The sequence below is a fragment of the Mytilus trossulus genome, chromosome 12 (assembly GCF_036588685.1).
Source record: "Mytilus trossulus isolate FHL-02 chromosome 12, PNRI_Mtr1.1.1.hap1, whole genome shotgun sequence".
NCBI classification, from domain to species: domain Eukaryota; kingdom Metazoa; phylum Mollusca; class Bivalvia; order Mytilida; family Mytilidae; genus Mytilus; species Mytilus trossulus.
Genome location: NC_086384.1, coordinates 20,824,389 through 20,946,284, shown reverse-complemented (window position 1 = coordinate 20,946,284; position 121,896 = coordinate 20,824,389). Strand labels below are relative to the sequence as shown.

The 121,896-nt window shown below is 33.3% G+C and overlaps 3 protein-coding genes across 3 annotated transcripts; 1 reads left to right on the top strand and 2 right to left on the bottom strand.

Annotated features, from left to right (window-relative positions):
* The first annotated feature begins 8,132 nt into the window (after positions 1 to 8,132).
* LOC134692301 (uncharacterized protein K02A2.6-like) lies at positions 8,133 to 9,656 on the top strand. The gene has a single exon (XM_063552752.1). The coding sequence runs from the start codon at positions 8,133 to 8,135 to the stop codon at positions 9,654 to 9,656; it is 1,524 nt and encodes a 507-aa protein (XP_063408822.1).
* Positions 9,657 to 11,560: 1,904 nt separating this feature from the next.
* LOC134692300 (uncharacterized) lies at positions 11,561 to 16,843 on the bottom strand. Its single transcript, XM_063552751.1, has 8 exons — positions 16,714 to 16,843; positions 16,041 to 16,187; positions 15,268 to 15,612; positions 14,337 to 14,534; positions 13,604 to 13,948; positions 12,828 to 13,458; positions 12,012 to 12,231; positions 11,561 to 11,596 (listed from the first exon to the last, which is right to left on the bottom strand). The coding sequence occupies exons 1-8, from the start codon at positions 16,841 to 16,843 to the stop codon at positions 11,561 to 11,563; spliced, it is 2,052 nt and encodes a 683-aa protein (XP_063408821.1).
* A 191-nt stretch (positions 16,844 to 17,034) lies between these two features.
* On the bottom strand, positions 17,035 to 55,832 carry LOC134692299 (polycystin-1-like protein 2). Its single transcript, XM_063552749.1, has 12 exons — positions 55,767 to 55,832; positions 53,438 to 53,897; positions 51,062 to 51,252; positions 48,838 to 49,065; positions 47,755 to 47,925; positions 35,559 to 35,719; positions 33,047 to 33,716; positions 30,145 to 30,268; positions 28,203 to 28,450; positions 23,042 to 23,216; positions 20,705 to 21,916; positions 17,035 to 17,291 (listed from the first exon to the last, which is right to left on the bottom strand). The coding sequence occupies exons 1-12, from the start codon at positions 55,830 to 55,832 to the stop codon at positions 17,035 to 17,037; spliced, it is 3,963 nt and encodes a 1,320-aa protein (XP_063408819.1).
* Positions 55,833 to 121,896: the final 66,064 nt, after the last annotated feature.

Sequence of the window (121,896 nt, the reverse complement as noted above, 5' to 3'; positions counted from 1 at the left end):
ATTAAAACGTTAAGCTGATATTACAGAGTTATCTCCCTGTAGTGTTAGGTACCACCTTAAGATCCAAAGATCTTTCATCAGCTGTTTGAGTGAAAACAAATCATATTTGTAACCCGTACAATATAAAGGTCGTCAAGTTAGTTACTTATTCCTTATTCGTTTCTTATTCCTTCTAATTCCTTATTCTAAACCTATATTCGTTTCTTATTCCTTCTTATTCCTTATTCTAAACCTATATTCGTTACTTATTCCTTCTTATTTCTTATTTGTTACCTATTCATAACTTAATCATTATTCGTTACTAATTCCATATTCATTATTCGTTACTTATTCCATATTCCCACTCGTTACCTATTCCTTACTTGTCCCTTATTCCTTATTCGTTACATATTTGTTACTTATTCCTTATTTTTTATTCGTTACTTATTCGATTTTAATTTATTTCCCCCTTTTATTGGTTTATTTTCTTATCTGTGGTAATAGTTCTTGATTTATCGAGGTAAACTTACCCTTTTAGCGCTCAGGTATCCGTGTTTGCGCTAGACTAAATTATTGTTACTTATTCGTTCCTTTTTCGATTTTTTGTACGCTGCACCGTTGGAATGCTTTAATTATGTGTCCCTGTTGGTTCTCGGTTCGAAGTGGTGAAATTACACTATTAGCGTGTGTGTACCGTTTATGTGCTTGACTGATACCCTGTTACTTTTAAATACGTTGTTTTAATATTGCACATTTGACATTTGTTTCTTGTCTCTGGTGTCAGCTATGGGTTCTTAGAGATGAAAGAACCATATTAGCGCCCATGTACACTTTTAAGCGCTCGACTTATACATGTACCCTGTTACTTATTCAAATCTTATTCTTTTGTAATACGTTTTTTAAACGTTCGAAATTGAAAAAAAAAAAAAAAAAATCAACACAGGTGCATGTATACTTGTAATTTTAAATGTGAAAATAAAGGAATTATGACAACTTTGATCAATTAAAGAATTCTTAAAACACTGCAACTATAAATTATTAAATCATATTAATCTAAATAATTAGAATTAAAAGTATAAGGGAATTCATGAAATATCCAACTCCAGTTCAAGCAATATTATTGTACCTCGTATTAGAAGAAAGACAACTACGATTTGTCATACATTAACCCTCTGACTTTAAAACCATGCATAGTTTTGTGTCTATTTGATCGTATAATGTATATATAAATGTCGCATGTATGTTCTAACATAGATAGACTATAAAATCTAGATAAAAGAAGAAGATGTATAGGGGGGATAAAAAAACCAATCGAAGGTAAACAGAAAAAACAATATGGCTACATCGAAAAAATGACAAAAACACATTGCAAACATCAATTCACAAACATTACACAAGGCATGAGAAATACGAACTCAACACACACACACACACAAAAACACACTACAATCAAAAACAGAACTTGAAGGTGAACTCAGGTGTCAATCTGGCAAGTCTATTTGTTTGACGATATAACTCATTGAGAGATATCAAAGAAACATTATTATAAGGCCAAGGACAGCTGATTTAAATATATACATACTATTTGTTAAAATAGTATTCTGACATATTTATGTAACACCTTAATTCAAATAAGATTTATAAGTTTTTCAAATATGGCTTTTCAAACTATATGTAATAAGATTATGGAGAGAAAAGAAGGGGTTGGCGGGAAATTTTATGGATAAAACCAGAGGATTCCAAATATCTGGCAAAATTTCAAAGACAAGAGGAGTGAACATCATGGTCACAGTACTTACAAACAAATTTCATAGACACATTTGGCCATGGGTCGTAGATTGCATCAACAACAATGTTTATAGCACATCTAAGCATGAGTGCAACGAACAACATTTTCTACAAATATACATTAAAATCTAATAGACAAGGCTTTGAATGTTTTCAAAATATAATTGGTGATTAAAATACAAAAAACAAATGCCAAAATTATTCTTTAGATGTAGCCATTGCCTATAATAGATTCATTACACCCAAAAGAGAAAGCAAAACAACAACTTTATTGAATTATAATAATTATTTTTTAAATCAAATTCCTGTTATTAAAACCCATTGGCAGAACACCTTCCTTATTTGTGGGCTTACAAAATACTGCTTAGGATCTTCAAAACTGAAATAAAATAAAAAAGAAAATAAGATCAACTACTTTTGAGTTTGATACATTTTAAATGTACATGACCCAAGTAGTTGTATTGGCTAAAAAATTTCAAACCAATATTGAAAAAATATAAATATTCAGGTCCCGAACAAGCTAAAATTTCGGGAGTCAATTGTTTTTAGAAGTCCTGTAAAATAAGAAAACTTATTCAGTGTAATCAGGTTGTAAAAACCATGGTACATGTATATTGTGATGTTTTGTCTGAAAATAAATACCAATTCCATTTAGGTTTATTTATGAATCAAATCATTCTACTTTGTCCTGATAATGATACAGCGCAGTGCACTTATTTTATTTTGGTACTTAAATTAATAGAAACTACCAAGAGCCTGTATCACATCAGGACCAAACTGAAACAATATTTGATATCAAGAACGTTATAAATGTTTTTAAAAAGACAAAAATATTAAATGTGTTTTCTTATAGTGAATACAAAAAAAAAACACGATTAATTTGGAAAATTATGTTCCTCTTTATAAATAATTTAAATATAACGAGTCATTCTCGTTTCTTAAATCTTCCATGTCTGCTTGAAAACGCACTTTTATTTGTCTTGGAGTACAGGTATTGGAACATCTTGCATCACTCCCTTGAATGATTAAACTTTCCGTTGACATACAACTGCTTCTTTTGATTTCTTCATATTTGCCTGAAAATTTAAATGCGTATTTTAGTTAATCAATTTTGGCATATAGTGGGTTCGTAGTTAAGGACTTAGGTCAATGCGTTTGTAATTATGACAACAAAAAGGAAGCTCAATACGAATAATTGTAATATGTAATCCATTTATTCAGGGTTTCAGCTAGGATTTTGAGGGCTTAAGTCACTTTTGCGCGTGATAAAAATTAGCAAGGGGTCTAGGATGTTTTTCAAACTAGCTATACATACATGTATATGTCCAAGTCCTTCAAGTATTAGTCTAGGATCTTTGAAGACTTTAGGATTGCTAATGTAGGCAGTTATTGGCAATATTGAATGAATTGACTGATGTGGTGCTAAGATATGAAGATAAGAATAGGGATCTGGTAATATAGTTCACAACTTCACTTCAGTTATTTTCAGGGCACACCCCTGATCAACAAAAGTTGGGTGCCTCTATTTTTTAAACCACTGCACAAATGAACTTATGTAACGATTGTTCACAATCATTTATATCCTTGAAAATATGTTTAAATATCTTTTTGAATCGATTTCTTTAATATTGGATAAAAGGATCTGCATTTATACTTAATGTGACGATTCTAATGACTGTAGACTGTAGATCACGTTTACCATGTTTACTTTCGATTTTTAAACGAAATGAAATGAAAACGGGAAGTGACAATTGAATAATAATTTCAGAATAAAACCGGATTCATCTACGAATTTTTACGCATGCGCAATACATATAACAGGAAGCACCTGTTTGCAAGTGAAAATATTTACGTTTTGAATAAAGTTTATTCTTTCAGAGACATATAATATTGTCTCTGATTCTTTTAAATCGAAGTTGTCGAAAGTTTTTGATGAATATTTATATAAAGTATGACGAAAATACGTTAAAATGACGAAACTACGACAAGCAAACTGCAAATTATGATCGTAAGGGAAATATCGAAATTAAAGTTGAAATGTCCGGGAAGATTATCAATTTTGTTCAAATGACGAAAATAGGACAGAATATTGTGAGAAATGATTAAAATGAAGTGCTGACTGACTGATTTAACTTAAATAGATTATTATGATTGTCATTTATGAGGTTTTATAATAATAATTAAGGGATTAGTGACCCATCTGATTGGCGGATTACTTGTCATCACAACTTTTAACACCTTTTTGTAAACGTTAATTACCTGAGGGTCATAAACTTGTCAGAAACATAAAGACAGGTAGAATTCAAGAAATTTGATGTGAAAATATTTTTACACTTTCCAAATTTAAGTGACGAAATTGATATGAAATATTTTCGTCATTTCGAAAACATTTTCGTAAAATACGAAAGTGACGAGCGCTAGCAAAATCACTGCATTTATTTAAAAATTGGTCACAAAAGGTAATCTTTTCGTAAATGAAAATTGCATAAGGTCATTTCTCTGACTGTTAATGACGTCTTTACTTTAAACCCATTGTATGCTGGATGTACAAAAATTAAAAGATGTGGTTTGATTGCCAATGAGAAAACTCTCCACAAGAGACTAAATGATATAGCAGTTAACTAATGTAGGTACCGTATTATGGCCTTCAACAATGAGCAAAACCCATACTGAGAAATTAGCTATTAAAGGCTTGTGTACTGATCATAATTCAGTCTTGGATACATGATTTTTTTATTAGTTGTTTTTTGCTTTGAATTAGTTATCAGTATCTGCGAGTACTATCAGTTCGGTACTTAGTGGGTTTTTTTTAAGGTTAGGGTTGAAGGATGGATATTTACCCTGCTACGTCCGGACTGTGTCTTTGTTTGATGTTTTTCTGCTTTGTATCGATCTGATGAGTTAAGCCTTTTTCAACTGATTTTAGTTGTTTGTTCTTATGTTGTATTGTCCTAGGATGGAGGGTTGAGCGCCCGAAATATTTTTTACCGCCATATTAACTATGCACCTGTCCCAAGTCAGGAGCCTGTAGTTCAGCGGTAGTTGTTGGTTCAATACTGTCGTATTTGTTTTTCGTAAATTGTTTTGTTATAAATAAAGGCCTTTGGTTTTCTCATTTGAATTGTTTCATATTATCATATCGATGCCCTTTATAGCCAACAATACGGGTCTTTCATTGTTGAAGACCTTACGGTTGCTATAATTACTTATGTACACTTCATTTGAACTTTGGTGGATAGTTGTCTCATCGGCAATGATATCACATCTCCTTATTTTTTTTATAACTTTGTTAGTACGCAGTGATTAAAATTCCTTTTCATAAAATTAAACTAATTTGTTTTTCATGTTTTAACGAATTAAAAAGGTTGTACGGAAATTAAATATGCTCAACACGATTTAATTGAACGAAACGTCATCGAGTGAAATGTTATGCTTTTTGGGATAGAAATAGAGTAACATCGCTTTTTGGAGATAAGGTATTAACACATACGATTAAAAATTTAACGTATTGTATCTGCTTTAACAAAATATTTCCAGGGACCAGTTCACCAGGAATTGTTTCACTCTTGTGATCACTGTAACGATTATACTTTATTATATTCGTTTCGTTTATACAAATCTGTATTTTGTGTTCATCACTTCCGTTTTAGCATGATTAAAAATGGCTCCCTCCATCTAGTCACACGTTTTATATGCCTTACCACTCATACGGCCCGAACAGCCAAACACACAACATAACATGGTGGCAGCGCAAATGTAAACGAACTCAGGCTTTCGATTGAATAACTTTTAGAGAATATTTGAAGTGAGTTGAAGTTATAATTATGGAAAATCAGCTGAAAACGCCGGACAAACTGAACTTTGAAGTTACCGATCTTGCACACACATGGAAAAAGTGGAAAGAAGAATTCTCACTGTATGCCGAGCTAGCATTAGACGGTAAAGATGATAAATTTAAAGTTAAAATGTTTAAATACTTGATTGGAAGTAGAGGACGAGAAGTGTACGATACTTTGACTTTTGCTGAAACTGAAAACGATAGAACAGTCGATATTGTGCTTCAGAAATTTGACACTTATTGTAATCCGTTGAAAAACGAGACAGTTGAGCGATATAAATTTAATTCTAGGACACAACAGAGTGGTGAGTCCGTATCTAAATATTATACTGAACTGAAATTAATAGCAGCACATTGTGGCTATGGAGCGCTTGAGGAGTCACTTATAAGAGATCAGATAGTGTGTGGAATAAAAGACACCCAGGTACGTGAACGATTATTACGCGATAGTAAATTGACACTGAAGGGTTGTTTAGACACCTGTAGAGCTACAGAACTTTCAAAGGAGCGTATTAAAGAGATAGAAAATTCTCCAGCAGTGGTGCATGCAGTAAAGTCGCCAAGTCAGGGTGCAAGTGCAAGAAATAAGAATAGCTATGAAACACCGAAGTCTAAGATAGATTGCCGTTATTGTGGACGCAAGCATGAGCCAAGTAAGCAGAAATGCCCTGCTTATGATCAATCGTGTCGTAAATGCAACAAGAAAGATCATTTCGCAGCCGTGTGTGGACGTAACAAACCGCATCAGCACAAAAGTCGTGGAAATCAAAGGAACCAACGAGTAAACTTGATGTGCGATGATGAAGAGTCTGATGAGTATTATGAGACTATTAAAACTGTAACAGGCACTACTACAAAACATGTATATGCTACGATGAATGTGAACGATCGACCAATAAAGTTCCAAATTGACAGTGGTGCAAGTTGTAATGTTATTCCGATGAACAAACTGAAAGGACTAGAATGTAAAATTGTAAAATCTAGTACTGTCTTAACAACTTACGAACCCTCTAAAATAAGACCGCTTGGAAAGACCACATTGAAATTGATAAATGCTAAGAATGGCAAAAGTTACGACGAGACATTTATTGTTGTAAAGGAAAACACAACACCCATTTTGGGTAATCAGACTATTCAACACATGAACTTAGTAACAATAAATTATGACAATATACAGGCATTAGATATCAATGAGATAAGTTTATCCGAAAAGTCAGTATTTAGGCAATACAAGGACGTGTTTGACGGAACCGGATGTTTACCAGGAACATATCGTCTCGAAATAGATGAAACCGTTAGTCCAGTGGTGCACCCACCACGCAAGATACCTGTCGCGTTGCGCGATAAGCTGAAAACTGAATTAGAACGTTTAACCGACAAAGAAATTATTACGCCGGTTACTGAGCCAACTCCGTGGGTGAACAATCTAGTGATTGTCGAAAAACCGAACAAGTTGAGAATTTGCCTAGACCCGCGTGATTTGAATAAGGCTATTAAGCGCAGTCACTACCCGATGCCGACTATAGAGGAGTTATTGCCAGATTTGAATAAAGCTAGGATATTCTCTGTTGCCGATGCGCGTAATGGATTTTGGCATATGAAATTAGACAATGATAGCTCGATGTTAACTACATTTAACACACCGCATGGACGATTTCGATGGCTTAGAATGCCTTTTGGACTTAATTCCGCGCCGGAAGAATTCCAACGTAGGCAAAATCAGAATATGGAAGGATTAAACGGTGTGCGTTGCGTTCATGATGATATATTGATTTTCGGTGAAGGCGAAACCGATGATGCAGCTTCTCGCGACCATGACCGCAATTTTAGAGCTCTGATGGAACGATGCAGAGATAAGAACCTCAAACTGAATAGTGACAAATTAAAGTTTAAGCAAACTGAGGTAAGATTCGTAGGACATCTTTTGACAAATGCAGGAGTCCGAGCCGATCCCGACAAAGTGAAAGCCGTAATGAAAATGCCTATTCCAACCGATGTGTCCGCCGTAAAGAGATTTGTAGGTTTCGTGACCTATTTGAGCAAGTTCTTGCCGAAGTTGAGCGATATATGTGAGCCGTTGCGAAAACTGACGGTACAAAATGCAGAATGGTGCTGGTTAGATGCACATGATAGAGCGATATCCGAGATTAAGAAGCTAGTATGCGCAAGTCCAGTTCTTAGATACTATGATCCAAAAGAGGAATTAACGCTTCAATGTGACGCTTCGTTAACAGGATTAGGAGCAAGTTTATTGCAAAATGGACAACCGATAACGTTCGCAAGCAGAGCACTTACCGATGTTGAGACCCGTTATGCTCAAATTTAAAAAGAGATGTTAGCCGTAGTATTTGGCCTTGAGCGATTTCACCAGTATACCTACGGACGAATTGTAAATGTGGACAGCGATCATAAACCTCTTGAGTCGATAGTGAAGAAATCACTTTTAGCCGCTCCGAGACGTTAACAGCGTATGTTGCTCCGAATACAGCAATACAATTACAATATCCGATATAAACCTGGAAGTACAATGTATATTGCCGATACATTGAGCCGTGCGTATCTCAAAGAGACTGATACAACAAGCTTTGAAAAGGATTTAGAAGTTATAAATATGGTGAAATATTTGCCGATGACCGAATCAAGAGTGAAAGACATTAAGTTACATTCACAGGATGACGAGTCTTTGCAAGTACTGCAAACTACCGTATTACATGGATGGCCGATTAAGCGCGAGGACACACCCTCACTTGCGAAACCGTACTTCGATTTTAGAGATGAAATAACTGTACAAGATGGTATTCTTTTCCGTGGCGAAAGAGCAATTATTCCGAGAACTCTCCGTATGGACATGATGCAACGTATTCATTCGTCTCATATTGGAATTGGTGGTAGTTTACGCCGTGCAAAAGAATGCTTGTATTGGCCCGGTATGCATTCTGACATTACACAGTATATTCAATCGTGTGAAACATGTCAAATGTTTGAGAATAAACAGCAGAAAGAGACTTTAATTCCGCACGAAGTCCCAGACCGACCATGGGCAAAAGTTGGAACCGATTTGTGTAGTTTCGAAGGAAAGGACTATCTTGTGACTGTGGATTATTTTTCTAATTTTTGGGAAATTGACTTTCTAGAGAGCACAAAACCGAAAACCGTCATTCGCAAACTACGAGCCTTATTCGCAAGGTATGGCATACCCGACACCGTGATATCTGATAATGGACCACAATTTAGTTGCAATGAGTTTGCGAAATTTGCGACCGAATGGGAATTTGACCATAAAACGTCTTCTCCGACCTACCCGCAAAGTAACGGTAAAGCAGAGCAAGCAGTGAAATCCGCAAAGAGACTCATGAAACGTGCTCGAAAAGACAATAAAGATATTTACTTGAGTATTCTAGACTTCCGTAACACGCCAACCGAAGGAATGTCTAGCAGTCCATCCCAACGACTTATGTGTAGAAGAACGAAAACGCAATTGCCAATTTCATCGTCTCTCCTGAAACCACTTATTCCTTTATTCGCATCAAAGGAAATCGAACGAAATAAAGATCAACAGCGTAAATATTATGACCGAAACGCGAGAGACTTACAAGAGTTAGAAAATGGACAACGTGTATGGATTTCTCCGAAACCGAATGATCGTACTAAAACTTGGACAAAAGGTATTATTAAGAGAAAAGTGGACATTAGATCTTATGAAGTGAACACCGATCAAGGACAGAAATTGCGTCGAAACAGGAGAGACATACGTATAAGTAGTGGTACAAACAAACAATCTGACACCTACGTGAGGCCAAATGATATTGACTTTAATCTGTATAGAATACCAGAAAACGCGCCTAGCACAGATAACAGACCAAATCAAAACATTGACAATACTCAAACCGCGACACCGCCTCGTAGTCCGTCTATGGAACCTAGTGTCAGTCAACCCAATGTTGATTGTAATCCGTCCGTCCAGCCGATTAGAAATCCACAATCTACCAATACCAGATCCGGAAGACAAGTGAAGTTTCCACAAAAGTACAATGACTTTGATACTGGATAAATGTTTAAAAGTTTATGAAAATGTTGAACTGTTAAAGTGAATTTTTTAGTCAAGTCTTTGATTTTGAGATTAACAATTAACTAGTCAATACAAATTCTTTTGATAGACATTAATTTTGCAAATATCATTTTGATTTGATTAATTAGCTTTTCTTAAAGAAAGAAGGATGTAACGATTATACTTTATTATATTCGTTTCTTTTATACAAATCTGTATTTTGTGTTCATCACTTCCGTTTTAGCATGATTAAAAATGGCTCCCTCCATCTAGTCACACGTTTTATATGCCTTACCACTCATACGGCCCGAACAGCCAAACACACAACATAACAATCACAATCATAAGACTGATACATGTACATGTAATCCTAGGTAACGGAGAAGGTATATCTTTAGGTTAATTAACTAAAAAAAGGCAATTGCAAAGATACCATGATAATTTATAACAATACATTTTATTGTCATTTAGTTAGTCAAGTGAAGAATATAAGACTAATGAAATGAAATTTGCCTTTAAAAAGTATAAATTTATGCTGCGTTATATCTAGATATAGAAAAGATTACCTCTGAGCTGTTCTTACTGCATTACACAAAATTGCTTCAAACTGATACCATGATGTATACATTGACAGTATATATCAGAAATTTCCTTTTTAAAGACCGGAACAAATATTGACGTTATTCTAAATGTTTTAAAGTAAATTATTTTTATAGCAATATGCAACCTGAGCAAGACTTGTCAATTCTTAATGTTTTTACGATAATATAGAAGGAAAACAATTTGATTGTTCATAAATTCTAAGCAATTCCGTCGGAGATGGATGGAAGAAGCTTACATCGTCATAAGGCGCAGGTGGGTTTTTGACTACAGAGTATACATGTACTCTCCACCTAAAAAGGTCAGCAGACTGAGTAATCATTGATTTCAAATGAACCGCATTTTAACATGGTTGTCGTAAAATTAAAATTTCTCCAGATTTCATTGTTATGTTGGATTGCGATTGGTATGGCTGAATACCGATTACTAGTACATTATTTTCGCTAGGTGATAGGCAAACAACAATCACATCTCCTTTTCCAAATACAGATGTCATATCTTTGTTTATATGTATTGCAATATGTTACATAGGGCCATTACCTTTATCACATTCATCACCAAGTGTTCCCTTGATTAGATTTAGATAACCTTGAACACATGCATTACCATGTGTTCCCCTGAATAGATTTAGATTACCTTGAACACATGCATTACCAAGTGTTCCCCTGATTAGATTTGGAAGAGGGACGAAAGATACCAAAGGGACAGTTAAACTCATTTAGAACTTTACCTTTATCACATGCATTACCAAGTGTTCCCCTGATTAGATTTAGAACTTTTCCTTTACCACATGCATTACCAAGTGTTCCCCTAATTAGATTTAGAACGTTACCTTTATCAAATACATCATCAAGTGTTCCCCTGATTATATTTAGAACTTTATCTTTACCACATGCACCACCAAGTGTTCCCCTGATTAGATTTATAACTTTACCTTTATCACATGTATTACCAAGTGTTCCCCTGATTAGGTTTAGATTACCGTAATCACATGCATCATCAAGTGTTCCCCTGATTAGATTTAATTACCTTTATCACATGCATCACCAAGCGTTCCCCTAAATAGATTTAGATTACCTTTATCACATGCTTCACCAAAGTTTTTCCTTGATTAGATTTAGATTACCTCTATCACATGCATCACCAAGTGTTCCTCTGATTATATTTAATTCCCTGTATCACATGCATCACCAATTGTTCCCCTGATTAGATTTATATTACCGTTATCACATGCATCACCAAGTGTTCCCCTGATTAGAACTAGATTACCTTATCACATGCATCACCAAGTGTTCCCCTGATTAGATTTAATTACCATTATCACATGCATCACCAAGTGTTCCCTGATAAGATATAATTACCATTATCACATGCATCACCAAGTGTTCCCCTGATTATTTTTAATTATCTTTATCACAATCATCACCAAGTGTTCCCCTGATAAGATTTATTTACCATTATCACATGCATCACTAAGTGTTTCCTGATTAGATTTAGATTACCTTTATCACATTTATGCATTCATAACCAAGTGTTCCTCTGATTAGATTCAATTACCATTATTACCATTATCACATGCATCTCCAAGTGTTCCCCTGATTAGATTTAAATACTTTTATCACATGCATCACTAAGTGTTCCCTGATTAGAATTAAATTACCTTTATAAAATGCATTACCAAGTGTTCCACTGATTAGATTAAGATTACCTTCATCACATGCATCACTTAGTGTTCCCTGATTAGATTTAGAACTTTACCTTTATCACATGCATCACTAAGTGTCCCCTGATTAGATTAAGATTACCTTTATCACATGCATTACCAAGTGTTTCCCTGATTAGATTAAGATTACCTTTATCACATGCATCACCAAGTATTTCCCTGATAAGATTAAGATTACCTATATCACATGCATTACCAAGTGTTTCCCTGATTAGATTAAGATTACCTTTATCACATGCATTACCAAGTGTTTCCCTGATTAGATTAAGATTACCTTCATCACATGCATCACTTAGTGTTCCCTGATTAGATTTAGAACTTTACCTTTATCACAGGCATCACTAAGTGTCCCCTGATTAGATTAAGATTACCTTTATCACATACATCACCAAGTGTTCCCCTGACTAGATTTAGATTACCTTTATCACATACATCACCAAGTGTTCCCCTGATTAGATTAAGATTACCTTTATCACATGCATTACCAAATGTTACCTTACTAGATTTAGATTACCTTTATCACATGCATTACCAAGTGTTCCCCTGATTAGATTAAGTTTACCTTTATCACATGCATTACCAAATGTTACCTTACTAGATTTAGATTACCTTTATCACATGCATTACCAAATGTTACCTTACTAGATTTAGATTACCTTTATCACATGCATTTCCAAGTGTTCCCCTGATTAGATTAAGATTACCTTTATCACATGCATCATCAAGTGTTTCCCTTATTAGATTTAAAACTTTACCTTTTTCACATGCATCACCAAGTCTTCCCCTGATTAGATTTAGATTACCTTTATCACATGCATCACCAAGTGTTCCCCTGATTAGATTAAGATTACCTTTTATCACATGCATCACCAAGTGTTTCCCTTATTAGATTTAGAACTTTACGTTTATCACATACATCACCAAGTGTTCCCCTGATAATATTTAGATTACCTTTAGCACATGCATTACTAAATGTTCTCCTGACTAGATTTAGATAACATGTATCACATGCATCACCAAATGTTCCCCCGACTATGTTTAGATAACCTTTATCACATGCATCACCAAATGTTCCCCCGACTAGATTTAGATAACCTTTATCACATGCATCACCAAATGTGCTCCTGACTAGATTTAGATGACCTTCATCACATGCATTTCCAATTGTTCCCCTGATTAGATTTATAACTTTACCTTTATCACGTGCATCATCAAGTGTTCCCCTGGCTAGATTTAGATTACCTTTATCACATGCATCATCAAGTGTTCCCCTGATTAGATTTAGATTACCCTTTTCACATACATCACCTTGTGTTCCCCTGATTAGATTAAGATTACCTTTATCACATACATCACCAAGTGTTCCCCTGATTAGATTCAGATTACTTTTTTCACATGCATCACCTTGTGTTCCCCTGATTAGATTAAGATTACCTTTATCACATACATCACCAAGTGTTCCCCTGATTAGATTTAGATAACCTTGAACACATGCATCACCAAGTGTTCCCCTGATTAGATTAAGATTACCTTAATCGCATGCATCACCAGTTGTTACCCTGTTTAGATTGAGATTAACCTTTATCACATGCATCATCATGTGTTCCCCTGATTAGATTTAGATTACCTTTATCACATGCGTCACCAAATGTTCCCCTGACTAGATTTAGAACTTTACCTTTATCGCATGCATCATCAAGTGTTCCCCTGATTAGATTTAGAACTTTACCTTTATCTAATGCATCACCAAATGTTCCCCTGACTAGATTGAGAATACCTTTATCACATGCATCATCATGTGTTCCCCTGATTAGATTAAGATTATCTTTATCGCATGCATCACCAATTGTTCCCCTGATTAGATTTAGAATACCTTTATTACATGCATCACCAAATGTTCCCCCAACTATATTTAGATAACCTTCATCACATGCATCATCAAGTGTTCCCCTGATTAGATTTAGAACTTTACCTTTATCACATGCATCACCAAATGTTACCTTACAAAATTTAGATTACCTTTATCACATGCATTACCAAATGTTACCTTACTAGATTTAGATTACCTTTATCACATGCATTACCAAGTGTTCCCCTGATTAGATTTAGATTACCTTTATCACATGCATCACCAAGTGTTCACCTGATTAGATTTAGATTACCTTTATCACATTCATCACCAATTGTTCCCCTGATTAGATTTATAACTTTACCTTTATCACATGCATCACCCAAGTGTTCCCCTGATTAGATTTAGATTACCTTTATCACATGCATCACCAATTGTTCCCCTGATTAGATTTAGAACTTTACCTTTATCACATGCATTACCAAATGTTACCTTACTAGATTTAGATTACCTTTATCACATGCATTACCAAGTGTTCCCCTGATTAGATTTAGATTACCTTTATCACATGCATCACCAAGTGTTCCCCTGATTAGATTTAGATTACCTTTATCACATGCATCACCAATTGTTCCCCTGATTAGTTTTAGAACTTTACCTTTATCACATGCATCACCAATTGTTCCCCTGATTAGATTTAGAACTTTACCTTTATCACATGCATTACCAAATGTTACCTTACTAGATTCAGATTACCTTAATCACATGCATCACCAAGTGTTCCCCTGATTAGATTAAGATTACCTTTATCACATGCATCACCAATTGTTCCCCTGATTAGATTTAGAACTTTACCTTTATCACATGCATTACCAAATGTTACCTTACTAGATTTAGATTACCTTTATCACATGCATTACCAAGTGTTCCCCTGATTAGATTTAGATTACCTTTATCACATGCATCATCAAGTGTTCCCCTGATTAGATTTAGATTACCTTTATCACATGCATCACCAATTGTTCCCCTGATTAGATTTAGAACTTTACCTTTATCACATGCATCACCAATTGTTCCCCTGATTAGATTTAGAACTTTACCTTTATCACATGCATTACCAAATGATACCTTACTAGATTCAGATTACCTTTATCACATGCATCACCAAGTGTTCCCCTGATTAGATTAAGATTACCTTTATCACATGCATCACCAATTGTTCCCCTGATTAGATTTAAAACTTTACCTTTATCACATGCATTACCAAGTGTTTCCTGATTAGATTTAGAACTTTACCTTTATCACATGCATCACCAAGTCTTCCCCTGATTAGATTTAGATTACCTTTATCACATGCATCACCAAGTATTTTCCTGATTAGATTAAGATTACCTTTATCGCATGCATCATCAAGTGTTTCCTGATTAGATTTAGAACTTTACCTTTATCACATGCATCACCAAGTCTTCCCCTGATTAGATTTAGATTACCTTTATCACATGCATCACCAAGTATTTTCCTGATTAGATTAAGATTACCTTTATCGCATGCATCATCAAGTGTTCCCCTGATTAGATTTAGAACTTTACCTTTATCACATGCATCACCAAGTATTTTCCTGATTAGATTAAGATTACCTTTATCGCATGCATCATCAAGTGTTCCCCTGATTAGATTTAGAACTTTACCTTTATCACATACATTACCAAGTGTTCCCCTGATTAGATTTAGAACTTTACCTTTATCGCATGCATCATCAAGTGTTCCCCTGATTAGATTTAGATTACCTTTATCACATGCATTACCAAATGTTACCTTACTAGATTTAGATTACCTTTATCACATGCATTACCAAATGTTACCTTACTAGATTTAGATTACCTTTATTACATGCATTACCAAATGTTACCTTACTAGATTTAGATTACCTTTATCACATACATTACCAAGTGTTCCCCTGATTAGATTTAGATTACCTTTATCACATGCTTCACCAAGTGTTCCCCTGATTAGATTTAGATTACCTTCATCACATGCATCACCAAGTGTTCCCCTGATTAAATTCAATTACCTTTATCACATGCAACACTAAGTGTTCCCCTGATTAGATTTAGATTAACTTTATCACATGCATCACTAAGTGTTCCCCTGATTAGATTTAGATTAACTTTATCACATGCATCACTTAGTGTTCACCTGATAAGATTTAAATTACCTTTATCACATGCATCACCAAGTGTTCCCCTGATTAGATGTAGATCTTTACCTTTATCACATGCATCACTAAGTGTTCCCCTTATTAGATGTAGATTACATTTATCACATGCTTCACCAAGTGTTCCCCTGATTAGATTTAGATTACCTTTATCACATGCATCACCAAGTGTTCCCCTGATTAAATTCAATTACCTTTATCACATGCATCACTAAGTGTTCCCCTGACTAGATTTAGATTAACTTTAACACATGCATCACTAAGTGTTCCCCTGATTAGATTTAGATTACTTTTATCACATGCATCACTTAGTGTTCACCTGATAAGATTTAGATTACCTTTATCACATGCATCACCAAGTGTTCCCCTGATTAGATGTAGAACTTTACCTTTATCACATGCTTCACTAAGTGTTCCCGTGATTAGATTTAATTACTTTTATCCCATGCATCACTAAGTGTTCCCCTGATTAGATTTATATTATCTTTATCACATGCATCACTAAGTGTTCCCCTGATTAGATTTAATTACCTTTATCACATGCATCACTAAGTGTTCCCCTGATCAGATTGATATTATCTTTATCACATGCATCACTTAGTGTCCCCCTGATTAGATTTAATTACCGTTATCACATGCATCACCAAGTGTTCCCCTGATTAGATTTAATTACCTTTATCCCATGCATCACCAAGCGTTCCCCTGATTAGATTTAGATTACCTTTATCACATGCATCACTATGTGTTCCCCTGATTAGATTTAGATTACCTTTATCACATGCATCACCAAGTGTTCCCCTCATTAAATTTAATTACCTTTATCCCATGCATCACCAAGTGTTCCTCTGATTAGATTTAATTACCTTTATCACATGCATCACTAAGTGTTTTCCTGATAAGATTTAGAACTTTACCTTTATCACTTGCATCACTAAGTGTTCCCCTGATTATATCTAATTACCTTTATCATATGCATCACTAAGTGTTCCCCTGATTATATTTGATTATCTTTATCCCCTGCATCACTAAGTGTTCCCCTGATTACATTTAGATTACCTTTATCACATGCATCACCAAGTGTTCCCCTGAATAGATGTAGAACTTTACCTTTATCACATGTTTCACTAAGTGCTCCCCTGATTAGATTTAGATTACCTTTATCACATGCATCACCAAGTGTTCCCCTGATTAGATGTAAAACTTGTGCAGAGCTTACTGAACCTCTGCCTTTCATTCCTGAATTGACAACATCTGAAACCAAATTAATAAAGAAATAAAATACCGATATATTGTAAATACTTTTTAGAAAATTTGATTCCTAATATCAGTCTTACGACATACTGTAGTTCATGTACCAGTAGCACATCAATAATTTATTAAAAATGTTAAATTATAAATCAGACCGTTAGTTTTATACTTTAAACATAAATATTAAACCCAATTCTGATATTTTCCTATCAAAATATATCGGGTTTTTTTCTTCCGCCTATTTTTTTTTTCCTTTGCTGTTTGGTTATTTCGCAAGACATTTGGTATTTGATATCGAACAGTTAAAACGCTTTTGAAACTGACACTACTTAACCGAATACTTTTCCGTGTAAGAGTTACCTAACCGAACACTGCTTTCTTGTTATTTATTACTAATACTTTACAACCGTATAATAAACTGACAAATTTATTTCACCAAATTGCTCGTTATATCTTCAGGATGTTTTAATTAAACCTCGGTCACACCTTACCGGATAGCTCGACCGGACGCCTAACGGATAACTTTTTTTTTCAATCCGTTCATGTCCGTTAGACGTCCATTCTTATACGGTAGACGTCCGTACATATCCGGTGCATGTCCATTAATTGTACGTTTCATCCGTCGACGTCTGTTCTGTCCGGTTGAAAATTTTGAGCATGTTCAAAACTTTGAACGGACGTCTAACGAATACAATATTCGGTCGTCCGTTTTGTATGGTACTCGACTGTTTGGTTTCCGTTTTGTATCCGTTACGTGTCCGTTATACATCCGTTGGAGTTTCGGAAGATGAATTCACCAACGGACTCCTACCGGACGTTTAACGGATAAAACGGATGTTGAACAGACGAAAAACGGACTTCTACCGGACGTGCAACGGATAAAACGGATGATGAACGGATCTGAAACGGATAAATGCCAATTGAAAATTTCGTGTCAGAAATGCCAATTATTGGTATGTCAGATTTATTATTTTTCATGAATTCTTGTTATTCATAACCGATCTTAGAGTATAGACACGTCTTCACAATCAAGCAGTTATTATTCAGGCCAGACACCGCCCTTAGGCGGAATTTTGAAGAACAAACCAAAACCAGTTACACAGAAACATTATGAATATTTATGCGATTTACATGTTTTATTATTGTCGCCTATGATTTTTCCGTAAATCTTGGTCATCCGTTTTATCCGGTACGCTTCCGTTAGTTGTCCGTTTTATGAGGTACTTGTCCGTTGGATGTACGTTCGACATCCGTTCTGTCCGGTAAGTGTCCGTTATGCATTCGTTATACGTCCGTTTTATTCGGTCAGTACATCAATGGAATCCCAACGGATAACAAAAATTTTGTCAACGGACAACTTTTTTTCATCCGTTAGTCGTCCGTTTGTGCTTTCCGGTAAGGTGTGACCGAGGTTTTAATGTTGACCGAAGTGGTATAGAGATTCCATATGAGAGTTATTTACTCTTATATATTTAATATAAGTGATATGCATTTAAAACTGGTAAACTATAAGTGATACAGACCTAGGGTCTTTTGATTTGAGGTCCTAGGTAAAACAAAAAAGAAAATAAGATCAAGGTCAATGGTCAAGGTCATATTATAAATTTTGATTTTGGCTTATTCTCATTTCTTTTCATAAACCGTACAAGATATCGACTACATATTTTAATTAAATTTTCATTTTCGACATGTTATAACTCATAAACTTATAAATACTGATTGAAAAGCTGCGTAGACATTACATAGGAGTTTTTGCCAATCTTATATTTAGAATTAAATGTAAAGTGATATAACTCTTTAACCATACATATTAAAGGCATTTCTTTAATTTTTTTAGTGAGATATACAGGGGCTTCATTTTTAAGGCATTTCTGCATCAAAACTGATTTGTGGTTTGAGATTCTGTTCTCTACTGTCATCCATCCAAGCTGTTTAAACAGTGGAGCTGATGATGAAAGTGGATCATCATCTTAAATAATTCTTGCAACCCTTTTCTTCAATTTTATTATTCTGACTAGCTCATTGTTAGCACAACCGCTCCAAATAATATAACTATAATCTATCAGTGGGAGAATATAACCATTATCTAATAATTTTCTTATATCAATATTTAGAATTTTTTTGATTTTAGAGAGTAAAAAAAGTCTAGATGAAATTGATGAACATAAGTAATTAATATGGCCTGTCCAGGACAGATTTGAGTCAATTCTAACCATTTTTCAACACATTGGATATCATCTTGTACTATTAATTGCGTATCAGCAATAGTCTTTCCTGATGTATGCATAGTTGTGTCATCAGCATACAAGTCTGTATTGCAGTTTTTGGTGTGTAATGGAAGGTCATTTATGAACAAAACAAAGAAAATGGGACCAAGTATTGAGCCCTGTGGAACACCAAAATTTATAAATTTTGTATCAGAAAACTGATTATTTATATGAACTTGGTGTTCTTTCACTCAAATATGATTTGAAAAAATCAACAGTATCTTTATGGAAGCCATAAATTAGAAGTTTTTACATAGAATTTCATGACCAACAACATCAAAAGCTTTCTTAAAATCCAAGAGGACTGCCAAATTGATATATCCATCATTCATTTCATGTAGCCATTTATCAATATTATTAATGAGGGCAGTTTGACATGAATGGTTGGGTCTAAAACCAGACTGAGATAGTTAACTCTAAAACAACGTTTTCATTGACAATACAGAAACACGATACTTTACAGGTTTTTAATACTTAGTCTAACTTATGTTGTATTCTTTTCAATTTATATTTTGTTATTTTGATAGTTTAGTATCTATCTATAAGCTTAATATTATTTAGTTTAATCATATTTATTTATAGTGGATTGGGAAACAAGTTTTGCAACTTATATTAATCCCTTTCCACTTTGCGGGTGCGAGTGCTGCCTTGTAGCGGCATTAGCCTACTCTTTTTCGAAATCTACAAGGGTGTCTTTAACGTGCAAGAGATATGGCTCTCTCTTAACACGGGTCAGCCATTTATCGTCCCCTTCCGACGGACTATCATCGTTTCCTCAAGACCATACTCGCAAATGGTGTCAAGGGAGAGCCGAAAATTGAGTTCCTGAAATTTTCATCCCAGACGGGAATCGAACCAGGAACCTTTATGCTAGTAGTCCGATGCACTAACCACTACACCACGGCTCTCTCATATATTATGGCATCCACGTTAGAATGGATTTATTCTATTTTCAATAAATGCGATTAATTCCCCCCCCCCCCCCCCCCCCCCCGTTAAAAAAAAATTAAATAAAATATATATAAATAAAATTAAATTAAATTAAATAAAATTAAATTAAAAAAAAAAAAAAAAAAAAAAAAAAAAAAAAATAAAATAAAATAAAATAAAAAAAAAAATAATAAAAAATAAAAAATACAAAAAAAATACCTCTGTTTATATCCCTTTTCGTCCGTTTCACATGGATTCCCACTAGTCCAAGTAAGTCCTTTCCGATGCTTTTAATTATATGCATAATTCCAACTTGTTCTGAGATTTTATTGTGTGAGTTTCTGACATCTGTTATGGTGTTGTTCAAAATAGCAGCAAATATTGTCATTAAAGTAAACAGTACACAGAAAACATACACAAAGAAAAATAGTTCTCCAAGAATTGGAACTGTTTGCTGAATTTTGTTGAATGCATTCTTTCCAATTAATGTATTGGCCAAACTTCCAAAGCTAACAAACAGATTTCTATATTCATACACAGAAACCCCAAAGACCAGATAACCGAACATAACAAAGGCTACAAATACAGTCATGAATGGAAAACTAAAACTTATTATATCATTAAAACCATATTTTAAAACGTAAGCGATTTCCACGATCTTTCTATTGTATCCTAATGCACTTAAAATTCTTAAAGTAGAAATAAAGACCAACAGTCCTAGTACCACATTAAATATGTATTCCCAGACTACTATGTGCTGGAAATTTATGAACACGTTTTTGTTATCTGCATATAAAGCGAGTGCTTTCTTCGTAAAAATGAATTTTGTGATCCAGATTCCTAGTTCTATCAAACTTAATAGCGCTATAAAAATATCTAAAACGTTCCAACAATTAACAAAAAATCTCAATTTTTCCTTTTTTATTCCTTTTATTAAAAAGATAATTTTTACTATCACCAAAACGAGGAAGATGACACTAAGGAATACATTCACAAACCCTGTCGCACTTGATATTAATGTTGGTCTGAAACATTGTGAATCAGCCCAATTAAACGCGCCTCCAATCTCAGGAAATTCAGCCAAGAATATCGAGTAACAGATAACGTTGATGTTCGGGTTATAGAGTGCAAACTCAACAAAAACTGCCCTTGTATATCGGTCAATCCATCGAAGTTTAAGTAATTCATCGAGTGTGTTTTCTGTGTTTTCCTTGTTATTGCTGAGGCTTTGGATGTACCCGCCGCCACCATATGTGTTATAAATGCCTATGATAGGGATACCCCAAACTTCTTTAGCTGTGGTATATTTCCACGCATCTGTTGTCCATGGAGTTGAACATTCCTTACACAAATCACTGGTCTCTTCTAGTTTGTCGTCATATTTCTTAGCACAAGAATGACCTGGGACAATCTCTGATGCGTAACACTTAGCTGAAAGAGATATTTATAAAATTGAGCTGGCCCCTAAACAAATATGGATCGCTGAGTTTTACAAAATGATTGATGATGACTTGTTTGCAATTTAACTTTCAAATATGAAAACAAATATTTAAGTTTAAGAAAGTTATTAAAACTTTAAAAACTTAAACTACAAAGTGAATTTAATGTTAACTGGCAGAAAAACTAAGTCAATTTATAAGTGAAATACGAATAAATAGGATTTTCTTTTACAAAATTTACTTTTGGATAATATCTTATGAACATAAACAAGCGTCTGTCAAAGTTTGGTAGAAATGCAGGATAGTTTTAGAAAGTTATTAAAATTTCAAAAACTTAAACCACATAGTGAATATTTGTGAACGACGACGCCGACGACGGAATGTAGGATTGCTCTAGTATGTCTCGGTTTTGCGACAAAAGTAACTAGCTCGACAAAAATGGATATAAAATGCAAGCGTTAAATGTAAGGCGGCCATCGTTGTACTAAATCTTTCTCTATTATAAACCTACGAAACAAGAATTCATGTTTTGGCGTTTGTTAAATGTGTCAAAATTATATCAGTTATCATAACCAAATTTCAGTAATTGATTCTAAAATATTTGATATTAATTATTTCAATCGTAGCTCATTAGGCTCAAGAAATCACTTCCAGCTACTGAATTCACAAGATTATCGACTTCTTTAGTTAACTAATGGACACCAATCTTTTATAGAGTATATATCCTTTAGTTTTTTATAATGTACGATCTCAGTTGCCTTCACTGACAATCTGTTTGGACAATGAGTTGAAAGATTGTCATATGTTATCCCTGTCATGAATATGACCTACCGAATTAGACTATTTACCGGATATGTTATCACTGAGATCACCCGTAGTTTTTGGTGGAGTTCGTGTTGCGTATTCTATAGTTTTCTATGTTGTGTCATGTGTACTATTGGTTGTCTGTTTGTCTTTTTCATTTTTAGCAATGGCGTTGTCAGTTTATTATCGATTTATGAGTTTGACTGTCCATTTGGTATCTTTCGTCCCTCTTTAAGGAATGTTTATCATTCACTTGATATCGTATGTTGATAAGGTACAGTTTTTTGTCTTCAAGGTCTAAAAAGAGTGATACCTGTTTTCACTTTGACGTGTCGTAGTCTAACAAGACCTAGTCTAAGGTTAGCCATATCCCCTACAAAGAACTTGTCGGCAATACTTATGCTTCCGCCGTTGTTCGATGCTGTTGGAAAGTACAAAGGTATTAACGTCTTTCTAGTCCATTCCCAGAATGCTTCAGGTGACGATACCTATATTGAAGAATGATTCCTAATAAATTTGTATTTGACTATAAATTTAAAAAAAAAACCCAAAGGAGTATTTCCAGTAAGATCCCTTTTTTGGCCCCAACATATAGCAGTTTTACAAAATTGTTAAAATGTAAACTTTTAGTTATTCATTGGATAAAAGAACGCTTCTGCTACATAAATTTGGGCTGAGTTTGACTATTCAAAGCACACATATCGGGAACTAGCACCATAAAGTCATACTAAATTACTGAAATATTCACAATTCTAGCAATTTAGTTAAATTTGAGACGTTTTTCGTGTAAAACGAAAGTGACCGCATTCGTGTTCATCCTTAATATTGAAATCTAAGTTGTATTTTATAATAATACATAACATATATAAAGGTTGAGGATGAACACGGATGCGGCCACTTTCATTTTTGACAAAAACCAACTGAAAAATTACATTTTTTGGCAAAATTGGTAGATTTTTCATATTTCAGCTATAATCGGTGCGTTTTTATGACTAAATCAGTCAAAATCTTTCACATAAACTAATTGATTCAAATAAAATAGACACTATAGTGTTTAAAAACTGGTCAAAATCTTTCGTCAGATGAACATGAAATTTGAGACCAAAATCGGTCCTTACCGGACCTAATCCTTTGTTTTTGTGTGGTAAAACAAATCTAGTTTTAAATGAATATGTTTTCTTTTAATACTGTAAATAATTCTAAGTGAACACATGAGTCAGTTTTACTTACAGTGGAGATCAGTTCTAACCTCTCATTAGAACTGTCAGAATAATCTGTCATAGAACTGTTCTAACCTGTCCTAGAACAGTTCTAGCTAGAACAGTTCTACCCTAGAACTGTTCTAGGTAGAACTGTCAGGATCAGTTCTAGGTAGAACTGACTAAATCAGTTCTAGGTAGAACTGTCAGGATCAGTTCTAGGGTAGAACTGTCTTAAACAGTTCTAGGTAGAACTGACCAAATCAGTTCTAACTGTAGAACTGTCAGCAGAACTGACCAAATCAGTCAGGACTGAAGAACAGTTCTAAATGACGTCACTGCAGAAAGGGCACTTTAGAATTTAGAAGAAAAAATCAGTTCCAATTACTTTACTTTATATAATAGCGGATTTTTCTATATTTTTACTGATCAAAATTTATACATGTACAAATATCGAAGTGGATAGGAGGTTATCCAACTCATCGGAGAAATATTTTTATAAGATTGCAAATGAAACATCATTGTTTACGTTTCTTCGTTCCCCGTTTTTAACAGTCTCTTCATAAATATAACTCTGCATTTAATTCATGGAAATTTAGTCTTAATTTACCTTGTTTCAAACAGTTTGCCTTGGATTTACATTCATGATTTAGGATTCTGTTTTGACAAATGTTCAAACAAAAATTGTACAGTGGATGGATTATGGGATTAATGAAATCAGTGTTGTTAAACGTAAAAAGAACTATGTCATTGTATGTACATTTGCATTAGCTCGTTGCCAAACTTATCCATAACGATTATGATCTGGGAGTCCTGAAAGTCGGAAAAATATACTCGATCTGAACATAAATGAAATATTTGCCACTGGACGTAAGGCTACAAACAAAACCAATCATTGTCCTTCTTCAAATTATATATTAACAGTATAGTCAGTATACTATTCCCAAGAAGAGAACTTCTCATACATGTACATGTACTTTTCATTTTAAAATAAAGTATATGAATCAGTCATGTGAGTGTTGGATTATGCCGTTAAATAGTTTTGTTTAAAAAAAACATCATGAACTACTGACTTAAAAAGTCACTTTTGTGACGGTTCAATATATAATAATTTAAGTTTGGATGTAACGGGTCTTCTGACGTTATTTTGTTATCAACACCCATTGACATAAGTTAGTCATGTGAACGTAACATCATCAACGTTTTTTTATGGTTTGCCAAGGTTTAAACATTTTGTTAAAATGAAATTTAGAATTAAATTATAAGAAATGACTGTAATATTTTTTCTGTCTATTGGAAATAACGTAAAAAAATGTGGTGCACACTGTTAAAAAACCCGCTACGCGCATTTATCAGTGTGCACCAAATATTTTATGTTATTTCTTCATAGACAGAAAAAATATTACAGTCATTCCTTAAATAGTAATATTATCGATACAGAGAGGAAATAATGGCGCTCTAAAATGATGTGGATAAAATTTGGTGTCCTCTTTATCATACAATATATCTGTCCTGACTAAGAAATATTATTGGTTTACAATGAAGCCATATATATTGACATGATAAAGAATATAAAGATATAGGAAGATCATGAAGATGTGGTGTGAGTGCCAATGAGACAACTCTCCATCCAAATAACAATTTAAAAATAAGTAAACCATTATAGGTCAATGTACGCCCTTCAACACTGAGCCTTGGCTCACACCGAAAACAACAAGCTATAAAAGGTCCCATATGTTCAGTTTTGGTTGATGCGGTCAAAAAATTTTGTTTTTAAAATGACTCAGTCTGATATATCGAAACTTCTGAAATTTGTTAACAATTCAATATTTTGAATATAAAGAGGACACGCTGTCATTTGAATTATACAATCCATCGTGATCGGTTGTTGTCTGCTCTATGGTTGGGTTGTTGTTGCCCAGACACATATTTTTGTTCCATGAGTCAGTCTGAGGTATGAAAACTAGCTGTCAGATGTTTGTTTCTGATGCGATATTTTGAATAAGAGTAGGAAATAATGGCACTTTCAATCAATGCAATTTTTTTTTGTGGTTGTTGATTTCCAATATTGCAGTTATTTTAACTTATTTATAAACTACAGTCCCTCTTGACCTTAAATTATAACTGATATACTGTCCAACTATATATAGACTTGCATAAAAAAAAGAAAATATGGTCATTTTTGGTTGATGAGGTCAAACGATTTTATTACACGACTCAGTCTTAAGTATGAAAACTACTGATATTTGTTTACGATGCAATACTTTGAGTAAAAAGGATATGCTGGCACTATAAATTCATGCGAACAAAATTTTGAAGTCATTGTTTTCCAATATTGCTGTAACTTGTATATAATAGTCCCTCATGACCTAAAATTATAACTGAATTACTGTGCAGCTATATACTAAGCAGATTTGTAGAAAGAAAGAGCAAATAAGGTCAGTTTAGATTTGTGCGGTCAAAATATTTTATTACACGACTCAGTCTGAAGTATGAAAACTACTGATATTTGTTTACCAATCAATACTTTGAATAAAAAGAGGTCATGCTAGCACTTTAAATTCATGTAAACAACATTTTGAGGTCATTGTTTTCCAATATTGCTGTAACTTGTATATTACAGTCCCTCTTGACCTAAATTTATAACTGAATTACTGTGCAGCTATATAGATTTGCAGGAAGAAAGAGCAAATAAGGTCAGTTTAGATTGATGCGGTCAAAAGATTTTTGTATAACAGGTCCGTCCGAGGTATGAAAACTACTTGTAAAAAGATATCACATTTGTTTTTCAATTCAATATTTTAAATAAAAAGAGGACATGCTAGTACTATAAATTGAGTGCAAATAAAATTTTGAAATCATTAATGTTTTCCAATATAATTGGTATCCTTGCCTAAAGATAAACTGGATTCCTGCAGTTTGCAGCTAAATGTATATAGATTTATATGATGAAATCAAATATGATCAGTTTAAGTTAATAGTGACTCAATGGCAGATCCGGAGCGGTGGGGGACCCCCTTTTTTGACGATCAATGCATTTGAATGAGGACATTTAGTTGGACCCCCCCCTTTTAAAACTGCTGGATCCGTCCCTGGTGGTTTGGGCCAGAATAACATATTACACAAAGATTAAGGTCAGATAATTTTTTTTATGTAAAATGAGCCATCCTGACTCCCCAAATGACAAATGTAAAACAATTGAAATAAAAATGCCCCACCCCCCTTTTTCCCAATATTAACGGCTTAAACTATGTTCAAAAATGAAAGAAAAACAAACAATTTATGTAACACATCAACAAAAGAAAATCACTGAATAACAGGCTCCAGACTTGGAACAGTCACATACATGCAGAATATGACGGGGTTAAACATGTTCTCTTGCCGACGAAAAATTTGAAATAAAACCGACAAAATAGCAAAACTCTTTATAATATTAATCGCTATTTTGCCGAAGCTTTTATATCTTAAAACTTATAGACGTAGAATTTATAAATCAATTTTAGCCGTCGGATTTAAAAATCAATTCTAGCCGTAGAATTTATAAATCAATTCTAGCCGTAGAATTTATAAATCAATTCTAGCCGTAGAATTTATAAATCAATTCTAGCCGTAGAATTTGTAATCAGAACTGTTCTAGAAGTAGAACTGACTAAAACTGTTCTAGATTAGAACTGTCAGGATCAGTTCTAGGTAGAACTGTCCAAATCAGTTCTGGGGTAGAACTGTCAGGATCAGTTCTAGGTAGAACTGTCCAAATCAGTTCTAGGTAGAACTGACCAAATCAGTTCTAGCTAGAACAGTTCTAACCTAGAACTGACTAAAAGGTGTCAGGCTGACAGTTCTACGTACTGTCCTAGAACAGTTCTCCTGACAGATTCTGACAGATTTAATGAGAGGTTAGAAGTGATCTCCACTGTACCTTGGTCCGACTATTTTGATAGTCGTATAAGTAGCCTTTAAACAAGTAATAAAATTATTAATCTGTTTTGCTGTAAAGTGTAAAATGTAAAATTTATTCTTATTAAGTCATAAATATTCGTTCATACTGATATCATTTCTGTTGAATGGTTGATATTTTAATTTTTCCTTTTCTAACTATATGACTTCAAAATGAGATATATCACATATTGATACTTTTTGTCTATCAAATTGTGAAACACGACTTTCAGCAGTTTCTCTGTAAATGATATATTTGGATTGGTACTTTATATCACAAATAAATACACACGGCACATCATACACAAACAAATAAAATGCATTAAAAGAGATATTTACCATTGAGAATCCGTAATGATATTTTCTGGATTCATACAACTGGCTTTCAATATGTGCTTTATATAAGTATCCTCTTTGGTCTTTGTTTAAATAACTAATACAAAACAACACAGTTGCGAAACCTATATGAAGTATCAACTTGTAAAATGCACGTTTCGCAATTCTTTCTTTCAACAGCAGTTTTCTTTGTTTTTTCATCAGACGTGCAGTTGGTGGTCCTTCTTTTGCCAAGACCGCGACTTTCAATTCTAGAACAATATAAAATAACTGAAAAGCAATCAATTAACTTAACAAATAATATACCCTATGTTAAAAAATCTTCAAAGATAATCTAAAAATGCTCCAGTGAAATCTTAGAAATTTCTAAAACTTTTGATTAAAAAGTGCGTCGAGAGATAATCATTTCATGAAGATTCACTCTTATCATGTTGTTTGTATGATATTCCGGCGTGATATCTTTTATTGTAGTATCCCTTTTCGCACGTGTAAACATAGAAGTGAAGTTGAAGTTTTTCACATCATTGACAACGTATCCCGAACAAACAGATTGCTATTGGAGTTTGTATTGTGAACTTGTTGGAATCAACAACTCCATCGGTATATCATTTGATTGTATTGTGAACTTGTTGAAATCAACAACTCCATCGGTATATCATTTGTTTGTATTGTGAACTTGTGGGAATCAACTTCTCCACAGATATATCATTTGTTTCCCTACTATTTTGATATTCGGTAGAAATTTTCCTCTTTTTTTTTAAATCATTAACCAAAAATCATCGATTAAACAAACAAAGGAATAACAAAAGCACTATATAATTTCGGTCTACAATAACCGACACAAGAATTACTCAGCTTTATAATTCAACTTGACAAATATCAATATGTAACAAACGAATCAATTATACTTGCATGCATCTTTGCAATAAAAAAAAGACTTAATTAACTTAAATTTTTACATTGGTTGCAATGAATTATATTGATTTTCCAGTTAAATAAAAACCAATAATTTCACATGTGAAATAATATCAGATTATTACATGGCATTTTTCATATCGCATGTATTAGCAGCCTTAGGTTCAATATCAGCCCAAGAGCCGCATGGCTCGAGGGCTGATATTGACCGAGGGTTGATAATACATGCGATATGAAAAATGACATGTTATGATCTTTTTATCATATGCTTCAACAATGGAGAAAAATCACAGATTCATATGTTGATCATTTTACGTGGTTCCCAAATAGAAGTTCAAAGAGTGAAAAGTTCACGGACGTCGGACTCCAAATTTAGTACATTCGATATGAAATCTTTCTATCAGATGCCTCAACAGAAAAAAACAACATTTTAATATGGACGAAACGACAAAAGAAATTATTCAAAAATATACATAATGAACACTGTTTGAAAAAGTGAACTTTTTAACGTAACTTTCTAAATTATGTTTGAAACTTTAAAAAAACGCATTTATTTAATAATTTGATTTTTTTTTTTTTTTTTTCATTATTTTACAAAATATACTTTCCAGTATCCAAATAATTGTTTCGTTAATAAAATTGAGATTGTACACTACTTTGTAAGTTTTTTAGTGAAAATGTAGCATTGAGGTATATTTTCCGGAATTTGCCGAGCATCACCGGAATGCCATGCGATAACGTTACGGAAAGGCATGTGATAACACTCGAAGCATGTGATAAACTTTTCATATCAGCCCGCTAAGCACCAATTCGAAAAATATGGAATTTACGTTGATTTAATGATATTATCATACAGTAAAAATCATATGTTATTTAGTCTAAGTATATGATAAATGTGGTTATTTCACACTTTGACGTCATACAACAATATGCATTGTCAAGACGTCGATAATGTCGGATCAAAACATATAGTTCCTTACATTTTCTACATTAATTTCATAAATAAGAGCCATTTGCTATAATTTCTTACCTGTAAACTCATCCCCATGATGTTTTTTCGCAATCTTCTGAACGGAGTCTAAATCGAGACTGATGGTCTCGTCATCAGCAGGTTTTCTCGTGATCAATGCAATTAGAATAGCAAAAGCAAAAACCTTTAAATAAAATATAGAGGAACAATTATGAATAATATATGGTATCAAGAAAACTTTAGAGAATTGCTTCCAATCTTGTAAGACTAACATGTTTATAGATTTATCACCAATTTCCTTCCTCTTTCATAACAAAACTTTGGGAAACGGAATTCCCAAACCAGTTTCAGTCCTGATTTAACAACTGATACCTTGGCAGCAAGTAATTGAATATCTCATATTAAATGCCTGTACCAAGTCACGAACAGACAGTTGTTGTCCTTCGTTCGGTGTGTTTGAGCGTTTGATTTTGCCATTTTATAAGGGACTTTTGGTTTTGAATTTTCAAGGAGTTCGGTTGTTTACTTTTTATACATCTTCATCTATCATATTATCATCTTATAAAAAAATAATCTTAATAAAAGTATAACTTTTAGCTCGTTCTATCAATATAAAAAACACATTAGTGTGCATAATTTTTTTTCTATGAAATAGAATTTTGAAATAAATCATTTAACGCATCATGTAAATGTAGCGGAATTTGATGAGACTGTTATTAAAGTGAGAGGGTTAGTGCTATAAAACCAGGTTTAATCCACCACTTTCTACATTTGAAAATGCCTGTAACAAGTCAGGAATATGACAGTTCTTGTCCATTCGTTTTTGATGCGTTTTGATTTTGCCATGTGATTATGGACTTTCTAAATTGATTTTCCTCTGAGTTCATTATTTTTGTGATTTTACTTTTTTTCATAATATGATTAAAGAAAAGAAAAAGAAAACATGGTGACACCGAACTTGTGTTCTTGCTACAAGTAAAAATTAAAAATTTCTCTATTTACCCAGTGTAAATTTTGCACTAAAAGAGTTATCTCCCCTTAAATGGCTTATTTGACAAAACTGATTAAAGATTGTTCATACGACTCTACCATTTAATTCGTTTTAATTGAAATGTAAATTAAAGGAAACTGAACAATGTACGTTGTGTTCAGAAACATTTTTCACAGTTTCTGGCTTTCCATTATAGACTGGATTTAAAATTATGACATTGACCTTTCAGCGTAAAAGAAGTCATTTAAAGTGTGTCTAAGGATTTTGTCAACAGTAAAACAGTTAATATTTTTTTGTAGTTATTGAAATACTTTTTACACAAATTTAGATGTAAGAACGTATTGCACACAGAAAATGGTTGAATAGAATATTTAAAATATTGGATTAAAGTCATAAGAAACCTCAAATAAAAAAAATAATGCATATGTTTTTTATAACTAAATGGATAGTTTTCATTATAAAACTTATCTACATATACTTTTTTCTGAAGAAAATTCTTTAATTACTCATATTTAGAAGAAGTTTACTTTATGTTAATTGCTTCCTTCCAGCAAGCAATCCCCCCGACATATTTTCCGTATGCAAAGTGACCTCAGTGTGACCCATCTCGTAAAAATCCGGTGATCACAATACGTATGGATGTCCTTAAAATAAACTATTATCTGAATTTACATGTTAAACACGTGCTCTCTTTCCATAATTTTTTGTTTAGTTTTTGTCGATTGTTGACAAACAGGTGACCATCGTTAAACTTCGGCTTCAAAACACGAACTTTAATTACCTGCCATATTTTCACAACAACACTGACCGATTGAAAAAAATGACGATTATACGAAATTTACACGAAAAAAAATGATAAATTCGTGCACAGAAGTGACTAAGTTTATAATGTTTGTATGCATTAGTTCAAGAATTTGAAGAACATCATTTTTCACCGGTCACTCGTTTCTCATTTCTTATTACTTTAATATAGAAAATACTCTGTGTGTTACCCTGCACAAAAAGTAAAACTGGATCAGAAGTGGCTATTGTTAGTAGTAGCTTCTAATTAACAAAATCAATTATAATATTTATATCTTATTATATCATAATGACTTGATCGATTTTACAAGTGTAACTTAATTTTATAATTTGCGTCTAATACTGGAATATGTAATTTCTCAAGTTTCATATAAAAAATACAAAAAATACCCCCAAAAATGTTTTATATGAAAATAAAGAGAAAAAAGTACCTGGCCTCAAAAGATGCGTAGGAACATTTCCGTTTTATTTATACCATAATATGCATCATATGAGTTAATAATGTGCATTGTGCATAAGTTGTGTTTAACGGTACATTTGTGAGAATATGCTAAATTAAATGTACTCGAATTTGAAAGCTCATTAAAGATATTATTTGTTTCTTCTTTTTTAATACCGAATTTGAATAAAACTCGAAAAGTCTTCAATTGAAATGATGTATATGCTCATGGTTTATACCATTAAAGTTTAAACCAATCAGATTATTCATTTCTGGAACAAACTGACTATTCTTATTTAGTTCATTTTTTAATACAATACTATTGGCACACAACATTTTACGAGGATTCGTAAAAGTGAGCGAAAGACACTTTAGGACATTTAAACTCATGAGTCGAAAAACGATGAATTGTGTTCAATACCCGTTTTAAAATGTACAGTTACAAAATCATCAAAGATACCACGCCTACAATTTGGTACGCCAAAGACTCATTAGTGACGCTCAATTCAAAAAAGTTGAAAGGTCAAATGAATTATAAAGTTGAAGAACATGGAAACCTAAATAATTCAAATAAGGTAATATTTGCCTGCTGAGGTTAGAAAAGCCTTAGTTTTTTAATTAATCCGAAATGCCATAACATTTTCAGAAATTACCTTTTCAATGATATTTTATGTAAGGACAAAAGAATTTAAGAAATTGTCGTAACTCTTAGCTATACGCACTAAACATACCTTAAATGGATCAACTATCATAAACGATTCAACAAATGACACAATAAACGTAGTCAGCCATTCTTCAGCTTTATCCTTTCCCCACTGCATGCTGAACAGAAGAAGAAAAAACCCGGATGTAAGGACACCTAATACAAGTATACCCCATGCAAAATAAATAGCATAATGTGTAAATATTTTCTTTTGGGTGACGGTAATAATCATCTCATCATCATCTTTAATTGAACTGGTTCTGGTCCTTTTCTTTTGCGGAGTTTTACTGCTAACATTACGGAAGATAAATGTTACTAAAACTGCTGGTGGTACGGTGATAATACATCCAATAAACGACACATATATAGTCTTCAATGACAGTCGTATGCCACCAATCTGTACCGTATCTGGAGTGACTGCATCGTCCGCACTTGATTTAAAAAACATTGCATTCGATATCATTGTCAGGAACAACGCCATCAAAATAACTGAAAGTCGTTGCACGCGAGTAAAGGCGTTCTTCTGCGGTCGAAGAAATAACGATAACCATAGATGATTTTCTGTTAGATTGATACGCGACTGCTGAGAGAGCGAAGTCTCAAAATCACATTTTTTGTTATCTATAACTGGTAATACTCTATCAATCATACCATCGTTCATGTCTACTGCTAACCATTTGTCACAATGAAAAACAAACCTATAAAAGTATTAAAAAAATCAACCTTAGAGTATATAGAAATCAGTCTACTAAATATAATAAATCATCATGAATAAGTTTCAATCGTAGTTTGACGATGTTCAAATCTTGATTAAGTCATGCAGAACACACATATCAAGACATCAAACAAAACCGGGAGATCGCATGGACCACAAACAGAGCGAAACGAGGTACTCTTCTACTGCCAAGCAAGCACCATCTTAAACACGAATCCTATTTCAGTCAAAACGGTGAAATGAACCCAGAAGTATCATATAAGTCACTAATTGGGTATCAATAATACTCTGCTTATTCAGTTCCATTTTGAATGTGTGATTAACAATTTTTACATATTAGTATGTTCTACAGTAACTTATAAAATCATACGTATTATATTAAACCGATAATTTGTGAGAGGCAAATATTTGCTTAATTTATAAACATGCATGTAACAATCAGTTGCATAATGAAAATAACACTGCGTCCAAAAGAGCTTTTATGGATTTCCCCCCACCAGGAACGCAAAATACTAAAAGTCTGAAATCCAACGATTCATGAGACAAAAACACGAGAAGAGCTACATAACAATAGGGCGCTAAAAAAGCCAAATTCATCTTAGATCAGATTTGCATGAGGCAGTTCTTATATTCTTATATAATAGGTTTGATTCATATTATTTCTACTAACAGAAAAGTCTTTTAATATACGCCGATTCCTAACGTTAAACACATGTTTTATAGGCAAACGCGAATCCTACATCCTAGAACTGACAAGGTTGTTGTGTTCGATTTGACCTTTCTCAAGATAAAGTCTTTTTCGCTCCGAACATTGTTTGATCCCACCCATGCAGATAAATGACGCATAAATAACACTAAATAACGTTTTTTTAACACCAAATATTTCGACAGATAGATAAAGGAGGGCATCAAGCTGATGTTATTTGTATGCCTTCCTTAGATTTAAAAAAAAGACTTGCAACTTTAATGACATTGATATTCTAGTCGAATGGTTTATGTACCAAAGCTAAGATTCTGGTCTTCCTATTCTGTTCTGATATTGCTACTGTGGATTCATTACTATTCGTTTGATATCAATTTTCGTGGTTATCGTGGGTACAGGTGAACCACGAATTTAAATGTTCAACGAAATACAGATTTTCTATTAGGTTGTAAGCTGACTATGGCAAAACCATGAAATCAGATATCCACGAAAAGGCAAGATTTCTGCAATCCACGAAAATTGGTACCAACGAAAATTAACGAATCCATAGTATTCTAAATCGATCTCAAGGAACAACAACCAAATGAAAGGAACACATTATAAGTTATGTGGGTCAACCGCCCGTCTTTTTTATTTACCTTAATCAAGAACTCAACGTTTTATAGTCAAGGATGAATAAATAAGTCAGTACTGAATGAGCCATATTATAAATAAAATAACATAAAAAGAATGGCCAAATCCGTAAGATTAACTTTGTCTGAGCAATATAAGTGCATGAAATCATATAAGCAATGCAATTACTTGTAATAAAATTAACGGTATCAATTTTCTTGCACCAGATGAAACATGTAACATGCTTGAAGGTAACTGCAAGCATTGTTAATAATGTAAAGATAAAGGGAAATTAGTATTTTGCCATATCTTAATTTGTTTTTGTCATTTATGGAATTGATAGCAGATCTTTCTTTTTTATTTCTTTTAAAATGTTGTTTTGATCGTTGTCGTTAACCAAAGACGTTGTTTTGCTGTTGCGTGGACGTTAACAGTACATTTCTCCTAATTCATAAAACAGGATCTTTAGGACCAGTGGTAAGTCAACAGTAGAAATATTATTGTTCTCACCTTTGGTTAGTTTGGACATCTGTTATACTAATCTTATGTAGAAACCATGAATTAGTTTTGCCTTCTCCAGTATTGTCATGCCAAACCCGCAAATATGACAAGTCACCTAAACACTTGGATGTAGACATCACTAAGTAAACCACACTGCTGGTCTGGAACCCCTGTAATTTTAATATATATTCAAAACAGGTTTGTTAACACAAAAGCATGGACACAATCTATCCTGTCTTCAATTTCTCAATTGTTTCTTTTTTGTCTTTGGTTCTCAGAAATAAAATAAAAGTGTAAATATGATAAAGCCACTAGATAATCCTTGAACTCGTAAATTAATATGTATCAATTAACTCTCATTGTCTCGATGTCGGTTGACTCGAAATTTCGTATAAGTCGAAATTGTCCTGAATTTTGTTCCATATACTATTTCGACTATTAATAAGTCAAATTGGATGATCCAAAATTTTTGTTGTCTCGAACCAAATTTACGGTCGAAAGGTTATCATAAAGTGAAATAACAAATATCCCAAAATACTAAAAAATCAAAACGGAAAGTCCCTTAACAAATGGCAAAATCAAATTCTCAAACATATCAAACACATTTAAATCAACTGTCATATTCCTGACCTGGTCATGCATTTCCTCATGTAGAAACGGTAAATTAAACCTTGGTTAAAAGCTAGATAAACCTCTCACTTGTATGACAGTCGCATACAAGCATTTTAATTGTATTAGAGCAAACTTATACACATGTCAAAACTTGACCTCGGCAATTTAAATGGATTGCAGAGTTTGTTTGACAGTACACATGTTATTAAATTTCGGGTCAATGACCACTGTGATGATTTATAATATCATAACAAATTATGGTCAGTACGTGAATAAAAGTTACATATGAGTAGAGTTTTTGAGTGTACAAGAATTCAAAGAATTCTTATCGTTGTCTACCTTAAAATGAAGCTTTTACGAACTCGATTAAAGAATTTAAAAATCCATGTTTTCTAGACAAACTAAACTCTGATATCCTACGGTCTAAACCAGTCACAAAAGGCCGTCAGACGTTAAAGCAATCCCGGACTAACATAATTGCCAGCTTGACCGTAGAATCAGTTGCGAGCTAGATGAACAAACGTTATGTAATAATTGTATTCTAACGGTTTTCATGTGAGAATGAAAAGGTTTAAATGACAATGGTACATTGTAAAACAAATATGGATTATATTAAGGCTTTACAAGTTTTTTTTTAAAAATACGACGTTTTATTTTAGTGGCATTTAAAATCATAAATGAAAGGGTGACAAGTTTACGGTAAAAAGAAAACAAAATGAGAAATCAATCAGTCAACATATAACATTAAAAAATAAACTAAAAGACAAAGACTGAGCAACAAAGACCCCCGTGTGATCAAAGACTGAGCAACAAAGACCCCCCGTGTGATCAAAGACTGAGTAACAAAGACCCCCGTGTGATCAGAGACTGAGCAACAAAGACCCCCGTGTGATCAAAGACTGAGCAACAAAGACCCTCGTGTGATCAAAGACTGAGCACCAAAGACCCCCGTGTGATCAAAGACTGAGCACCAAAGACCCCCGTGTGATCAAAGACTGAGCACCAAAGACCCCCGTTTTATCAAAGACTGAGCAACAAAGACCCTCATGTGATCAAAGACTGAGCACCAAAGACCCCCGTGTGCTCAAAGACTGAGCACCAAAGACCCCCGTGTGATCAAAGACTGAGCACCAAAACCCCCGTTTTATCAAAGACTGAGCAACAAAGACCCTCGTGTGATCAAAAAATGAGCACCAAAGACCCCCGTGTGATCAAAGACTGAGCACCAAAGACCCCCGTGTGATCAAAGACTGAGCACCAAAGACCCCCATTTTATCAAAGACTGAGCAACAAAGACTGAGCAACAAAGACCCTCGTGTGATCAAAGACTGAGCACCAAAGACCCCAGTGTGATCAAAGACTGAGCAACAAAGACCCTCGTGTGATCAAAGACTGAGCACCAAAGACCCCCGTTTTATCAAAGACTGAGCAACAGAGACCCCCGTGTGATCAAAGACTGAGCACCAAAGACCCCCGTGTGATCAAAGACTGAGCAACAAAGACCCCCGTGTGATCAAAGACTGAGCACCAAAGACCCCCGTGTGATCAAAGACTGAGCAACAAAGACCCTCGTGTGATCAAAGACTGAGCACCAAAGACCCCCGTTTTATCAAAGACTGAGCAACAGAGACCCCCGTGTGATCAATGACTGAGCACCAAAGACCCCCGTGTGATCAAAGACTGAGCAACAAAGACCCCCGTGTGATCAAAGACTGAGCACCAAAGACCCCCGTGTGATCAAAGACTGAGCAACAAAGACCCCCGTGTGATCAATGACTGAGCACCAAAAACCCCCGTGTGATCAAAGACTGAGCACCAAAGAACCTCGTGTGATCAAAGACTGAGCACCAAAGACCCCCGTGTGATCAAAGACTGAGCAACAAAGACCCTCGTGTGATCAAAGACTGAGCAACAAAGACCCTCGTGTGATCAAAGACTGAGCACCAAAGACCCCTGTTTTATCAAAGACTGAGCACCAAAGACCCTCGTGTGATCAAAGACTGAGCACCAAAGACCCTCGTGTGATCAAAGACTGAGCAACAAAGACCCCCGTGTGATCAAGGACTGAGTAACAAAGACCCCCGTATGACCAAAGACTGAGCAACAAAAACCCTCGTGTGATCAAAGACTGAGCAACAAAGACCCCCGTGTGATCAGAGACTGAGCAACAAAGACCCCCGTGTGATCAAAGACTGAGCAACAAAGACTGAGCAACAAAGACCCTAGTGTGATCAAAGACTGAGCACCAAAGACCCCCGTGTGATCAAAGACTGAGCACCAAAGACCCCCGTTTTATCAAAGACTGAGCAACAAAGACCCCCGTGTGATCAAAGACTGAGCACCAAAGACCCCCGTATGATCAAAGACTGAGCACCAAAGACCCCCGTTTTATCAAAGACTGAGCAACAAAGACTGAGCAACAAAGACCCTCGTGTGATCAAAGACTGAGCACCAAAGACCCCAGTGTGATCAAAGACTGAGCAACAAAGACCCTCGTGTGATCAAAGACTGAGCACCAAAGACCCCCGTTTTATCAAAGACTGAGCAACAAAGACCACCGTGTGATCAAAGACTGAGCACCAAAGACCCCCGTGTGATCAAAGACTGAGCAACAAAGACCCCCGTGTGATCAAAGACTGAGCACCAAAGACCCCCGTGTGATCAAAGACTGAGAAACAAAGACCCCCGTGTGATCAATGACTGAGCACCAAAAAACCCCGTGTGATCAAAGACTGAGCACCAAAGAACCTCGTGTGATCAAAGACTGAGCACCAAAGACCCCCGTGTGATCAAAGACTGAGCAACAAAGACCCTCGTGTGATCAAAGACTGAGCAACAAAGACCCTCGTGTGATCAAAGACTGAGCACCAAAGACCCCTGTTTTATCAAAGACTGAGCACCAAAGACCCTCGTGTGATCAAAGACTAAGCACCAAAGACCCCCGTGTGATCAAAGACTGAGCACCAAAGACCCCCGTTTTATCAAAGACTGAGCAACAAAGACCCTCGTGTGATCAAAGACTGAGCACCAAAGACCCCCGTTTTATCAAAGACTGAGCAACAAAGACCCTCGTGTGATCAAAGACTGAGCACCAAAGACCCTCGTGTGATCAAAGACTGAGCACCAAAGACCCTCGTGTGATCAAAGACTGAGCAACAAAGATCCTAGTGTGATCAAAGACTGAGCACCAAAGACCCTCGTGTGATCAAAGACTGAGCACCAAAGACCCTCGTGTGATCAAAGACTGAGCACCAAAGACCCTCGTGTGATCAAAGACTGAGCAACAAATTAAAGATCCTAGTGTGATCAAAGACTGAGCACCAAAGACCCTCGTGTGATCAAAGACTGAGCACCAAAGACCCTCGTGTGATCAAAGACTGAGCACCAAAGACCCCCGTGTGATCAAGGACTGAGCACCAAAGACCCTCGTGTGATCAAAGACTGAGCACCAAAGACTGAGCACCAAAGACCCCCGTTTTATCAAAGACTGAGCACCAAAGACTGAGCACCAAAGACCCCCGTTTTATCAAAGACTGAGCACCAAAGACTGAGCACCAAAGACCCCCGTTTTATCAAAGACTGAGCAACAAAGACCCTCGTGTGATCAAAGACTGAGCACCAAAGACCCCCGTGTGATCAAAGACTGAGCACCAAAGACCCCCGTGTGATCAAAGACTGAGCACCAAAGACCCCCGTGTGATCAAAGACTGAGCACCAAAGACCCCCGTTTTATCAAAGACTGAGCACCAAAGACTGAGCAACAAAGACCCCCCGTTTTATCAAAGACTGAGCAACAAAGACCCTCTTGTGATCAAAGACTGAGCAACAAAGACCCTCGTGTGATCAAAGACTGAGCACCAAAGACCCCCGTGTGATCAAAGACTGAGCACCAAAGACCCTCGTGTGATCAAAGACTGAGCACCAAAGACCCTCGTGTGATCAAAGACTGAGCACCAAAGACCCCCGTTTTATCAAAGAATGAGCAACAAAGACCCTCGTGTGTTCAAAGACTGAGCAACAAAGACCCTCGTGTGATCAAAGACTGAGCACCAAAGACCCCCGTGTGATCAAAGACTGAACACCAAAGACCCCCGTGTGACCAAAGACTGAGCACCAAAGACCCTCGTGTGATCAAAGACTGAGCACCAAAGACCCTCGTGTGATCAAAGACTGAGCACCAAAGACCCTCGTGTGATCAAAGACTGAGCACCAAAGACCCTCGTGTGATCAAAGACTGAGCACCAAAAACCTCCGTGTGATCAAAGACTGAGCACCAAAGACCCTCGTGTGATCAAAGACTGAGCACCAAAGACCCCCGTTTTATCAAAGACTGAGCAACAAAGACCCTCGTGTGATCAAAGACTGAGCACCAAAGACCCCCGTGTGATCAAAGACTGAGCACCAAAGACCCCCGTTTTATCAAAGACTGAGCAACAAAGACCCTCGTGTGATCAAAGACTGAGCACCAAAGACCCCCGTGTGATTAAAGACTGAGCACCAAAGACCCCCGTTTTATCAAAGACTGAGCAACAAAGACCCCCGTGTGATCAAAGACTGAGCACCAAAGACCCCCGTGTGATCAAAGACTGAGCACCAAAGACCCTCGTGTGATCAAAGACTAAGCAACAAAGACTGAGCAACAAAGACCCCCGTGTGACCAAAGACTGAGCAACAAAGACCCCCGCGTGATCAAAGACTGAGCACCAAAGACCCCCGTGTGATCAAAGACTGAGCAACAAAGACCCTCGTGTGATCAAAGACTGAGCACCAAAGACCCCCGTGTGATCAAAGACTGAGCACCAAAAACCCCCGTTTTTACAAAGACTGAGCAACAAAGACCCCCGTGTGATCAAAGACTGAGCACCAAAAACCCCCGTTTTATCAAAGACTGAGCAACAAAGACCCCCGTGTGATCAAAGACTGAGCACCAAAAACCCCCGTTTTATCAAAGACTGAGCACCAAAGACCCCCGTGTGATCAAAGACTGAGCACCAAAAACCCCCCTGTGATCAAAGACTGAGCAACAAAGACCCTCGTGTGATCAAAGACTGAGCAACAAAGACCCCCGTGTGATCAAAGACTGAGCACCAAAGACCCCCGTTTTATCAAAGACTGAGCACCAAAGACTGAGCAACAAAGACCCCCGTTTTATCAAAGACTGAGCAACAAAGACCCCCGTGTGATCAAAGACTGAGCAACAAAGACCCCCGTGTGATCAAAGACTGAGCACCAAAGACCCCCGTTTTATCAAAGACTGAGCAACAAAGACTGAGCAACAAAGACCCTCGTGTGATCAAAGACTGAGCACCAAAGACCCCCGTGTGATCAAAGACTGAGCACCAAAAACCCCCGTTTTATCAAAGACTGAGCAACAAAGACTCCCGTGTGATCAAAGACTGAGCAACAAAGACCCCCGTGTGATCAAAGACTGAGCAACAAAGAACCTCGTGTGATCAAAGACTGAGCACCAAAGACCCTCGTGTGATCAAAGACTGAGCAACAAAGACCCCCGTTTTATCAAAGACTGAGCACCAAAGACCCTCGTGTGATCAAAGACTGAGCAACAAAGACCATCGTGTGATCAAAGACTGAGCACCAAAGACCCCCGTGTGATCAAACACAAAGCAACAAAGACCCTCATGTGACCAAGACTGAGCAACAAAGACCCCCGTGTGATCAAACACAAAGCAACAAAGACCCTCATGTGACCAAAGACTGAGCAACAAAGACCCTCGTGTGATCAAAGACTGAGCAACAAAGACCCTCGTGTGATCAAAGACTGAGCACCAAAGACCCTCGTGTGATCAAAGACTGAGCACCAAAGACCCCCGTTTTATCAAAGACTGAGCACCAAAGACTGAGCAACAAAGACCCCCGTTTTATCAAAGACTGAGCACCAAAGACCCCCGTGTGATCAAAGACTAAGCACCAAAGACCCTCGCGTGATCAAAGACTGAGCACCAAAGACTGAGCAACAAAGACCCCCGTTTTATCAAAGACTGAGCACCAAAGACCCCCGTGTGATCAAAGACTGAGCAACAAAGACCCCCGTGTGATCAAAGACTGAGCAACAAAGACCCCCGTGTGATCAAAGACTGAGCACCAAAGACCCCCGTGTGATCAAAGACTGAGCACCAAAAACCCCCGTTTTATCAAAGACTGAGCAACAAAGACCCCCGTGTGATCAAAGACTGAGCAACAAAGACCCCCGTGTGATCAAAGACTGAGCAACAAAGACCCTCGTGTGATCAAAGACTGAGCACCAAAGACCCTCGTGTGATCGAAGACTGAGCAACAAAGACCCCCGTTTTATCAAAGACTGAGCACCAAAGACCCCCGTTTTATCAAAGACTGAGCAACAAAGACCCCCGTGTGATCAAAGACTGAGCAACAAAGACCCCCGTGTGATCAAAGACTGAGCAACAAAGACCCTCGTGTGATCAAAGACTGAGCACCAAAGACCCTCGTGTGATCGAAGACTGAGCAACAAAGACCCCCGTTTTATCAAAGACTGAGCACCAAAGACCCTCGTGTGATCAAAGACTGAGCAACAAAGACCATCGTGTGATCAAAGACTGAGCACCAAAGACCATGTGTGATCAAACACAAAGCAACAAAGACCCTCATGTGACCAAGACTGAGCAACAAAGACCCCCGTGTGATCAAACACAAAGCAACAAAGACCCTCATGTGACCAAAGACTGAGCAACAAAGACCCTCGTGTGATCAAAGACTGAGCAACAAAGACCCTCGTGTGATCAAAGACTGAGCACCAAAGACCCTCGTGTGATCAAAGACTGAGCACCAAAGACCCATGTTTTATCAAAGACTGAGCACCAAAGACTGAGCAACAAAGACCCCCGTTTTATCAAAGACTGAGCACCAAAGACCCCCGTGTGATCAAAGACTGAGCACCAAAGACCCCCGTGTGATCAAAGACTGAGCAACAAAGACCCCCGTGTGATCAAAGACTGAGCACCAAAGACCCCGTGTGATCAAAGACTGAGCAACAAAGACCCCCGTGTGATCAAAGACTGAGCAACAAAGTCCCCGTGTGATCAAAGACTGAGCACCAAAGACCCCCGTGTGATCAAAGACTGAGCACCAAAAACCCCCGTTTTATCAAAGACTGAGCAACAAAGACCCCCGTGTGATCAAAGACTGAGCAACAAAGACCCTCGTGTGATCAAAGACTGAGCACCAAAGACCCTCGTGTGATCAAAGACTGAGCAACAAAGACCCCCGTTTTATCAAAGACTGAGCCACAAAGACCCTCTAGTGATCAAAGACTGAGCAACAAAGACCATCGTGTGATCAAAGACTGAGCACCAAAGACCCCCGTGTGATCAAAGACTGAGCAACAAAGACCCCCGTGTGATCAAAGACTGAGCAACAAAGACCCCCGTGTGATCAAAGACTGAGCACCAAAGACCCCCGTGTGATCAAAGACTGAGCACCAAAAACCCCCGTTTTATCAAAGACTGAGCAACAAAGACCCCCGTGTGATCAAAGACTGAGCAACAAAGACCCCCGTGTGATCAAAGACTGAGCAACAAAGACCCTCGTGTGATCAAAGACTGAGCACCAAAGACCCTCGTGTGATCGAAGACTGAGCAACAAAGACCCCCGTTTTATCAAAGACTGAGCACCAAAGACCCTCGTGTGATCAAAGACTGAGCAACAAAGACCATCGTGTGATCAAAGACTGAGCACCAAAGACCCCGTGTGATCAAACACAAAGCAACAAAGACCCTCATGTGACCAAGACTGAGCAACAAAGACCCCCGTGTGATCAAACACAAAGCAACAAAGACCCTCATGTGACCAAAGACTGAGCAACAAAGACCCTCGTGTGATCAAAGACTGAGCAACAAAGACCCTCGTGTGATCAAAGACTGAGCACCAAAGACCCTCGTGTGATCAAAGACTGAGCACCAAAGACCCATGTTTTATCAAAGACTGAGCACCAAAGACTGAGCAACAAAGACCCCCGTTTTATCAAAGACTGAGCACCAAAGACCCCCGTGTGATCAAAGACTGAGCACCAAAGACCTCCGTGTGATCAAAGACTGAGCAACAAAGACCCCCGTGTGATCAAAGACTGAGCACCAAAGACCCCGTGTGATCAAAGACTGAGCAACAAAGACCCCCGTGTGATCAAAGACTGAGCAACAAAGTCCCCGTGTGATCAAAGACTGAGCACCAAAGACCCCCGTGTGATCAAAGACTGAGCACCAAAAACCCCCGTTTTATCAAAGACTGAGCAACAAAGACCCCCGTGTGATCAAAGACTGAGCAACAAAGACCCTCGTGTGATCAAAGACTGAGCACCAAAGACCCTCGTGTGATCAAAGACTGAGCAACAAAGACCCCCGTTTTATCAAAGACTGAGCCACAAAGACCCTCTAGTGATCAAAGACTGAGCAACAAAGACCATCGTGTGATCAAAGACTGAGCACCAAAGACCCCGTGTGATCAAACACAAAGCAACAAAGACCCTCATGTGACCAAGACTGAGCAACAAAGACCCCCGTGTGATCAAACACAAAGCAACAAAGACCCTCATGTGACCAAAGACTGAGCAACAAAGACCCTCGTGTGATCAAAGACTGAGCAACAAAGACCCTCGTGTGATCAAAGACTGAGCACCAAAGACCCTCGTGTGATCAAAGACTGAGCACCAAAGACCCATGTTTTATCAAAGACTGAGCACCAAAGACTGAGCAACAAAGACCCCCGTTTTATCAAAGACTGAGCACCAAAGACCCCCGTGTGATCAAAGACTGAGCAACAAAGACCCCCGTTTTATCAAAGACTGAGCACCAAAGACCCCCGTGTGATCAAAGACTGAGCACCAAAGACCCTCGTGTGATCAAAGACTGAGCACCAAAGACTGAGCAACAAAGACCCCCGTTTTATCAAAGACTGAGCACCAAAGACCCCCGTGTGATCAAAGACTGAGCAACAAATACCCCCGTGTGATCAAAGACTGAGCACCAAAGACCCCCGTGTGATCAAAGACTGAGCACCAAAGACCCCCGTGTGATCAAACACAAAGCAACAAAGACCCTCATGTTACCAAGACTGAGCAACAAAGACCCCCGTGTGATCAAACACAAAGCAACAAAGACCCTCATGTGACCAAAGACTGAGCAACAGAGACCCCCGTGTGATCAAAGACTGAGCAACAAAGACCCCCGTTTTATCAAAGACTGAGCACCAAAGACCCCCGTGTGATCAAAGACTGAGCACCAAAGACCCTCGTGTGATCAAAGACTGAGCACCAAAGACTGAGCAACAAAGACCCCCGTTTTATCAAAGACTGAGCACCAAAGACCCCCGTGTGATCAAAGACTGAGCAACAAAGACCCCCGTGTGATCAAAGACTGAGCAACAAAGACCCCCGTGTGATCAAAGACTGAGCACCAAAGACCCCCGTGTGATCAAAGACTGAGCACCAAAGACCCCCGTGTGATCAAAGACTGAGCAACAAAGACCCCCATGTGATCAAAGACTGAGCAACAAAGACTGAGCAACAAAGACCCTCGTGTGATCAAACACAAAGCAACAAAGACCCTCATGTGACCAAAGACTGAGCAACAAAGACCCCCGTGTGATCAAACACAAAGCAACAAAGACCCTCATGTGACCAAAGACTGAGCAACAAAGACCCTCGTGTGATCAAAGACTGAGCAACAAAGACCCTCGTGTGATTGAAGACTGAGCACCAAAGACCCTCGTGTGATCAAAGACTGAGCAACAAAGACTGAGCACCAAAGACCCCCGTTTTATCAAAGACTGAGCACCAAAGACCCCCGTGTGATCAAAGACTGAGCACCAAAGACTGAGCAACAAAGACCCCCGTGTGATCAAAGACTGAGCACCAAAGACCCCCGTGTGATCAAAGACTGAGCAACAAAGACCCCCGTGTGATCAAAGACTGAGCACCAAAGACCCCCGTGTGATCAAAGACTGAGCACCAAAGACCCCCGTGTGATCAAAGACTGAGCACCAAAGACCCCCGTGTGATCAAAGACTGAGCAACAAAGACCCCCGTGTGATCAAAGACTGAGCACCAAAGACCCTGTGTGATCAAAGACTGAGCAACAAAGACCCCCGTGTGATCAAAGACTGAGCAACAAAGACCCCCGTGTGATCAAAGACTGAGCAACAAAGACCCCCGTGTGATCAAAGACTGAGCACCAAAGACCCCCGTGTGATCAAAGACTGAGCACCAAAGACCCCCGTGTGATCAAAGACTGAGCAACAAAGACCCCCGTGTGATCAAAGACTGAGCAACAAAGACCCCCGTGTGATCAAAGACTGAGCAACAAAGACCCCCGTGTGATCAAAGACTGAGCACCAAAGACCCCCGTTTTATCAAAGACTGAGCAACAAAGACCCCCGTGTGATCAAAGACTGAGCACCAAAGACCCCCGTTTTATCAAAGACTGAGCACCAAAGACTGAGCAACAAAGACCCCCGTTTTATCAAAGACTGAGCACCAAAGACTGAGCAACAAAGACCCCCGTTTTATCAAAGACTGAGCAACAAAGACCCCCGTGTGATCAAAGACTGAGCACCAAAGACCCTCGTGTGATCAAAGACTGAGCAACAAAGACCCCCGTGTGATCAAAGACTGAGCACCAAAGACCCTCGTGTGATCAAAGACTGAGCAACAAAGACCCCCGTGTGATCAAAGACTGAGCAACAAAGACCCTCGTGTGATCAAACACAAAGCAACAAAGACCCTCATGTGACCAAAGACTGAGCAACAAAGACCCCCGTGTGATCAAACACAAAGCAACAAAGATCCTCATGTGACTAAAGACTGAGCAACAAAGACCCCCGTGTGATTACAGGTATTTCGAAAGGTTAAATCCAGACTTGGGGTTAATTACATTAGAATGTAATTAATTAAATGACACATTACATTGCAAAAATTATCAATTACACTAATTACACAGTTTTTGAAATGTAATTATTTAAATTTAAGTACTAAAGTAATTTATTAAATTACACATTACATTGTACCATATTTTTTAAGCAATATACGTCTCACCTTACAACATTGTTTTAGTGTTGCATTTAATCATCATTAGTAGTTTTAATGTTTAGTCTGTATCTCTCTGGTCAGAACACTTTGCAAGCAGTTTTAAATAGTCTTTCGACAAGAGCTGATGTGAAAGGTATTGCTAAATCATAAGATGGTTGATAGAAGAGGAAATTTGTTCCTATTAACTTACCAATACATTTAGGAGTATTTTGACACCTACAGATTACGTTGTAGTTTTTCGTTGAATATACGAAATAAAATCTGACTATATGACAATAGAAGACATTATTTTAACAATTTCATTTGAATTTTTGTTTTTTTAATTCCTAATTTTTAATATCTTTTTCAATTTTATTTGAATCTTTTTTATTGGAATGATTTGATTTGCATTTTGAAGTTAAGTATATTTTTCTCTTATTCATAAATGAACAATATTTTCTTAGACATTGTTAAAGGTTGAAATATATTTCTCAAAAAAAGATTAAAGAAAGCAATGTTTTCTTTCTTCCAAATATGATTGTCATCTTAATATACTACCTGCTGTTCCCTGCTAGTAAGTAATCTGCAACCAGTACTAAAAACATCTCCACCTAAGATGAAATAGACGTTTGAATTGGTTCCAGATCCAGGCCGAAGTCCGGTATGTACAGCTATCATATAATAGTAGTCATTGGATGGTTGGTTGTCCAATAAGTATAAAGGAGTACTCTGTAGAAAATACACATTGAAAATTATTAAAATTTTGTCAAAATATCTACCCTTTTAATTCTATCTAAGAAGTTAAGTTGATTTTTAACGTATGAATATTGATTGCATCTGTCAAACACAATTTCCTAAACTTTCTTCCTCAGACGTTTTTGTCATAGAAGCTTGAATTAACCCCTCAAATACCTGATATTAAAAAATACCAGCATATCTTACAAATATATATAGGGACAAACAGCAACTAAAGATTTGGTTCATGGATTCGAAATTAATTTTTAGTGGTATATGACATTATGTTATAACGTGTCATAGCAAATCAGAAGTCTATTTCTCTCGAAGAGAAATTAAAATAGATAAGGCTTGCGATTTATTAACATGTTAAAGTAGAGCAAAATCATGATATTAGTTCACGGTTAATATATAAGTTACATTTTTATTTACAAAAAAAAAACCAGATTAATTATTAGATAAATATTTTCTCATTAATCTATAACAAGTACTACACACAGTAAACGTGTGCCAGGTGGGAATAATAAAGTATAACTGGAGCAATATCACCAGTAATATTGTATCTTAAATAATTCAAATTAGAACACGAATGCTGCCAAATGTGAAACAGGATCTGCTTACCCTTCTGCAGCACCTGAGATTACCCCCTGCTTTTAGTTGGGGTATGTTGCTCAGTCTTTAGTTTTCTATGTTGTATTTTGTGTACTATTTGTTTACATTTTGGTCTTTTCTTTTTTTGGCCATGAAGATGTCATTTTATTTTCGACTTATGATTTTAATGTCCCTTTGGTATCTTTATCCTCTCTTGTAATTTATATTATATTTTCCTGTACGGTATATTTGATGGTGTTTCGTATTGATTACACACACAAACAGAAACAATCTTGAAAATATTCATATCCTCACCCGTACAGCATCTTGATTGTCATATCGTCTCAGAATAAGGACAAATATGACATAGAGCACAATTAAGACCACCAAGGTACCATATACAGCTGCATTAGCAGGATCAAACTTTGACCACACAGTATTAAAGTCTATCATATTTGGAGAAGCAAATGACAGAGAAAATATAGAACCAACCGCTGGTTCACATCGACATACAGTTTCGTTAAGCGTCGAAAATTTAAGCACCTAAAATTAAATGATAAATGTAAAATTTATAATTTTTGACAGAATGATTTTTTTCAAATACCGATTGTATTATAACACATGTTGCACATAAAGCTTAACCAACACCAATATTGATTTACATCCCTTTCGTATTTGTCGTACATGGCTTTTCAAAACATCAATTAACCACACAAAAATGCGGAATTAGATTTGTTCCGGACCCCGCTTTTTACACGATTTGAAAAGATATCCCCAGAACATATACAACATTAAACAATCTCTTTAGAAAAAAAGATTTCAATGTGATGTAAAATGCAGTCAGTGTATGAATGAATATCCTTCTAGGTAAGGTTAACATGTCATGTTTCACAAGTTATGACAGAAATTTTGCATTGGGTTTTGGATATTGACAATGCAATTAAATATACATATTTAGAACCCGACTGATAATTGTTATCTCATTAAAGATGAATTATTTCATAGTTTACAAATTTGTCGGATTAAGTATAGACAAATCTGGAAACATGATATGAAGTAGGAAAAGAAAATTACTATTCATCATTTTGTAGCAATAACATATCATTCCTCCCGAGAAGTGATTCGGCACTCATCTTAATTTACCACATCTTACGAAAAGATGTGGTACCTTCATGAATGATAGAAGAATAAATAATTGTTATTCAAAATATGCACAACCATTTACATTCATAATTAAGTGTCTATTTCCCAAAGTTTTCATTATATTACTGCTGACGAGAAACTACTGATACAATAACTTACAAAAATAAAACCGATAAAATATTAGATAATATAGGTGGCTATTTTCATTAAAATCACAAGACCGATATGTTTGGTAGCAAGTGTTTAAATAGTATTGTAAGTATGATCCCCTTTCAATGTTAGGATATACAGTTTGTTAACTAAGATGACTGTACTATAAGTAGAGCAATGTGAAATCAATGAAAATATATAATGAGAATCGGATGACTAATTGAAATTAAGATTACAAAAAGTGTTTCTGTTTGATTTCATTCCAATTTAACATTTGATCATGTTGATATTCTTACAAAACATATTTTGATATCAACAAATCAAAACGATGGAAAAAAATATAGAATTGTTTAAGTCCTGGTTACGACGGGGACATATTGTATGGATTCAGAATTCTTTTATTTGAGTTTTATCCAAAAATTCAATAACCATGCGAGTTAACCAAACTTATTCGAAAACATCTCCGGGATTGATGAATTTATTTTGGCAGTTAGAGACAACAGTTAGATTAAAAAAAAACAAAAAAAAACTGTATAAATATGTTGGACGAACTATGGAGTCTTTCAGAATCGATTACTCTTGGCCGATGTTGGCAATGTCTACTGAAAAGAGGATGCTGAGCAAATTTGCAATTCATACATTGTGAATATTTGATATTTATAAAAGCGTACCGAACGAAAATGTAAATGTTAGGAAATATTTGTGTAATGTGTAACGTATCAAACAGAAACTGTTGTAATTAAAGTATTGCAGTTGTAGGTTTTGCTCAATACCTATATGACCTATGAAAAAGCTTACTCACAAATGCTTTCAAAATGATATATAGATAACCATATAATTCAACACTTAAAATGGTGTCACATTAAACACAGCACTGGTCGTCATATCCGTCGTCAGTGAACATTAGTGAGACAAAACAATTTATTAATGAGTTTCTTATTTAAATTTTACCAAGTTGAATGTCTCTATTGTAGAGGGCTATCCTGTTTTGAAGTATAGATAAAATATCCGAAATATTTTAAGTGGTATTAAAAATAGCATGTCTTTGTTTTTTACATCGTGGAGTTTTAATTTGTCCTAGTGAAAAGATAGTTTAAATGTTTCTTTTATTTTAGAAATCTCAATATAATCAATCACTTAAAAAAGTTAAATAAAACTGTTTTCAAATGATCTAATAAATTAAACTTATAATATTACTAATGACAATTAATGTATACCGAACAGTTTACTGTGTGCTTAATCTTACCGAGCATCCATTTGAAGTCCAAGTAGTTGAATTTGGATCATAAACCATACAACTGGTCGTCACAATGGCCAAGCTGACGTTTGTTGTTGATATGTCAGTATGGTTTACTCCGGACAACGATATAGTTTCATTCCGGCTAGCACTTCGTCGATGCCTTGTATTCGAATCGGAACCATTTGATGTTAAATCAGCTAAAACATAGTTTTAAATTTCAAGAATAATTGAAAGAACGGCATGGACATTTGAATTGTTACTTGTATCAATACAATTGGATTTATTTGTATACTGGCTTGTACATGTATATTAAATGTAAAACATGAATCTCAATATTTCCAATATCAATACGGTCTGGTAACTAATCTTTGTTATTTGGTTAAATGTATATTTTGGTTGGTGTTCTGAAGTGATTTATCTATTTATATATCATAGTTTTAAACAATCGTTTTTGCAAAACATCCATCCATCACGCTTTCCGAATACCCCCCCAAAAAACGTAGAAAGAACTCTGTGGATTTCTTTAGCGCTAGGTCTATTCTATGAACGAATGAGACGAATGTTTGTTCTGAATATATGTTGTTTTGGAAAGATCTTGATCCAATGTACAATCGAGAGCATGCAAATTATATAGAATATATTGTCTAGAGTAATCCTCAATGGGCACACTCAATATTTAGTATATGATTTAGAACAATATGTGTTCGTAGATAGTAGATGTTGTTGTGTCCTGTTAAATTGTTATACGATGATGACTGATGTTCCCATATTTTGACTATTTTATTGATTGTGACTGTTTATTTAACGCATCATGTAAATGTAACGGAATTTGATGAGACTGTTATTAAAGTGAGAGGGTTAGCGCTATAGAACCAGGTTTAATCCACCATTTTCTACATTTGAGAATGCCTGTACCAAGTCAGGAATATGACAGTTCTTGTCCATTCGTTTTTGATGCGTTTTGTTTTTTGATTTTGCCATGTGATTATGGACTTTCCAAATTGATTTTCCTCTGAGTTCAGTATTTTTGTGATTTTACTTTTTGAATAAGATGTTATCAAGTATACTAGACTAAAGTAACTGATTTAGAATAAGATGTCTGGAGAAACTTTCATTAGATATACTCGAGACCAACTTGATTAACTAGAACAACTTGTCTTGAATACCTTTCATAGAGCACACTCGATACATGTACCAAGCATATGATTTATTATAACTTATAGAGTGGTCATTTCGTTGTATGGATTTATCTTCGTTAACTCTCCCTCGAGACAAGGCATATGATATACTAGTATAAGAACTTGGGGTTTGTGGTGCTCGGTCTGTAGTTTTCTATGTTGTGTTTTGAAGACTGTTATTTATCATCTGGCCATTTTTTCACTATTTTGTTTTGCAATGACATTGCAAGTTCGTTTTCTACGTATGAGCTTGACTATCCTTTAAAATATAACGCCTCTCATGTCTTGAGTAATCTCCAACGGACACACTCTAGATTTTGAATAGTTTGTCGGTAGACATGTTCACCAGGTTCATTCCAAACAAAGTAGATGATTAAAACCAAATTGTTTATCGTATGATACTTGAACACAGAAAACAGAAAGCAACAATAAAAATAAATAAACAGTGTTTGTGTTGTTACGTTGTTGTCCAATTAACTTAAATTTCATGCGTGCATACGAGCCATTCATATGTAATCTCTATACCCTCTGCTTTTTTTTTACTTTTGTTTTAAACCTTCTGTTAGCCTATGCATGATTATCTTATGGATGGCTTTTCTGTTGTAGGACCGCTTGTTGTCATTCACGTCTATATATGATGTTATATTTGTTATTCTCATAGGATTTTGTCTAATGCTTAGTCCGTTTCTGTGTGTGTTACATTTTAATGTTGTGTCGTTGTTCTCCTCTTATATATTATGCGTTTCCCTCAGATTAGTTTGTTATCCCGATTTTGTTTTTTTTCTATGGATTTATGAGTTTTGAACAGTGGTATACTCCTGTTGCTTTTATTTATAAACACAATTTCTTGTTATAGCCATAAACAACACTTTCAGAAAAAATACCGTTACATGATTGTAGTGATTAGTGAGATGATGTGTCCAGCCGCTTATAACCACACTATTTGAGAAAAAGGTTTGATAAACTACTCTCTGTAAACACAGAAAACAGAATATAGGTTCAAACTTTAATAAACAGTAGTTTATTCGGGGGGGGGGGGGGGGGGGGGGGGTAAAAAATGTCGGAAAACACCCGATTTACAGCAATTTTTAACAAGTTATTATATACATTCAAGTTTCAAGCTTTAAATAGAATATTTACTATTGAAATAGAAAACAGACACTTATAAAGTGCAATAAGAATGAATTCAATGAAATTAGTTTACCTTGTATCGGTTTTAACGCTATATAGACATCCCCTTCTTTTAAGTGATGTTCTCGTATAAACACTTTATAACCGTAAGTTTCCCTGTCAGTTACTTTGACTATTGCTTTGAAGTCAAAATCTGTCAATGACGGCTGCGATCCAGATTTAGCAAATAAGTAGTACAAATCACGTTGGTTTATTGCCTGTATTAGTTCATCATCAAGTTTGATATAAAAAATTAAAACATCTGATTCACTCCGCTTTTTCGATTTAAAGAACATCATTTGATCTTGATCTTGTGGGTCGTAGTATGGTACATGCTCAGTGAAATAGGTAACTCCTTGGTTTTTTATTTTCATTCTTATTGGTACGTCAATCTTATTATTCTGTTCATCTTTGACAGCAATATTAATTACTTGTCCGGTAATTGTGCTAGCATTCTTTGCATGCAGAATTGGTGACGTATCAAGGACTGTTACCTTAGAATAAATATATGTCGTTCATTAAAGTATGTTTAAAGAAATTTCTCGTGTCGAAAGGTATGATACGCCATGTGACAAATGCATCTACAATGGACTTATCGGGCGAATTAATTGGAAGACTCAAATAGATAAATTCAAAATCTAAACTTCAAAAATTTGAAAAAAATAAAAGATATCAAGAGGGATATTTATTTCCATTAGCATCAATCAATAAAGTTTGAAATAATAAATCTTTTAAATTATTAGAAAAGACTCATTGAAATCCAGCTACACAGGTATCCAAAAATGAGAAAAGTAAACATAAGCACATTAAAACCGTAAAACGTTACGATGAAGATCCGTTATTTTTTCTGATTTGTGAGAAGACATAAAATGTTATGTATAAATTTATATTTATATTTATTGATTTTATGTATTATGCACAAAATAAAGTATAATACTGCAATTTACGGGAGCCTGTTGTTCAGTGGTTGTCGTTTGTTAATGTGGTTCATAAGTGTTTCTCGTTTTTCGTTTTTTGTATAGATTAAACTGTTGGTTTTCCTGTTAGGATTGTTTTACAATATTAATTTTGGGGCTCTTTATAGCTTGGTGTCCAGTGTGAGCCAAAGTTCTGCGTTGAAGGCCGTTTTTGGCCAGTAATTGTTAACCTTTTATATATTATGACTTGTATGGAGAGTTGTATCATTGACACTAACACCACATTTCCTCATTTATTAATATATTTTATTAGAAATTCTCTATGCATACCAAATAATAAATGCGCACTCAGGTAATATCAGCCCAATGCTAGTAGCTAAGTAGATTGTTAAAATCATACATCCTAATAAAGAAACTAAAATAAAAGAATAGGGGAAATACACGAACATTACATAAAATACTCAGGTTTGATTAAAACAAGCCCTTAAAAGACCGATTCTCAAATAACCTTGCATTTCGTTTTACTTTAGCTGGGTTGTTTTCTTCTGGGTATTGACTTTATAAATTTTTCTCATACTAAAACAGATCGGCATTTTTTCTTATCATATGCAATCATATGCAATCATGATAAAGATAAAAATGAACAATAACCTGGTTATAAAAGAACACATGCTTGTCCAGTACAAGTTAAAAATTGACAAGGTGATAATCAATATTTCAAAAATAATATCCTTCAAAAAACAGTAAATAAACGCATCATAGATACAAAGATTGAAATTTTGTTTTTGCAGCAGACGCACGTTTCGTCCACAAAAGACTCGTCAGTGATGCTCGAATAAAAAAAAGATCAAATAGAGAGCAGAGCGCATTGAGAACCAATTTTTTTTCTAAAAGTGTTGCTAAATTCAGTTAAGGTAATCTAATCCTTGGGTAGAAAAGCCTTAGTATTTCGAAAATTCAAAACAATGTTAAACATTAAGCAAGAACTCAAGAGTCAATTATTTCTAAATACAAATGTGGTGATGCTCACATCGCTCCTCCAGAAATCCGTTGATAATTCATAACAGGGAAAATAATGACAAATTTATCAGGAAATATAACAAATATTTTGTAACTTATATTAAAGCAGTAGAATTGTCCGTAGATGTTCGAAAAGATCAATTCTACGAGAAGTTATCTTTGGACTATAGTTTGTCTTTTTAATTTCTTATATTTGCAGTGGTGTTGTTCGTTTTTCTTTTATAACCAAAAGCATTCGGATCCCCATGTCATTTTTCTAAAACAAATAACCACAAAGTACCCTGTATCAGTAGTTTCCTAATAAGCAGCAATTAATAAATTGATCATTTGCTCAAATCAATACGACTATGTTATTGAAAATGCTTTAAATCGTATTTGTTAACCGTCCTCGTAATGCAAAAGAATATTTGTAACAAAATGAGATACCTGAAGATTTATGTTTGTATCATCACTAACATTGGCCAACAACTCATTGTCAAACTGTAAGGACATTCCTTTCCTGTAGACTTCTGATTTATTATTCAGAAATACTTCTTTACTGTCTTTATCAAGACTCAGAAAAACTCCTGTTGTATTTATTACTTGTTCCCCTTCCCCAGAACTTGTTGTAGTTGATGTCATGTCTAATGCTTCTGCCATAGATTCAATCAGGTCCTCTGCACTACCTTTTGTCTGAATTATAAAACAGATGATGCTGAGAAGAAATTGCTTTTTCATTTCGAGAATATGTGCTTACACGTAAATGTTTTTTTATGCATTTTGCCAATCAAGTGTCACCAGAACTTGTTTAGATAGGGATCTAACTTCTTCTCAAAAGTTTACCCTTTTGCACAACGCAGTCAGGCTAGATTGTTTACTACAAATACAAATAATTAAATGTTTTGTTGGTCTCTAGCATCACTGAAGAATCATGAGTTGTCGAAACGCTCATCTTGGGCAGAAAATTTGGTATCGTTAATGTTATAATAACTGGTAGCCTATTCCTTACTAACTTCAGTACTTTGATAGATTTATAACATCATTACCAACAGCACCAGAAAAGTATGTATCGAAAGAGTATTTGCCTTTAGCTCATGGAAACGAAAGGAAACACATGTCCCAAGTTGAGTCAATAGATACAATACGTCTTTGTTTTCGATAGGTAAAATTAAGATTAAGTACGCGATGTAGTTTTTTTCCAATGTATATCATGTTGTTTCGTTTTGAGTTTTCCCAAATTCAGTTTAATACATTTATATATTTTTTATTTGTTCATAGTGTTGTTTGTATTTTTCGCAATCATTTCCCTAGATATTTTTATCTCTTTACTTTGGCTTTCATCATGTTTATGTTTCTTAAAATGTATTTGTTATAAAACATATTACACCTTTTATAATTAACAGTTCTAATCAGATTTGATATAATGACTTGATCGAAAACTATTTTCGTTTTAATAAAAGCCATTTATGCTGCTTACAGCTTCTGCCATTTCCTTTTGCTTTTTCCTAATTTTTTCCTTATTTTTATAACACTTTTGAACCAATTCATCAAATGTTATCTGATCTTCTTGTTCGTCAGGATGCTGAATGAAGTATTCCCTGAAGTCGTCTTCCACATCCTCTACTTTTAATTCTTTCTCCAAATTTTCTGAACCTGCAGTCTTCCAAAAGCTTAGAGTGTCAGATATACCACTCACCATCTCTGAAAGAAACAAACGGGTATCAGTGTGGTCTACAGCTCATTTTTGATACACCCGTTGAAGAACTCGGTAAACAGGAAGTTGAGGACCAATGTCAAAAATGTCAAAAATGTATCAGATAGTATAGCATTTTCTCATGAAACTTCATAACCGAATTCAGGAAAATACAATTTGTATATACCAAGATTGATGTTATGGAAGCTTAGACATGACTATAATGGTTTAAAATATATAACTATTCAGTAAAATGGAAGTTGATGACCGATACATCTATAAAAAAAATCACGTAGTAAAAGTTGCATTTTTGTAAATAAAGACAATGCAATTTCACAAAGAAACTAATTTACGGCTTTGCTTAAACTGTGCCATTTTTATTATGAAGTTTTTTAAAAATTATATCTTAGAATGGAAAGTGTATATGCACTACAATTTTTTTAAAGGTGAAACATAGGGCTGTGCAGTATAAATTCAACATGTATATGCCTCAAACTTCTTAGAGTTGAAACGTATACTAAAATTCTGTACTACCCCTCCCTTAACTAAGGGTCTTCCTCAGAATTCAATTTGATCGCTTTCAATGTGTTCTTATACTGGAATCATTCTCGTGTTGTGTCTTCACGAGATGAATCATAAAGCTCATAACTTTGAACCAGTGGATAAATCAAATTATTTTAGGAATGACTGTAATTGTATTTTCTGTCTCTGATGAAATAACAAAAAAAAAATTGGTGAACACTAAATAATGCGCGTAGCGGGTTATTTAACAGTGTGCACAATTTTTTTTATGTTATTCCGAATAGGCAGAAGAAATATTACAGTTATGTCTATAATTTAATTCTAAATTCCATTTTAAACCGTAGAAAACCATGAAAAAACGTCGATGACGTCACGGTCACATGACTAAATTATGTTTATGGGTTGATAACAAAATAACGTCAGCAAATCAGAAGACGCGTTTCATCAAAAATTAAATTATATTAGAATATCAAGTTACAAATGTATTACCAAAAGAAGCGTGGTTTGTGAACAGCTGTATTTACAAAGTACTTAAACATAACAAATGTTTGCTTGGTATCAAATGGACCAAGAAAGGAATTGGCAGACACAATAACTGTCTTTCAAAACGGAACCAGTTTAGATGGGAAAGAGTGTTTACAATAAAAAAAGAATCAGTCTACTATGCCAAAATCTTATGCGTTTGAAAAGTCAGCTGAATATCAAAATTTATCAGAATAGGATTCTTATGAAGCTCGTGACATGCAAAGTACGGGAGATGACGAAATCGATTCATTAGGAGATGACGAGATCGATTCATTAGGAGATGAACCTGACGCGTTTGACTTTATAACTGTTAAGCTTCAAGGTCTTCAAGGTTATGTGAATGTGTGATCAGTGAACAAGATTTTATCAGTTTAATGATTGATTAATGGTGTTTTAACGCCACTGTTAAGCGCCACTTTTAGGCTATTTCTTGGTCCCAGTTTTTATTGGTGGAGGAAGCCGGAGTGCCACCAACCTTCGATAGGAAAACTGACAACCTTAGTCAATTAAAATTGGACCCGTACGAGCAAGGTTTGGACTCACGACCTCAGTGTTGACTGGCTAGTGATTATAGTAGTAGACCACTTGGCCACTTGGCCAACAATGCCCCCTATTTATCAGTTACATACTGTGGATTCATTATTATTCGTTTGATACCACTTTTCGTGGCTTTCGTGGGTACAGGTGAACCACGAATTCATAAGTTCGAAGAAGTACAAATTTCCTATACGCTTTGTACACAGAAATCGGCAAACCACGAATTCAAATATCCACGAAATTGTAAGTTTTCCTTAATTCACGAAAATTGATACCCACGAAAATAAGTGAATCCACAGTATACAGTTTAAAAATTATTATATACATGGTAATGAAATAAATCTAATCAATGATACATGTTGTCCCTTGAAGACTGCAAACTAATTATGTCAATGGTCGCCAAAATTCATAGATTATTTCCATGTGCCGAAAAAAAAGATCCCCTTACTTTGAATTTATAAACAAAAATTCAATCCCCCTTTTTCACTTACAGAAACGAAAACTTGATCCTACCTACATTTGGGAGGGTTAAAAATGAGAAGTCCCTTAATTGTCTTTACTTTTTCATACAATAGAAAATAAAAAATAAAATCACAATTGTGACCTAAGTATATTGTTTTGATTATATCTTTTTAAAACTTGTCGATTTCTATGTTTTGAACGATGTTTGATGACGGACCTGGGGAATCGTAGTTTTGATATTTCCTTAAATGAATTCTCTTTTTTTTTTAAATGATTATTTGAATAAAAAAAGTTCCAGCAATGAATAATGATAAAATGTTTAATATTATTTTTTTAGATGTAAGTGGTTAACCTTTTTCTCCTTTCGGTGGTTGATATTTGTTGTTTTGTTTTCTTATTTCAGCCGAATCAATACGGTAAGCTGCCTTTACTAATGATTAATTAAAGCATTGTATTTTTAAAATGAAACTTATGCAAGTAAACAAACAAACCATGTATTGCTTTCTCCGAGCTTACAATGTCTTTCGCAGACCGTGGTTGAATTTTTGTTCTTTTCAGTATGTTCTTCATCACCTTCCTTAAATTCTTTGAAACCTTTTTCTAAAAAGAAAATTTGTTTTATCTTTACCCACTGTAATGTGGTTTGAACCTGGTATATTTTACAAGATTTATAAACTAGATGCTATTAAGGGCCTGTGTCGATCAACTTGGTGTATGTGCATATTCAACAAAGGACACTCTCCAACATTGTAGACGAAAATAGAAATCATGACAAAAAGTTCTATTTTATTGTTCTTTTATTGTTGATCATTTTGTCTGATTGGTTGATCTCTGTTTTCCTTAGTTTTTGCTAAAAAAAAAAAGAAAGTATCCCAAAAAAATCCTTATTTAAGGGTAATCGTTCCTATAAAAAGTGACAGTCAACTACCTATATCAGCAAAATTTGACTTGTGAGTAAATCTTGCCTTGCTGATCATTTTTGTGATTTAAATAATGTATGCACATAATATAGTTTAAACATCTCCCTAGATAGAGTCAACTGGTTTGTAAGTGGTGTGTAATTTCAGAATTTATCGAGAATGGAATAATAAGCGATAAGGTGTATTTGGGAAGATTTCCTTGCTCTTCAAATAGTTATCAAAAGTACCAGGATTATAATTTTATACGCCAGACGCGCGTTTCTTCTACATAAGACTCATCAGTGACGCTCAGATCAAAATAGTTAAAAAGCCAAACAAATACAAAGTTGAAGAGCATTGAGGATCAAAGTCAGTTTCCCATTACTAAGCAATCGAATCTATACGTTACTTTATATGTTTTCTATAAAAGTATTTCGTTTGAGCCCATGCTTACATTCTTTTTGAATCAAACAAAATCCAATGTAACTATATTTGAATACCTACGGATGTTTTATCAGTAAATAGAGCCTTGTTAGAAATTATTGTCTTGACAGCCTTAGCCACAAATCCAGCGTCTTCTGAATTTAATCCCATTTTAGAATTTTCATCTGGTGTTTTTTCGTCCATTATAGTGACCATAGTTTCTGTTGACTTAAAAAAAAAATTAAATTGTTATATATTAAGCTTATCATATCTTTTAGCATTTCGAAATAATTCTACATAGAACAAGAGGTAAACTAAGATCAAAAATAAAAAATTTGTCACTGAAATTGTAAAAGAAGTAAAACTATGCTAATATTATATATGGTATTGATAAACAAAATTATAGTAAAGTAAAGAAACAACAGATACAGCTTCCTCCGTTTCAATTTAAAATTAATTCCTCAGATTTTACATGATCGTGAGACCAGAATCTATAACAATCAAGACGATTTTAATTTCGAAATTACACATTTTCCCCACTTTTGTAGCAATATGCCAACTTCACCTGCATATGTGATTTACATTTCCAAACTCATTCGGTATTCAAGAAGTTACCCAGACTTTATAAAACGTCGTCAGTGTCTGAGCAGAAAGTTAAAGAATCAGGGTTATGTCAAAAAACGACTCGTCCTTTATTAAAAAAGTTCATCAGAAGATATCAAAACCTCATAATACATGCTGGTCTTGGATATTATATTCTAGGTGCTAACGTTGTTTATCATCTTAATAACGTGTTGTAGGTTTCCTTTATTTGTTTTAGTCAATTATTTATCTTCACTGTTTAGTTCATTTTAGGCAATACCCTTTTGGCATGGCTTGGAACTTATGCATTTCGCTAATGTGTTGATTTGCTGTGGTCATTTTCTGTACTGTTGTCGTTCATTCTTTGCGTTTGTGCTTTGTCTATATGCCATTTTGTGTTTCTTTGATGACATATTTGGTTGTTATAATGTGATTTGAATTAAGGCACAATTTTGTCTGCTGTGTTCCTATTTTGACATTTTGACATATTGTGTATGTTTGTTTTGTTCAAACATTGATGTCAATAGGATGGAATAACTTTATACAAGTGAAAGTTTTAGCTTTTTATAAAACCAGGTTTAATCCACCTTTTTCTGTATAAGCAAATGTCTCTTCTGAGTCAGGAATATTACAGTTGGTTTCCATTCTATTGATGTATTTGAGCTTGTGGTATTTCAATTTGATAAGGGACGTATCGATTTGGATTTTCTTTGGAGTGCGGTATTTTTGTTATTTTACATTTTTTTTAAAAGTCAAACAATAGTACACAAAGCACAACATAGAAAACATAAAACTAAGGAAAGCAACGCGAAACCAACTTAAAAACACGGGGTGGTATGGTGCTCCTGAAGAGAAGGCAGATCCTGCTCCACACCTGGAATACGTCATGATTATCAAGTAGAAACGCAATGATAAGTCTTATTCGGTATGTCCCAATCGGCGCAAAAGATGACGTTATTGTGGTTACGACAATTATGGGATATGAGTCGCCATCTTTGAAACATATATTCCATAACAATCAAACAACGCTTGGTGCTATTTGTAATATTCCATAACAATCAAACAACGCTTGGTGCTATTTGTAATATTCCAAAACAATCAAAAAACTTTTGGTGCTTTTTGTAATATTTCATAACAATAAAACAACGCTTGGTGCTATTTGTAATATTTCATAACAATCAAACAACTCTTGGTTCTATTTGTAAAATTCCATAACAATCAAATAACGCTTGGTGCTATTTGAAAATTTTGCTGAGAGATGACTACAACTCCATCTCTTATAACTCTTGGTTTAATAGCAAACCTCTATAAAGGAAATCATGATAGGAAATGCAAACCCGCAAGGTATTATTTAGGATTTAGAATTTTTCATTTAGAATCAAAACATAAATTTTGAACCAAGTGGAGGTTTGTCTCGTTTGTCAATTTATGATATTATAGCAAAGATACAAATCTGGTATAAGAAGGACACACCCGAGGTTTACGCGTTATGTGGTCTTAAATAACAAAACTTCAATTTTCTATTTTACCTTCTGAAGAAAAGATTTTGTATCAGACTGTTTCTCTCCACTATCTACGTAGTGAGCACATTTCATTGGTGTTGACATGTCAGGTGCTGTTGGTGTAGGCTATAAACACAAGTGTTGTTAAGTGAATTAATTCAATGATTTCATCCTCATATTCATTCAAATGTTACAAATGATTAATGACTTACCGAACGATACATATATTGAATTATGCGCTTAGGTACTTTATGTAATTTTCTATGATGATCGACGGTCATTGATTATTTTTATTACTTTGATTTCAGTCTGTTGTCGTAAACAAAATAAATATCACTAAAATTAAATTTTGAATCATCACCAAAAAATATGCAGATGTTCATATTGATATAACAAAAAAGTGTGTAAAGGTTAAAGCAATATCCATAAATCATTTTTATGATACAGCGCAACATGTAAAGAAAACTCCCCCTTTTTTTTAAACAAAAAATACTCAAAAACTAAAAAATAAAATTTTGAATCATCATCAAAAAGTAAACAGATCTTAAGATTGATATGACAAAGTAGTATGTAAAGTTTAAAGCAATAACCATGAATCATGTTTGAGAAACGGCGCGACATGTAAACAAACAAAATACTCAACAACTAAATTTTTTAATCATCACCAAAAAGTATACGGATCTTAAAATTAATATAGCAAAGAAGTGTGTTAAATCTTAAGCAATAATCAAAAAATTGTTTTTGAGATACAGTGCGACATGTGAAAAAAACACACCCCTGTTTTAGTTATAAAGTGCTGTAACTCAAAAAGTTTTAATTTCATTTTCACCAAAAAGTATACAGATCATTTGACCATCATAAGAAACAACTATATAAAGTTTCATGAAATTTGGATAAGTCGTTCTCAAATAACAGTGCGACATGTTTACGCCGGACAGACAGACAGACAGACAGACGGACAGACAGACTGACAGACGGACGGACACCGGACATTTGTATACCATAATACGTCCCGTCAACCTTTTGACGGACGTATAAAAAGGCCAAACAACTATTGAAAAGTCGGCAAAGTTGAAGTGTTATTTTAAAGTGAACATTGTCCTTAACGAAATGAACCTCTATTATTTGTTAAAACTACTGCTATTCTAAAGATCTATTTTGTTTCTGTATGAATTTCAATCAACAATCGAGCATCGAAACTTAAACGTGTCAGTGACAGCGTTAAATTCGCGTTGATAAAAGTATACTTACATCGTCCGATAATCGTACGAACATACATTTCGTTGACCAAACGTATAATGTATCGATCCTAGGGCACGAATGAAATTGTCGTCCGAATTTTGGACCAGTTTATAAAAATAAATTGATCCAAAATTATATCTTTGTTAAGCGTTATAGATTTTATGTATAAATATTCATACAGTTTTCAGCAAAAGTTAGCAAAACATAACATTTATTTCGGTATCTTAGTCAGATAAAGCATATTTTATGTTTAGTTTAGTTTAAACATATTTATTTATAGTGGATTGGGAAACAAGTTTTGCAATTTATATTAATCCCTTTCCACTTTGCGGGTGCGAGTGCTGCCTTGTAGCGGCATTAGCCTACTCTTTTTCGAAATCTACAAGGGTGTCTTTAACGTGCAAGAGATGTGGCTCTCTCTTAACACGGGCCAGCCATTTATCGTCCCGTCCGACGGACTATCATATTTTATGTTTTTCTTGTCGTATGACAGATCGATGGGTGTCATGATTGATCAAATGAATTATTTCACTTATCACAATAAAGTGTGATATCATTTTATTGTGCAATTAGAAAAATAAAACTCAGAAATCTTCTAACACAAACTTAAAAACAATTTTCAGTAATCTAATAACACAAACTTAAAAACAATTTTAAAATTTGTTTCAGAGCATAATAATATACAAATCACAGACGGGAAGTAAGGTATCATATTTACGAATATGTAAAATAAAGGCAACAGTATTTACACCGCTGTTCAAAATTCATAAATCGAAAGAGAAAAAAACCGAATCCGGGTTACAAACTCAAACTGAGGGAAACCTATCAAATATGAGAGAACTACGACACAACAGTGACACAATACCGAAACGTAACACACAGCAACGAACTATAATGTAACAATGGCCATTTTTCTGACTTGGTACAGGGCATTTTATGAAAAATGGTGGGTAAAAAACGTAAATATGTTGGGTTTTTTTCTCAAGTTTTATAGATTCTTTACCACAGAAAAGCAGATTATACTACTTAAAACAATTTGAAACGAACTGATCTATAACTAATAGCGTTCTGGATTATGTCTGGCTAACCAATTGGTAAGAAAATGAAAAAATCGGCATAAAATATAAGGATATACTTTTTTGTTTGAATAACTCTTCGGGATTACAAACAACTATGAAGTGAAAGCGCGTCAAAGTATTTAATAATGACGTAAAGGACATCTGGAAACCATTTTGGTTTCCATTATTCTTTCTATAGTTAACGTAACAGAATTATCATAGGAAAAGTTAACACGATAGACTGTCGGACAAAGAGATCAGTTTTTTTTAAATGAGGCAGCTTTGTTAGGTAATTGTCCTAATCTGTTGGTGAATTAGCATTTGCCTTTAGTACTGTAAGTATGACAAATAAAACTTGTCTATTGGTATTTTTTTTATAACTGTCTCTTCTTAATTAAAAGTTGGTTCCTCAATGATCAAATGTTTCTCACAAAATACATTAAAGAGAAATGAATGTGTTTTGTATTGTATTGATCTTACCAATGTCAGGTCTCTGTAGATACTTGCTGTCGATTCCATCAATCTCATTAACGCTATATTATTTCCACTTTTGTCCACCATAGCAAATGTATTGTTATATGTACCAAACAATTTGTTGAAGGCATTATAATCATTAGAAGTTATAGGTGGACGAGACTGCGAAATAAAAATGAAAGTCCTTTTCAGTTTGTGCCCTAGGACCTCCAGCAGATATGATGTTAACAAAAGTTTGAAAAGCAAAAATTAAAAAAAAAAAAACTGTCACAAGTATAACAGCTCAAATTGTATTAAGGCGCTGTACCATAGCTCTGCTTTACTAAGACTCAGTGATAGTAAGATAGAACGACTTCAGTGCACAAAATACATGTTTTCGACTCGGACAGTAATATAACTGTTTATTCAACATCCCTATTCTAAACCTGTAAAACGTGCGTTTAACCAATAACATTTTGCAAGCTTAATAATAACAACAGTTGTTATTTCTTATTATCATTCATATTAGTTAGGAAATGTCTCGAAACATTGGATTTATACGAAAGGTAGTAATGTTGGTTTTTAAATGTCTTTTACAACAGCTTTAATTTGTCACTTCCATTAGTAGATCTTTGTTGTTAGTCACCAACGAGAAAACTGTCGGTACTTTTTCATATCTACATGGCTAAATGATATAAGCTTATTTAGGCCGTGTTCACATTGACCTAAACTCGGTGTTATGTTAGTGTAACTCACGCATAAACTAAACATAATTACGTTCCAATTGATAAAACTCAATGTTTACATGTAGTTTAAATCATGTTTTGCCTACATGCAGTCGATAGTCGATGTAGGCCTTGTGTAGGTTCAGTGTACACAAAACTAGGCATTCCGAACTGTAATTTTTCCATTTATACGTAAAAAAAAGAAAAAAATGATACTTATAACACTTATTAATAAAGTTCGTTACAGAAATATTTGTCTAAACTTGATATATTTATTTGTTATAAAACACTTTACGTAGCCTTATTAGCCCCTTATCAACCCTCATCCTTCATCTTTGCCGAACACATAATTTATTAGAAAAGGTCTTCCCATCACAGGCACTTGTTTCTGTCAATATATGGTTTACTATCCATACCAGTACAAAATGTTTTTTTTTGTACTGGTATGGATAGTAAACCATATATTGACAGAAACAAGTGTCTGTGTTTCCCATATCGACTGGACGTACACACTTGACAGAAATATTTGCCACTGGTATTTTTTCAAACAACGATTCACTCATTAATGCATTACTGAAAAAGGGTGAGGTTACTTGTTTGTTTGTGTAGAATCTCTGATCCGTTAAAATACAATTAGAAATGAAAAAAAATATATCACCCTCTTCTTTTGCCAAAGAAAAACTTGTAGAAAAAATATCATTTGAAACAAACAGAAAAGATAGAAATGTACTGATCCTTTAAATCGCAATTCTTTTTCTCTGTCTATAAGCAAGCTGATGCAGCCTTTTTTAATGCGTAGTCGAGACATCTTTAAACTACTGCAAATCATCCAGAATTACTTTCTTAAAGGAGCAACCACTTTACTTTAAAAACAAAGAGGGGGAGGGGGGGGGGTCTGAGTCCGAATTTTTTCTCGCGCGAAAGTTTTTATTTATTTCGATGATAGCAATTCAATATTTAACACTATAATGTATGGGGAAACTTTGGATTCAGAATATTTTTTCATTCTAATCACTGTATGACCCAATTTTTTTTTTAATCAAATTGTGGAAAAATTCATCCCCCTTTTTTTTAAAGTCAAATTGTCGTTCCCTTACTGCTAGAAAAGTTGTTAGAAAGTTTGAATTCGGTTTCTACGTAATGAACATTTAAATGACATATAGTTTACAAGTGTGAACAAATCTTATGTACAGGTAACTAAACAAGGTGTATAGATGTGGACAAATCTTATGTGAAACTAGTGTACAGTTCATTAAACCAAATGTAAACATGTTTACTGTACACGGCGTTTGGTGTGAACACGGCCTTAGTTTAACTTGTGTATTCATTAATATATCGATTGTATTATAAACTTCCACTGTGTTTAATCAATTGGTATGTCAGTTTTCAAGGAGGAAGACCTATGATAAGGGAATTATCTCTTACAACCATCACGACATTTGTGTCATAAATATATTCTAGGTTACATAAATTATTTTCAATATGTTTCAAGTTATTGCTTTGAATATTTTGATGAATCTTGACTTTTATAAACTTATTTAAAGAGTTGTCACCCTCAACCAGGCGACACAGATTACTCACTATAATTGTTATTTCAGAAACATTATAATCATCATACACGTCATATATATAAACTAGTAAACGTAATGTATAGTTGTTCTCTGGATCTCCCATCGGCAAATATATTTCATTTGCAGTCATTTCTCCTAAAATATATTAACAAGAATGATACTTTAAATAATGTACCAAGTCAGGAATATGGCTATTGTTATATTATAATTAGTTTCTGTGTGTGTGTTTCATTTTAACATTGTGATTCCGTTGTGTCGTTTGTTTTCTCTTGTTTTTGAGTGTAAATTCAAATTACTATATGACGTGTCATGGTACCTGTCTATCCCAAATTCATGTATTTGGTTTGGATGTTATATTTGTTATTCCCATAGGATTTTGTCTAATGCTTAGTCCGTTTCTGTGTGTGTTACATTTTAATGTTGTGTCGTTGTGCGTTTCCCTCGGTTTTAGTTTTTACCCTGATTTTGTTTTTGTCAATGGATTTATGAGTTATAAACAGCGGTATACTATTGTTGCCTTTATTTAATTATAATGACACTATATTTATGTCACAATTTAAACATCCTATCTAGGATGGAGGATAGATGTGTACTCAAATTATAAATATATCTATACAAGGCTTAGAATGCGAGACTGTGCCAAGCCAACTACAAATAAAACGTATGTTCTGATACCCCATATTATTTTCTGTTCTATTATGAACCACTGTTTTTTGTTCCCTTTAAATAATTCTTTAAATTGTCCCAATGAAATACTTTGGTTAAAATAGACATTTTTGAAGTTTGAAGCAGACGACGTACAATCACACGAGAATGAATACTTTCAAAAGTCTACAAATAAACTTTACGGAAACAATTAAATTGTCAACGTCACAAACAAAGCTTTATATCTTCAGTGACTTTTAAGGCCAACGTTTACATGTAAATACATTTTTTCCTACTCAAAATAGTAGAGTTGCATAACAAAGAAGTTTTATTTTGTTAACTTTCTGATATGTTAAAAATGTATATACTATAAACATATTTTATACATGAATACTGGTTGTTTTGAACTTTCAGTAAGATGTGCGTGTTTATGCAGTGGTGATTCGACCGCCGTGTAATAAATGCAAGCAGTATAGACGCTTACCATGAAGACGAAACCAGTCTTATCCCCATGTTGAGTTCATGAGTTTATCATTTTTGTTCGTAGGTATAAAACTATTTTTTTTTAAGTCTTAAAATGACTGTTGAATTAAGAATATCAATATAAGAATGGTTCCTCTTCCTTTATTTTAATGAAGTGCCTGTATGGTTTTTGTCATGAAAGATACTTTAATTTTCTTGTTTTTCATTAAAACTTCTTTACATGAGAATACTGAGAAGTGTTATGATGCATATCGAACCAACTATCCAACATAAATCAAATGCATCGGTTGTAAGTAACCGTCGGTAACTGTACAGAGTTCAGCTGTGAAGCAAACCAATAACCTAGTGTCAGCTATAAAGACTCGGAATTGACAAAGTGTGAAACTGCAAAGAAGACAAAATCAAATGAAAGTGTGATTGACAGCAATTATCGACACCCTTTAAATTACAGTTTCCGGATTGGATCATGCCAATAAAGAATTTTGCGATTTAAATATGTATGTAATTTAAAACAGTATATTGCGCGATTTGATTGTTTGTTAAGATACCTTTACACCAATTAATATGGAGTTTTCGGAATATAATTGAAAAATATATTTAAGTAAAACGGTTACCTCCAATTTGAAAAATAGTATTTTTCTCATCAGTGCCATCTTTTTCTGAGGTCAAAAACGCAAACTTTAGAAAATTCTGTGCCTCCGTGTCTCTTATATCATTACGTCCCCTGTTAATTCCTTCATCTTTCCAGCCATTACATGATATCTTGAATGCAGTCGTCGCAGCATAACCTATGTTAACAAAAAACGATAATTATACATGAAAAAAACGGTTGATGTTTCGGACACAATAGTTAAACGGCATTTTTGAGACATAAAGTTTACAATGACAAAAATCTGTTTTGTATAGCTTAAAACAACTATGACCTATGAAAAGCATTCAGAACCGTATAAAACTTGGCAGATTGAGTTGTAACCTGCCAAAACGTCTTTTTAAATTATACCAGTTCAGAACCAGGCCTCATAGAACATTCGCTAAAAGAAAGTACAACACCATAGACGCAATCAAATGATAATAAAAAAAAAATAACTTAGTACAACATTATGTAGTATGAGATCTTTGTCACAATCAGGTGTTGAAACAGTAATCAAAACATGAGTAACAATTTTTGGAAGACTATACGTTGTGTAACTTTCGCGCAGATGTTGGGGAGTAAATGAGCAAATAGTTCTAATAGAATACCTTTTTATACACAATCAATGCTTCCTGGATTGTCGAAACAAATTCAGCAAAGGCATTTTCATGCTCTGACTTTGAAGGTTCTTCAATTTCAATTCAACAGGATATCACAACAATATTTTGTGATGCAAGATAAGTGGTATAAAGCAGTTTCTGTAAAATTCTCTGATGCAATTTAGAAAACTATATTTAATGGGATTATTTCGGCTGATGATACCTTGTGTAATTTTTCATTTTGCTTAAAAGCTTTGTATTTACAAAATATGCAAACCATCTAATCTCTCTCGGGTACTCTAGAATCATGACAATATGGTAGATAGAGTATCATCTTTGCACAATGGTATTTTTGTACACGAAGATGTAGATTATTGGGCGAAATTATAGCCGGAAAATGTGGAGAGGTTTGAAATTTGTTTAATTGTAAAAGCTTAAAACAGCTTTTATCATAAAACTTGATTCTATCAAGTGATGCTTCCTCGACCGTTTTTGTATTCATCAACAAACCCTCTATAAACGTTATCCTTCTGTTGATTTACGGCAGAAAGAAAAGTTGTTTTTCCCTTGGCAGCTGGAAAAACAAAGCCGCTCTGCCGTAAATACTTGAAGAGCGATACATCTCTACGTCTGTCCCTTTAGAAGTAGTATGAAATGATTACGGAGAAAATGAAATCCGTTATTGCCACGGAATACTGATGAGTGCGTGATAAATGCAAAAAATCCAGAATAATACAATAAAAACAATATGTATAAAATAAGTAATATGAACTTTCAATGATTAATAGATATTAGTTTGTTTTAAAACAAAATTAAATTAGCAAAAACCACTAAATAAATTGAAAAGAAGGGATCGATTTTTGAAACACTTACAAAATTATTACAAAAATGCCCTTTCCTCCGACAAACACACTATACAAAAGAAATTATTTGGTTATACTTAAATATGTAATACGCCCATAATCAATAAAACGTATTAAAAAGAAAAAGAAGCCAAAACCCTTTAATAAACTTTGAAAGACAGGTGGTAAATTTTTATTTTGAAATATTTCTCGACTTTAATTGAATTTTTTAAAAACAATGCACCGTACAATTTTTTTACGACCGGTAAAAAAATGATGTTTAGATATTCATCTATCACTTTAAAAAAAAATCAGCTGGATGGTAGGTGGGTGAATTAAAGTAAAAAACTAACCATCTTTTCCGAAAATGTCACTCGCCTACAAGAGTATGGAAATCAGATATGTAGAAACATTTGGAAAATATAAATAAAGCTTAAAACAACCAACCGGTCAGTATGACTACTATCTCAGCCATCAGGTTGTATAAAAAGTAATTTAGTTGATGAAATGATTAAGGAACTAAGGTTCCAAATACCTCTTGCAAAATTAGTCCGATGTGGATATGGCTATTTCTTTATGTCCCTTTTGTTTATATTTCTCCTAAAGTTTTCACTTATTTCGAAATCCTCGGCTTTCAAATTTTTGAAATTGAGATTATATGAATCTAAACCATTTGAAAAGAGTTTCGGACGCATGGTTTTATAAACCGTTTTTGTTTTCACTTCTACCACTCGGTCGATACCGTTACTTGAGGATTATTGGTCCATGAAGGTATTTAAAGTGAGGTTAGTAGTCAGTGCATTGGTACTCACTTTGCTTATCACATATATTTTCATAAATTCTTCGTAGATATAATAAGAATTTTTTAAGAAAATAAGGGTAAATCTCCCTCAGAAAAAGTATTCTTTTGGTTGATATATCTTTTAAGGTTCCTATCGGTGATAACGATCCCTAAATATCAAATTATTTATATACATACATAAGTTATTGGCTGTCAAAGGTAAGGTTTAAGCATTCTTGTTAAAAGTAGGTCCAGATAAAAAAGTAAATAAACAAAAACACTAAACTTCAAGGGAAATTTCAAAACGTAAAGTTTCTTATCAAATTTCAAAACAAAAAGCCAAAACAGAGCAAACAAAAGGAAAACTACTGCCACACTCCCGACGCGGCACGGCCATCTCCCTTTGTAGAAAACGGTGGACCAGATCTTGATTCACAGCCCCAGATAAGCACGCTTCGAACGCATCAAATTTATATAAAATATATTTTTATAATTCAGCACTTGTTTTAATACCTACTCATGGAATGTTAGTCCTTAATGTTATTATCAGCTCAGTATTAAGTGCTGCGCTACCGACTTGATGTATTCAAAACAAAATTTAAATTAACTGTTGTCAATTTTGAAACGATTAAGAAAGAAAGATTCCTGCTGGTAAATTATATCTTCTGTGGATTTGGTCTTTTTTATATTATAAGGTCCAATTTGTTCATAGAACACCTTAATTAAAATACTTCTAAATACTTGAACATCAAATATTTCAGCCTCCTCGTGGGGTTTTTGATTATGTGATAACTTTGATGTTTTTATAGTGACTATTTGATAACCAGACCAAACATTTCATGATTGTTTGATTATTTGATAAAAGAGGGACGAGAGATACCAAAGGGACGATTCAAACTCTAAAACAAACTGACAACACCATGGCTAAATATGAAAAAAAGACAAACAAACAAACAATAGTACACATGACACAACATAGAAAACCAAAGAATAAACAACACGAACCCTACCAAAAACTAGTAGTGATCTCAGGTGCTCCGGAAGGGTAAGCAGGTAAAAGGATAAGGATAATCTATGAATGTTTTATTGATTATTTGATAATCTTGTTTAAAAAAAAGTTTAATGTTTATGTGATTACTTGGACACCCCAATGAGGGACCTCATATTTAGATTTGAGCGTTCTTTATGAATATTCATTGGACGAATCAAATTAATAAAGTGTAACATTTTATGTACCTTCTGAGAGTAGGGGCCTTGATGTTTTGTGAAAATTACAGGTTATATTTTACTGTATTGGATTCATGTTTACATGTTAAAGAACATGCAGATTCTGAATGAATAGGCGAACTGACCTGTGGCTGGGTCTGCTTTACATTTACCGCCATATGGAGCTTGGTTGGTGACAAATTTCATTGATGCACGTCCTTCACTTGTAAATTGTGAACCAGAAACTGTCACATATACCATGTATTCTTGATCTTCTTGTAAAGAATCAGAATTTATCGCAAAACTTTTCGCATTCATCACTGAAATGTTAAAAGTTTTATTAAGGTGGTACCTAACACTACAAGGAGATAACTCTGTAAAATCAGGGAAACGTTTTAATGACGTTGTCTTCTAAAGGGAATAATAAGCTTCTCAATGATCAAAATTGGTGTTTGTCAAACTGCTATATAACCAGTGTAATTTTTCTGATAAAACGGTTGGTTAAATTTTTTTTACATTTTTATATTTTTGTTAAAGGTCAAGGTAAATACATTGACAAAATGTTATGAAAATTGAAAGAGCCAAATTAATTTTAGTGAAAGTGTTGGGTACCACCTTAAGAAGAGTTATATTAAGATAAATTTGAATTTAAACCAAAACTGGAGGTTAACAAGTTTTTATCACTTTATTTTGTCTTTGTCTTTTGAAGCCTTTTTGTCGCGGTACATTGTCAACTGCTCAATGTTGATAAGAATGTATAATTTATCCAATTTTAAAAACTAATGTTTCATTTGATAATCGTTATATGTGTATGCCGTTACAATGTCAGCGGCTTTAAATACTTTATTTTGATGGTGAAATTATCAAGCACTTAAAGTCATATGGAACGAGTGAGTGGTGAAAAATAATGTTTATCCAATTCTTGAAATGCATGTATATATCTTAAACTTTGTCCTCTGTGCAAATATTTATCATTTTTAACGCAAATATATCGTTTAATCGTCTTTTTTTTTTCTCTGTCTGTTATGATTTAAAAAAATATGGCTGCTCATTAAATGCCGTGTTTTTAAGCCTAAGTTTACCGATTGTCACCTTATAGTAATCAAATAACAAAAATCATGGGTATTAAGCACGTGTTCAAGTGCAATCAGATAATTGTATATTTTAAATGACAGATCCATGCGTACATGTATTGCGATCACCGGATTTTACGAAGAGGGATACGGAAAGCAATTAAAAATAAGAAAACTTCTTCTAAATGTGGACAAATAAAAGAATGTTCGACAGAAAAAAAGTATATGTACATAAGTTTTATAATGAAAACTATCTAGTTAGTATACATATGTTTTTTTAATTTGAGGTTTCTGATGACTTTGAAGTAGAATTGGGATGTCTTAATTAAAATCCATAAGTTTTTGAATATTTTTACAAAATATTGTTTATATCATGCTTTTATTCAAAAATATGATACAAAGTATTGGTCACCGCGCTGTTTCCTTGCGCTACAGGTTGTGAAGAATTAATAGATTTTGTTTAAATTATGCAGGAAAAACAAATTTATGTCATAAAGAGATAAGTATACCTTATACATGTTATAATTCTAAGATAATATATAAGAAGATAGCTCTAATAATATGCTTTCAGCTAAGGAAAAAAATGGGATCTGCGGACTCGTTTTCTTGCTACATAATCAAATAGGTAAATTCACAACACATTCTATTATAAAAGTTACATTATCTGAGTTATCTCCCCTTATATCTGAGTTATTTCCCATAATGAGGTAAAGTTGAAAAAAAGAAACAAACAGAAACATTCTGTTTTTTGTAAAATGCTGTCGTAAAAATGTTAAAACACAATGGCAATTACCACATCTCCTTATTTTTATATTGGCATAAAGTTTCTAAAGTTTAAAATACGTATTACAAATTATACATATTTTCAACTTGAAAAAATAAGTCATTCAATCATTGATTGACTTTTTGATGTCATATAGGTGAACAGTAAATAGAAGAGCTATTTCCTGATAAATCTTAGTTATGGCTTTAATAAGTACATAGGATATGACAACATGTTATATGATTAGTCGGCAATTTTATTCAAAGATACATACGATTGTTTGGCATATATATTCAAAAATACAAACCGTTATTACTGTATCTTGATATATATTTGTATTCCATAAACTTCCAAATCCCTGAGTTATCCATGTCCTTGATCAACCATGTATATGTGATTTCGTCATCAAAAGAACAGTCTGTACAATTAACATGCCAGATCGATTTCAGTGATATGGTGTACTTTGCCATACAGTTTAACTCACACCTGTTAAAACATATATAACATTCATTTTAACAACAATAACAATAATAATATGCTTCGTTTTCCATAAACAAGAGGCTTTCAAGAGTCTGAATCGCTCACCTGTAATTTTTTGCTTAAATCTTTCATCAGTTATTATTTTTGCTTTTCAATACATATTGATGAGTTGCTCAAAATTTGCATTTTAATGTTCTTTGTATCAGTCATATTTTCTTCAAAAGCGAAAAAAAATCATTTTCCCCTATACTCCATTTTAGCCATACTGGATATGTATCTGGACGTACAAGAAAAATAATATACAAAATTTATGCCACATACTCTGAAATTCATTCAGCCCAAGTTTGGTGGAAATTGATTTATAAATTTCACACGAGAAGATTTTTTAAAGAAAGCAAACTAGATAAACATATTTTTTTTTTATGGTGAAAAATTGTCTTGAAAGGGCAATAACTCCTTAAGTGGTCAATTGACATTTTTGTCACATAAACTTATTTGTACATCTCACATTGGTGAACATTTTTGCTGATTTCAGTTTACCTTTATCATTTGTAATATTCAAGATAATAACCAAAAACTACAAAATTGTTTTTAAATTACCAATTTGGCAGCAGCCCGTGTTAGATTCATCTGAAATTTTCAATGCTTATATAACTTGACCTAATGGATATTTTTACCTCACATCAGATCTGCTCTAAATGCTTTAGTGTTTGAGATATAAGCACAAAACTGAATTTTCCCCCTATGTTCTATTTTAGACATGGCGGCCATTTTTTTGAACGAAACAGAAAAAAAAAACACAAACTTTATTCAAGATACTTTAAGGGTCATTCAGCTTTTAAGTTTGACTGTATTTGGTTCAGTAGTTTCAGGAGAAGATGTTTGAAATAGTTTACACCGGAAGAACGACGACGGATGACGACTGACTACGACGGACTCCAAGTGGTGAGCTTAACATATAACAAAACAAAAGATATATTATAACGAAATTTTTGTTTAAAATGTGATTCAAAATAAAAAGTAAACCATCAATGAAATATAAAACAGGACTTACTTTTGTACCCGTAATATTAAAACCAATATGGTTAAAAATAAATTATGTTATTTTATTTAGATGTTTAAAAGACATGTTTTATGTTAAGATAAATATGCACTCCGCCATAAGTTAAGCATCAACCATATGTTTATCAAAAAGAAATTTTCAAATCCAAAAATTCAAAATTTTTGATTAAGAGTTTATCGTGTTGACATTGGTTAAGTAAAATGTAAATATTGTGCAGTATAAAAAAATAAAAGTTGGGTTTTTATGCTTTCTGTTGTGTGAAGGGAACTTTCAATTTTACGTTAAAAACAACAAATTGAAATCCCTATAACATGTTTATTTTGTTGATCATTTTCATTAATTTCAAATAATGATACATTTTTGAACTTTTTGGAAAACAATCAAGTAAACATTTACTGTCAATTAAGGTCATAAAGTCAATATCGTGTATAGCTTCCGCGCTTCCGGTAGAGATTCAATAAACGCCTCCTCATTCCTTGCACAAGTCGTCGTAGCCTATACTGTGGAAAATTAATCTCTGCCATTCCTGTACCAAAGCGACCCTCAATTCTGTTATTGTTGCACATTTTGATTGCCTCTGGTTAAGTTTACGGCCGATAAAGTCCCATACATGTTCATTTGGGTTCATGTCAGGTGTCATGGCCGGCCGAGGTAAAGTGTGTATTGATTCCGACGTCAGGTATGCGTTAACAATTCGTGCGCGATGAGGTCTCGCATTGTCATCTTGAAAGAACGGTCTACCAGCTAACGCGTGATTTTCAAAATGAGGCGATACAATGGTGTTCATGATGTCATTCCGGTACCTTTGACCATTCAGGGTACCGTGAAAAACATGCATATCAAGCTAACAGTCATGGGAAACCATCCCCATACTGTCAAGCTTTTGACAAGATAGAGACTTTTTCTTTGTTCTTTTTTATATACTGTTGTTTGTCGTTATGTCTATTTGGCTTTGTTGTGTCGTGTGAAGTTGTGTCATTTTTTTTTATCGGCAAGAGCCTGTGTAGCTCACCTGATTCTACTTTTGTTTTGGAAACCATGTAAAAATAGATTAAATCATAACAGATACCCTTATAATGATTGAGGCTTGTTTAAGACAGAAACCTAATTTAACACGACAACTCAAACGATATTCGAATCTACAATTTTAGATTGCCATAAAAAAAGTATGGACAAATGTTTGAGTGTATATGGTTATTTTTCTTCTACCAGTTAAAGACAACGTAGATGAACGGATGTATCATATTCAAAACTATACATGCCTCTTTACTGAATTAATTCGGACTTCTTTGACAGGTTAACCATACTCACGTGATAGTTATAATAGGTGGTTTTCCCAGCTTTGTATCCAAAAGTTGAGTATATGACGACATCAGATTATCAACTGAAACATTTACTGTTATAGCATAACAGTAGTCTGAAATGTTCAACAGCGCCAGTTCAGCCTTTCCGTGTTCAATGGTTGAGTTTAGTAATTCTCCACAATCGGTAAATGTTGAAAGCTCGCGATAGTAGTTTGTAAAGCAGTACCAATCAATGTTCCCAGGAATTTTTCTAAGGGATAAAAGTTTTATACATTTTTTTATATATTCTCATTTCATACTTTTTATGCACATGATGCATTTCCATTATGCCCGCGTCGCACTGTCCTGATTTTTATATACGATGGAAACCCGAATGCGAAAATTGTAAGTTCGTACGAAGTTGGTCCCGATCTCGTTAAAATACCAAAAAGTGACAAAAGCTAGTACGATGAATAACGAAGTCTATACGATGGTGCCGGAAGTATATAAGATAGCAAAAGATGGACGAAGATAAACCGAAGACGGGTATTTACACTTAATATCTCAGCCGAAGCCTACACGATGGATTACGAAAGGTACCCGATGGATTACGATGATGGCGCGATGGCCATACGATGTATAAAAGACGTCGTGTACAGCTTTTGATGCATTCAAATTATAAGGTCAAGGTCACAGTTGCAGTTGTAATACAGGGCAATATAACCCTTGTGGACACTCTTAAACCAATATGCTTCAAAAGATTTGAACCACATTTATTGTATTGTTCCTCCTTGTAATGATCTGACATTTTTTTACGTTTAATATAAAAAAGGAGATGTGGTATGATTGCCAATGAGACAACTATCCACAAAAGACCCAAAAGACACAAACATTAACAATTATAGGTCACCGTACGGCCTTCAACAATGAGCAAAGCCCATACCGCATATAGTCAGCTATTAAAGGCCCCGATAAGACAATGTAAACCAATTCAAGCTAGAAAACTAACGGCCTTATTTATGTAAAACAATTAACGAAAGACAAATATGTAACATATGTAACACTAAATACAATATTAAAGGTATTTCCAGTTACTATGGATTCATTATTATTCGTTGGATACAAATTTTTGTGGCTTTCGTGGGTACAGGTGAACCACGAATTCATATGTTCCAAGAACTACAAATTTCCTATCCGCTTTGTACACAGAAATCGGCAAACCACGAATTCAAATATCCACGAAATTGTAAGTTTTCCTTAATCCACGAAAATTGATACCCACGAAAATAAGTGAATCCACAGTACTAAATGTTTTGGTTGATTTCTAAAACAATAGTTTATGTATCAAATATGCATATCCAATTTACCATTTTCTGCATGTGTCATATACAAATATAGTGTCCATATTTGTCCCCAATATATTATATACGAGGGGATGCCACTCTCGGCATTGCCTTGTGTGAACTGTAAAATGTGTGCATTAGTCTGAATAATCACCTATAATTATGTACATGTTTACTGATCTATCTTAAAGGTAAAGTAATTGGTTCGTTGATCACTTTTATCGAGGTCTTTCCAGGAGAATATCAAAATAACATAGACAAAAGGAAGGATGTGGGGAAAGCAACAATGCGGCAAAATATGACATACAGAACGCAAAATGGTTATGGAGTAAACATTCGTGTGACAACAGCTCAGACGATACATAAAAAATCAGAATAATGAAGAATTGTTGGTTTTCCTATATACGTGAACCTTCAGTGTTGGTGTTCGAGGCGCGTTTACGATTTTCATTATGTTACTTGATATGAAAAATTGACAGAAAAAAATATTTTACTTGTTGAAGTAAATCCTGAGCCTGTAATAGCTGCTCTTCTTGTTCTATTTGAATTAAAAGAAACAACGCTGTCGATTTTCTTGTTCTCATAGAATCATATAATATGAGCTTCATGTTTTGTGAACGTTTTTCTTAACTGTCGTATTAGACTGACCAGTGCATATCGCGCATGGCACTTCAAATGTATTTTAGTGCGAATACTAACTTACATTTAGCTGGATTTATTGCTGTCGTAGTTCAATCTTGTCGCCTTCGTACTTTTATTCGATGGGAACACGACGGGATTACGAGGTCTTCACGAAGTCGTGTTGCCATCGAAAGACCTTCGGGTAGCTTCGTGATTCATTCGTATAGACATCGTAATGTCAAAACTGCCCGATGGGAACGATGGATTCACGAATGCAATACGATGTTCAAAGATGCATTCCCGGTGGCATTACGATGTTGAGGATGGACATGATGGTGATACGAACTCAATACGAATCCTCAACATCGGACGCACCTTCGGGCATTTTTTAACATGTTAAAAAATTTAGAACCCTTCCCGAAGTTGTCCCAGAAGGCTAGAAAAAGTGGTCGATGGTTCTACGATGGACAAAGATAGCACTACGAATAGCCCGATCTTGATACGGTCAGTCCCGATTTTGAAAATTTCCATAATCGTGTTGCCATCGACGTAAAAATCGGGACAGTGTGACGCGGGCATTAGGAAGCCAATTCAGTAAATGTCGTATTTAATGTCGGAATTTCTTACACGGATGTTTGAAACGCTTACTTTTAGAATTTTAATATCTTTTTCAAAAGGATTTGAATCTGAATTCATTGGGAATGGCTTTCAATTTTACATTAATTTAATATGTTCAAATTCAGAATTATTTGTTTGATTTTTATTTGTTATTCTTAAACATTAAAGAGTAAATATTCGAAGTCATTTTAAATTAGTCTTATTAATTCATTATCTTTTTTTTTATCAACTCGTTTAATTTTGTTGCATCTGTTAATAGTATACTAGTATACCATTGCACCTTGGTAAGAACAAAATTATCGACAGTACTTGACGAACTATCAGGTATTTCCAAATCAATATTAAGGATAGCAGTTATTGGAAAAAACGGAAGATACAAAAGGAGGGGGGCATTAAAACACATCAGTCGAGATAAACTAAGAATACCGAGGCAAAAAAAACCACAAGAGTAACAAGTTTAAAAAACACTGTACATAGAAGTGTACATAGAAAACTAAAGAATGAGCATCACGAAACCCACCAAAAACTTCGGATGAAAATGTTCTTCAAATTGACTTCAAACTTTTTTATATTCTAAAAACTCATTAACTAGGTTTTAGATTAGGTAAGCCATCTCCGTGCTTAAAAGTTTCATTTCATAATATCAGTCTTGGACCATCCCACTCTTTTTTATCCCCGAAGGTCTTGCTCGTTCTATGTTGATTGTTTGGTCAATTTGTAAGTGTGTGTACTGCATAATGCTGAAATATATTACCTACTGTTTGTCCCAAATGCTTTTTTTACCATGGGCTATCCCAAATGCATTTGTTACTATGGGCAGCCATTCGTGCAAATGTTAAAATCAGACGTGAGACCAAAACAAAGACTTCAAAAACGAAAACAAAACTTACAATGTACAAACAGAGGTTGAAAAATTATAAACAGAGGTTAAAAAAAACAAAAACATACGTCAAGAACGAACACATACAAAAAAGCTAAAAAAATCAAATGTTGAAATAAAAAAAAACAGACAACAAAAACGCAAACAGACATGAAATTAAAATCAGAGGTAAAAACAAAAACAGATGTGAAGCACTAAGACTGACAAAAATTTAAAAAAAAAAAGACGTTAAAGAATTAAAAAAAAAGAGATAAAAAAATACAAGGACTATCAGATGTCAACACTGCAAATGCGGGAAAACTCAATCCGGAGTTTACATGGCCCAAGTAAACACATACCGACTTATAATCATTAGTCAACTTGAGGTCTAGAAAGTCAACTCGGACTGTAAACAACCAACACAAGTAGATTTCGAAAAAGAGTAGGCTAATGCCGCAAAAAGGCAGCACTCGCACCCGCAAAGTGGAAAGGGATTAATATAAGTTGTAAAACTTGTTTCCCAATCCACTATAAATAAATATGTTTAAACTAACACAAGTAACCTTTGTAATGTTTTAGTTGAAACTGTATTATATGACCTGTGTTGTTGTTTGTTACGTTGGTTCAACCTCTTGACGAGGTATAACTGGTAGAGAATACATCAAGCCGGACTCTGACATTGTGAAGAATGAGAAATTATCATAGTTCAAATTATCAGTATGTAGGTAAAAATTAGATGAGGTTATAATAAAACATATAAAAAAAATCAAAAAAAACAACATTTAACACTTAAATTAAGATTGTTTTATTAAGGTTCTACTAAAGTCAAAAAATTGGACACTTCATAAACATCTAAACTTTGCATGTATTTTTCAACCTATAATGAATAAAGTCATAAACTATGAAAACATATGTTCATTTAAACATACTTTACATATACCACACAGTGTAAATTGTAAATAAACTTGAAATTGTTATGTTGTGGACAAACCGGTTCTTGAGGTGAACACTAAATTTTCAAAAAAATCTGCAGGCCTGCAAGACGACTTAATTTGCTTAAAATTGGTATTGATGAATACTGTAACATGTAATGCAGGGCATTTTTTACCTCTGTTTTTAATCTTTTAGCGGTGTTTTTAATATCATTTGTGTTTTCGTTCTTCAGGTCTGTTTCGGTTTTTTTTTCCTTAAAAAGTTTGTTTTTAATTATATAAAATTGAGAATGGAAATGGGAATTATATGTTTGTTTTCATTTGATTTAAACGTCTGCTTTTTTTAATTTAATGTCTGTTTTCGTTCCTGACTTGGGTATAAGTTTTTGTTCTCAGTTCTTAATTTTTCATCGCTTGTTCTAACATTTTATGTCTGTTGAAGTTTGAAGTCTAGCTTTGGTTGTCTAACGTCTGTTTTTTCTACAAGTTTGCCCAAATGGCTGCCCATATGTTCCTACATCAATTACAATGTTACGCAATTTTTTTTACTAAGCTCATATACTTTTTTTAAATTATCAATAATCAGTCAACTTTCATTGAAACTACCACCATGCACAGCTAAAAAATAGATATATAAATCAAATTACCTTCCACTGCATGACCAATCAAAAGTAAGATTGTCGTTTCCTCCATAACCTTTTTCCATATCGTACGAATGTGTCAAAGCATCTAAGGAAACCGTACTTTTCTCCAAAAAAGCTTGGCGAGTCGATCCACCGTAGATAATGGCAAATGGTGGAGGTTTTATAAACAGCAAATACGTTGGTTCAAAGAGATACGTTTCTGGTATGCTTACATTTAGTACAACCTTATATACACCTTGTGGAATGCTTCCTTTTGTAAATCTTATGGAACCCAATGGTTGCACTGGGGGGTTATAATCAAAAGCGTGTTCACTTCCATTAACAACTTCGTATATTTCCCATTCATATTTTACTTCTTTATCGGAACATTTTACAGGCATTCTGTTTGATAAGTCCACATCTTCGGATGTCGAGAGCTTGAGTGGGTTGTCAATATTAGAATATTGTCTGTCGAACATACCTGTCATAGGGAAGCATTCGTTTTGAACAACAATTTTTGAGATTTTCTCAGTTCTATCGTATTTGTTGTAACATGTGACATTTACTGTAGGATAACCAAGAGTTATGTACTTGAAATGATAAATGAGAGGATTTGTATCTGTGATACTTTGTATTTTTTTACGTTGTTGTCTATCAATCTTGTCGTCAAATTCGAAGACACAATCTACATTTGGTAAATTAACTGATGACGGATGTTTTGTTACATTGACGGTTATTATACCAGGAGGAAGTTCGATGCTAGTATCAAACTCAATCACAATCGCTGTTAAATTGTAATCTGTATAAATAGGTGAATCAAGATAAATTATCTCAGTATTGTCTTCAACAGAAGCTATTACGTATGGATAAAACTTACCATATTTCATATAGGTATGCGAGTGAAGAATTGGATTATTTAAACTTAGAAAGTTGAATGATTGAAAATCGTCAGTGAAGAGTTTCAAAGATACGTTACTGGTTCGCTGGGAAATGTTAAATACAAATGTTGTTAAACCAACAGCTCCGATGTTAATGTTTGTAGTGAAATCTATAGCTCCAACAATTATAGGCAGATCTACTTTTAATGTTTCACTACTTGTTAAATTACAGATGTTAACAAATATGACGAAATTTTCACGATTTTCATAGCTATGTTCAACCATCGAGGCAACTATATTCAATTCAGTTGAACCATCGCCGAAATCAAAAGAAAAGGTAACATTGGGAGGAAATCGTACACATCTAAACACGGATATAGTAAACTCGATCTTTGAAGATTCTTTTTTAACTTTCTTATCATGGCCAAGAGACTTGTTGTTATACACAATCCGTGGATAAGTAAATGCAAAATCAATTAGTTTAATGATTTTCATTTCTAGTTGCGTTTGTACGATAACTTCGCTTACATTGTTAACGCACTTAATTGTAATGTCCTTTTTGCCTTCGCCTGTGTAAGTGTGGGATATTTTAAACGGCCTTGTGTATTGCATATCAACATTTTCAAATGTTATATTAGGCATCATAAGATCTGGATAGAAATAGCATGTTACATCGGTTGGTGGTTCTTCGTTAGAGATTAACGTAATTTCCAATTCGACATTTCCATCTGGTATTGGGTACTGAATGAGAGATTGGGCTGGTGGAGATATTCCTAGCTCTGTTATAGGATTTTGGATTGTTATATTTCTTTTACAGATTATTCTGGTTGCTAGATTAGATGCTGTTAATTCGATTTCATAGATACCTGGATACGAATAACTATATGTCCAGGATGTGCTATCAAAGAGTGTTAATAAAGCACCAGGTTTACTGTTACGTTCATTGTTATCCCCATACAAGATGGAAAATATAAATCCATTAGGAGGATAGTTTTTGAAATTGAATTCTATATTTGTACTTGTATTTGCAAATTGAGGTACATCAAGTGATAGCTGAGTGATATCATCCGACACCAAAACGGTTATATTTTGAAAATATTGGAAACTCAATTGTGAGCTAATATTCAGGTTCACCATGAATTGTCCTTGCTTTGAATACGTATGAAAAATACTATATCCTGATGTTAATAATGTGTCATTAATTGTATCATTTAGATAAAAAGTTTCATAGCTTTCATCCCCGAAATCTATCCTTAGCGTAAAATCTCCCATGGGAAACCGTTCAATTGAATCTGTGGTCAGAATAAATTCTGCGTCATTTGTAGAATTGACAAGTTGTTTAAAGACTGAAAAATTAAATCCTACCACTGAATTCAATACAGATGTTAATATATCAGTTTTCACTTTATAGCTAACTTCATTTGTAGCTATTAAAGTGATATTGAAATTTCCAATCACAGAATAACTGTAACTGACTGAATACTGATGTACGATATTTTCACATATGACGTAAGCAGTGTGGTTGTCGTTCATGATCCAATAAAAATGAACATTACTTCCGGATGAAAATGTGGCTGTCAGCTCCGTCGACATGTCTATGAGGAATTCAGCAGGTGCATCAAGCTACGCAGATAAGTTTGAAATTAAATAAGAAAGATTAATAGTGTTTTTTTATGTATAGGTTCAAGTCAAAACAAAACGGATACCAATAGGTCATTATTTGACCCACATTTTCACTAAGAACATGTACATTAATTAACAGTTTATATATATAAAACATATATCTTTTGCCAAAATTACTACCCAAAGTAATTTTCGTTTCAATGACTTTGAAAAACAGACATTTTATATTTTTTGAACCGGGTGTCCTAAACTTTAGATACCTTGCTAATTGAATTTAGAATTTCTTGAAATGTTTTGTTAAATATTTAAATGCACTTATGTATCTAATTTTATTCCAGATAATGTTTGATGAATTGTAAGGGTATGGATTAAACTTAACAAAAACAACGTAAGGTACACACATAAGAAACAAATTCGGAAATCATCTTTTCAACTTCAAGAATGAAAAGTGTCAAGACAATATCTGCCTATAGTATTGATAGCTATCTAATACTTACTGTAATGTTAGAAATACAATATCTGACTATAGTATTGATAGCTATCTAATACTTACTGTTATGTTAGAAATACAATAGCTGCCTATAGTATTGATAGCTATCTTATACTTACTGTTATGTTAGAAATACAATATCTGACTATAGTATTGATATCTATCTAATACTTACTGTTATGTTAGAAATACAATAACTGCCTATAGTATTAATAGCTATCTAATACTTACTGTTATGTTAGAAATACAATATCTGACTATAGTATTGATATCTATCTAATACTTACTGTTATGTTAGAAATACAATATCTGCCTATAGTATTGATAGCTATCTAATACTTACTGTTATGTTAGAAATACAATATCTGCCTATAGTATTGATAGCTATCTAATACTTACTGTTATGTTAGAAATACAATATCTGACTATAGTATTGATAGCTATCTAATACTTACTGTTATGTTAGAAATACAATATCTGCCTATAGTATTGATAGCTATCTAATACTTACTGTTATGTTAGAAATACAATATCTGCCTATAGTATTGATAGCTATCTAATACTTACTGTTATCTTAGAAATACAATATCTGCCTATAGTATTGATAGCTATCTAATACTTACTGTTATGTTAGAAATACAATATCTGCCTATAGTATTGATAGCTATCTAATACTTACTGTTATGTTAGAAATACAATATCTGACTATAGTATTGATAGCTATCTAATACTTACTGTTATGTTAGAAATACAATATCTGACTATAGTATTGATATCTATCTAATACTTACTGTTATGTTAGAAATACAATATCTGACTATAGTATTGATAGCTATCTAATACTTACTGTTATGTTAGAAATACAATATCTGCCTATAGTATTAATAGCTATCTAATACTTACTGTTATGTTAGAAATACAATATCTGACTATAGTATTGATATCTATCTAATACTTACTGTTATGTTAGAAATACAATATCTGCCTATAGTATTGATAGCTATCTAATACTTACTGTTATGTTAGAAATACAATATCTGCCTATAGTATTGATAGCTATTTAATACTTACTGTTATGTTAGAAATACAATATCTGACTATAGTATTGATAGCTATCTAATACTTACTGTTATGTTAGAAATACAATATCTGCCTATAGTATTGATAGCTATCTAATACTTACTGTTATGTTAGAAATACAATATCTGCCTATAGTATTGATAGCTATCTAATACTTACTGTTATGTTAGAAATACAATATCTGCCTATAGTATTGATAGCTATCTAATACTTACTGTTATGTTAGAAATACAATATCTGCCTATAGTATTGATAGCTATCTAATACTTACTGTTATGTTAGAAATACAATATCTGACTATAGTATTGATAGCTATCTAATACTTACTGTTATGTTAGAAATACAATATCTGACTATAGTATTGATATCTATCTAATACTTACTGTTATGTTAGAAATACAATATCTGACTATAGTATTGATAGCTATCTAATACTTACTGTTATGTTAGAAATACAATATCTGCCTATAGTATTGATAGCTATCTAATACTTACTGTTATGTTAGAAATACAATATCTGCCTATAGTATTGATATCTATCTAATACTTACTGTTATGTTAGAAATACAATATCTGACTATAGTATTGATAGCTATCTAATACTTACTGTTATGTTAGAAATACAATATCTGCCTATAGTATTGATAGCTATCTAATACTTACTGTTATGTTAGAAATACAATATCTGACTATAGTATTGATAGCTATCTAATACTTACTGTTATGTTAGAAATACAATATCTGCCTATAGTATTGATATCTATCTAATACTTACTGTTATGTTAGAAATACAATATCTGCCTATAGTATTAATAACTATCTAATACTTACTGTTATGTTAGAAATACAATATCTGACTATAGTATTGATAGTCTCCAAAATAGTCTAAATAAAGTTTCCATGTTTTGTGAAAACTGGCAGCTTTCTCTTAACATAAATAAAACAAAAAGTATGGTCTTTTCAACAACAAAGCAAAAGCCTGAAACATCTATACTTGTATATAAAAACAAAAAAATAGAGAATGTTTCAGAATATCCTTACTTGGGTCTGCTGATTAAATCAAATGGTAATCTTAGTCATAGTACAGCTGAATTAACAAAAAAGGCAAAAAAGGTTTTGTTCTCTATTAAAACACATACTAATTCTCTTGGCAGCCTTCCTATCAGAGTGTCAAATAACTTATTTGACACCTTAGTGAGACCTATATTGACTTATAATTCTGAAATAACATATTTGGACTCATATATAACATATTTCAAAGGTAAAAAAAAGAGCTTTGGTTTCTGGAAAAATTGTGGACCCATTTAATTTTATTGACAAGACTCCAATAGAAAACTTGCATCTTGGTTATTGCAAGTTTACCCTTGGCACTAACAAGAGTGCCTCAAATTTTGGTACAAGGAACGAATTGGGAAGACTGCCTATTGAATGTCATATAAAAACCCAAACTATTATGTATTTAGCAAGGCTTTTCACCTCAAATTTGAATCCCTTATTACATGAATCTTTTCAATTAACTAAAACTTTGGATTCTAGTGGCACCTATTCATGGTTCACTTTTGCAAACGATATTCTTTCTGAATCTAACATTGATATAGATAGACTAAAAACCTGTGATAATTTAAAACAATTAAAAATATTAAAAGCTATATTGAATCCCAAATAAACTCATACTAGAACAACCTGTTGATAAATAAGTTAACATCTATTGATGATAAAAGTAAATTAAATTTTTATAAAGCACTTGAGCCAAATCTATTGATCAAACCTTACCTCTCTAACCCAAACTTTGAATTTAGAAAATTAATTACAAAACTTAGAATCAGTGACCATTCATTATTAATTGAAAAAGGGAGGCATTTTAAAATTCCTCGCGAAGAGAGACTTTGCAAAAAATGTAAAGTACTAGATGATGAGAAACATTTCCTAATACATTGTCAAATATTAGATTAACATAATTTGATTGCATTAATAGAGAAAGTAATTTATTTGCTAATCTCACCGACAATGACAAAGTTATATATATACTTAACCCATCAACACCAACACAAGTGAATAAACTAGGATCCTTTATAAAAAAAAAGTCAATGGAACTGAGGACAGGGGACCCTTTAATATTTACCTGAATTTGTGTATATATATTGAGTTACTTAGTTATTGTCTTTATTTGTTTTTGTTGTTGTTATATGTCACAAACTGTAAAGTTTATATGGCAATAAAACTTTGAATTGAATTGAATTGAATTGAATTGATAGCTATCTAATACTTACTGTTATGTTAGAAATACAATATCTGACTATAGTATTGATAGCTATCTAATACTTACTGTTATGTAAGAAATACAATATCTGACTATAGTATTGATAGCTAACTAATACTTACTGTTATGTTAGAAATACAATAGCTGCCTATAGTATTGATAGCTATCTAATACTTACTGTTATGTAAGAAATACAATATCTGACTATAGTATTGATAGCTATCTAATACTTACTGTTATGTTAGAAATACAATATCTGACTATAGTATTGATAGCTATCTAATATTTACTGTTATGTAAGAAATACAATATCTGACTATAGTATTGATAGGTAACTAATACTTACTGTTATGTTAGAAATACAATAGCTGCCTATAGTATTGATAGCTATCTGATACTTACTGTTATGTTAGAAATACAATAGCTGCCTATAGTATTGATAGCTATCTAATACTTACTGTTATGTTAGAAATACAATAGCTGCCTATAGTATTGATAGCTATCTTATACTTACTGTTATGTTAGAAATACAATATCTGACTATAGTATTGATATCTATCTAATACTTACTGTTATGTTAGAAATACAATATCTGACTATAGTATTGATAGCTATCTAATACTTACTGTTATGTTAGAAATACAATATCTGATTATAGTATTGATAGCTATCTAATACTTACTGTTATGTTAGAAATACAATATCTGCCTATAGTATTGATAGCTATCTAATACTTACTGTTATGTTAGAAATACAATATCTGCCTATAGTATTGATAGCTATCTAATACTTACTGTTATGTTAGAAATACAATATCTGCCTATAGTATTGATAGCTATCTAATACTTACTGTTATGTTAGAAATACAATATCTGACTATAGTATTGATAGCTATCTAATACTTACTGTTATGTTAGAAATACAATATCTGACTATAGTATTGATAGCTATCTAATACTTACTGTTATGTTAGAAATACAATATCTGACTATAGTATTGATATCTATCTAATACTTACTGTTATGTTAGAAATACAATATCTGACTATTGTATTGATAGCTATCTAATACTTACTGTTATGTTAGAAATACAATATCTGCCTATAGTATTGATAGCTATCTAATACTTACTGTTATGTTAGAAATACAATATCTGACTATAGTATTGATAGCTATCTAATACTTACTGTTATGTTAGAAATACAATATCTGCCTATAGTATTGATATCTATCTAATACTTACTGTTATGTTAGAAATACAATATCTGCCTATAGTATTAATAACTATCTAATACTTACTGTTATGTTAGAAATACAATATCTGACTATAGTATTGATAGTCTCCAAAATAGTCTAAATAAAGTTTCCATGTTTTGTGAAAACTGGCAGCTTTCTCTTAACATAAATAAAACAAAAAGTATGGTCTTTTCAACAACAAAGCAAAAGCCTGAAACATCTATACTTGTATATAAAAACAAAAAAATAGAGAATGTTTCAGAATATCCTTACTTGGGTCTGCTGATTAAATCAAATGGTAATCTTAGTCATAGTACAGCTGAATTAACAAAAAAGGCAAAAAAGGTTTTGTTCTCTATTAAAACATATACTAATTCTCTTGGCAGCCTTCCTATCAGAGTGTCAAATAACTTATTTGACACCTTAGTGAGACCTATATTGACTTATAATTCTGAAATAACATATTTGGACTCATATATAACATATTTCAAAGCTAAAAAAAAAGAGCTTTGGTTTCTGGAAAAATTATGGACCCATTTAATTTTATTGACAAGACTCCAATAGAAAACTTGCATCTTGGTTATTGCAAGTTTACCCTTGGCACTAACAAGAGTGCCTCAAATTTTGGTACAAGGAACGAATTGGGAAGACTGCCTATTGAATGTCATATAAAAACCCAAACTATTATGTATTTAGCAAGGCTTTTCACCTCAAATTTGAATCCCTTATTACATGAATCTTTTCAATTAACTAAAACTTTGGATTCTAGTGGCACCTATTCATGGTTCACTTTTGCAAACTATATTCTTTCTGAATCTAACATTGATATAGATAGACTAAAAACCTGTGATAATTTAAAACAATTAAAAATATTAAAAGCTATATTAAACCCCAAATAAACTCATACTAGAACAACCTGTTGATAAATAAGTTAACATCTATTGATGATAAAAGTAAATTAAATTTTTATAAAGCACTTGAGCCAAATCTATTGATCAAACCTTACCTCTCTAACCCAAACTTTGAATTTAGAAAATTAATTACAAAACTTAGAATCAGTGACCATTCATTATTAATTGAAAAAGGGAGGCATTTTAAAATTCCTCGCGAAGAGAGACTTTGCAAAAAATGTAAAGTACTAGATGATGAGAAACATTTCCTAATACATTGTCAAATATTAGATTAACATAATTTGATTGCATTAATAGAGAAAGTAATTTATTTGCTAATCTCACCGACAATGACAAAGTTATATATATACTTAACCCATCAACACCAACACAAGTGAATAAACTAGGATCCTTTATAAAAAAAAGTCAATGGAACTGAGGACAGGGGACCCTTTAATATTTACCTGAATTTGTGTATATATATTGAGTTACTTAGTTATTGTCTTTATTTGTTTTTGTTGTTGTTATATGTCACAAACTGTAAAGTTTATATGGCAATAAAACTTTGAATTGAATTGAATTGAATTGAATTGATAGCTATCTAATACTTACTGTTATGTTAGAAATACAATATCTGACTATAGTATTGATAGCTATCTAATACTTACTGTTATGTAAGAAATACAATATCTGACTATAGTATTGATAGCTAACTAATACTTACTGTTATGTTAGAAATACAATAGCTGCCTATAGTATTGATAGCTATCTAATACTTACTGTTATGTAAGAAATACAATATCTGACTATAGTATTGATAGCTATCTAATACTTACTGTTATGTTAGAAATACAATATCTGACTATAGTATTGATAGCTATCTAATACTTACTGTTATGTAAGAAATACAATATCTGACTATAGTATAGATAGGTAACTAATACTTACTGTTATGTTAGAAATACAATAGCTGCCTATAGTATTGAGAGCTATCTAATACTTACTGTTATGTTAGAAATACAATAGCTGCCTATAGTATTGATAGCTATCTAATACTTACTGTTATGTTAGAAATACAATAGCTGCCTATAGTATTGGTAGCTATCTTATACTTACTGTTATGTTAGAAATACAATATCTGACTATAGTATTTATATCTATCTAATACTTACTGTTATGTTAGAAATACAATATCTGACTATAGTATTGATAGCTATCTAATACTTACTGTTATGTTAGAAATACAATATCTGCCTATAGTATTAATAGCTATCTAATACTTACTGTTATGTTAGAAATACAATATCTGACTATAGTATTGATATCTATCTAATACTTACTGTTATGTTAGAAATACAATATCTGCCTATAGTATTGATAGCTATCTAATACTTACTGTTATGTTAGAAATACAATATCTGCCTATAGTATTGATAGCTATCTAATACTTACTGTTATGTTAGAAATACAATATCTGACTATAGTATTGATAGCTATCTAATACTTACTGTTATGTTAGAAATACAATATCTGCCTATAGTATTGATAGCTATCTAATACTTACTGTTATGTTAGAAATACAATATCTGCCTATAGTATTGATAGCTATCTAATACTTACTGTTATGTTAGAAATACAATATCTGCCTATAGTATTGATAGCTATCTAATACTTACTGTTATGTTAGAAATACAATATCTGACTATAGTATTGATAGCTATCTAATACTTACTGTTATGTAAGAAATACAATATCTGACTATAGTATTGATAGCTAACTAATACTTACTGTTATGTTAGAAATACAATAGCTGCCTATAGTATTGATAGCTATCTAATACTTACTGTTATGTTAGAAATACAATATCTGACTATAGTATTGATAGCTATCTAATACTTACTGTTATGTTAGAAATACAATATCTGACTATAGTATTGATAGGTAACTAATACTTACTGTTATGTTAGAAATACAATAGCTGCCTATAGTATTGATAGCTATCTAATACTTACTGTTATGTTAGAAATACAATAGCTGCCTATAGTATTGATAGCTATCTAATACTTACTGTTATGTTAGAAATACAATAGCTGCCTATAGTATTGGTAGCTATCTTATACTTACTGTTATGTTAGAAATACAATATCTGACTATAGTATTGATAGCTATCTAATACTTACTGTTATGTTAGAAATACAATATCTGCCTATAGTATTGATATCTATCTAATACTTACTGTTATGTTAGAAATACAATATCTGCCTATAGTATTAATAACTATCTAATACTTACTGTTATGTTAGAAATACAATATCTGCCTATAGTATTGATAGCTATCTAATACTTACTGTTATGTTAGAAATACAATATCTGCCTATAGTATTGATATCTATCTAATACTTACTGTTATGTTAGAAATACAATATCTGACTATAGTATTGATAGCTATCTAATACTTACTGTTATGTTAGAAATACAATATCTGCCTATAGTATTGATAGCTATCTAATACTTACTGTTATGTTAGAAATACAATATCTGACTATAGTATTGATAGCTATCTAATACTTACTGTTATGTTAGAAATACAATATCTGCCTATAGTATTGATATCTATCTAATACTTACTGTTATGTTAGAAATACAATATCTGCCTATAGTATTAATAACTATCTAATACTTACTGTTATGTTAGAAATACAATATCTGACTATAGTATTGATAGTCTCCAAAATAGTCTAAATAAAGTTTCCATGTTTTGTGAAAACTGGCAGCTTTCTCTTAACATAAATAAAACAAAAAGTATGGTCTTTTCAACAACAAAGCAAAAGCCTGAAACATCTATACTTGTATATAAAAACAAAAAAATAGAGAATGTTTCAGAATATCCTTACTTGGGTCTGCTGATTAAATCAAATGGTAATCTTAGTCATAGTACAGCTGAATTAACAAAAAAGGCAAAAAAGGTTTTGTTCTCTATTAAAACATATACTAATTCTCTTGGCAGCCTTCCTATCAGAGTGTCAAATAACTTATTTGACACCTTAGTGAGACCTATATTGACTTATAATTCTGAAATAACATATTTGGACTCATATATAACATATTTCAAAGGTAAAAAAAAAGAGCTTTGGTTTCTGGAAAAATTGTGGACCCATTTAATTTTATTGATAAGACTCCAATAGAAAACTTGCATCTTGGTTATTGCAAGTTTACCCTTGGCACTAACAAGAGTGTCTCAAATTTTGGTACAAGGAACGAATTGGGAAGACTGCCTATTGAATGTCATATAAAAACCCAAACTATTATGTATTTAGCAAGGCTTTTCACCTCAAATTTGAATCCCTTATTACATGAATCTTTTCAATTAACTAAAACTTTGGATTCTAGTGGCACCTATTCATGGTTCACTTTTGCAAACTATATTCTTTCTGAATCTAACATTGATATAGATAGACTAAAAACCTGTGATAATTTAAAACAATTAAAAATATTAAAAGCTATATTAAACCCCAAATAAACTCATACTAGAACAACCTGTTGATAAATAAGTTAACATCTATTGATGATAAAAGTAAATTAATTTTTTATAAAGCACTTGAGCCAAATCTATTGATCAAACCTTACCTCTCTAACCCAAACTTTGAATTTAGAAAATTAATTACAAAACTTAGAATCAGTGACCATTCATTATTAATTGAAAAAGGGAGGCATTTTAAAATTCCTCGCGAAGAGAGACTTTGCAAAAAATGTAAAGTACTAGATGATGAGAAACATTTCCTAATATGGGGACGAAGTCCCCAATAACAGTAGAAAATTCAATAAAAAAAAAAATTCCGGAAAATTTCCCGAATTTTTCATTGTACTAATGAACTCAAAATCATTCAATTTTTTTTATGTCATGTTTTGAAATCCCGGACTTGCGCAGAAATCTACAATGTACTTCCTTTTTCCGGTTTTGTTTGTATGAATCTTTAAGTAAAATATATATTTACCAATCTATTATAAAAAGGAAGGAACGCAATATCAAGTTCATTTTAAATAATTCCTTGATATGAAAAAAACGTTACCTGATGCAGCGTTTCTTTGTTTACATTGCATATGACGTCATAACTTAAATAACGTCACAACTAAACTCCCTAACAACAGAACCAATATCGGAAACGTTACGGTAATTTTCCGTTTCTTTTTTTAACAAATATTTAAGTTACAAAAAAATAATTCATACAGACTTCGTCCCCATTTACAGGTAATGCCTGCCTCATATTACATTGTCAAATATTAGATTAACATAATTTGATTGCATTAATAGAGAAAGTAATTTATTTGCTAATCTCACCGACAATGACAAAGTTATATATATACTTAACCCATCAACACCAACACAAGTGAATAAACTAGGATCCTTTATAAAAAAAGTCAATGGAACTGAGGACAGGGGACCCTTTAATATTTACCTGAATTTGTGTATATATATTGAGTTACTTAGTTATTGTCTTTATTTGTTTTTGTTGTTGTTATATGTCACAAACTGTAAAGTTTATATGGCAATAAAACTTTGAATTGAATTGAATTGAATTGAATTGATAGCTATCTAATACTTACTGTTATGTTAGAAATACAATATCTGACTATAGTATTGATAGCTATCTAATACTTACTGTTATGTAAGAAATACAATATCTGACTATAGTATTGATAGCTAACTAATACTTACTGTTATGTTAGAAATACAATAGCTGCCTATAGTATTGATAGCTATCTAATACTTACTGTTATGAAAGAAATACAATATCTGACTATAGTATTGATAGCTATCTAATACTTACTGTTATGTTAGAAATACAATATCTGACTATAGTATTGATAGCTATCTAATACTTACTGTTATGTAAGAAATACAATATCTGACTATAGTATTGATAGGTAACTAATACTTACTGTTATGTTAGAAATACAATAACTGCCTATAGTATTGATAGCTATCTAATACTTACTGTTATGTTAGAAATACAATAGCTGCCTATAGTATTGATAGCTATCTTATACTTACTGTTATGTTAGAAATGGTTTCTTCGTATTTCAAAACCAAATTTTCTAAATGTTCTCCATTGATATTTGTTATAATTAACAAAATTTGATAGACTCCAAAGACTTTTGTACTGAGATCATCTGTTGTTACGTTGAACGAACCGCTCTTGTTGATATTGTCTGACATAACAGACAATGTTGTATTTACTTCATCAATGATTACTGCTGATGCCGAAATATTTGGTGATTCTGTCCACTCAAACGTTGTGTAGGTCATATTTAGGTCATTCGTAAACAGGATCTCCGCGGCTGTTGTTAAAGTAAATTCTGAATTAAGGAAACAAAACTTTGAGATACATTATGAATAAACTCATCATAGATACCAGGGCTTAATTTTGTAAAAACGCCATACGCTCGTTTCGTCTAAAAAAAAAAGACTTATCAATGACGCTCGAATTCAAAAAAGTAAAAAATGCCAAATAAAGTACGAAGTTGAAGAACAGACGACGTGTTTTGCTTTCCAGTCAGAACACGTGTTGATATCTTATAGGAACCAAAATTTAGAATTTCGTAATAACACGCCAATTATAGGATATAATATTAAAATGTATTGAGGGAGTTTGATGAAAATGTGCATGTAACTAGAACACGAGGAACTGCACATTAACATAAGAAAATATCTTTGTATGTGTTATACTATTTGAAATATCAGAAATTTAATACTAGGATCCAGAAAAAAAGCACAAATGTTTACTTTAAAAGGAAAGTTTCAAATGTAAGAGGGGAAGAATGAGACAAAATGATAAAAATGCAGCCGATCGCAATACGATTTTTTTTACGCTTGTAAGTTTTTAAGAATCGAATCAATTGGGAATACCTTCTCTCCTTCTTTTTCTTCCCCTTAATCCGACTGTCAAATGCACGTGAATACTATTTATTGGAATTTGATTTTTAGATGGTCAACCAATTGACTCGTTTTTTAAGAAAAAAATTGAATATTTTGCTAAGCTTATAATAAAATCAACGGTACCAATTTTGTTGCACCAGATGCGCATTTCGACAAAACATGTCTCTTCAGTGATGCTCGTGGCCAAAATATTTGAAATCTAAAGCTTATATGAAAGATGAAGAACTATAATCCTAAAGGTCCAAAAAGTATAGTCAAATTCGTGAAAGGAATCAGTGCTTTGCATGAGGGAGATACATTCCTTAATTTATAATAATTTATAATATTTTGTAACAGCAAATTTAAATAACACAAAAAACCCGTATGTTCATGCCAGTATCGAATTACTGGCTACTGGGATGGTGATACACTCGGGGTCTAATAGTCCACCAGCAGAGGCATCGACCCAGTGGTTGTAATAAAATCAACGGTACCAATTTTGTTGCACCAGATGTTATAAAAAGGCCCGAAAAGATATGAGTTAGCATTGTGCATCGAAATTGTTTTCCCTTTCTCTCCACCTTTTAAGATAATACACGATGAATGAAATATATAAAACAGAATTGAGTTCGGTGACCTCCTTTTCTTTTATATCAATTAAACAATATTTGCGCATGCAGGACAGGTATTTTTTTTAAATTTAGATGTTTGCTTGCAATATTGACGGGTACTTTATACATTTGTATTTATTTCTACAGAATATTGAAATTGCATATCTTTGAAAATATAGTAATTAATTTCATATTTTTTCAATAGTAATATGCATTTCTACTTGCTCTTAACGCTTGCATAAATTCAATGTGGTCTCCCATTTAAGTACCTATTACCTAAATGTATCAACCAATGTACATTTTTCAAGTAGAAAAGGCTATTCGTTAAATATACATAAATAAGGCCGTTAGTTTTCTCGTTTGAATTGTTTTACAATGTCTTATCGGGGCCTTTTATAGATGACTATGCGGTATAGGCTTTGCTCATTGTTGAAGGCCGTACGGTGAACTATAGTTGTTTAAATGTGTGTGTCATTTTGGTCTTTTGTGGATAGTTGTCTCATTGGCAATCATACCACATCTTCTTTTTTATATTATCCATTTTTCCTTTTTATTATACATAACAAACTCCTTTCTGTAGACAGATTACTATCAGATTTATATTAGCTGCATTAAAGTTATGAACATTTACCGTAGATAACCATTTTTCTCATATAATTAACTTTTTGGAAACTTTTTTTAACGAAATCCTTTGTTTAGAAAAAAACCTTAATAGTTACATATCTTCATAATTCTAACTTCTTGAATACTTATGTGCACAGGTTTTCCCACTTTCAGGACAGTTAAGATGGTACCTAACACTACAGGGAGATTGCTCTGTAAAATCAGCAGAACGTTTTAATGACGTTGTGATCATTAGAGAATATTAAGCTTCTCAATGATCAAAAAAGGTTTTTGTCAAACTGCTATATAACCAGTGTATTTGTTCTGATTAAACGGTTGGTTCAAATTTAATGAAATTCTTATATTTTTGTCAAAGGGTCAAAGTAAATACTTTGTCAAAGAAAATTAAACGAGCCAAATTAATTTTAGTTTAAGTGTTAGGTACCACCTTAAGTGCTTTATCCATAAATTAGAAACTAATATTCACATTAAGATAATTTCATAATTTATAGGCACGCTCATGTAAAAAATAGTATTGTCGACTTCCATTAAAGAAAGTTGATAAAAGCTAGCTGATAGAAAGCTGTTGACACAAACATGTTTTCGCACCTGTAGTCTTATTTTTACAGTATGATGCAAATATTGATAGCTGACTGTCAACTTTATAACTAACTGTATCTGTAAATAATGCAAAATGAAAAGCTGCATATCCCGACTTACGGTACAAAATAGGAAACAATATCCAACACTATACTCGTGTATGTACTTCAAGACCAAACCCCTTCTTAAAAAGCATAAGTAAAAGAGGGACGAAAGATACCAGAGGGACATTCAAACTCATTAGTCGAAAATAAGCTGACAATGCCATGGCTTAAAAAAAGACACACAGACAAACAATGGTACACAAAACACAACATAGAAAACTAAAAACTAAGCAACCAAAACCCCATCAAAAACTGGGGGTGACCGCATGTGCCTCGGTAGGGTAAGCAGATCCTGCTTCACATGTAGCACGTCGTGTTGCTCATGTTAGTACAAACATTGTAACAAGTTTAATTTAGTATCTTATAACCAATTCATTGAGATCATAATAAATATTATAGAGTAGTATTTATAGTTCATGAATTGACATATTATGTAAATTACATGATCCAACATGTAAACTTGGAAAAAAGTTCAGTCAATGAACCATGTACACATATTTACAATGATTTATTTCCAAAGGTATGACGAAATTATATACGCCTCATGATAGCTTAAAACCACCATGTTGCAAAACTTTGAATAAAATATAAATAAATATATCTATCCAGACAATTTACAAGTAGAATAGTCTTCCCCTTGACAAAAATCATGTCGGAGGAGAGGCATATATCGTATTTCAAATACAAATCAATGCATTCTGTTCAGATACGTCCTTCGATGACAAATTTAATAGAAACATATAACATTTGCAATTGTGTATCACCATGGCATGCATTACTTTGACTCTTGATGATCAAATTCAAGTAGGATAAGACAACTTTGCGATTTACACCCTATTTGTGGGACACATGATATGCAAGAGATATTAACCTTACCTCTAGCTAAACAAGCTGATGAAAATACGACTTTGAGGAAAATGGCAATAAGCTTTGATTAACAAAATTGTAACATATTAAATGATAGATGATTGATTGGTTTTTAACGTTAAGTTGCAAATATAACATGTATATCAGGACGAAAACATCTTAGTGGGATATCAATATGAATCATATGAATTAGTTTTACAAACTGACTCGGGTATTTTATATGATAGTCCACACGTAATTTACAAAAAGAAAACTCATCAATCACAGACATATTATTCAAATACGAGCCGACCAATTTTTGTCCTTACTCCTGTATGACGCGTACGTAGTTTAAAAGCAGCAAACACAAATTTTCAAGATTTGTTATTAACAATGGCTATTACATTCTAGGGGAACACGCTTGTATGGCACAACCGAGGCTGTTACAACTAACTCAAAAGGAAATAAATATTTTAATACATTATAAAAAAAAAACACGTAATGAGTTCGCGCGTCCGAAGCACGTGCACTTTTCTGGAAAACACGAAACAAGCAAATAAGGTCTGATTAATTATTCGATAATTTAGTTGACTGATTGGTGTATAACAACATTTTCATCACTATTGTGCTATTTCGTTGTGGTCAGTCTGAGCACCCGGAGATAATCACAGACCTTCCTATAGAAAATCAACAATCTTAAACAATTAAGATTGTAGTCTATCCCACCTGCCACGTGCGGGATTCGAGCTCAAAACCTCAGTGTTGATACAGTAGTTTGGCTACTTAGACCACTCGGTCACCGAGGGCTTTCAATTATCAGTTGATGATTATTCGTCAAAACTGAAATCGATAGTTTTATGAATAGAATGAGCTATAGGATATATGGTAACCCAGCGATTCCGTAAACGAAGAGATCTACCAATATGTTTGGAAAATGGTTCATATTGCTTTTCATAGCATACAACCGATTAAACTATATGACTGAATTTGTCAATAGAGAACATTTTTAATTACATTTTAACATATATGTACCTTTTATTACACAGCCTTTAAAATCACATATATCTATCTCCCATGAATCTCCTGTACACTTCGGATCGCCAATACATTCTCTTGTCCTGTTCTGCTCACAAAGGCTTGAACAAGTCCCGTTTGCCCATTCAGTCCAATCTGTGAAATTTTAAATACATTAATAAATAAAAATATAATAACGGTTTCAATTCATCACATTAACTAGCACATTCACTGCTTTTACTTTCACTTTTACTCAAATTAGCTCGCAGTTTAATATACAACGAAAGGCACAATCATGAATATAAGTTTGAAATTTCAAATTACATATTCTTTATAATACTCAAACTCCCCCACATTTTGTCCAAAGTCAGGATCCCGTAATTCAGTGGTTGTGAGTTCAAATCTAGTTTGTGGTAGGTGCGTTCGACTCCTTAATTGACTAGGATTGCCAGTTTGCCAGTTTGCCTGTCGATGGTTGGTGGTTCTCTCCGAATACTATCTCCAACAACAAAACTGGCCATTCAGATATAGCCAAAAAAGGCTGACAATCATGTTAAGGTTGAAAAATGTTCAGTCAATCTAATTTACTTTATAGAATTGGGGTTAATTTAACAAAGTATTTATCAGTTTAGGTTGCACCAAGTAATCGTCCGGCTCAACTTAATATTGACAAGAATATATAGCACATGTCTCAACAATATGTGTGCCTGCACAACATTAATTTAACCTTTTTTTATTCATGGATTAGAGGTTCACCTAAAATTCTGTTGTCAATAATATATAAATATGTTAAATTTTCATTTTTCATTTTTAATTTGTCGGCTTAGGGTGGTACATAACACTTCAGGGAGATAACTCTGTAAAATCAGCTAAACGTTTTAATTACGTTGTGTTGTTAAGAGAATATTGAGCTTCTAAAAGATCAAAATACGTATTTGTCAAACTGCTATATAACCAGTATAATTTTTCTGATAAAACAGTTGGTTCAATTTATTTTGAAATTTTTATATTTTTGTCAAAGGGTCAAAGTAAATACTTTGTCAAAATTTTATGAAAATTAAACGAGCCAAATTAATTTTAATTAAAGTGTTTGGTACCACCTTAAGTTACAGTTGCTCTAAGGTGACATAAAGATTGTACCACAGGTTGGCGATTTGGGAGGCCCCTCATGGGGGGGGGGTCCTAGTAATCACATAATCACCATTTTTTGGCCAATATAATCACATAATCATTAAATATTTGCTTATCTTTAGTAATCAAATAATCATAAACTAAAAATACAGTCCTAGGTAATCAAATAATCATGAAATATTTGGCTTAATAATCAAATAATCATTAAAAAAAACGGCCAAGTAATCACATAATCAAAAACCCCATGAGGGCCCTCATTTGGGTATGTCTTATCTTAAAAAAAAGCACAGTCTCCTAGGAAATATAACAGCCCTATTCTTCTAATTTTTGCTTTAATGTGCATTGTTGTGAAAAGTTCTTACGAAACAAAAATCACACCATTATCAAAAATTCAATACAATACTGTCTGGAACCAACTATGTTGTAATGACATGATAATTTGACGATGTCAGGAATAATATGTTTCCTGTGGCACGATTTGTGGGTTCAACTAAATATATCCATGTGACCTTAACCGTAGTGTAGGGATGTATATATAAGTAGCGATTTATTAGCAAAAGGGACTTAAACGAATAACCATAAACTGTCAGCAAACAATAGGATACACTTAGTAATTGTTTTACATTGATACTTCATAATTTAATCGTAATCGTACAATTTTATTTGTAGTAAGTACTTCACTATACTGTAAAGTTAAATGGCGAATATTTCGTAATTACAATCCCGTCCCATTTTCCCGAATGTGACCTACCGAGTTAAACTTATTACCTGGTTGCGTACTAACATGAGCAACACGACGGATGTCACCTGTGGAGCACGATATGCTAAACCTTTCGGAGCACCTGAGATCACCCCCAGTTTTTAGTAGGGTTCATGTTGCTCAGTCTTTAGTTTTCTTTGTTGTGTTTTGTGAACTATTGTTTGTCTGTCGGTCTTTTCATTTTTAGTCATGGCGTTGTTAGTTTATTTTCAAGCTTGAATGTCCCTCTATATCTTTCGCCCCTCTCACAACTTAGTAGGAAAAATTTAAGGAACACAGATTAAATCGTACACACATATATTAAAATAAACAATCACATACTAAAATATAGAATAACTCACCAGCAAAAACAGGTAGTAATCCAATACATAAAGATACTAAAAGCATGTAGAGGAAAGTTTTCCTGTCCATGATATGCTCCTAATGTTTGCGTGAGAACATGTTGGTTGTGATCTGCTCATATAACTAAATGTTATAGAAACATTATTACCTTTTAATCATCAGCTGTGCAAGACTAATTACCTAAGGGAAGTTGTTGTCAACTGAAAATTCAATAATAATTCATTATTTATCATCAATGAAACATAATACGATAATACAATGAACAAAAAAAAACTAAGTTGTGAATATATCAAAACCCTCAAAATATGCGTTCATTGGAAATTGAAAATTCGATTTTTTTTTTTGAGATTTAAGTGACTGACCAGAAAGATTGGTTATATAAACATTATAAAGGTTACAATGGATAACATTCGGTTTGTTAAAATGATACAATGAATTCGGAGGGTAAATGGTATATTATAATGACACAAGGCTTATCCATTGTGTCTTTTATCTAATTTTTGCTGAGGCCTCTTTTCAAAATAACTGTTCTTTCATCAACTAGGCTCTTTTAGTATATGTAAGAGAATGATATTCCCTTTCTTCATGATTAAGTACGAGCGTTAGCGAATACTTATCATGAAGTAAGGGATTATTATTATCTTACAAACTTAGAACATTGTAAAGTGCTCAAGGCTCAAATGGTCTCTTGATTGGTAGTATTCAAGAATTAGTTCCATTGTCAGTGTAAATTAAATGTTTATAATTGATGCATTTGTCAGTGTAAATTAAATGTTTATAATTGATGCATGACTTCATTTGTGAAGCATTTCATTCATGGTTTAATTTTAGTGTATTAAGGTGGTACCCAACACTTTCCCTAAAATTAATTTGGCTCGTTTAATTTTCATAAAATTTTGACAAATTATTTACTTTGACCCTTTTACAAGAATATAAAAAATTCAAAAAATTTGAACCAAGCGTTTTATCAGAAAAATTACACTGGTTATATAGCAGTTTGACTAAAACTAATTTTGATCGTTGAGAAGCTTTACATTGCCTTCACAATGCGACGTAATTAAAACGTTTAGCTGATATTACAGAGTTATCTCCCTGTAGTGTTAGGTACCACCTTAAGAACTGCCTTATAATTTGGGAAATGTTAAAAAAAGATGTATTATAGACGTTGGGTGACACAACAGTACAAAGAAAAGGTAGACATTGTATATGTTTCCTGATTGTGAGTATGAATGTAAATCACGTAATATTTTAGTGAGGAATTGTCCTTTTTTTTACAATTTTAATACATTTGCGTTACAACTTATTTTATTTCACAGGACATATTCTAATAAAATGCCTTTAAAAGTTCAAAATGTATTCAAAACTTAAATCAAATTCCTGGATGTTATTTTTTTTTTTATTATTCATTTTATCGGAACATTGAAAATAACCATTCTTCCCAACTGCTGGTTCAGTAATCAGAGTTTTGAAAAGCTAGAAATTAAGATTATTTTTATTTTAATAATAATGAAATTTGAAAAATGGGTAATGTGTCCAAGGGACACAGATGATGCCCCGCTTGCATATAACGTTATAAAGGGACATTACTTAACAGCTGTAAAAGTGACGCTACAGAAATTTGAACTTGATCTGTATATTGTGATAATAAACTTTGTTTATAAGTTTCATTACATTTGGTCGGGGCAAGCATAAGTTGGAGAACAGAAACAAAAAATTCAGCAATTTTTACATTTGTAAAGGGGCATAACTCTAGAACGGTAAAAGTGACGCCACAAAATTCGACCTTGACCTGTATTTTGTGGTGACTAGCATTGTGCATAAGTGTCATAACATTTGGTTGACGCAAACTTAAGTTAGAGAACAGAAACAAGTATTTAAGCATTTTTTCAATTTAAAATCGGGCATAACTCTAAAATGGTAAAGGTGACGCTACCAAAATTACATCTAGATCAGTGTTTTGTGGTAATAAGCATTGTGTTTAAATGTCATAACATTTGTTTGAGGCAAACAAAAGTTGACTGTTCCTTTGGTATCTTTCGTCCTTTTTTTAGAGAACGTAAACGAAAAATTAGCACTTTTTTTCCATTTGTAAAGGGGCATAACTCTAGACTGGTGAAAGTGACGTCACCAAAATTCAACCTTGATCTGTGTGTTGTGGTAATACGCATTGTGCATAACTTTCATAACATTTGGTAGAGGCAAACTTAAGTTAGAGAACAAAAACAAGTCGTTAAGCATTTTTTCATTTGTAAAAAGTAAAATCACAAAAATACTGAACTCAGAGGAAAATCCATTTGGAAAGTCCATAATCACATGACAAAATCAAAAAACAAAACGCATCAAAAACGAATGGACAAGAACTGTCATATTCCTGACTTGGTACAGGTATTTTCAAATGTAGAAAATGGTGGATGGTTCAACATATATTCAAAGCTTAAAACAAATTCCTGGTGTTATTTTTTTTTTATTATTTATTTTATCGGAACATTGAAAATAACCATTCTTCCCAACTGCTGGTTCAGTAATCAGAGTTTTGAAAAGCTAGAAATTAAGATTATTTTAATTTTAATAATAATAAAATTTGATAAATGGGTAATGTGTCCAAGAGACACAGATGATGCCCCGCTTGCATATAACGTTATAAATGGACATAACTTAATAGCTGTAAAAGTGACGCTACACAAATTTGAACTCGATCTGTATATTGTGATAATAAACATTGTTTATAAGTTTCATTACATTTGGTCGGGGCAAGCATAAGTTGGAGAACAGAAACAAAGAATTCAGCAATTTTTACATTTGTAAAGGGGCATAACTCTAGAACGGTAAAAGTGACGCCACAAAATTCGACCTTGATCTGTATTTTGTGATGACTAGCATTGTGCATAAGTGTCATAACATTTGGTTGACGCAAATTTAAGTTAGAGAACAGAAACAAGTATTTAAGCAATTTTTCAATTTAAAATGGGGCATAACTCTAAAATGGTAAAGGTGACGATATCAAAATTACATCTAGATCAGTGTTTTGTGGTAATAAGCATTGTGTTTAAATGTCATAACATTTGTTTGAGGCAAACTAAAGTTGACTGTCCCTTTGGTATCTTTCGTCCCTCTTTTAGAGAACGGAAACGAAAAAATTAGCATTTTTTCCATTTGTAAAGGGGCATAACTCTAGACTGGTAAAAGTGACGTCACAAAAATTCAACCTTGATCTGTGTGTTGTGGTAATACGCATTGTGCATAACTTTCATAACATTTGGTTGAGGCAAACTTAAGTTAGAGAACAGAAACAAGTCGTTAAGCATTTTTTTCATTTGTAAAAAGTAAAATCACAAAAATACTGAACTCAGAGGAAAATCCATTTGGAAAGTCAATAATCACATGGCAAAATCAAAAAACAAAACGCATCAAAATCGTGGACAAGAACTGTCATATTCCTGACTTGGTACAGGCATTTTAAAATGTATAAAATGGTGGATTAAACCTGGTTCTATAGCGCTAACCCTCTCACTTAAATAACAGTCTTATCAAATTCCGCTACATTTACATGATGCGTTAAATAAACAGTCACAACTAATAAAATAGTCAAAATATGGGTACATCAGTCATCATCGTATAACAATTTTAAAAGGAACAATTTAACAGGACACAAAAACATCTACTATCTACGAACACATGGATTGATTTGAGTGTCTGACGTCAGAAAAATTATATAAGTCACATAAATTTCTCGTTCAATGTGCATACAATAGTTATCAAAAGTACCAGGATTATAAACAATTTTAAAATTTACATAGGCAATGAACGCATACAGGGTTAAAAAATCAAAAGTATGTAAAGGGGCCTAACTATAGAACGGTAAAAGTGTTTATAAGTGTTATGACATTTGGTTGAGGTAAACTAAAGTTAGAGAATGGAAATTTTCTTCATTTGTAAAGAAGCATAACTCTAGAACGGTAAAAGTAATGCAACCAAAATCCAAACTTGATCTGTGCTTTGTAGAAATAAGTATTGTGTATAAATTTCATACCAATTGGTTGAGGCAAACTAAAGAAGAAGATAGGAAACCAATTTTAGGACGTACGTTAGTACGTACGTACAGACGAACAAGGAGAAAACTTAATGCCCCTCCGCTACGGCGGGGTCATACAAAAATAATATTTGGCATTGCTTTGATATTGTTTATCTTTTTAGAATTTTGAATGTCATAATAGAATTTAGCTACAAATGTTTCAGCACTAGTAATCTTCAACTTATTTTGATTTTTTTCAATGTATTCACAATTCAACTTTGTGTCTGCTTCAATCACTGTCAGTGGTAAATCCTTTCAATCCGACAAATTTGCTTCGGGGCAGTTGTACTCATTTATAGAATCTCTTTTTTTATCTGTAAAATTATGGTGGCCGGTCAAGGCCATTTCGCATTTGCACGTTTTCGTCTTCGCAATTTCGCCTTTTCGCTTTGTGTCACGTTTTCGACTTCGCGTTTTCGCGTTTTTGAGATTTCCATACCTTTGAGGAAACCTGTAGGTACCATTAAACAATCGTACAATACTCGACATTCATCATCGGATGATTTTATTGTCCCTAAATCAAATACAGATAATACAAATCAAGTTTTTCTTTTAGTGGTCCAAAAGTGTGGAATTCACTGTCCAGTGAAATTAAAAAAAATTAAAAAGTAGATCTGCATTTAAAAACTATTACAAGTCAGTTTATTTTAAAAGTGTTAAATTTATAAGTTAAGCCACAATGTATACCATAGGTGTTTTTGTTGTTGTTGTTATATTACTTTATATACGTCTATATTGTTTACATGTGTGTAATAGTAGATTAATTATGTTTTATTCATATTGTTAACATTGCATGTATATATAGAGAGCCTTATTGAAAATTGGATATACCGGCTGGATCGAAGCAAAAAGGATAGCCCAAAATAGGGTAAGATGGAAAGCGACTGTAGCAGCCCTATGTTCCACAAGGAGCGAAGAGGATTAACTCAAGTAAGTCATGTAATAATTGTGATGAATGATTCACAAGAAACAACATTTTGACTAAGCTCTTTTACTTCGTAATTTATTTGACCTTTTTTTTACTTCTTGGTATATATGGTGAGTTTATTTATTTATTTTCATGGAATGCCTGTGCCAAGTCAGAAATATGACAGCTATTTTTCAGTCGTTCCACTGGCTGATATAGGGGAGCGGTTGGTTTTGTCAAGTTATATTGTCTTCTTTTTTAGAATTCAACCTCGAGGTTGTTTTAGTACATTTTTATTAGAACTAAAGAGTTAATTGATTCCAATCATGATAAAGAATATAAAAATTAGAAAAAAAAATATCAAAAGACAATAAACTGAAGAAGAAAAGAGGGACAATCTATCTTAAACTGATACATCTTTACTTCCAACATCAAATCTACAACTAATGCATCTATACCACGTGGCTAAGTACTTAAAGTATACGATTTAGTTTAAACATCTTGTATTTGCTAAATCTAAACACAATGGAGGAGACACAAGTAGATCATACTTATGAAGTCTTCTCCATAATACAACATGAATAAAATTGAAAATGAAAATGGGGAATGTGTCAAAGAGACAACAACCCGACCAAATAAAAAAACAACAGCAGAAGGTCACCAACAGGTCTTCAATGTAGCGGGAACTTCCCGCACCCGTAGACGTCCTTCAGCTGGCCCCTAAATAAAAATATAATAGTTCAGTGATAATGAACGCCAAATTGTACACAAGAAACTAAAATTAAAATAATACAAGACTAACAAAGGCCAGAGGCTCCTGACTTGGGACAGGCGCAAAAACGCGGTGGGGTTAAACATGTTTTTGAGATCTCAACCCTCCCCCTATACCTCTAACCAATGTAGAAAAGTAAACGCATAACAATACGCACATTAAAATTCAGTTCAAGAGAAGTCCGAGTCTGATGTCAGAAGATGTAACCAAAGGAAATAAACAAAATGACAATAATACATAAATAAGAGTTGGTATACCAGGCAATTTGCTTTCTGTTTTAAAATCAATGTATTCCACAATAAAAGTTCCACAAGTGTAAAAACTGATAGTTTATATTATGAGCAGTTAACAAGTTCAACTGGTCTTATGCAAGGGGAAGTACTTTCTCCTAAACGTTTTTCATTATATGTCAATGACTTTGAAATGGAATGCCTGCTTAAAGTAGTAAACCATATGAAGTACAAGACTTGTCATTATTTTCACTAATGTACGCTGGTGACATTGATTTATTTTCTGATTCTGTTATTGGCGTGCACGTTACGTTAGATAGACTTTTATCATATAATTGTAAATGTGGATTGAATGTAAATATTTCCAAAACAAGAATTGTGGTATTTAGAAACGGAGGTTTTGTGAGAAATGAAGAAATCTGACATTATGATGGCAATGCTATTGACATTTAACGGTAAATTTGCTGAAACTCAGAGACATTCAGCTGAGCGAAGTAGAAAAGCGGTATTTGGTTTAAAGTCGAAGGTGTCATCATTGTATTTGAATGTTTTTACATATTTGAATTTGTTTGATAATTACATAAGTTGTATATTATGTTATGGTTGTGAAATATGTGGCTTTAATAGAACTTCAAATATTGAAAATTACTACTAGATGTTTGCAAAAATATTTTAGTTGTCAAACAGTGTACAACAAATATTATGGTATATTTTTCATTGGGTCGATAGCCTTTGATATATTTTAAAATGTATAAAATAATGAAGTACTGTTTAGAACTATCAACCACAAGCAAATGTATTCTTAAGAACTGATAAAGGGAACAATTTTTGATAATAATCGAAGCAGTTGGATTTATCAACTTCAACAATTATTATTTAACTTAAGTTAACATGAAATTTGGTATAACCCAGACAATTTGATTATTGATTGTAATTTATTATTGATTGTAAAAACAAGAATATATGATCAAGCAAACCAAACGATCTCCAAATTAAGTCCAGTTAAACTAAGATTTAACCTCAAACTAATTGCAACAGAAAATGTTTTTTGTTCTTATCTATGACATTAGTCCCTTTATATTCACAGAAAAAAGTCCAAGGAAACCAAACTTGAGGAAATTCAAAATCAGCATTTTGAATTTCCTATGGAAATTACCATTGGAAGGGGAGATAACTCTTGCACAAATGAGTCTTTTTTGGTAAAGTTTTGGTTGTTTTTCTTTAAATTTATGTAAAGTATCGATACTTTGATGGGGTTATAAGTTTATATTTGACTAAACTATATAATCTTCTGCTAATGAAATGTACAAAACCGAAGTGTTATGTGTAGTTTTATTTTTTTCATGCATTTTTCATTTAAGAAACTGCAAATTTAAAGCTTTGTAACCATTTTGAAAAAATAATGTGACAATTTGGTATTGTTTACATCTATATATTATATTTTATATTATATTTTTTCAGCATCTTACTTATCTAAAGAAACTTTAAACCACAAAAAGAAGAATACATGCTTAATTATTTTTATTAAATTTGAGATGCTTTACCTTGACATGTTGAAAAACTAATAAATTACGAAATCTAGATTATAGCTTGATAAAATATATGATAACAGCTTTAGAGTTGTTTGTTATACTCTAAAGACTGCTATAAAAAATCAAAAATCAATACACTCTGATGAATAAAAGCGGTAAAGTTATAATTTTGTATCAATTTTTATTGATATTTCAGCCTTTTTTGCAAGAGTTGTCTCCCTATTCAATGCAAATCTCCATATGATTTTTAAATGTTGATTTTTTTAGTCCTCCCCTAAGTCATATTTAATGGGACTTTTTCCTGTGTATATTTTGGGTATAATGCCAAAAATTAAAACTTAAAAATCTTCTGTTGCAATTACTTTCGGGTTCGGGTCAAATTTATGCTAGATTGACTGAACTAATTGATACGATATTCCCGTGCTTGCATTTCCTATCATGGTTTTCTTGATAGAGGGTTGCTGCTCACAAGGAAGCTATTAAACCAAGAGTTTCCAATGGTGAAGTTGAAATCATCCCTATGTAAAGTTTTCACAAATGATAACGGATATGTTCCTTACGTCATAACTACAATCCCCTTTCCTGTCATACATGTGACCTATCCAATTAGACTATTTAAAGGATTTGTTAAGTATCCCATAAGCAACACGACAGGTGCCACATGTTGAGCAGGATTTGCTTACCCTTCCGGAGCACAAGAAATAACCCTTAGTTTTTGGTGGGGTTCGTGTTGTTTATTCTTTAGTTTTCTATGTTGTGTCATGTGTACTATTGTTTGTCTGTTTGTCTTTTTCATTTTTAGCCATGGCATTGTCAGTTTATTTTCGATTTTTTAGTTTGACTGTCCCTTTTGTATCTTTCGTCCTTCTTTTAAATGATGAAATAAACATTTCATCTGAATGATATTGGTAAAAAGGTATTGTCAATAATGTCAATTTATAGAATTATCTCACTAAACATATAAGCTTTATAGTGTATTAAACTGGTCTGAGATTGTCTCCACATAATTTTGTTGTTGAGGTAGGACATTATCATGGAGTAAAGGTTAAACAGACAATGTGCTTTTTGTACTTTGAATACCATTGAAGATGATATACATTACTCTAAAGATGTCATACTAACAATCATACATCTTAATTGTATATACTCTAAAGGATCCCATTTTCACCGTTGATAATGCTTGAACAACGGATTTTTTTTTCAAAACACAATTTAATATTTCTATCAATGTTACTAATGCATTTGAAAAACAAACGATCGAATAACAGTTAACGCTGTTTGATTAACAATAACAGAACACAGACACTGGTATCGAGACAAACATTTAATAGAAATAATATATATGACGCAGATAAACCAGTTTTCATCACTTATTTATACCGTTGGTTTCAATATCAATATATTTTCAATAATGATACACAATGTACAGTGCACCATAAGCCTTTTTGGCTGACTGAAAAGTACTTGTATATATGACTGTAACAGTTTATTATGATTCAGGTTGCACTTTAATATTAAAAAAATATATTCTAACTATTCTATAGTTGAAGATTTGTTCACTCTAACGTGTATTCATTTGTTTTTGTTTTTGTTTAACATGTTTTAACTACTACGCATAATGAATACCACTGATTAAAAATTGAAAGCGAACGTCGTTACTTCCCTTTGTTCTCTCTAAAACTGACATACACTGATGGATACATGTGTCCATTTGTTGTAATTACTAACATCTGAAAATATATTGTAATATAGCTCTATTAATCTACACAATGCAGTTGATGAGCATCTGATATGACGCAATGAAAAGGATAGAAGATCGAAATTAAGATAAAATAAAAAAATCTACAATGTAAATCGTCACAAATTGAACAGAAAACGGTGTTATAATTTTAAAGGGAAGAAATGTCAATGATAACTATAAACGCAAAAATTAAACAATTAGAGGCGTTTGCAAAAGGAAAACACATTGGCCATAGGAAAAAAAGCTCAAAGGAAATCGCTCATTTAGTTACTAACATTAAAATCAGGATTAAAAACATACATAAATTCGTTAAGGGACCCACCAAAGATGTGTCTCAAAGTTCCCTTTCATGAATTTGACCTACCGAATTAGACTATTTACCGGATTTGTAATCACATAAGCAACACGACGGGTGCCGCATGTGGAGCAGGATCTGCTTACCCTTCCGGAGCACCTGAGATCACCCCTAGTTTTTGGTGGGGTTCGTGTTGTTTATTCTTTATTTTTCTATGTTGTGTCATGTGTACTATTGTTTTTCTGTTTGTCTTTTTCATTTTTAGCCATGGCGTTGTCAGTTTGTTTTAGATTTACGAGTTTGACTGTCCCTTTGGTATCTTTCGTCCCTCTTTGAAAAATGCACACAAACTAAATTCATTTATCAGTAAAAACTTTCAAATACCAAGTTCATTGTTAGTAAAAAAAACAATACCAAGTTCATTTATCAGTAAAAACTTTCCTTTCAAATACTAAGTCCATTTATCAGTTCTATACAGAAATATTAGAAAGATTAAAATAAAAAATTCTTCTGATGCTATTTCACACTCACAATGTGTGAATAATAAATTATTATTCAAAGTGTATTATTAAGTTAATATGAAAACTTAAAACAAAAATCGTTTATAACTGTACAATTGGTTTTGATGTGAATATTCACTGAAAATCGGACTACCCGATCTCCGAAAATGGCGACCCTGAAGTCTGGTACTGTTTAGTTTCTAAAATCAGTATCTCGAATATAGATGTGTTTTAGTTTACTGTTTTTATGTTATTGTAGTGTTTTGAAATATCTGTTTAATATTTTACTTAGTACTTATTTCACTTATAGAGAAGTTTATAGTGACAGGAATTTGATCGTAACGTTTGACGATATGGACCATACATTCAGAATGTCTTAAAGTTTAGCTTCCGAAAAGAATAAAGGTACAAGAATTATGGTAAAAAACGAAAGACAACACATTTTAAAACACATCTATACGATAAATATTTTAAGCAACAAAACTGTACCGGACTCTTAGTCCGAAAACCAGTGAATATTTTATCGAAAGCAACGTTAACCGTTAATGAATTACTTTAAAAAGATTCATATTTAATGCAAATGACACATTATTATTATGATAGTTCTAAATCTCGATCTTTTTTCTGAAATTAGTTCTCTCAAAACTTTTGATTTTTCAACCCTGTATACCACCATTCTCCATGTGAAATTGAAAAAAAACGTCTAAAAGAAATAGTCCACAATGCTTTTTCAACATAAAAACAAGGTAACACATGCTACACAGATGTGCTAGTGATCAGTATGCTGGAATTTCTTATTGATAACATATTTGTTGAATTTGGAGGTAGACTTTTTCAACAAATAGTCGTCATTCCTATTGGAACGAACTGTGCGCCTCTCCTTGTCGACCTCTTCTTATTTTCATACGAGTCGGAGTTCCTTCAGACACGTGTCAAAAACAAGAAGATCAAAGAAGCCAGATCATTTAATTTCACATTCAGAAATATTGATAATGTTCTTCTATTAACAATACAAACTTTTTTGATTGGATTCTATTAATATATCCCGCAGATAGTTATCAAAGTTACAAGGATTATAATGTAGTACGCCAGACGCGCGTTTCGTCTATATAAGACTCATCAGTGACACTCATATCAAAGTATATATAAAGCCAAACAATTACAAAGTTGAAGAGCATTGAGATTCCTAATTTTCAAAAAGTTGTGCCAAATACGGGAAAGGAAATCTGTGCCTGGAATAAGAAAATCCTTAGTTTTTCGAAAAAAATAAAATTTTGTTGACAGAAAATTTATTAAAAAAAAAGTACCACATTACTGATATTCATGTCAACACCGAAGTGTTGACTACTGGGCTGGTGATACCCTCGGGGACGAAACGTCCATCAGCAGTGGCATCGACCCAGTGGTGTAAATAGTTATCAAAGTTACCAGGATTATAATTTAGTACGCCAGACGCGCGTTTCGTCTACATAAGACTCATCAGTGACGCTCATATCAAAGTATATATAAAGCCAAACAATTACAAAGTTGAAGAGCATTGATGATCCAAAATTTCAAAAAGTTGTGCCAAATACGGGAAAGGAAATCTATGTCTGGAATAGGAAAATCCTTAGTTTTTCGAAAAAAAATTAATATTGTTAACAGAAAATTTATAAAAATAAATGACCACATTATAGATATTCATGTCAACACCAAAGTGTTCACTACTGGGTTGGTGATACCCCCGAGGACGGAAAGTCCACCAGCAGTGGCATCGACCCAGTGGTATAAATAGTTATCAAAATTACCAGGATTATAATTTAGTACGCCAGACGCGCGTTTCGTCTACATAAGACTCATCAGTGACACTCATATCAAAATATATATAAAGCCATGAGAAATTAAAGAAACAACAGACACAGTTGTTATAAATGACGTAATGGGTTTGGTGTGTTTGAACTTTTATTCTGCCAAAATGACTAGCTTGGTAATCTAATTTTTTTTGTTCGATTATGTTATGTTTTTTTTGTTCGATTATATTCGGGGTTTTTTTCTGTAATTAGTTAATACTTTAGTTTTATCATGTATATCTTTTATATAGTCATTTTATAAAAATTACTGTTTGCAAATGTATAAATTGTTTTTGATAATTAGGATGTTCTGATCCCAAGCAGCAAACCCTCGCCGACTTTGGAACTTTTGATACTCAGTGCTGTACAACTTTGTATTTGTTTTGATTTTTCTTCTGGCGTATTAAAATTTTAACCTGGTGCCTGTTATTAGCTATTATTCGTGTGTTTCTTTGTCTAATATGTTCTCCTATTAATTTTTATTGCAGTCCCGTAATGTTATGTTGTCATTTTAATGTAATATTTAACAATGCCATTAATGCGAGAGGTTTTGCATGCCACAAAAGCAGGTTTAACCAACCATTTTTTCTTTAAAACATTTCCTGTACCAAGTCAGGAGTATGGCCATTGTTATATTATAGTTCGTTTCTGTGTGTGTTACATTTTAACGTTGTGTTTCTGTTGTGTCGTTTATTTCCCTTATATTTGAGTGTGAATTCTCATTATCATCAGACGTGTCATGGTACTTTTCTATCCCAAATTTATGTATTTGGTTTTAATGTTATATTTGATATTCTCATCGGATTTTGTCTAATGCTTAGTTCGTGTCTGTGTGTGTTTAATGTTAAGATGTGTCGTTATTCTTCTCTTATTCAAAATGGATAATTGTCCCCTTAAGGAGTTATTGTTGCTTGATTTGTTTCATTCACTTTTAGTTTGTTACGCCGATTTTGTTTTTTCTATCGATTTATGAGTTTTGAACAGCGGTATACTACTGTTGCCTTTATTTCCGTTTTGAATTTTCCTCGGAGTTCGGTAATTTTGTTATTTTACTTTTTTATTGAACAACAGTATACTTATGTTGCCTTTATTTACGCCGGCACCGCCATTGGATAATCTCCTTTTCTCGCATTCTGCGACAGGCGAGACAAAACCCGATTACTGTTAATATACTTTATTTCCAAAAAAGTTCAAAATTTATAGAACTTTCAAAAAACACTGTAAAGCCGAATCATATATTTGTATGTCCAATCACGATGTGTAAGTTGTATTTCTAAACATGGGATAGTAACGACTGGTCGACATATATAAATTCCTAAATAGTTTCACTCAGGTCTATCAAATGAATCGCTTTAAATATTTGTTTCAACAGACGTAAAAAGTCTCTTTACGTATAGAAAACATATCACTTCTCAGTTTGTAGTTTACATTGATCATATTGAAACGGACATATATTGATATGAAAATTTAAAATGTCAGGTAAGAACCGAGAAATGTCAACATGGAACTGAGAAATATCAAGTTGGAAGTGAACGTTGTCAAATTGGAAGTAAACATTTGCCCAAAAAAATAGAAATTTTAATATTAGAATGTACCTTCTTGTCTTTCGTACATGTAAGTTAATGCATTTAAACATAATTTGTGAATATTCACAACCATTAAAAGTATTACAATATTCTAAATTATCCAAAACATAAAACTGTTTTTAAAATAGATATATGTCTATGACAGCTTAAGAACCTGTTCAACAAACATGTATTATTTTGAATTACCAGCACAATATTTAATATTTATTCGCTCTTGGCGAAATCGCTAATCTATAAACTAGTTAGTTTTGACATGCTATATGTCGTTTACTTGAACTCACAGCATACCAGTTAAACAAGAAAAACACAATTCCCTCTTGTTCCTCTAAACTGTGACACCTACGTCATTTGGTTTCTGATGTGAAGATATATCACTTGCAATCATACACCTTATTTATTTACTCTAAAGGGTCCCATTTTCCTCATTTATGATTCATAAACAACGGATATTTTTTTTCAAAACATAATTTAGTATTTCTATGAATGTTAGCGATATAGTTTTTACGAACGATCGAATAGTTAAAGCCGTTTGATTAACAATAGGACACAGACACTGGTATTGAGACAAACATTTAACAGAAATTGTATCTGTGACCCAGATAAACCAGTTGTTACCACTTATATATACATGATTAATACTATTGGGTTTCAATTTCAACACATGGTTTAAGATTTGTTCACTCTGACATCGATTCATTTGTTTTTTTTCATTTTTAAATGTTTTAGCTAGCATGCATTTCAAATACCAGGCAGTAAACATTTAAACCGAATGTTGTTAATGCCCTTTGTTCTCTCTGTAACATACATACTCATGATACCCTGGTAGATCCATTTGTCATTGTAATTAATAACGGTCAACTTAAATCATCTGAAAATATATTGTAATTACGTTCTTCGAATCTAAACAATATAATTGACAACCAGCTGATTTTATAACGCTTTAAAAAGCAGATAACATATCAAGGAGACCCTAAACTGTCTATCATGCTATTCTTTACTTACCTTCTTCTCTAACATCGAACTCAGACTCAGAAACCTCTAGCCTTTGTGAGTCTAGTACATATTGTGTGTTTTTAACTTTTTGGTAAATGTATATATGTCTGAGTTTTGTGTGATATCCATTTCTGCTGAACTATTGCACATTTTTGTTCAGAGACCAGCTGGTGCCGACATCCGGGTGCTTAATTTTCTCGCTATAATTCTGCTGTTTGATTGGGTTGTGATCTTTTTAACGCATTCCCTGTTTCAAATCTCATATCTTGTGATATTGTGCGAAAGAACAGATATTAGCAGTCAGTTCTATTAAACTGTCATATTTAGACTGGTAACTTTATACATACAACGTTTGAAAATATGTCTTTGTTTAAAAACTTCTAGCTCATATATTAGCTGAATTTTGTTAGATACATGGTTAAAGATGATATTGTTGTGACATCATTGCTACACTGATCATTTGAGGTAAAAATTGTAATCTTTAATTGAGAAATAGACATACAATAAGATGTAGACGGGGTGAAAAGGCAGAATTGGATACTTTACTTTAATGTCGAATGTTGGAATGATAATTACTAAACTTTACATTTATAGTATTCTGAAATGCTTTTAATTTGTTATCAGAATAGTTTCAAATAGGTTCTAGAGATTTCATGTCAGAAAACATGCACATAGGGTAAGCTGATAATGATTGAAGTTTTTTTTCAAATTCCTTAAAAAAACATAAACAGGCCTAGGGTTAGGTGCAATGAATTCTTAAAAGGCTATAATTCTAATAAATGAGTAATGTTGTTCGAAAAAGGGTTTTACAGGAGTTGTCTATTTGAATGCATGTTTGTATAGGTTGTGCTTTGTCATTACAGCTGTATCACAACCGACGCCCCTTTTGGGAGGTATATCATATTGATAAATATATTAATTTGTTAGCGTATTGGTTACCAAATGTGATCTCTGTTTCATCTAATAGAGAAATCAGGAATGTAACCAAAATAGAAATAATGGTAGCGCCCAAAACTAAGTTCTTGTGAGGTTCAAAAGTTGAGGTAGGGGTAGATTATAATTTTAGTATAAGATAAACTCTTAGAAACTCAAGTCATATAAATGTTAAAAATAGGCCGCACAACCCTATATTTTGACCTTTAAATAAAACGTAGTGCATATCAACTTTCCAAAATCATTGTTTTATGCTTATTGTTAATATTTTAGTCCATACATACTCAAAAGAATTATTTCACCATCGATTGCTGATTTCAACAGGTGATAAACATTTCATTGTGATGTATAGTTCTCCGCCTGATATGAGGTCTTTTTAAAGGTAGATTTTCCCAAATAATTAAATTTAAAACCGATATCAAACCCACCATATTCTCTATGTTTTCTTAAACCCTTAAAGATGCAATATAGTGGTGTCGGTTATTGAAGTCTTCTATATATTTTTGTGTTCGTTGTGTCAGAAATTAAACAGCTAATTCAAAATTCCATTGCTTCCTCGTTCCACATTGTCCTCTATACACACCCATCTGATCACATCACACTAAGTTTAAATACAGTGGAATTAAGTGGTGAAAAAATATCTTACGGCTTGAGCTGAAAAATTGAATCACAGAGCTCATTTTTTATTACTTAAAAACATTAACAGTCTTAAAGATATTAGCTTTAAAGATATCTTCATACAATTACTAACGATTTTTTTTTACATATTTAACATAATTAACGAGAGGCTCTTAAGAGCATGTGTCACTCACCTTGGTCTATGTGCATATTAAACAAAGGACACAGATGGATTCATGATAAAAGTGTGTTTTGGTGATGGTGATGTGTTTGTAATTTAATTTAAACATATTTATTTATAGTGGATTGGGAAACAAGTTTTGCAACTTATATTAATCCCTTTCCACTTTGCGGGTGCGAGTGCTGCCTTGTAGCGGCATCAGCCTACTCTTTTTCGAAATCTACAAGGGTGTCTTTAACGTGCAAGATGTGTTTGTAGATCTTACTTGACTGAATATTCTTGCTTCTTGCAATTATCTCAATTTATAATGAACTTGGCTCATTACAGAGGAAAATATTTTGTTGAAATATACAAAATTATTAAAAATTGCCTATAAAGGGCAATTACTCCTGAAGGGGTCAACTAACCTTTCTGATCATGTTCACTTATTTGTGATTCTTACTTTGCTGAACATTATAGCTGTTTACAGTTTATCTCTATCTATAATAATATTCAAGATAATAGCAAAAAAAACGGTATAATTTTTTTACAATTGCCAATTCAGGGGCAGCAACCCAACAATCGGTTGTCCGATTCTTCTGAAAACTTCAGGGCAGATAGATCTTTACCTGATAAACAATGTTACCTCTATGTCAGATTTGCTCTAAATACTTTGATTTCAGAGTTATAAACCAAAATCTACATTTTACCCCCCCCCCTATGTTCTATTTTTATACTCCTGGTATCTTTGATAACTATTAATACCACTAGGTCGATGCCACTGCTGGTGGACGTTTCGTCCCCGAGGGTATCACCAGCCCAGTAGTCAATACTTCGGTGTTGACGTGAATATCATTAATGTGGTCATTTTTATAAATTTTCTGTTTACAAAACGTTGAATTTTTCGAAAAACTAAGGATTTTCTTATCCCATGCATAGATTACCTTAGATAACGGGTATCTAGCGCATATACAAGATTCCAATCTGGTATCTTTGATGAGTTTATGTACTTTTAACGTTATACAAAAGCTGAGAAACATGTGATGAGAGTTCCATCTTCAGTATTTATTGAGCACAGTATGATACGACCGCAGTGATCAAACCCTGAGCAGTTGAGGCAAAGTTGGGCACAATATTCAACAGGTTTAAGTTCGATACTATCCGAATTGGGATTGTGATAAAAATTTTGACATAGGTTTCTGACACAAAATAAATGTGGTCAAAGATTTGACATCCCTTCATTGTGCTTAGGTAATTTTTTGTATACTTGTCTTTGTTTTTTGCGAATATAACTTTATTGATGAGAATTCCATCTGCAGTATTTATAAATAAAAATCAAAGGAACACTTACGCCATGTACTGTGACATTTGTTGGGAGACAAGCCATCAGTCATTATCAAATTTCTGTATCATAAAGACATCATATGATTGACAATTTTCGAATTCGTGCATTTTACCGTAAATTTCCTATGTCCCAGTGCTATGTCCCAATGCTTTTTTTATAAGGTCATTGTTTAATGACATTGCTTATGCAGATTTACCTTGATTCAACCAGTGTTACTCAAACATAATAAATCACTTGAGATTGGTGTATAAAAATAATTTAATGGAAATAATCAATATTCTATAACAATCACTCATAAACAAGATAAAGCATGTCTCAACACTACAAATTAAAAGTATGAATGTCCTATATCTGTACTCAACTGAACTGATTTGTACTTATCTGTTGCTGTTATCTTTGCCATACAAAAAAGTCTGAACTATTACTCAACAGTCTTAACCCATCTTTGACCTGCACTTGATCAATACTTGACATGATTGTGACATATTATTCATTCTGTACCCTTCTTGACCAAAGGTCTGAATCACACTTGACCAAAGGTTTTAACCAAACTCGACCAAAGTCTGAACAATACTAATTTCTGCCAAGTGATATTACTGTTGTCAAAAATGGTTCCTAAATTGATGAAATACAATACGTATAGTAGTATACAGAAATAGGTCTTAGTTAGTAACTTATTGGGCAAGTATGGTTTAGACAAAGCTGAATTTTGTTTAGACTAGGTCCATATGGTTAAGACATTGTCGAGAACATTTAGGACTTGAAGTCTATAATGGTTCAGACATTATAAAATACTTAAGTACTGGTTGAGTAAAGGTCCAGTACAAGTTCAGACAGTTCAGTATGGTTGCGACTCAGTTGAGTAATATTTAGTAAATTTTAGACCAATTCATATAAAAAAGAAGATGTGGTATGATTGCCAATTAAACAACTCTCCACAAGAGACCAAAATAAAACAGAAATTAACAACTATAGGTCACCATACGGCCTTTAACAATGACCAAAGCCCATATCGCATAGTCAGCTATAAAAGGCCCCGAAATGACAATGTAAAACAATTCAAACAAAACTAACAGCCTTATTTATGTTCAAGTTCCGACTGGTTGAGTAAAAATCAGTACAGTCAAATACAAATGTAGGCCATTTCAGCCTTTTACTGGCTGCAGAACAAAGAACAAAGTGCTTTACAAAAATGATGGCACTCTTCATGAAAAAAACAACAGAAGCTTATATGTTATATATACATGTATCAGAATTGGCATCAAGATTACTAGATTGTACACAATGCCACTGTTCAGTTATATATCATGGTAATATTTATTAACCTTCTATCATTCAAGACATATAAGCCTGATAATTTTTCAAGTCACATGAATAATGGATGCTACTGCATCTGTAAATCAGCCACAAATAAAAGAATTTATTTCAATAAAAAAAAAAAGATTAAAACATTATGACATTATATTTTTTTTACTGACTGACATACAAAATATGTTCATGATGTTGCCTTGTATCTGAGCATTGGACTGGAACATGATTATGATTCTTATCAAATTGCATGTGTCACACATATTTGTAATGACCAGGTAATACTGTTAATTCAGAAATTATAATGATTTTTATTGCAAACCAGATGCTCCG

What these genes read in the sequence shown, in the direction of transcription:
- LOC134692301 (XM_063552752.1), top strand. Translation starts at nt 8,133, where the DNA reads ATGTATATTGCCGATACATTGAGCCGTGCGTATCTCAAAGAGACTGAT.
- LOC134692300 (XM_063552751.1), bottom strand. Translation starts at nt 16,843, where the DNA reads ATGAGGGGAACACTTGGTGATGCATGTGATAAAGGTAATCTAAATCTA. An exon ending in TGGTGATGCATGTGATAAAG is followed by an intron (nt 14,535 to 15,267) that starts GTAAAGTTCTAA and finishes CATGTGATAAAG; the next exon opens with GTAAAGTTCTAAATCTAATC. An exon ending in GGTGATGCATGTGATAAAAG is followed by an intron (nt 12,232 to 12,827) that starts GTAATCTTAATC and finishes TAATCTAATCAG; the next exon opens with GGAAACACTTGGTAATGCAT.
- LOC134692299 (XM_063552749.1), bottom strand. Translation starts at nt 55,832, where the DNA reads ATGTCCTTACAGTTTGACAATGAGTTGTTGGCCAATGTTAGTGATGAT. An exon ending in TGATAGTTGATCCATTTAAG is followed by an intron (nt 30,269 to 33,046) that starts GTATGTTTAGTG and finishes TTTTATTTAAAG; the next exon opens with GTTTTTGCTTTTGCTATTCT. An exon ending in GAAAAGGGATATAAACAGAG is followed by an intron (nt 17,292 to 20,704) that starts GTATTTTTTTTG and finishes ATTTGGTTTCAG; the next exon opens with ATGTTGTCAATTCAGGAATG.